Source organism: Silene latifolia, chromosome 1 (genome assembly GCF_048544455.1).
Source record: "Silene latifolia isolate original U9 population chromosome 1, ASM4854445v1, whole genome shotgun sequence".
Lineage (NCBI taxonomy): Eukaryota > Viridiplantae > Streptophyta > Magnoliopsida > Caryophyllales > Caryophyllaceae > Silene > Silene latifolia.
In genome coordinates, this window is record NC_133526.1 from 126,437,559 (window position 1) to 126,581,737 (window position 144,179).

At 39.5% G+C, this 144,179-nt stretch overlaps 3 protein-coding genes across 4 annotated transcripts; 2 read left to right on the forward strand and 1 right to left on the reverse strand.

Annotated features, from left to right (window-relative positions):
• Nucleotides 1-21,079: 21,079 nt before the first annotated feature.
• LOC141608959 (uncharacterized) lies at nt 21,080-24,883 on the forward strand. Of its 2 annotated transcripts, none has more exons than XM_074428257.1 (7): nt 21,080-21,249; nt 21,586-21,806; nt 22,684-22,766; nt 22,903-22,989; nt 23,271-23,434; nt 23,512-23,643; nt 24,533-24,883. In XM_074428257.1, the coding sequence occupies exons 2-7, from the start codon at nt 21,602-21,604 to the stop codon at nt 24,720-24,722; spliced, it is 861 nt and encodes a 286-aa protein (XP_074284358.1). In that variant the 5' UTR covers nt 21,080-21,249; nt 21,586-21,601; the 3' UTR covers nt 24,723-24,883. The 2 variants fall into 2 exon arrangements, with proteins under 2 accessions (XP_074284358.1, XP_074284363.1); XM_074428262.1 differs by having other exon boundaries at nt 23,292-23,434.
• Nucleotides 24,884-26,157: 1,274 nt separating this feature from the next.
• LOC141608978 (uncharacterized) lies at nt 26,158-29,801 on the reverse strand. The gene is made up of 9 exons (XM_074428270.1): nt 29,713-29,801; nt 28,583-28,998; nt 28,303-28,336; nt 27,982-28,206; nt 27,515-27,604; nt 27,360-27,425; nt 27,194-27,285; nt 27,032-27,079; nt 26,158-26,686 (listed from the first exon to the last, which is right to left on the reverse strand). Exons 2-9 carry the CDS (start codon nt 28,975-28,977, stop codon nt 26,569-26,571), a joined length of 1,068 nt encoding a protein of 355 aa, XP_074284371.1. The 5' UTR covers nt 28,978-28,998; nt 29,713-29,801; the 3' UTR covers nt 26,158-26,568.
• A 3,989-nt stretch (nt 29,802-33,790) lies between these two features.
• Nucleotides 33,791-111,359, forward strand: LOC141655359 (uncharacterized). The gene is made up of 5 exons (XM_074462445.1): nt 33,791-34,451; nt 108,603-109,166; nt 109,949-110,286; nt 110,440-110,685; nt 111,303-111,359. Exons 1-5 carry the CDS (start codon nt 33,791-33,793, stop codon nt 111,357-111,359), a joined length of 1,866 nt encoding a protein of 621 aa, XP_074318546.1.
• Nucleotides 111,360-144,179: the final 32,820 nt, after the last annotated feature.

Here is a 144,179-nt window from a genome sequence, read left to right on the forward strand (position 1 = left end):
GTCCTCATCGCGATCGAGCGGGCATGATAGGAAAGCGCATGAACTGGGGGCTCGATCAAGCGGAGCCGTTCCATAAGCCAAACCTACCAAAAAACGGGTATTAGACATAAAAAAAAAAAAAAAAAAAACGGAAAAAAAAACGAAAAAAAAGAAAAAAAGAAGAAGAAAGGTGTCTTTTACCTGCAAAATGACGGGACTTCCCAAGAACGGCGGATCACGGTTGGATTTCCTATTATCCAAACCCAATATAATCTCTCCCAAGCATAAGCAAGCTGGGCTCCTGCGCAGCTCCATCTGCTCAACAAGGCCAAGAAGACGGGGATCACCTCTCAAGTCTTCATCAACGTGCCCTTGGAAGACATACACATACACATGCAACAAGCAAAAGCCGAATGCCCTCCGCCTAGCAACATGAGAAACGGTGGGGTCGGCCCTGTCGATGAATCGATCTATGAAGTCCAACATTCTCACACCCTTTGAGGTAACTAGGCGGTCCACCTCAAGTCTAGTCAATCCAAGCAGGTCTCTAAATTTGCTCTTGTACCCTTGCGAAGTAGAAGGAATGGCGGGCAAGTGTTCAGGGTCCCACCCACCAATAGCAGCAATTTCTTCAGGAAAAGGGCAAATATCACCTCCAGGGAACACAAAGACATGATAGTTCGGGTCCCAATAGTCAAGGCAAGCATCCAAGAACGGTTTAACAACCTTGATGAGTTTCAAACTCAACAACGATCCAAAGTTATAAGAGCCCATATCATGCTCCTCCATATTTGAAAATTCGTTGGTCCATTCCTTCAAGCGGATCTCCAAAGTATTCATGATGAGAAAATTTATTTTGAAGAATTTTGTGTAATTAGACGAAGAAGAGACGGAAGATTTGTGTGAATAAAACCTCCATCGACGCTTCTATTTATACTAATTGCTGTTTCCAAAAATCCGTCAGAACGGACCACCTTGGGAACAGGCACAGCACCTGCTGCGCCTCTTCCTCAGCTTCACTTCTGTGATTTTCCGCGTTGGATCTTTCCTAATTCCTTAACGAATAATTTCCTATTCCTACAGGTTATTATTTTAGTAAATACGGGAAAATTACCATGTTTCAGGTTTCCTAATTTCGCGGGCACGCATTTCGAGGCGACATCGACATTTCTGCCATTATGTCACACTTTTCTTTTCTTTCATTTTTTTAGGAAATGATTTTCATTTTAATTTTCTTTTTTAGGGAAATAATATTTAAGTCATTTATTTTACCAAATCCTAACATGTACATATTCATTTCAATTTCTTAATTTCATTTCTACATTTCTAACTTATAGATTTCTATTTTTTTCTTTTTTTAGGGGGTAACCCTCCCTACCGTCCGTCCGGTCATTTCCGGCAAAATTTTTGCATTTTTCGCGTTCTTTTGAGTCTCTCATTTTGCGCTAATTAAGGCCATATGTATATAAAAATGTATGCTTTGCGTGTTTTCTATGTAAATTTCGGAACATGACGGCGCAAACCGTCATCTACCAAACCTGTTCGAAGCTAACCTGCAGATACAAGCAACGCAACCCAAAGAAAGAAAGGCACTCAGCCGTCATATATATACCAAATGGAGGAAATGTACAAACTGGGGGCTCAAGCCCCAAACAAAGTCCAAACAATGTTCAAAATGATAGTCCAAATGTACAAATGTGCAAAATACGACAAAAGCTACACAAAACTACTGTTGGGCGCCCTCCAACTCTGCAACTCTCGCCACAAGAGCGGCGATCTCGGCATCCCGAACCTCGAGCTCCCTCAACACGCGAGCTGTCTCCTCCCGAGACTGGGTCAACTCTCGCTCCAGCCCGCGGTCACCCTGTAAACAATAAATTGGCTCATGTCAATCAATTCAAGCAAAATTAGAAAATCAAAAATCTAAAAAATGGAAATAGGTGTAAGGTTCATACCTGACGACCTCGACCGCCGACAACTGCCTCGACGGCAGTAGCTCGCATCCGGTTGGCCACCCTCCACAACGCCACAAACCGAGACGGCGCAACCTGCATTTTTTAAAAAGAAATTCTCAACAATTGAACAAACTCAACCAAATGTGTTCTTACACAAAAGATATACAAGTTAGAGGCTCACCCTCCGAATCAGATGCTGCCAATCATCCAGGCCAGCATCCGTCACAGCTACGTCAAAGTCACGCAGCTCGGAGATCGTCGTCCTCCCGGTCATGTCAGTGTACTCGAGGGTCTTGGGGTACTCTGGGGGCTCGATGCCCGCCGCCTCGACCTCCTGCAAAGACAAACAGTTCTCATTAATCGATGATCTTTCATCGTAAATCTTACAATCGAATCAAGAGGAAAAATAAAAGATGCTCACCACTACCGGCCAATACGCCAACCTCCTGTAAAGAAACGCCGAGTAGTCCTCGCCAGGAAGAAGAAGGGCGTCGCCACTGGCACCAGCCAAGTCCGCCTCCCTCTCAGCCTTTGAAGGCTCCCTAAACATCGTCCTGGGAGGATCGACGGGAACCGTTAGCACGCCCCGCGAGCACTGATGAGCCAGGCGCTCGCCCAAGTACCACACAGGACCCATCGACGTCCTCAACAGCAGTCGGCTCGAGCTCCTAGGCCGAAGGACCTCAGCCACGAAAGGAGGCGCTCCGACGTACTCCGCCTAAGGTCTGGGCACCCACTGTGACAAAATAAAGTAAAGATCATTCATATGATCAATTAAAGGCAAATATAAGAAGCAAGTGAATATAAGTGAGATGCTCACGCTGCTCAGCTGAAGAGCGTTCACGTCCCGCCGATAGACGTTGTGAGAAGAACGCTTGCTCTTCGTCCGGCACATCACCCAATCCCTCACCACGGGATAGGCCCTCTCCAGCGGCTCCATCCTCTTCGGCGCGAGGCTCGGAAAGTAGGAGTACACCCACGCCTGCAAAGCAAAATAATCAAATGACGATCTTTCATGATTGGATAAAGAAAAGAATTAACTTTGATCTAAAGAAAGGTTCATACCTCCAAAGCAGAGTCCGGCCCGACAAAGACCAGGAGAAGTCCCCTTCTCCATCGATTCCGACGAACCATGGCCCTCATGAAGCGGATGAGGACCGCAAAACCAAGCAAGTGACCCGGTCCCCGCCCTAGGGAACTCAGTCGAAAGGAAAGGAAGAAGCTTCGTCGACATCCTCTCGCCCTTGTCTCCAAGGTAAATCGAAGACAAAACCACCAGAGCCACGAGACGAGCCCTCTCGCTCAGCTGTACAGGAGGAGGAGCCGTCTCCCTCCCGTCAATCTTCACCAGCGCCGGGGTCTTCCCCGCAAAATAGTCTCGAACGTAAGAACTGGGTATCAAACCCGACACTGTAATAGCCTTCGGCGACAAGTTCCAGCCGATCAATCTCCTCGCCTCGGCCGAGTCCACCCTCATGGCAGTCTCTGGCCACACCACCTCCTCGGTCCCACACGGCAGACCAGAAATCATGCCGTAGTCCTCCAGAGTGACTCCCACCTCACCAAAAGGCATGTGGAACGTGGAAGTCGTATCCCAGAATCGGTCCAAGAAAGCGCGGACCAGGCTAAGGTTAGCCCGCAACTTCCTCTTCGCGATGTCCCTCCAGAACTGAACCAAAGGACCAAACGCCCCACGCTCGATCATGGCCCTCTCCTCCGCCGACAGCCGCTCGTAGTGCTTCATCGCTGTCGTATAACCCGAGAACGACCTGATGTTCCCGGCCTCCTATTGTGATTTGAAACAAGGCTATCTTTAGTTTTGAATGAAATTTGAAAGAAATTTGAACAAAAGAATGAAAAGGGATGAGTAATGAGTAGTGAATTCCTATTTACCAAACTCTTCACCGTCCTATAGGACAGGTGACCCTCTGCAGCCCACACCAGGTGCCTGCTCTCCCAAGTCTCAGCCCACGTAGGAGATCCTCTCAGCTGACGACCTCCTCGTCCGATGTTGGCCCGTCTCGGGGCCTCCTCCTTCTCGACGGCCTCCTCCTCGTGAAACTCGTCCCCAGCAGCCATCACCGCAGCGGTGAAGGCCTGCTCTAAAGCCTCCTCAACGGTAGCAGCATCGATCTCCATGGGAGCTCTCCCAGAAGTAGAAGCCTCATCACCTGCAACATTAAAGCAAATTTAGGCAGCGTCACGTGACGACAAGCCTTGGTTAAAGGATTTTCGAGCCTTCAAAGCCCTAAAACCGATCTTTTCTTGCCACCCTTGGCCATATTCCCACCAACCCGATCACTCACATGGTAATTTGAGTCAAGTCAAGTCTAATTCGAAGCCTAGTTCCGGGTTCGAGTCGAAATTTCGGCAGCATTTCGTTATAACGACGATTATGCCCTAGAAAAGTGTCCTGAAAAAGCCGTCACAAACCAAAATTCCGAGATTGTAGAAAGTTTACCCATCATTCAAGGATCCCAAATATCAAGTTTCATTACAAATGGGCATTCCTAAGGCTATTTTCGAAGCAATTTACTTCAGCTCACCAGAAACCGTCTCAAATTTCACTCAAAGGCTCAAGACTTGATGAAAATTCGAAACAAATACATGGTTATGTTCCTAATATCACCTACTATCCATTTCTAATGTCAATTTGACAAGGCAAATGCGTTTGGGGGAAAAGCCCCAAAATTTCGATCAAAAGGGTCATAAACCCTAATTTTTTCGGCTCAAAATTGGACAAATGTAGAAGATTAATGCAAGATTGAGACACATACCTCGATTAGTCATGTTTAATGCAAGCTTTTGGATCAAACCTTGGCGGAAATGGTGAAGATTTGAGAGAGAAATGAGTGAATTGTGTTTCGAGCAAATGAAACAATCCCTCTGATTCTTCGCGTTTTTACGCAGAAAAGCCAATTTGGGAACGGACGCAAAGGGCGCTGCGCCTCTTCCAAGAGACGCAGCTCTTGCTGCGCCTCTTCCTTTTGTTCCCTCCATACGGATTTTTCAAAAATTCGTTATGAGTTCGTTATTTGTGGGCCCATCTTTGGTGCGCCTCTTCCCCAATGTTATTTTACTCATTTGGTCCGTTTGACGATTTTCTTTCGTTCCGCCCCGCATTTCCAAGCTCGCAACAGATTGTCGCACTATCATTTGTTCCTTCACAAAATTCGACACACCTTCATTATGTCTCCAAGCGAGAGTAAGCGGATATACCTTCCCTCTCATGACAAGAAGAATAATTCCTAATCGTGTCTCCAGCGAGAGTAAGCGGACGTACTGTCCCTCTCAAGACATGAGGATTAACATCTACCCAAGCAGTTTTCCCCTCAGCAGTTCCCGCCTGTGTCCTGCTACTCGCAATTATTTCCCGAAGACTACCCAAGCAGTTTTCTCTCAGCAGCTCCCGCCTGTGTCCTGCTACTCGCAATATTTCTTGTTTCCCCGCGGAGTGCGACAAAGGTGTCGTTCTCCAGAAGTTCCCAAAGCCTTCTTTCTTAGGTTCGTAAACCCGAAATTAGGATTTTTTTAACTATAGGATCCCAATCCCTTTTAGGTTCATAAGCCTTCAAGTTCCCAAACCAATAGAGTTCCTACACCCAAGCTTTAGTTACCCTTAAGTTGAACTTACCTTAGGCCTCCTTCCCGTCAATGCTTTCCTTTAGGGCCCCATACCCTAGCACAATCCTTATATATCCTTTGGGTCTTACCTTTAGCTCCCATGCTTAACCTTAGCTCCTATGCACCTCCGGAAGCATCTCGAGAAAAAAGTCTCAGGTATGGTCTCTTCTTATGGCTGGCGAGCCTCCTTATGTAGTCTAATGGACTTTAAAAGACCCTCCCCGATAGTCGACAGACTCTAAAATGTTCCCGACGACAGGTCCTTGGTTCAGACCCCTTGAACCGCCTCGCGTCGCCATAGTCGTCAGGTTGTAATCTTCGATTGACCTGATGGCTATACTTTGACTTTCGCCTTGTCCAAGCCTCAGTCAAAGTGGGGGCTCTGTAGATACCTCATTTCTGCACCTCTCGCAAACCACCCGGTGATGATTGGGCCGCATGTTTGGTACGCGGAACGATTTGTGACCATTCGTAAGATTATCGTCAAGTGATTGCTCAAATATTAATGTCTACCTCTTAATTGTCATCTACGTGCCGATACGGTCGTTTTGACAGTAATTAGAGTACATTCGGAGTGAGGGCCTAAAACCATCTCCATTTTCTGATAACCGTTAAATCCCGAGTCAGAATGTTCTGGAATGTTCCAGATATTTCTATTCCATATTTCATAATTTTTATCTTTTAGTAAACAATTTCCCGTAATATTCACATAAGATATTAAGGAAAACCGAATTATTTCCATCCTACCATAACTCAAACACGGAAATCTTTCTTCTGCAGGAGGAAACCCCTTGGTAATAGACGCAGCAGGTGCTGCGCCTCTTCCAAGAGACGCAGTGGCTGCTGCGCCTCTTCCCAGGTCCTTTTCTGCATGTTCCTCGTATCTTTTTCATATCTTTCCGAGATTCACTTCCAAAGAGTCTCCGAAACCCTAATTCCTTCACGTGATTAGTATAAATAGGAGCCTTCGCTCCTCATATTTCTCACGCGAGTGTCCGCCCTTCTCTTCTCCCTTTGCATTCTAGACTTTGTTCTTACTTTTTGGCGTCTACGTGCATGAACTTTCGACCACGTAAGCTCGGATCCTTCTGAGTACCAGCCTCCCCGTTTGCATGACCGACCAATTTGACCAACTACACATCAATCAACTTAATTAATTAATCGTTTTCCTCTTACGAGGACACTTTCTTTGCATTCGCGTCGAGCATCACTAATCGATATCTTAGTCCTTCTCGTTTTGTCAACATGTAAGTCTGAGGGTGTAATCTCTCCTTTTATTTATTGTATTTTATTTATTGTATAATCAATTGTAAGATTTACGTCGAAAATACCACTAAAACCGATTTCTAAAATATGCTTTAAAACCTCTTTTTACGGATTTCCAGAGATAACCGTCGAGAAAAGGACGCAAAGAATCGCTGCGCCTCTTGAAGGAGCGCAGCTTCTGCCGCGCCTCTTCGTGAGGCCGCCAGCAGCTCGCTTCCTTTCTTCTTCTTCGTTCGTCCTCTCTCATTATTCGTCCCCAAAATCCTTTTTTGTTTCGTTTGTTTGTTAATTCTTCTTCATGATAGCATATAATTCACATGTATATTATAATCATCATCATTAATATATTTTAATCATCATAAATCCGACTTAAATCCCTAATAATCCAATATTTGCGGGTTTTCGTCATTAAATTCAATTCCGGGTTGTAGAGATTCAATTCGTCCATATTGGGTTTCTGGAATTCGTCTTTGATATAGTTTTCATCTGTTGTCGTCATTAATCCATCATATCTAACCTAATTAATTGAATTAATTTGTTTTACTCATTAATATTTTTCACTTCTGTCATTATTCCATCTTATGTTAATTCGTTTTAATTCCGTCTTATCCATGTTTTTACTGCTTTTATGACCCAATCACATGTAAATTAACATATTAATCACTTTCATCCGAGTAAATATCATTAATCGATCATTAAATTCACCAATTAACATTAACGGCTTAACGGCTTGCATTACGCTTCACAAAAATCGAATCCAAGGAAAGACGCAGCGTCGTGCTCGCTATTCCAAAGGACGCAGTTCTGCTGCGCCTGTTCCTGGCTGAGTTCTGTCCCTGAACTCCATTTCTGCCTTGACCTAGTTTGTTTAGACTACGTATTATTTGACTATTATCCGTAATATCACGCTAATTCCTATTCGTTAGTTTATTTGATTCTTTCTTTGATTCTTTTTCCCAAGCTATCCGTTTTAAAGGTATTTTCGACATAAATCGCCTATCCCAATGTAATTAATGTAACCTTTTTATTATTGTAATTCATAATTATTGTATTTCTTTTGTTGCTTGTATGCTCTCATATGTAATCAACATTAAATCCTACTTCGACCCAATTGTTTGCTAATTAATTGTCAACCGACTTAGTATTAATTCTCACATGCTAGGATTAAGACTTGGATGTTGCATTGCATGCATATAGCCGACGGTATATCAAGTACGAATAACTTCCCTAACATTAGTAGAGGCCGCTATCGAGGCGGGCGGGATTAGGTGTTCGATCAAAAGAGCTTCCTAATACGTACGCTCACCCCTTACTCCAGATATCTGTGAACACCCGTGTTCATTGGCATCCACGAGAGTCATTCTAGACATAGAATGCTAAGGGTAACGATTGCTTAGTGTTCATGTCTCTACTTTGTGTCTTGACATGACACGAGGTATTCGAACGGTTCCAATTTCCCATAAAAATTGGTGGCGACTCCATACAAAAATGCAAACGCTTGTTCACCAAGCGCCCCCGTGGCCCGTTGTCCACACTAATCACACTCTAACTATAGCATTAGTGAAATTCAAACATGTATATGCGGTATTAACATGCCTAACATATTATTTGAATCGTATCAACTTGTTATAGAATACATGTAAGCACACCACATTTCACATGGTCTTCACACATCGACTCATAACAACCGCTTCAAAACATGTTACGCTCATTGGTTAATTCATCCAACTTCTATACATGATCATATTTCATTTGAGTGAGTAAATCATGCAAGATATTAAACAAAATCATAACAAAAGTATAATCATGCAGCATTTCACTTCACGTTTCCCGACTCATAACCACTCATGTAGTGACCAACCGAAACAATAGGATCTAGTTTTGAAATGAGGGATCCTTCTCACCCAAAACTGACCTCCTATTGTACTCATGTCGGGTTCATTTTATTAGACACTCCTAGATTCATTTTGGTTCATTGGTTTAGGTTCCAAAATCGTCGCTCTGATACCACTTTGTAACACCCCCTTCTTACCTGGCCAAGGTAATTAGAATATGTTACCCTCTCGCTTTCCCGAGGTGGTAAATCGTGTTGGAGTTAGTGTCCTCCACAATAGTGCGTTTACATAATAAATCTCACTAAAGGAATATCATCAGATATTTAATTATTTGATTCTCGTCAGTTGATTAACGTAAATCGATAACGGTTGGCTGACTAGAGTTTGACGTTATTGTCGTGAGACGGCGGTGATCAACTGACCCCTTTCGGTCACACCTAAAGGAACGAACCCCAATTGACAACTAATTAATTGTATGAGATACAATTTATTTAGTCCCTTGATTTGTAGACTAAAAGGTTAGTCAATTATTTTTAGATAGATTTCGAGTTGCGAACTCGAGGAGTGGCAGTTATTATTTAATTATGCGATAATTGAATAATAAGTTTGGGAGACGGGTTTTAGTTAATTAACTGTTAATTTACTAAAATTGTACTAATTGATTAATGTGATTAATATTAGTACGTAAATAATATGTTTAGTGGTACACGTATATTTACGGAGTGATTTGGACGAATTAATTATGGAAGTATTTAAACATGAAACGATGTTTAAAATAAAATTACACGTATTTGTGCGACAAATATAAGAACCAACATGGACCCGTAAATGGGCAAGTGGACCGTGTAAAATAGAGTAGTGGATGATTAGGAACATAATCATTTCACCTTACTTTATATACTACCATAAGTTATCTTATAAATGATTTTGCATGTGGTTTAAGATAAAATAATATAAGACAATTGAACACACTTCCTCACCACACTCCACCCGGTTTTTGTCCCCTTAATAGACCAAATTGTTTGTTCATTTTGACACACTACAACATTCACTTGTGCTTTTTGCATGTGATATCATTTGGTCTTCTTCATCTCTCTAAAAATATTACTCATCTTTACTAAGCTTGTTAGTAAAAATATATTATTACTAAAACTAGTTAGTAATATTACTTATAATATCAAGGGTATAATATTAACAAGTTCTAGTAAAATACTTGTTATTATTTTTGGGTAAGTTCTTGAGTGCAACAAGAAGGAGATCTTCTTTTTGAAGATTTGCAAGGAGGATCATCCATTTGGTATAAGCTCAAGAACAAGCTAGTAAGGTGAACTAGTTTGTGCCCTTTTTACCACAAAATCAATGTAAGGAAATTGTTGTTCTTTATACTTTCATTTTTATGCTTTCATATTAGCATGCATGTTACATAGATCACCTAAATGACAAATTATGAGATAATTTAATTTTTATTAGAGAGTCTAATATGGATCTATGATCTTTCAAGTGGTATCTGAGCTTAGGCTTGTAATTTGCATGTTGATTTTAAGCATTTTAATGAATTATGAGATAATTTATAAAAACTCAAAAATTGTGTTAGAAGAGGTTTTAGAACGAAATTTTTGGGACATACATACCTACTGATCTCAAAAGGTTTGTGGTATTTTTTGGTGAATTTTGAAGTTATTTTGCTATTTTTAATGGTTTTTGGTAGAAAACCGAGTCAAAATGCCACATTTTAGTTAAAAATTGACTAAAAATAGTTAAAAGTTGATTCGCTGCATGGATTTTTTATGGTATTTCATGCATGTTTTCTAATGATTGTATGCAAAAATTTGAAGGTTGGTTCGAATTTTTTGATTTTATGAGATAAAAGTCGATAAAAGTGAATTAATTAAACATAATTTCGAAACATTTGATTCTGCCCATGATAAATTTATGTACATTTTAAAATATTATTTAAATATTAAAAGTGGTTTTGCATGTGTGTTTGCACTTTATTTTGATGTTTATTGGTTTTAGTGGTTAAAAACCGATAAATATAGATCTTTTTCTTCATAAAATTTATCCGGATTTTTTGGGCACTTTTTCTGACATTTTGGTGTTTTTGGGAGTGTTCCAGAATATTAAAAATTTTTGTTTCATTTTATTTGGGTAATTTTTCAATTATTTTGGATTTTTACTTAAATATTATGATTTTATCGATTAAATTAGCAAAATATCACCAAATCAAACTAATTATTTATCATAAAATTAGTGAGGACTAATTTTGAGGTTCAAAACAGTTTGGACAATTAGTTTGGACTTAAATGATATTTAAGAGTTGATTATTGATTTTTACATGTTAAAAATCGATTAAATCCACAAAACCCGAGATGGATACCAACGAATGATAGATATGGCAATTTTGGCATCATTTTACAGAATTTTAAGCATATTTATTTAAGTTGAATGAATTATTGTCATTTATTTAAAGTATTTATCTTGTTGTACCTAGTATGGCCTAGTTAATTTTAATCGTTATTACCCGAAATGAATGGGAATATCGATTTGTTTGTAATTTAAATACGATCTCGTATCGTCGGTTTGTAATTAATTAATAGTTTTATTTATTTTATTAATTAATGTATAATAGGAATAGTTATGTAATTCAATTGTAATAGTTATTTTTTACCGGCGTTTCCAAAAGACGGATTACATCAAGACGGAGTCTATTTTTGGAAAGTGTTCCAAATCCCACAAGGAAGAGCCACTTTTGGAATGAAGAGGCAAGGGACCAAGGAGTTGGTTTCCGAAATGTAATAGACTAGTTCTTATTAACTAGGTGGCCATACTAGGATTTATTTATATGCTTACATGTTTGCTTGTTTTATTTTCGCGCATGCCAAAATCGCCACTCACATGCATTTTTATTTTCGCGGTTGTCAATTCACGTCATTTACATTCACCGAATTAATTCACTTATAGGGAATTTATGACTAAATTGACAAGATCTCTCACATAACTAAAATTGAGATTAGCCTTACCAATTAGTAACATCTATGAATCTCTTGTTCATTAGAGCCACGCTCGCCCAAGCGGGGTGTTCTCTTTTTACCTTGAGTAAGTAGGGTGGTAAGCGGTTATCACACGCCAAAATTGGTTGGACTCAACGGGATATAAGACGGTCTTGTGTTCCGGGGCTAGTAGATGGATTTAAGGAAATTCGTCGACCAAGAGTTCTAGAGGTAGAATTAGTCAACGTGACTTACCGAATTTACACAATTATGGGATGTTTCGCCCAAGCGATGCCTATTTTTGTCTAAAGACGGATCTTGGAATCATTTAAATAATTTAGTGAGAGATCATTATATAAATGCTAAAACTTGTTGAACATGTTTTTCACAAGTATTTTTAAAAACATTGAATGTTAATTTTTCCTATTTTTCGTTCTTTTTCATTAATGAATTTACTATGACATCGCGCACTTCATCCTCCTTTCATCCTCTATTTATTATTATACTCGTTTCGTTCTTTCATAAGACGCGGTTTCTTTGAAGGAATTAATGATTAGTAACATGATTTACCAATTCACCTACATAAGCTTACAACGATTTTTGCGATTATTATACAACTTAACGTCCATACATATTAAAAAAGGGTTTTATGTTGCAAACTCATATTACGAGTTTAAAAGGAAGTCACATTTTATCAAGAGAGTCTTGATTTCGGAAGAGACACCTCCATCATGAAGATGACGTATTAGTTTTAATTACTAAAGAGTAATTCAAAAGTTTAAGAAAAGAATTTTCAAAAACACAAAAAAATACTCCAATATGATACCGTCAAATGGCTCACTTCGAGAAAGGCCAAATCGATTGTTTATGCACTAAAGAGTTTAGGCATATGATGACAATTGAACGGTTAGGTCGTCTAATTTCGCAAGAAGTTGAGATTTTGCCACATGTTGCACTCACTTTATAGTAATTCACTCTTACTAAGTGTATAAAATATCACGAATGACGTGAAGAGAGGTCTTCATGAGATTCATTTTTGCTTGATTGAAGCAAAGAGGAATGTGAAAGTGAGTGAGAGTTAAGAAGAATCAGCCCTAGATGTATGCGATAGGACAAAGTTGAAGGAGACATCTACTCAATGGATAGGCTAGTTCCACTATCTTAGTATGAGATAACAAGTACGGGTCATTTCTTTGTAAAGAAGTTTACATGAATTGATAAAACGTAAGATGTCTAGCGTAGGACATTTTTATATCGAAATAGTGCTAGAGTAGCAATGATTTCGATAGGGAAAATGTACCTAAATTTGGTTTTGAAAGAATGTAATCATCTATGTTTATACATAGAAGACATCACTCATGTGATTAAAACAAAAGGTTGTACCTACTCCTATGATAACTTGGTGGTTGGTTTAGACCACTCAAGTTAGAGGAATTTTACATTCTTCACGAAAACTAAATATTATACTATCTTGTAGATTTTAAAGTCTCTACTCCGGTGAACCCAAATTGATCAAACCTCAAGTAAATTCGCTTCACGTATAAACGATTAGCACATCGAACAACCATTTGATTGAGAATCTTATGGTGTGTGTGCATAAATTATGTTTTCTTTTAAAAAAAAAAAGAAACACAATAGTGAGGTGATTGACCATATACATACGGATGTGTAAGGCCGATAGTTGGTAATATACATACTTGGTTACTTTTACCGTATTGTTAAGTAGATATGAAAACCTCGTATCTATTTAATAAGACATAAAAGTGATTTTTGAAACGTGGAATATTTTCAAAATGAAGTAGTAAACCAAAAGCACATTAAGATCAAGATGTTGATCAGAAGTTTCAAAGTAATGACTTTGAAGATCAAATGGGTAATATCAAGTAATGACTTTGATAACCACTAAGAAGATTGTGAACCAGTTCACATAATACCTTCTCCTTGGGACATCATAGAGTATGGGGTAGTCAAGAAGATAAACCGAACTTTATGAGATATAGTTTGAGCTTTTTCGCAATTTTGTAAGCTATTTTTTCACTAAAAGTTTAAAACCCGACTATGATAGCCTTAATGACTCCATATGAGATATGGATAGGGAGAGTCCCTAACTTGTCTTTTTATACATTTGGTATCATAAATGTTTATGTTCAGAACCAATTTGTGTATCTGTGAGGGTTATCCAAAATTAAACCACATGGTTTTTACTCCTCCAAACGAGAACAAGGAATTTGTGGCTCATAATACCGTCTTTCTAGAAAGTTTTTCATTTTCTGGAAGACAGAGTGGGAGAAATTTTGAACTTGCGGAAGTCCAAGACCCACAAACAGAGTACAATGCAAGAAGACGTTATTTATTGAGGCTCAGTGGTGAGTACAATGCAAGAAGACGTTCTTTATTGTGGCTCAGTGGTTATAAGGAGATAAATTTTGCGATAATATTGCGTTACTTTTCAAAAGTGACGAATCTTAAACCCTCATCAAAGGCTTTTCTATAGCATGAACTCTATGTGATGGCGTGTCACCATGCAATCCGAATTGATCTCCTTGCACACGATGCGATAAGGAAGGAAACACGAGATGTTTTCGAGACTTGATTTAAGGTGAATACTTTGGTTGGTTACCTTGATCTTGTCGTAGAGGTTACATAAGATGTTTAAAATTTGGGTTTGTTATAGAGAGTTTTGTGACAACCCAAATGCCTTTATCAATTTGTATGTTCTTAGCAATATAGCTTCTCATGAGGATGAGATTCGGCAAATGAATAATGAAACTTTCTCCTTGGGAGAAGTTTTGTTGATGTTGTCAATGCTAAGAAGCCTAGCATGCTTGATAGATCCCTTTTGTGATCTATATACGTCAAAGAGTTGGAACTTTGAGTTCAATCATGTAGTCTATCAAAATGGTATTATTCGAGTGTTGAGGTACCATTATAATACATGGAGTTTAGTGGGAGCTAAATTAAGTTTCTTAGTCTAAATATGTGCTTGACATATTAGTGACTAGAAATGTAGCTAAGGTGATATTTCTTAGTCTAAATATGTGTTTGACATATTAGTGACTAGAAATATTCTCGGATGAATACTTGAGAGTAGCATGGCGAATATTAATATCTGGATCTAATGAGATAGATCTCTATGGATATTAGCATTATAGTCAAGAGACTAATGTGATAAGATTCTTGACTCGTTCAAGTTGTAGAACAATTAATAAGATCTCTTGTGCTTCCGCTGCAGGATCTATTAAATATGCTAAAAGCTACTCTCGTCGGGACTTATCATGTTGAGAATATGAGAAGTCATTACCAATCATTTTCTAGTGAGTGTCACTAGATGATTATCAAGAGCATCCTTGAGTACTTGAGAATCACTGAGGATTTACTCTTATAGTTTGGAGGAATTTATGAATTTTGTGTAAAAGGATTACACGGAAACATTCTTATGCTTATAAGATGTTATGGGCCTCGTTAAGGAATGGTTAGCATGTAAGAGTATTATGTGCATAAAGAATAATATGTATAAGAAGTTATACATATATGTATAAGAAGTTATACATGTATGAAGAAGATATATATGAGGAGTCATACATAAAAGATGTCATATGAAGAATGTGTATGTATAAGTGTTATACGTACAAATCATGAACGAAAAGCTAAGTACATTACAGCATCCGATGTTGTAAAAGAGATAGTTGATAACCGGAATTTAATGGAACTAAAGTAGTTCCGTTAGCCGAATATCGTCTCCCGAGAGACTGTGAAAACAGTGGGAGTGTTTGACTGGCTTTAGAACCAGAGTCTAAAAACTTGTTTAGACATGTACTTAGAAAGTCTCTATGTGATGAAAAGATTGCATAGAACAAAGGAAAATTGCAGTGGAAATTAGAGTGATGCAACTGTTGCTAATCCTCTAACCAAAGCCGTTGGCATAAGGTAGACATGATGTTTATGTCATCTCAATGTGATTGAGCAGTATACCTTAATTGCTGAAGATCGTTATGTAAATATTGGATAGAGTATTGATATTTACATAAGTGATGATCGCATTCATTGTTAGAGTTTCTTTAACAACTCAATTATTCAGTTTGACTGAAAACATTGAATACCTTGTTTATCTGAATAAGTTGTGGAGACAATGTTGAACAATATTCAAGTGGATAAGATAAACATTGTATTTTGTCCCTAGTCACTTAATGAGGTGACGTCTCGGAGTGACTAGATTGTGAGTCGATTGATGGTTGTTCAACACCATAAGGTCATACGGGATGACTGGTCGATTACATAGGCAGAATGTGTGACACTTTGCCGGACAGTGACCATTAGAGAGTCCCTAAAAGTTCTATTATAGATGTCTGGTCGTGGCGGGGATCTCTAAGATTTTCTAATGAGTCGATTCTTTTGACTGGAGACTATTATCGGAGCAAGTGCAGTTTTCGAGTGACTTTGATTTTTGTCCTAGGTCGTGCCATGAAAGGAGGCCAAAAGGGCATTTACTAGGTCATGGTGAGCTGTATTGTGCAATAGGATAGATAGGGCATACATGAATTGTCCACCCACGTTGGGTAACTATATCTCAAGGCCACTCGAGGAGTTAATGACTACAAATGTGTGGCCACGCTCGGAAGTAATCTGTGAGAGATTTTTCCGGTCAGGTAGTCACACTCCCAATCGAGAAAACCACTCGCGATGTGTTCACGTGTAAGTGCGACCTGAAAGACACCTTGCATTGAGTGGGAGATTAAAACGGACAAGAGAATTGGTAGCGCACACCTTGTGTCGGACAAGTGGGAGATTGTTGGAGTTAGTGTCCTCCACAATAGTGCGTTTACATAATAAATCTCATTAAAGGAATATCATCAGATATTTAATTATTTGATCCTCGTCAGTTGATTAACGTAAATCGATAACGGTTGGCTGACTAGAGTTTGACGTTATTGTCGTGAGACGGCGGTGATCAACTGACCCCTTTCGGTCACACCTAAAGGAACGAACTCCAATTGACAACTAATTAATTGTATGAGATACAATTTATTTAGTCCTTTGATTTGTAGACTAAAAGGTTAGTCAATTATTTTTAGAGAGATTTCGAGTTGCGAACTCGAGGAGTGGCAGTTATTATTTAATTATGCGATAATTGAATAATAAGTTTGGGAGACGGGTTTTAGTTAATTAACTGTTAATTTACTAAAATTGTACTAATTGATTAATGTGATTAATATTAGTACGTAAATAATATGTGTAGTGGTACACGTATATTTACGGAGTGATTTGGACGAATTAATTATGGAAGTATTTAAACATGAAACGATGTTTAAAATAAAATTACACGTATTTGTGCGACAAATATAAGAACCAACATGGACCCGTAAATGGGCAAGTGGACCGTGTAAAATAGAGTAGTGGATGATTAGGAACATATTCATTTCACCTTACTTTATATACTACCATAAGTTATCTTATAAATGATTTTGCATGTGATGTAAGATAAAATAATATAAGACAATTGAACACTCTTCCTCACCACACTCCACCCGGTTTTTGTCCCCTTAATAGACCAAATTGTTTGTTCATTTTGACACACTACAACATTCACTTGTGCTTTTTGTATGTGATATCATTTGGTCTTCTTCATCTCTCAAAAAATATTACTCATCTTTACTAAGCTTGTTAGTAAAAATATATTATTACTAAAACTAGTTAGTAATATTACTTATAATATCAAGGGTATAATATTAACAAGTTCTAGTAAAATACTTGTTATTATTTTTGGGTAAGTTCTTGAGTGCAACAAGAAGGAGATCTTCTTTTTGAAGATTTGCAAGGAGGATCATCCATTTGGTATAAGCTCAAGAAAAAGCTAGTAAGGTGAACTAGTTTGTGCCCTTTTTACCACAAAATCAATGTAAGGAAATTGTTTTTCCTTATACTTTCATTTTTATGCTTTCATATTAGCATGCATGTTACATAGATCACCTAAATGACAAATTATGAGATAATTTAATTTTTTATTAGAGAGTCTAATATGGAGCTATGATCTTTCAAATCGGAGATACAATCAAGAAACTTTTATTATAAATAACAAGTTTAGTGATTACAAACCATGAATGGATAAATAAAAGAATACAACTCGTGACTACTATCTATGTTATCGATCAACTATCCAAGTACTCGTCTCCAACTCCAAAGCGCGGCCTAAATCCCGATCACGTCAAGAAGCAAAACCTGTACTTAACCTGCTCCCCATATGATCAGAAATATCATATGGATCGACACAGGCCACCCCGAAAATAGGTGACAATTACACAGACACAACAAACGTCAGTTTCAATAAATAAAGTGTGACACGACTGGAGTGTGTGAATATGCAACATGACTATGATATGAATGACATGCTATCAAACAACCACCACCCGGTGCCGGGACATGCCCAGACATACCAACAACCATACTGGTACCGGGACACGCCCAGACATACCAACAACAACAAACAGGTACCGGGACACGCCCAGACGTATCGGGTCCGTAAGCCAACCGGATCCCCTGCCAGACGTCGTGTCTCAACCACATGAGTCTTCTGTAACTCAAGCCATTAATGTGCACATCCCTCTTGGAGTGAGAAGCTCCAAGAGGCGACTTAAGTGTAATACGGTCTCCCAACCGTCTTATGTCTCCTCAATAACCAAGATACACCATCAAACAATCACAACCGTCATATTCTGCAATATACATGACAAATACAATAATGCAAGATACCGCACAAAATATGCTAATTACCAACTCATCAAGTCATCTTAACCAATATCATGTTATAATGCAATCCAACCAACATACTTATCTCCTTAGTGATACTATTAACCACTAAACATGTTATAATGCAATTACTCTAATTATGTGACACTAGTTACAATATTAATCACAACATATGCAATGACCACATTATTGAAACCGAGTAGAATTAACTTTTAGCATTCTTTAGAAGAAATCCGAAACCACCAAGCATCCATATCGTAAAATCGTCTCATCCTACATAATTTCATAACAACTATCACAAAGCATCCCACAACAACTAATACTACTAATTAACCCTTCATTATTACCCATTAATTAATCCTAATACTAATTAAAATACTAATTACCCATGAAAATCCCCCAAATTCTAGGGTTTGGATCAACATAAAAGAAAGGGAAAGGATGAGTATCAACTTACTAGTGGAAGGGAAAGAGAAGGAATCAAGCTTGGTGAATAATCCTTCCAAATCTAGGCTTGGTCTTCTAGTTATTGTCATGGTGAATTTCTTGAGAGTTATGTGTGTTTGAGGGAGTTTGAGGATAAGGTAAGAGTGAAAAGTGGGGATAAAATCTGAAAAGAAAAGATTAAAGAGATAAGGCTTACACACGTTTCTAGTGATAGCGACAGAAAACTCGTTCGAGTGCTCGATTCACTCGGTCGAGTGCTCGGTTCACTCGGTCGAGTGTTCGGTTCACTCGGTCGAGTGAGGCTGACCACTTGGTCGAGTGAACCATCCACTCGGTCGAGTGACACACAATCGGCTCTAGATTGCTGTCCAGAGGGCACTCGGTCGAGTGAAGTAGAGAGTCCGCTATGGGGAATCTTGGCCATGATATGGTTTGGTCGGAGGACCTTACAGAGAGGATGAAGAACTGTTACCCTTTTTATCTGGTTGGTAAAGATTGTAGCTGTAGTGCGGTAAGGATTAAGGTGGATGCTTGTTGGTTAGTGAATATGGAGGCCTCTGCTTGGTGGGTCGCCTATGACTATAATGTCGGTATTGTGTTTCAGGGGGGGTTTAAATTCAAAGTGGAGTCGGCACTTTAAGCGGAAGCAAGAGGTATGAGTGAAGCTCTAAAATGGATTGTGTCCCGAGGCCTCTTCCACGTGGACCTATCCTCGGATTGCCTTCTATTGTTGCTTCAAGAGACAGGACTTCCTAAATAGCAACATCTTATAAAAGGAGTCTTAGATGATATTAGTCTTTTGTTCCCGTCGTTTCATTGTCTTTTTTGTAGTTTTATTCCGAGAACTCTTAATACCTATGCTCATAGTCTTGCTAAAAGGGCTATGAGATTGTAATAGGTTGATTTTACTGCTGCAAAAAAAAAAAAAAAAATTAAAATTTGAGATTTCTAGGAAATTTTTATTTTCGCGAAAGTGGCAAATTGCCCCCTTAACTTTATTCAATGGTGAAATCAGAACCCTTAAGTTTCAATTGTAGCAATCAAACCCCTTAACTTTAGTTAAAAATGAAATTAAACTCCATTGTTTGATTTCTCATGAAATTCCACCAAAATTCATTTTATAATCTAATTAATCAATTACAAAATTTTACAATTGTTAGACAATTTATTTTTATAATCTAATTAATCAATTCAAACCCCTTAAATTTAGTTAAAAGTGTTTTTTTTAATAATTTTACAATTGTTAGACAATTTATTATGAATGTAAGGGTAGTTCATAAAATTTTATCATCTTTTTATTTTATTTATTATAGATGAATGTAAAATTATTATTTAGGTGGATGATTAATTTATATAAATTAATAAAGTTAAAATTAGTAATTTTTATGTGATATTAGTTGTATAATATAAATGTAAAATGAATTTTTGTTGAGCTTTAAAGTGAAAATTAAAAAGGGTGATGCTCAATCATGTACATGATTTACTCAATCGTGTACACAATTTACCATTTTAACCCTTACATTTCAACATATTTACAATTTACTCAATTCCTTCAATTTCCTCTCTCCCAACAACCACCACCCACAACCACCGCCCTCCTCCCTCCACTGCTCCACCGACTACTCCTCTGCACACCGCCGACAATACCGGCTGATCAGACCCGCCGAAAATCCGCCACCCATCCAGCCCCACCGAAAACAGACCCTTGTCCCCCGATCCGCCCCACTAAGCTTGCTGCCCCTCCCTTGCCACCCTGCACAGCCGACAACCACCCATCTCCCTCGCCTTCCTGCATGGCCGACCACCACAAGCCTGACCTCCGCCGCCTCCACTACCCTAGTCACCTTTTCTCACAAATCTAATTTGCATATATAATTTTTTATTAACCCTAAATTAATTTCAACTCCTTAATTAGTTACATAATTTATGCAGTAAATAACTAAGCTAGAATCATTACTTAAATTAATTGATTAATATGAGAAATAAGTTTTATAAGTGAGTAATTTGGTTTTAGTTTGATTAATTTGGAGAGAAAGAGAGAGTGAGAAATTTTTCCATTGTTTTTATGAGAAGGGCGTGGTAAGGAAAACTAATGAAAAAAGTACGTGAAAGAAGTAAAACTCGTACTTAAAAGAGCAATTATGATTAAAAATTAGGGTTGAAATTTACTTTTTTTGTTAAAGTTAAGGGATTTGATTGCTACACCTAAAATTTAAAGGGTCTACCATTGAACAAAGTTACAGGACAAATTGCCACTTTAGCGTTTTTATTTTTATTAGTCGAAACGCGTGAATTTACATTTGAATAGGGAGTAGGTATTAGGAGCCAGTTGCAAAGCTCATTAATTTCCAGTATTCTCATCTCCGGCAACCATTTATCTGTTTCCTCCATCTCCGACAAAGTCCTCCGGTAAATACTTATCGTCTCTCTTCTTCTTGTTTTACGTAAATAGTTGCCGGAAAAGGGTTTAGGGTTTCAATTTCGCCGGAATAGGGTTTAGAGTTTCAGTTCTCGGCCATAGTAGGAATTTTAAACCCCGTACTCGAATTTTGTAACTTTTTGGTATTATACATGCAATATCAAAACCCTCGATTTCTCAATTTCGCCGGAATATGGTTTCGAGTATTAGTGCAATTGAACATCCCAATGTCGATCGTGTTGTGAATTGTAATGGTGTTTTTGTTAGGTTTAAGCAAATTTTTGCAATGTTGTTATGCTTGTTGATGTGCTTAAAACATTTGACAGTTGAGTGAGCTTTAGAATGGGTAATGTGGAGCAGTGGAAGGCCGAAATGTTTGAGGGTTTTGAGGTGGCAAAAGTTAAATTGCTGGAGGGGTTTGAGGTGGCGAAGATGAAAGTGCAGGAAGTATCGGTCCAAGCACAGCAGAAAATAAAAGTGACCCCAGATGCTCACTTGTATACTGCAGCTGCGGTTCTCGTTCTAACTATACTAGTTTCATTGATTCGTAAGTTCTCACTTTTATTGTGATTTCCTCATTCTGTAGACATGCATTGTTTATGTATTATGTATATGTTCAATAGTTGTGTTGCAAATGTCTAAAACCTAAGGAAATCAAGGTGAAAATTGAGGGAGGAGAGAAGTAAATATATAGGGGAATTATACATGCAATATCTGTGTAAGCAGCAGTCAGCCATAAAAACAAGCTTGTGTTGTTTGTGGATGACTCATAATTTAAATTGCGGCAATAATTGGAGTGATTGGTTGCTATTTTACAATTTAGTGAGCTATTTTGCTTCATTCCATTTTGTTCAAAATAAGAAAATAGTACGTCTTTGGTTACAATGTAAATGGGAAAGGGGAATAGTGTATAAGCAAAATTGTTAATTTCTATCCACCACCCTTATGATCTCGTGTAATTGTAGATTCATAGAATTGTAGTTCGGCATCATATATTTAGTCATTTTATTTATTTGACTGTGTAAATAAAAAGTATAGGAAGGTTAGTGAACACTTGAGTTGAGTTTTGCACGAGGCTTGAATAGGTTCAAGCTCAAGATTGAGAAGAATAGAGACAACAGGTAAGCAGGAATAGTGGAGGAAAGAAATAAAATCATTGGTCGGTGGGGGAGCAAGGGAGAGAGGTCCGCGAAACTTTCGTATGAAAAAAGAATGGACATCTAACAGAAAACAAACATGGTTAACGTGATGATTGAAAGCATTTATCTGGCCTTTGTTTTGTCTTGTGCATTTTGATACCGGGGAGTACCAATTATCGGAGAAGTAAAGCAATTTATTGTTATGTCTTTTGCATTTTGATGGTGCGGAGTACTTTCAAATAAGAGAAAGTAAATCATCTAATCTATATCTTAAATGTGTGGCAGTTCGTTTATTCAAGCGCAAAAAGTCCAACACATTTGTGCTTGCTGGACTCACTGGAAGCGGGAAAACTGTTCTATTTTATCAGGTGAGGCCATCTTTGTATCGTTGCTGATACTGTAAGACCGTTACTGTTTACCCACTAGAGCATTTCTAGTGTGCCTGGCTGGGTATTGGTAGGGTTTTCTATATGTCTGACAATCTTGTTTGCTCTCGTTTGTCAGCTGCGTGATGGTTCCTCACATCAAGGAACTGTGACATCAATGGATCCAAATGAGGGTACCTTTGTGCTGCATTCTGAGTCTGCCAAGGTACTATAGTAAACTCTTTTCCTGAATTAATGGCACTTGTGCTTTTTTGGGACGATCATTCATTGATAGTTGACACATTCTATTTGAAATTTTGAATTGAGATTTTAATAATCTAAAGGTTGCTTCTATTTCATATCAAACAAACTTAATCCGGTCAATCTTTGTTGCTTTGTACTAGTTTCATTCAATATTTCAGGATAGCTCAACTTTAGTAAACTGTATAATAAACTTTAATTTGGGCTGGATTGAAGGGGAAAAAAAGTTGTGACTTGTGACTGTAGTATGCTTTATCATCCTGGCAGAAGGTTAAACCTGTGCACTTGGTGGATGTTCCTGGTCACGCACGTCTTCGACCGAAACTAGATGAATATTTGACTCAAGCTGCGGGCCTTGTTTTTGTTGTTGATGCATTGGAGTTCTTGCCTAATTGCCGTGCAGCTGCAGAGTAATTGCTAATCTTTCTTTTATTCCTGTTACTGCATCAGTTATATACTACTGACATTATAATTCTGTCATTTGAAGGTACTTGTATGATATTCTAACCAAGGCCAGCATTGTAAAGCGGAAAATTCCTGTACAGATAGTCTGCAACAAAACTGAAAAGGTGACTGCACATTCGTCGGAATTTATCCGTAAGCAACTGGAGAAAGAAATGTGAGTTTCCTGGTCCTGTGTCTTTCTGTTTCTACAAAGTTTTTTACTTAATTTTATTACATGGGCAGGGTAAAGGAAAACATTGATTTTATTTACTTGCCAGTTTACTCATCTTACAAATGAAAAGATCTTTAGAGCTAACCAACATAACTCCAGTCCCCTAAAACCGCTAAAGGCTTTGCCTAGGTGGGGGGGTTGGATGTACGTAAATTTTCCCATCTGCTGAAACTACTGAGAAGATGTTTTCGAGTGATATCTGATGAAAATTGTGTTAGGTGGCTATTGTTTATACTCCACCATATAGAGAACGCGCAAGCAATTTGGTAAATCAATTTGCTTTTTTCCATCACAGTCCCAAGTCGAAAGCCAAAAACATTGCTCAAGTGGAAAAACAAAATCCTTTAGAGCTAATTGCATAAAAACCTTTTTAGGCTATTGAATTTCAACTTGCAAATCGTGTGATGTTTTATGTATGTTCAGGGCTCTTCAATCATTGTTTACCTAACTTATAGTGGTATTTTGCTGGAGGTGGGGTTTTTATTGCTTCCCGATTCTAATTTTTTTTTTTAGCTCTTGTGATTTTATGTATCTTGTAATTTTGCCGCTTCGATCAAGGTTTTAGTATTGTGCACCTACCCCCTGCTGCTTTTTCTAATTAATGAAAATAAAATCGTTGGTTAAAATTTTCAGTTTATTTTTCTCTGTTAAACTATTTCATTAGAAATCTGCCCCCCTAAATTTTTCAACCTATGGTTTAACCCTCAAAGCTCAAACATGAAATCTTGGCTCCGCCACTTTGCTCACCGTTCTCTTTTTGTGAAAATCTCAAATAATTTCCTTGATCGATGTTTATGAATTATAACACGTGACCTACCTTCTGTTAACACAGTGACAAATTGCGAGCATCGAGGACAGGAGTGTCAGATGCTGATATTACAAGTGAATACACACTGGGTGTTCCTAGAAAGGCATTTACATTCGCACAGTGCCACAACAAAGTAACTCTTGCTGAAGCGTCTGCCCTTACGGGTGATGTCTCTCAAGTTGAGGTGTTTATCAGAGAGCAAGTAAAGCCATAATCCTTGTAAACCCTCTTTTTTCTTTACCCTTTTGTTTCCCTTCTTGTCCTTGATCCGAGGAAGAGGGTACATGTGTTATGGTAGATTGTAGTATTGTTGATGAAACCATGACTATTGTGTTATACCGAATTTAGTGATAGGCTCACGTCCTTTTACACTTCTATGATGAGTTTACAGAAGTAGGAGTAGAAATAGACCGCACAAATGGGCCATTTTGGCTGTGGGTTAAGAGTTATCCTGGTGCATATCCAAGTGTCAAGTATTGGACATGGGTACGGCACGGTCATATGGAGTGTCGAATTAACATAGGTTATGCACGTGTTGGTTTAGTATGGAGAAGTCATTTGAGAACAACTCATATAAGTTGGGTCAAAAATCACATTCATCATTTGTGTGTAGAGAGAGCTTAAAAGAGCAATTTGGCCAAGCTAATAAGTTGAGTACGGAGTAGTTAGTTAATTTATTGTGAATTCATAAGAAAGCAGCAGTGAATCGACAATGAGAGCATGATACTGACATGACAGAAACTAGAAAAACAAAATGCTGCTGCATGCTTAAGTTGCTTCTTGTACAGTAACTAACACCTCTCTGAAGCTGAAAATCTTGTGACTTTCTGCAACTTCTGAATGGTCCTTTGTACAATTCTGTATAGCATTAGCTGTCGGTCAGTGCTGCTTTGACACAACAGTAATATCCCACTTCTGCTTTATTTTTTCCCCCTTTATTTCCTGATATTACCCTTTCATCAACTTTGTGCCTCTCTTCTTCCACAGGCCACAGCTAATATGCGCTCTCATTATTCATAGTGGAAATCACTTTAATACCTAAGGTCATACTTAAAATTATGTGGTCTAATTTCCTTTTCTGGTGATTAATTTCGCTTTCCGACAAGGACTAGCACTCGACACCCAACTTACTGCACTGCCAGTATCTTGATCTAGAAATCGATAGTCGGTGTATAATCTGAGACTCCCACCAATTGGGCTAAATGCTCTTATTCACAATGATGATGTGTTTTTGCAAAGATCTAAGATAATTATTGGAAAGCAAATTCAAAGGGTTATTTGTTTATGAGTGGATGAACTCCTGTATTGTTCAACCCTTTGTAACTTTAATCCTGCATGGTTTAACAGTGAGAATCTGATTCTACTTTATTATACTGTCCAACTTTAGCTAAAACTAAAGTACCAATTTCTCTTTTTACTTAATGTATATACACATTTAAATTAGCTATCGACGCGCCAATTAACAGACTAAATGCCCTTATGCTTAAAACTTGGTGCAGTCAGTATATACCTTTATTAAAGTGTTGCCCTTTGTGACAGTATCCCTTCACGTGACCCAAATATACGCGGGGTTTTATACAACATTCGGGCATAACTACTTTCATGATCGTATAAAACATAAATTAGTATATAAAATAGTAAAAGACGAATCATAAATGGAGCATGTACTTGCAAAACCTTTCTTCGTCAATTTTTTTTTTTACAAAATACGTATTCTACACACAATTGCTCCATTTTATAGAATTAGTCGCCTTGACCATCACAAAATTCAATCGTATGATACGGAAACAAAACTCGTTTAACACTATATTGTGACCTTGTATAATGTATATAGTGAAAGTAACAGCTCGAGATACTACTAGAAAGCCGTTGGCTCATTGGTAGACCGCCTGCGCGTCTATCTTTTTCTTTAAGCTGGGCCGCTGCTTGTTCGTTGTAGCGCCTCTACCTTTCTTGTCTTGTATAAACAATAATTAATCGACACTTGCAATACGTATGTTCAAAAACGTGAAATCCTTTGCTTCAGGCCTTGAGTTTATGACAAGATATCTTGTCTCTGATTAGTTGGGGCATTGATAAGAATGAGGAAAGTATGCTGACAAAAGAAAATGCTTGAGTTTGATTATTAGGAAGAAGATGGCATAACATGGAATGTGCATGACCGCGACTGTTGAATACCTGCATTCATCATTTTAGCAAAGAATATAATCAGAATACTATTATATCTATGACCCACACAATACCTTCACCAATATTCCTTTCTTAGTCATGTTTCCCACAAATCAGATCCACAACTACTCATGGTAGGTTCCAAACAGTATTGAGATATACTCGACAATGGGCGGATCTAGGATTTAAGATTCACAACGATAAAATTTGCCAGAATTTAAACTCTATTTCGATTCTTAACTTCAACATGTTTATATAATACTCCGTAATAGAATTTATTTAAAAAAAAAAAAAGATGTTTCATTTTCTTTTAAATTTATCAAAGCGACTAATTAAGTAAATACTAATACATACCACAATGGAGCGTATGAGGAAGACAAGTCCAAGAATGGATAAGGCCACCTGTTTGTATGACATCCAAGTGACACAAATTTAATGAGAGAACAAAATTACAAAATATCCATCATGTAATTTTATGTTATATGGGAGAAATGCAGAATAAGTAAATTGGCTTACCAAATTGATATACAAGCATGAAGAACCCATTGGAAAATGACAAAGATTGATGTCCAGAGTATGAAGTATGCTATCCGAAACCAAGGGAAATGCTGCCATCAAAACATATCCTCGGTCAAATTATAAACCATGTTGCTACCGTCTTAAAGGAGACCAAATGACTTACCAAGCAGTTCAATGCAGTATCACCAAGTAAGAAGACAAGGTTGAGTGTGTGCATGTTTATTATAAACTGTCCAGATAAGCACAACAGGTTTATCAATATTGGTAATGTAAATTCATGTTCATAAATTTTGAGCAAGATATAATTCAGAAGCTCACAAAGTTGAGATTGTAGTTTTTTGTGGTGAGAAATGGTACAATTATGAACCAAAACACCATATCTGTCAGTATCACTGCTCCCGCATTCATCTGTTTTAAGACATCACACCAAGTTAACTTTAGTTACCAAACTAACAACATTACAAACAATAACAAAATGCTAAATCCCGAAATGATTTTGGTTCGACTAACATCAACAGTCATGTCATGATGTCAAACTGTCAGTCGTACACTAAACTTTACTTATAACACCCGAACACTTGGACTAACTGTTGGGGTCGATCTAATTTAATCGGCGGTCTGAAATGTGAATGAATCATATTAAAACTTAACCAGAATATTTCACTAATCTTGTAATCCTATCGAGATAGAATATTGAATAAATTAAATTAAATGAAAAATTAGGTCTCCTGCATTAGGGGCAGAGCAATAAACATTAAACAACAGCAGTATGTATATTTTGTAACCTGAAAAATTATTTGGAGGAGATAGCCCCAGAATCCGGCAGTGGGACGAGCATGTTGGAGGAGTTGTGGAGAGCTCAAAGTATTCTTGGTAGCAATTGGAATTCCAGCATTAACAGAAGTCATGTAATCACCTCTTTCTGAATCAATCCCCTCATTATGGACCCTTTCCCCACGAGCTGAATTGTGATACTCATAGCAGCCGTTCATTGAGATCACTGATCCTAGCTACATCAATCAAATGATTAACCATAATTAAAACATGATATATATTACTGAATTGACTTACATATAATTAATTAATTAGTAATGAGGATGCCTTACTCCAAAATATATGGTTACTAGAGTAAAAGTCCACCTGTCCAAATAACAAACACCACCCAAATAACCCATTAAAATCAGAAACAACAATAACATTACATTACGCAACATTACCCCTGTGTCGATTAAACACATAGAGTCGGTTCAAAATAACCCGTAACAAAAACCGAATCAAAACAAACAACTTGACAATCTACAACCACAAACATTTTACCAAACCATTTCCGCTTGCTTATGCCTCCATAAGACAAATAGTAAGGTGTAAGGCTAATAAGAAACTTACTGAGTGTAGTAGTAGAAAATGGAGGCACCATCAACAATAGCATTGACAATGAGAAGAATCAAGAGCACGACGAAAGCACAAACTCGAAACGCAAGCAACCAAGCAGGATGCATTCCCTTAAGACAAGGCTTCCAAACTTCATCACCATACAAAACTCCACAACATTCCTCCTCCTTTCTATTATTGTTATCTTCTCTTGATCTTGTTTCAGAATTACTAACAACATTATTTCTCCGATTTTTGGGTCCCTCAAATTTCGATATAAGAAATGAAGCAAAACCCATTGAAATTAACACCAAAATTGCACATAACACAAGTCTCCAATTTAGCCAGTAACTTGAAGTTGCTGTGTCACCTGATGTTTTTGGCTGCCATGTTACTCTTCTTGTACTCATTTTTCTGGTGGTTGTATGAATCTATGTAAGAAAAAGTACAATTATACGTAGGTTAGTCCAAAGACTAAGGGGAGGGATATGTTGCAAAAATCTATGAATTTTTTTGACTAAATCAAGACAACATTTGTGTTGTTTTGCTTTGATTTTGGTAAACAAACACTAATGCCTAGAAAGACAAGGAACACAAAAAAAATTGTAATGCCTAAGAAAAGTGTTTAGTCAAAATTAAAATCCAATCTCAGATAAGATTGCAAAAGCAAATTATTATGGGATTTAATATTGTGAGAGCTTCAAATTTCAATGCACTTTTGATTGTAAAAGTGAAGTCATTATATGGGAAATATTTATCATTAGCAAACTAAAAAAACAAAGGATTTAAACCTCTACAAAACCCATAAAATTTGGAACAATTATGAAAGAATTATGAGAAAATGGTTGGAATTTAGAGGGTTATTAGGGAAAAAAAAAAAAAAAACGAGAGAATATAAATAGTGAGAAAGAGTGCAATGATTCGAAACTTTGATCGGGTTTTGTTTTATGTTAGGAATAGAAAGATGATGATGAATGATATACTAGAAAAATAGATGAATTTTAATGGGAATATTGCATCATTTGCATAATTGCATGTAGTAGTATATGGAGTAGTATAATATGAGGAAAACAACAAAATAGAATAGTAAAATTAGCAACCAAAAAGCTCTTAATTGTAAGCAAAGGAAAGTTTTAGATACGTACTTGCAAGATAAAGCAAGCCAAATTAAAGGTGGTGGTGGTGAATGGTGATTACTGTTTGTGTAATGTTTTGCTTCTTTTTCTTTTGATTATATACTTCCTCCATTCAATTCCACTCTACTTATTTTTATTTTTTACCCTATTCACAAATGCACATTCAATCTCGATTTTCTCTCAATATATAAAGTGAAAATATATTCATGTGGGATCTTGTTTAATTCGTCTTTACGAGTACATTAAAAATATCTCACTTTTATAATTTTTGCAAATACGTAGCTTACGATATTTACAGCGTAAAATACGCGTTGACGAACGTGAAAAAGCAAAGTGGTAGAGTGAAGTTGAATGGAAGAAATATATTGTTTATGGAACAAAATTTAAGACAACTCAACATTATATATGTGGGTGGAGAGAGGAAAGGAGCGAGGTTTGTTATTGACACACAAGAATTGTGTTTGTACTTGTGTGTGTTCATAATAGTGTGCTTCTTCGACAAGCTTTCCCATCAAAGTAGGTCTCTAAAGTTAAGACCGTTTTATCTTACACAAAAAAATGTCAATATTTTTAAATAGAAAGTAAATATTTAATGATAAAATGTTAATAACTTATAACTAACTGATAATATCAAATAATGTCGACTCAATTAGGTGTTCTTAGTTAAATAAAATAGCAAAAGTCAGTGGTTTAATAAGGAATGAATTCATCGGTTTTTGGGTTATGAATGGAGCTTGCAATTATAACGAATTTAGTCTTGGTTGTTGCATTTCCTATGTTGCTTGTGGTTAGCCGGTTATAACCAATTTTATGCAAGGGTCGGAGATTAACGCAAAGTCAACTCAAGCGAACCCAAGTCAACTCCGGCCGGACAACATCACCAATGTCGGGTCAAGCCACCTAGGTTCCGACTCAAGCTCAAGGGAATGTGATAGATAGGTCACTTGGAGCCCAAGCCACGAAGTCAAGGTTGAGGGAGAATATGACAAAGACAAGCTTCAAAGGCAAAAGAATCAGGCAAAAACCGCATCATGCGGTGTCTGCCGCATCATGCGGTTTTGTGCAGGTCACAAGAAATTAAGCCCGTCTCGATCTTTTGTGCAACGTAAAGCCCCAAGTTTCGATTTAACCTAGAAAATAGTGCAGTCTTATAAATAGCCAACTTGTTTTAGATCTAAACACCTCATGCTAAATCCTAATCTCTCTGGATACCTTTGGATGGCTGGTCTATCGAGCGAACGTCATGTTCCTCTGGACAGGTCATGTCTCCTTCTCGGTTCTGGGTTGAACTTCCATCTCTCTAGACACCTTTGGATGACTTGTTTTTGGTGGAAGATTGGCTTTTGACGGAGGCCCTGGCACCGAGATCTGCACTGGTCCGCACTCCTGTTGCTGGTGGTGAACTTGATGGCATCCGTGGTGACTGACTTCCCTCAGATCTTGGTGCGATGACTTGCTTGTTTCCCGACATGGTGTACCGTTCGTTGCTTGTGAAACGATAAACGGTGACGACCACTATACCCCATGGTGGGCGCCAAACTATTTTGGTATATTTTATCGAATTCGTTGATGTAGGGTTAAAGTGGTCTAATATGTTAAATCGTACGGTTCGTATGCGTATGGGCGACGTTTGTAATGCATGTAGTAAATAACGTAAATAAAGACTTGACACGGGATATTTGGTGACGCGGAAAACCCAATGTGGGAAACAACGGCGGGAAGGAGACGAAATTCTTCCAAGGTGTTCACTAGCAATAATCTTATTAGGTCACGGGCACAACGTAGGAAAAACGGCTCTTATTGCTAGTATTAGGGCAATTGGCATGTATTGTGAGTCAATCCTCTTTCCTTACCTTCTTCCGCCTTATATAGGATTAAACCCTAACAGGGTTCAGCTTACTTGCTCTCCAAGATAGCCGCTCCTCACCTGATGGGCCTTCTCTTCAGCTCCCTTTGATCTACTACCCGTGACCTGTGGACCACCTCCTTTTCCGCCAAATTAACGAGCTCATTAAACCTTTAGCCCAACTTCTCTTCATTGGCCCAATATGCGAAATAGGACCCAAACAAATATAATCATCTTTAAAAAAATCAATCAGACGATCTTTTACCTAAAAACCAATTGAATTAACGTAGTTAAATAACAGTAACAATGTTTTGTGACAGTAGAAATGTAAATCACTCTAACATGAATGATCCATGTCTTGTCACTTTTAAAAGAGAGACACAGAAAAAGAGGGATTAGGGTGTGACTTGGGGGGACAATATTCTGTTTTTCATTTGGATTTTGTGTTTGAAGATGCTTTCTCATCATTTTAAAATAAATAAATAAATATGAAAGTTATAATATTGTAGAGTGCCCACAAATCAGAATAAAGTGAGCCCTAAGCCTGCGTCCTACGGCATCATAAATTGCTAATCTACTCATTTCTTTGGTCAAATGCTCATCTTATCTAGCCCATGCAACACTTTGCAGCTATACATACTAGTCTATAGCCAGGCAGCCAGCCATAAATGCATGGGCTGGGTAACGCTGTGCATGGTGACTGGTGAGGATGAGAGATGAGTAGTTTGTTTCGAAATTCGATCCCAAATCAAGCTTAAAATCGTTTTAAAAATCGAGTTATAATTCCACTTTAAACTTAGTGTAAAACAAAAAGTGACACGATAATTAAATGCAATTCAAAAATCGACTCATATGGAAAATATTTGATTTAATCTTGAATAACTCAAAATATATTTTATTAAAGGATACACATAAATTCACGGAGTGAATGTATGGAGCCACGGATATTGCAAACGTAATACCCCTATAAGAATTCTTTGTGGGACCCATACATAAAGCTGCAATATATTACAAAGGATGTTTTAGGCATATGACTCATATTTTTCCGTGGATTGGTCCATGCATCCCGCGGAAATATGGATAGCCTTATTAAAAATCAATTTGTTAAAAAGCTATTTCATCGATTAGAAACTTTTAAAATTAATTCAAAATAAAATCATTAAAACTCATTTAAAAATTAAGTGAACTAAAATTCATTTAATTCGCATTACATCATAAAACGAAATCTATTGCTCATCGATTGGTATAAATACAATTATCGACGGACACGGATATGTACAAAAGTTAATGAATAAATTAATGTAAGACCCAACAAATTAAAATCATATCGTCCAAATCAATTAAGAAAATGAACGCACTGTGGAAAACGAAAGGGCTGGGACAATATAGAACATGAATCAACAAATGAAAATTAGCTAATATCCTCCACTTTATATACCCTTAAGTATTGAAACAAAGATAAAGACATAAAAGAGATGGCATGTAACCACGCTAATTACATTACCCTTCTTGGTACAACTATAAGACTTTTTTTCTCTATTACGAACAAATGAGTCATTTCTAATTAATAATGTCATTATTCTAAATTTTATTATTCTATTTTGATATAAAATGTTGAAGAATTTTCATTAATCATAATGGAATGAGAATAATTAACTTAGAAAAAATTAAGAGAAACTTAAAAATCGTAGAAAATAGGCTTTAATAAAAAGAGTAACTTTTACCTTTTTTTTAAAAAAAAATCTCTCATCTCCTTTTCCTCTCTAAAAAACCTAGCTTTCATCAATCAAATCTGGGGCTTTTATCGACCATTAATCAATGGTAAACCCCAAATAACTTTATTTATCTAATGGAAGATGTTGTAATGCACTCGGTATGTTCTCAAGATCAGTGTGTGACAATTATGGGTTCACGGGGGAAGTTTACTTCCAATAGTGTTAATAATTTGTAGCCTGAGATCCTAAATCAGTTTTAAGTATTGGAGTCAGATACTGTAGATCAGCAGGATCAGGTTAATGATGGAGGAGAGGTTTCTGAACAAGGTGGTAACAAGGAAGGCACTCAGGGAGAGCACGTGGATGCTTCAAGGAATGTAGGCTCAGAATGCTTAAGGCTAGGCCAAAGATCCTTAGAACCAGCATCTGCTCCCCTTGGTGATTCTCTTGTATCGTACTCAGTATGTTCAGAGGTGTTGTTAGTGGATAATTTAGGTGTCACTGTCCCTCCTGACAAAGTTTCCCAATGAAGATAGCTTCCTGGAATGTTCGTGGGTTCAATTGCCCAGTAAAGCATAGTGAGATTAAAGATTACTTGTTGACAAATAAAATTTATATTTTAGCAGTTTTGGAAACTAGAGTGAAAAGTTCAACGGCTTCTAAGATTCTTAGGAACACCTTTAAGAACAGGGAAGGGTTTTGTAACTATGAGAAGCATTTCAATGGAAGGATTTGGATTCTTTTTAATCCAAAGACAATAGCAATAATGCATAGAGTAGTTGAAGCTCAATTTTTAACTTGTAAGGCTCATCATCATGAGTCTCAAAAAGATTTTACCTTTAGCTGTGTCTATAGGAGTAATGATGTAGCTCAACGGGAAGAATTATGGTCTGGCCTCAGAGCATCTATCACCTCTGATCCATGGATTGTCCTTGGAGATTTTAATGTGGTTAGGTGCCCTGAGGAAAAACTTAGCTCTACACCTCCAGTTCTGCATGACATGGTTACTTTCAATTCTTGTCTTTCAGATTGCCAACTAGATGATATTAGCAGCACAGGATATGACTTGACTTGGAATAATAAGCAGGAGCCTCAAACTAGGGTCTGGTGTAAACTTGATAGAGCCCTAGTAAACCCTTCATGGCTCTCTACTTATCCTGCTTCTTTTGCCATTTTCCAGGACCCTGGTATTTCAGATCACTTGTAACACCCCCTTCTTACCCGGCCAAAGTAATTGGGAGATGTTACCATCTCGGTTTCCCGAAGCAGTGAAATCGGAATTACAATTAAGAAAATTCATTAAATAAATAACAAGTTTAGTGATTACATAAATGTAAACAAATGAATAAGGTGAACTATACAAATTACAAGTCGACTACCATCTATGTCTGTAGATACCCAGTATCTGCTGAAACTCCAACAAACACTCGATGATTATCGGACTACAACATGTTTTGGAATCACGGCGTTTGATCGACAGTTTGTGTACAACTTTACGTCGGAAAACTTAAAACGATTTCGAAAATAAAACATTTCAAAACATTTCAAAAATACCTGGAGTGTTTAATGCACGACGACGGGGTCGCAATGACACTAACTAGAGTCAAAACCAACACCGGACCAAAAACCGACTCAAAAATTCAAATCCCGACTCCAACAACGAGTCAAACCGAGTCAACCACCAAAAACAAAACATTTCAAACCTTCTACCTTAAGTTTTCCCGGATTCATGTTGGTCAAGTACCAAACATGTGACTATAAAACCTAGGATAGAACAAATCATGATTGCGTTTGTTTTGAAAGTGACAACACAACTCGAAGAACCGCGACGTGGCTCGCGCCTCTTTGAGCAGCCCAAGTGGCCACATCGCTCAAAACTCACACAACCACTCATTTCCCTATAAATACCCCTCAAATACCACCCATTTGAGACTTACACGAGTGTCCGCCCTCTCTTTTCTCCCTTAAAATTCTCGACTCGACTTCTTAAGTCACAACCCGACGCGTATTTACGACCTACCGATCGTAAATACAAGCCTTACACATTGTTTGGTACCGTCATCGTGCATTAAATCACTTGACCGACCACTTCGACCACTACACCATCACTAACATTAAAACACTCTTTTTACTTACCAAAACGGTTTTAAACCGAGTTTTTTCCGATCAAACGAGTTGTTACACTTACGTCGGTCACTCGCCATAACCAAACATGTAAGTATGAGGGTGTAAAAATCCTCTTTTATTATGTTTTCATTTGTTTCATGACTATAACATGCTAAAACGTGCATAACATGAACCAAAACTTGGAATAAATGAGCCAAAACTAATTTTTGGTCTGAGGCAGAAGCCCCTTAGGTCGCCAACTTACCCGCGCCTAAATGGGGTGTTCAGACCAGAGATCAACCATGTTTGTTCTCGACATTTCCCTTTAATTCATTTTCATATTTGTAATCGGTTTTTACCATTCCAAATATTTTCGAACCCTTTTTATTTCATTTCATTTGTTTTAACCATAAAACATTTTTCACCCTTGGTTCCTCATACCATGACGGTTAAATCCGTGTTTCGGTGATAATATTTGGTTAATGACATTTAAAAGGTATTTTAAAACCTTTTATTTCATTTCTTTACATTTTCAAACAAACATATTAGTCACCAACACAAAGTCATCCTTGGTTCTACATACCATGCCGGATTTTAACCCGAGTACGATGATGAGTATCGACTAATCACATTCAAATGGACTTAAAACAATTAGTCCATAATTATTTTCAAAACTATTCATGTCAAGTTTGTCAAGTCGAACCCGACACCGAATATTATCCAAATAATGGTGATCATTCGAGTCTAGTTCTTCAAATCAACAAATGCGGTCTAAACGACCCCTTCAAATCAAACCGGGTTCAAATACCCATTTCCAACACGTTTTATAATGTTTTCTAAAAGGTCAGAACACGGCACATAAACCGTGGGCTAACCCGCACCTAAACAGGCCCTCCATTTCTCATTTTCAAAACCAGAGGGAGGCCCCTTGTATCGCCGGCTGGCTCGCGCCTCATATAGCCGTCTGGTACAAGGTCTGTTCCCTTCCAGCATTAGTCTAGGACGATCCCGACTCCGGTTAGCCCGGATATAGGACGGATCAGATGACTATTTGATTATTCAAAATCATATTTGCAAAATGCCTTACTAAGACAAATGGATCATGTTATGCACCCTAAACCTAATACGGTAAATGGATGTTTAATTTCCGTCTTGCATGCGAATCAATCATTAATCCAACTCGACATCTTATACTTGATACTTGGATTAAATCAACTGACTTAGAAAGCTCTCACATATTAGGTTTAAATTATTGGATGCGCATTCATGCATTTAAACCGTTTTATCAACTTTTACATTCAACCAACCAAGATCGATCAGTAGAGGCCGCTTCCGCGGGCGGGATTGGGTGTCTGATTAAAGGGCTTCCCAATACGTACCTTCACCTCTTACTCAGAAACTTTGGATATTGGACGACCTTATCCAGGGCGTACGAGAGTCATTCTAGAGATAGGATGCTAAAGAGGGAAGATTTCTTATCTTTAGTACCTATGTCAAACGCTGCTTTGTGCTTCGATTTGACCGAGGTATAAAGTGGAATTCGAACGGGTTCCAGGCATCCCACAAATGCTTGGTGGCGACTCCGAACATCTCTAATCGTTTCGAGACCCTTACCGAGACGAAACCGACCGATCTAAAACGATCCGGTCAAAAGCATTTTTACGCCGCCGAGCGTGGCTTTCAAAAGACCGCTGTATGTCCACGGATCGAAGTGGGCTTGTAGGTGAGCCATGTCCACAGATTGGCGACTTTGCTGGGGATAACTAGGACACTTACGTCTTTTGTGATCCCTAGATGGTGAGACTCGAACGAGGTCTTGGTTGGAATGCATTAATTGATATTACGGTCACGGTCGGGTTCCTTGTCTGGGCCCACAACCTAACCCTTTTCAACCAATCGGCTCGTCTCGTCGGCATGAGTTTTCTCATCCCCGCGTTTCGAATCCCGATTGAGTCAAGCATACCATTGACGTTACACATTTCTGTTTCGTCAAAGAGCTTTCATCACTTTCGAGCACGAGGCTAGGGCACCCTCCTTACACATTTTGTTTGGATTGGTATCTCTCTCGCAAATCGGGGTTTGATTGCTTGGTGTGTAACCCATCCTTTTAAGCCAAAACCCGTTTCAGCATAATGCATAATATAATGAACTGCGAGTGCTTATGTGCTACTTGATCATAAGTCCTTCCGTGTCATTTTCAAAATCACCCTTTTCGCGCCGTTATAATGGCCGTTTCAAACCTCGGTCTTTTGCCGACCGTTGCACGCCTTTCTAGGCCGTCGTAATGACGATTTTCAAAACCCGGTTTTTTATAACCATTTCAACACGCCTTTCTAGGCCGTCGTAATGACGATTTTTAAACTCGGTTTTTTATAACCATTTCAACACGCCATTCTAGGCCGTCGTAATGACGATTTTCAAACCCGGTTTTTCATAACCATTTCAACACGCCTTTCTAGGTCGTCGTAATGACGATTTTTAAACCCGATTTTCTACAACCATTTCAAATCACCTTTTTGCGCCGTTATAATCGCCGCGTCTAGACACGGATTTTAACCCGTTTCGCGCCGACAATGGCTCTTTCAAAACCCGAGAAAAGCACACACCCTTTTTCTCGAGACACTTTCGAGATCCCGAGGACCATGCAACATCCCCGAGACCTCTTCAAACATTTCAAACTCGATTTTCACAACATACAATTTTGAATTTCAAAACCGTCTTGGGAAACAATGCACTGTTTTCCGAGCCGACTCAAACTCAAACCGTCTTTTGCAAATAAACTTAAGACAACCCCTTTCAACTGATCAACTTGCGGGGATTTCTATCTTCGGAAGTCGTCCATTAAAGCGACAAATGAATCTTTTTGAAAATTTCTATTTTCGAAAACTTCAGTCCACCATTCCAATTCCGCCTCGTGTCTATCGAGTCAAAGCAAACGTACTTATGGGTCTTTACTTATGAGTCGTCTCACCCCGAGACCCGTCCGATGGCGTCACGCCGTTATGTCGGACTCGTGTCAAAGGTTCGGTCAACACCGTCACGTCATAAATTGAGTCACCACCGAGGGACCACGCACGGTCACCCCGTCTTGTTGAGTCTGATCTTTGTCTCGTCCTTGGTGTTGTCTGTGTTCAGTTTTGGAACCGTGTCGGATTGAGTTGTAATATGAGCCGTTTTTCTGCCTCAGAGCCATGGCCCCGTCTTCAGCTTCGTCCAACAACAACAATGATAACAACAGAGATGTCACAACTGATCAGTTAGCCAGCCTACTTACCGCTCTTAAGGTCACCCTGGATCGTGTTGAGACCCGTATCGACGCCCTGGAGAACAAGGAAACTGGGGAACATAATACCCCACCTCTGACTGAAACTGAGAAGAGGCTAAAGCTTTTGGAGGAACAGCTCCTAGCCCGGGGTAACAATATCCATCTTGAGAACAACCGAAGGTTCGAACCTGTTGGGGATCAATTACCTGACAACTTCACCCTAACTGATGTGCCTAAGTTTAAAGGAGTGGAGGACCCGCTCAATCATATCCGTGCTTTCAAGGACTACATGGCCATTAAAGGGGTCAAACAGGAACTTTTTACCCGGATCTTCCCATCCTCTTTGGAACCGATCCCTCGCCAATGGTACTACTCCCTTGATCCGAAAAACCTTACTACTTGGGATGAGATCGCAGTTGAGTTTGCCAAACAGTATGCCGACAATGTCGAGATCCAGGCCAATACCCGTACTCTCGAAGTGCTAACCCAAAAAGACAAGGAGGGGTTCACTGAGTTCTTAACCCGTTGGAGGAGGGTGAGTACTCAACTGGTCAGTAAGCCGAGTGAGTCGACTTTGATGGAGAAGTTTGTCAACAATCTCCGCCCAGTTTATGCCAACCTACTGAGGTATCAGAATATTAAGACCTTCCAAGATCTGCAGATTCTTGGGACGCGTATTGAGGATGACCTCCGAAAGGGTGTCTTAGCCAAGACCACTGGTAGAGGTTACCAGGGATCCACCTTAACCGGATCTCGCCCTTACGGCCAGACGAAAAAGATTGATGAGGTTAACCTCGTCGAACCATCTGCTAAGAGAACTGAGCGCCCCCAGAGAGTGTTCACCAACATATGGTCGACTTATGCGAGTGCCTTGAAGAGGCTCATGGACCAGGGGAAGTTACGACCGATCGGACCCACCCCGGATCCGACCGATGCCAAGAAGTCCCGGTTCTGGAACCCCAGTGCCTACTGTCAGTACCATCAGGGAAAAGGGCATGATACCGAAACTTGCTTCAAACTCAAGCACCTCATTCAAGACATGATTGAGAAAGGGGATTTGCCTATACCCCCACCAACTAAACCGAACAACAAAACGAATCCCCTGGGAATCCACGCCATCTCTGACGATGAGCCGACTTTAGACTCCTCTCACCTCATCCTGCCAATTGATGACGAGGTGAATGCTTTGGAAAAAGATCCTACAGACGGAGTGTTTGTGTTTAGTGCTGCCACTATGCTCACTATGTTTCAACAAGTTGAGGAGGCCATAGCCAGCCTCTCCGAGAGAATCACCCGACTTGACGACGCCCACCGTCGGCTCATCATCAATCCTCCACCACCGCGCCCGAGGGAGAATCCCCCAAGCATTCAAAACTACCCACACCAAGATGGATTGCTCCCGCGACCATTCTGGCATAGACCTCACGAAAATCACCCTCAAAATAATCACCCTCAAAATAACTACCCCCACAATAACTACCCTCACAATAACTACCCCCATAAAAATCACCCTCACAATAACTACCCCCATAAAAATCACCCTCACAAAAACCACCCTCACAAAAGTATCCCTCACAAGAATTGCCCACCGAGGAATACCCCCCCAAGGTACCCTCGGGACTCTGAAATTAATGGCATCTGGAGAGATGATGTTGAGGATGTCTATATCATCCCAGGGAAGGAGAAACGGCAGAAAGAAATCGGACATCTCACACGGTCCGGACGTCCCTATCAGAACCCGAACAATCCAACGGTCGTTCTAACAACGAATGACCAAGTCGTTCCTGAGGTAGACACTCAACCAAGGGCTCCTGAGAACTCAATCCTGAAACAGCTTCAGAAAGCAAAAGCCGAAATCTCAATTTGGCAACTGATCGCAACGTCTTTTGAGCATCGACAGGCCCTGCTACAGGCTTTGGGGAAGTTAACAGTGCCCTCCACCTCTTCCCCAGAAGAAATAGTGGCACACATGACGAGGGACGCCCCTGATCTGAACAACCCAGTCGTCTTCTCCGACGAGGATATCCCTCTGTTCGGAGCCAATCATAACCTGGCCTTGTATATCACCGTACAATGCCTCCAGAAAAATGTATCCATGGTCCTCGTGGATGACGGATCCGCGGTGAATGTCATTCCTCTCAAGACTGCCCACAGGCCTGTTGGAATATGTGTCCTCCGACAATAATGCGATCACAACTGTTGATCATGATGATCACATGTTTAAATCTCATTTTAAAGAATACAATTGGGAAGTAATATTTTACTGTCAACTGGTCCACACATATCGGTAATGATTGGCTGACTAGAGTTTGACATTACTGTCGTGAGACGGTGGTGACCAGTTGATCCCCTTAGGTCATACCTAAAGGATAACACTCTTAATTGATCATTTAATTGATCGTATGACGATACGGGTCAATTAAATTTCTTAAAAATTGACGGACGATTTTGGAAGTATTATTTACGTGTCTCATTGAAATTTGATTAAATAAGATACGGTCTAAGTAATTGAATTGTTTCATTACTTAGATGAAATTATTGTTTAAGGAAACAATTGCAATTGAATGAATAAATTATTATAAATACAAGTTGTTGTGATTTATAATTGGTAAAATATTTTGGTACAAGTAATTGTGAATTACTAAGTCGATTTTGTATATGACGTATTTTTATTAATACGTTGATTTTTAATATGTTAAAAATACATAACAATCTTATGTGACATGTGACATGTGACAAATTGACAAAAAATAAAATGGAGTCCATTTTATATGTACCGAAATTAAGAGGAGGATTAGGCAAATATTGTGTTGATTATGTTAGTGGTAAACATAATCATTTCATGCTAAACATAGCCATGCAACACTACTTGCTTTTGTGAAGACCTCTTAGTGCATGCATTGGTCCCTTCTCTTCCCCCATACCCGGTTTTTCATGGAGCAAAGCCAAGGGTTTTTGCCTTATAATTTATCATATACACTACATTAAACATTAGTGTATTAGCTCATTATTCATTCATCTAAAATTAGAGTTTTAGAAAGATAAAAACTTCCTTCTCCTCCTTCTCTCTTGACCGAAATAATAGAGAGACCAAATAATATTCTTGGGTCAATTTTTATACAAAATTAGTATGATTCAAGTAATAATAATATTAATTTTATTAAGTTGTTATCTTGGGTATAAAACCTTGGGAGGGATTCTCTACTTGAATCCTAGTTCATCCATTAAAGGAAGCTCAAGAACAAGAGAGTAGGAGAACTCTCTTGTGCCCATATAAATCGAAAACTCAATGTATGATGAAGTTTTCTTCCTTATTTTACTTATTGTTTGCATGCATAAGATCACCTTTTAATTTTATGACTAAATTAAATTTATAACATTATGAATATGTTGAGTATAGAGATATAGATTTCTAACAAGCGGTATCAGAGAGCCTTGGTTGTTTGCATGCAAATCGGTTATAGTTTTTCCGAGTTATACGATTAACATATAAAACTTGTTAAATTTGTGTTATTATGATATACCACGAAAATAATTTTTCATGTTAAAGTTTCTGGTCCTAAAATGTTTTTAAGATATTTTGGTTAATTTATGGATTTTTATTGTTCATCTTGTATAATAATGGCATTAAAAATATGATTTTATGATTAAAATGTCATTTTTCGGACTAAAATTAGCTAAACTTCTAATTTTCCAGTGATTTTTGGATATGTTATCACATATATTATTTTGAGATGACCTGTAAATTTTCAAAATTTTTGGAGTTTTTATGCTCGAAATATGGATTTTTCATGTTTAAAATCGGATTTAGAAGAAAAATAGGTTAATATGAGATAAATTTTGAATCTGGTCATAGAAATTTAGTATGTTGTCACATGCAATTTTACAAGATGTGTGTAAAATAATAGGCTATATTGAAATCTTTATGCATGATTTATGGATTTTTGATGAAAAATAGCATAAATAGTGACTTAATTAGTAAATAATTGCTAAAACATACTTCATGACTAAGGAAAAACGTCACATGTTGCATTTTATTATCTTTTTCAGATCTAAAATTGAAAAGTTGATGAATATATTTTTTCTCATGTTTTTATGTTTTTTATTGATAAATCCGATAAACCGCAACATAGTTTTTCCGATAATTTTACGAAATTTTAACCTAAGTTTTTTGAACATTATGAGTGTCATGGTATTTTTCCAGAATGTTCATAATTTTAAATTTCAAATTTTGAATTTATTTGGAATTTTGTGATTTATTTGAAGTTTATAGCATTTTATTGTATTTTAGGTCCATTAATGAACAATTTTAAGAAATATGAGTTAATTATAGGCAAATAGTTAGTGGAGACTAATTTTGAGTCCTAAGAGGTTAGGGTAATTAACTTGTGCATAAATATGAATTTATGAAATTATCGTGATTATAAAACGTTGAATCACGCAAATCCGTAATAACCGTGTAATATACGATATTGGCTCCTTAAAGGCGATTTAGCATAAAATTGGGCATGTTCATACATATTATAATGCTGCATTTTAATTATGATTGTCATAATTTTATTTTATGTAATTTTTTGAATTATGTAATTTTTACTTAGTATGGCCTTAGTTTTTAATTGGTATTACCCGAAATGTATGGGAATATCGATTCGGTTGTAATTTATTGTGATCTCGTATCACCGTTTTGTAATTTAATAGATTTATTTTTATTTTAATTACAAATGTATAATAGGAAATTATGTAATTTGTTATGTAATTTATTTATTCCGGAGTTCCTTGAAGACAGTGTCATTCAAGAAGGCGATACATAAAGACGGTGTTACCTCGAGATGCGTGCCATAACCGAAGTTCAAGGGACCAATGGAGTTGGTTTCCGAATATGTAATAGTTAATTAGATTTTCTATTTTAGGAAGGCCATACTAGGATTTATTTTATGTTTTGCATTTTATTTATATGTTGCATGCATCGCTAAATCGCCATAACTAAAACATGCATTGTCATTTTAATCGAGTATATCGACCGTGTTAATTAAAATTATCGTAATTCACCGCTTTAGTTCACTTAAAACGTGATAGATAATAAATTGACATGACCTCTCGCTAAAAATAAACAATTGAGACATAGCCTTACCAAAAAGTAGAAACCATGAAAACCTATTTCGTGAGGGAGTGCACTCGGCCATCCCGGGGTACAAACCTTGTTACGTAGGGGAAGTGGGTGATAAATGTCTATCCACCGAATTTATATTAATGAAGGGTATTTCGGCACACCGTGCCCTAAGTTGATAGGAGTTTGGATTATGGACACATTTATTCGAAATTTGGGTTGAACTCAACGAAAGTATTCACGACGATTTCCGGATATGTTTCGGGCTAGAGATAAATATTAATGTAAATTTTATCGACCAAGAGTTCTAAAAGTAGAATCGATTAAAAGGTTAATCCACCGAGTTATATTAATAAAGGATATTTCGGCACACCGTGCCCTAAGTTGATATGAATTTGGGTCTTGGAATCATTTATCTAAGTTGGGTAGAGGTCACTAGATAAATGTCATAAACTTGTTTAAATTAAAATTTTTACGAGTATTATTATTAAAACGACATATGTTTTATTCCTTCCATATTTTGTTTTGTAGACCGATCTTATTTCTCATAACAAATGGCAAATCCAAACACCAACGCCACGCCTCTCACTAATACTTCATGGCTCCGATCCTTCATGGATCGATGTAAACTTGAAAAGAATGGGTCAAATTTCTCCGATTGGGATGCCCAATTCAAATTAGCCGCCCAAGGTGACGACAAGCTTCGTTACCTTACCGAGACCTCTCCACCCGAACCTAATACTAGGTCGACCGCCGCCACTAGGGAAGCATATGAGGCTTACCATAAGGAGTCCGCCGCAATGAAAAACGTGTTGATCTTTGCGATGGAGGCGGATCTCCAAAGGAGAGCCTTTAAGATGGGCACCGCTAATGAGATTTACTCCAAGCTTGTGACAATGTTTTCACAAACTCCGCGGATCGTCCAATATGAGGCGGCCGCGGCATTCTTTGATCTCGACTTCAAAGAGGGCTAAAAGGTTAGCCCTCATGTGCTCAAATTAATGGAGCTAGTCGAGACCTTGAAGATTCAAAAGGTTGAAATCCCCAAAGAACTCATTGTAGATAGGATTCTACACTCCTTATCCAAGGTCAAAGCGTATGTTCAATTCCGGGTGAATTTTAACATGCAAGACAAGGACGTGTCTCTTGAAGAATTGCACAAGCTACTTGTGCAAGCCGAAAGAGACATGGGGTTAAATGTGAACCCACCTAAGGATGTGCTTAACATTAGCACCAAGAGTAAGGGGAAGTTCAAAAAGAATGGGAAGAAGGGTAAGAAGCAAGCTCCCACTTTCACCAAAGCTAAGACTTATGAAGCTAGCACTTCCAAAATCAAGAAGGGTCCTCTTGATAAATGCCATTATTGTAATGGTGTTGGACATTGGAAAAGAAATTGTTCCAAATACCTTGGTGATATTAAGGCTGGAAAGATCACTCCAGTAGGTAAATGACTATCCTTTCTTTTATGTTTCTAATTCAACTATGGTATTGTGATACAAAGTTGTGATAATGTATTCCCTTTTTATTGTAAATAGGGCTTCCACCAAGCAAGGACAAGGGAAAAGAAAAGCAAGCTTGAGAAACCATTGAGAAGCTAGGAATAACTTCCATGAAGCTTCGCTTTTTATTGTCTTATTTTAATTATGTTTTGAATTTTAGAACCTTTTGATTTCCGTGTTCGACATGGAAATGCATTTTGGATATTGGTTGTATTTTGGATAATGGTGGCTTGGTTTGCAACCCAAGTCACCCGTTTTATCATTTTTATCCTTGTTCTAAAATTCATCTTTACATGCTTGCTCATAGAAACATATGATTATTCACTTAAAATGATCTAATAAACAACTATAATGATGGGATTCATTATATGACCACAAGCTAAAGACTTGTGAATGATCATTTACAAAGTGATATTGAGTTAATGAACTCTCTTAAAGGAAAGTTAATCACCAAGTACACTTACGAAATCTAAAACTATAAGTCAAACTATGAGATAGTCCTCCTTATACTTCAAAAATCATTATTTGTGTCTCATATGCTATCTTTGAATCTCTAGTGTATTTATTCTAAAGATAGAGTGGGAGAAAAATGAGGACACAACATCAAAAGAAATTTGTGTACTTGTGTAAATGAGATCTATGCAAGGGAGAATGATTTGAATTAAGGTATATCTATTTATATAGTATGCCCAATAGATGAGATCTATGGTCTCGAATAGATCTACGTGACAAAAGAGACCAAGTGAAGTAATCAAAAGAATATTTTCTCAAGATAACTACACGAGGAGACCAAAAGAAAGTTTTGGAAGAAAAAAGACTAATGTAAAGTCTTAACAAAAGTTTTGACTAGTTTATGATAAATTTTGACCAATAGTTTCAACATTGATATTTACTTAAGAGCCTTAATGAATCAAAGTTACATCCTAGAAAATAAATGAGATTTATGACTAGAAGTTGCAAGGATTGATATACCGATATTCTCAATAGCTAAGTTAAGTATTAACGACGCTAATGTCATTACTTAACCTCATTATGAAAATGAATTGGTTAAACCTCCTTCCGAAAAGGGTATTTTGAAGGACGTGTATTAGATATTATTCATATTTAAATAATGACATTGCTACTCATCATTATGATATGAATGAGTTAGAGATTAAAATCTCTTTCCATAAGGATAAGATGAGACCACTTCAAAATAGGTATTTTGAAAGGATATGATGGGAACATATATGGTTTTATCTCAATAACTTAGCAAAGCAACAAATCTCAATTCTTGAAATATTTCAATTAAGTAGTCAATTACGAAACATCTGGAATTAAGTGGGAGTTTGGAAATTATCATGTCAAGACATGGAACTTAGTGGGAGTCATCATGTTGTAAAAAATTTACAACTCACTACTCATTGAGAATGACGAGCTAATACCTTCTTTTATAAAGGAGTATTTGAGTTTTCAATTCTGGATGAAAATGGACTATGATGAATCCAATCACATCATGAGATGTTGGATAAGTATTGAGACATACACATCGAATCAACTAGAAACGTAGGTTATTCATGTAAATGAAAATGGAATTGCCATTAGCAGTCATGGTCGTTCCTTGAACCTAAGAATAATTGATGACATGATTAAAGGTTACTAATGTTTCCGCCATTAGAATAATCATGCACATGTCCAAAATGAATCATATGCATAAGAGCATGATGGATCATTGGGAAGCCATAGAAGAAACGTCATGAATTCTCGAGGAGAATCCGATGAGCGATTTCTGAGTTTGACAGAAGACTCTATTGTGTGTCAAAAGGTTGCACATATTGCAATTCGAACACATGTAAGGATTTATGAGAATCCTAAGCCTTTCAAGCTAAAAAGAGAAATAGAAGTTTGGAAAGATACTTAATTGAATAAGAAGTTACTCAAAACTAATGTTTTCTAATATGCTAGGACTTGTGAGAAGTGCTAGGCTAATCATCTTGACAATTGTTGCAAGATTCTGCAAAACATATACCTAGTGCATTGTGTGTGGGTGGAGTACTTGATCAGTATAAGTTATATCATTCACCACAAATTCGTTTGTTATGAGATAATCGACAAAGAAGTTCTTTCAAGATAAAGAGCCGAAACCGAGGTTGGGAACCTAGATGTGTACTTGGTAAGGTTCATGCTATGATAGATAACATGAACGTAAAGGAAAAGGCGATTAAAAGAAGTTTGAACACATGGACACAAGATATGTTAAACTTCTATTGCAATCAACAACTGTTTATACACTTACGATATGCATCACAAGGTTTTAATACGGTATTGACTACCCGAGTGTGATGTCGACATTTGTCGTTTGAGTTATTATTAACTCACCTTATACCTTGTTACATCCAACGGGTTGTAGAGACAATTAAACCCCGTTTAAGTGAACACGGATTAGCATTGTATTCGCCCATAGTTACTTACCTGAGGTGACGTCTCGAAGTGACTAGAGTGTGATGCGATTGATGGCAAGTTCAAGTGCCATGGAGTCATATGAGAATGACTAGTCGATCACATAGGCAGACTGTTAGGAACATTTAGTCGGGCCGTATGACCGCTTATAGAGTTCTGCCAAATTTATATAGCCTGGTCGTGGCGAGAGCTACTATAGTATTCTAATGAGTCGATTCTTTTGACTAAAGACTATTCGCCTAAGATGGCACAGTTTCAGATTAATTAGCTTTTATTTGTGTTACTACGACCTTCGTAAATGGGGTCAAATGGGCATATTTTGGGTTATGATGGTTGTGGCTAGTCGAAGGGAATGAGTGTGATAGGAATTGTCCACCCCTAGTCAGGGTTATAACAATATCTCAGGGCCACTCGAGGAGTAATGAACTGGAAATGCGTGGCCACGCTCGGAATGTATCCATGGTGGATAAATCCGGTCAATCGATTATTCTCTCGGATCGAGGAAACCACTCTCGATATGATCACTTGCAAGTACGACCTGAAAGACACCTTGCATTGAGTGGGAGATAGTAATAGGACGAGAGAATTGGTGACGCACACTTGTCGAGGACAAGTGGGAGATTGTTGGAATATGTGTCCTCCGACAATAATGCGATCACAACTGTTGATCATGATGATCACATGTTTAAATCTCATTTTAAAGAATACAATTGGGAAGTAATATTTTACTGTCAACTGGTCCACACATATCGGTAATGATTGGCTGACTAGAGTTTGACATTACTGTCGTGAGACGGTGGTGACCAGTTGATCCCCTTAGGTCATACCTAAAGGATAACACTCTTAATTGATCATTTAATTGATCGTATGATGATACGGGTCAATTAAATTTCTTAAAAATTGACGGACGATTTTGGAAGTATTATTTACGTGTCTCATTGAAATTTAATTAAATAAGGTACGTTCTAAGTAATCGAATTGTTTCATTACTTAGATGAAATTATTGTTTAAGGAAACAATTGCAATTGAATGAATAAATTATTATAAATACAAGTTGTTGTGATTTATAATTGGTAAAATATTTTGGTACAAGTAATTGTGAATTACTAAGTCGATTTTGTATATGACGTATTTTTATTAATACGTTGATTTTTAATATGTTAAAAATACATAACAATCTTATGTGACATGTGACATGTGACAAATTGACAAAAAATAAAATGGAGTCCATTTTATATGTACCGAAATTAAGAGGAGGATTAGGCAAATATTGTGTTGATTATGTTAGTGGTAAACATAATCATTTCCTACTAAACATAGCCATGCAACACTACTTGCTTTTGTGAAGACCTCTTAGTGCATGCATTGGTCCCTTCACTTCCCCCATACCCGGTTTTTCATGGAGCAAAGCCAAGGGTTTTGCCTTATAATTTATCATATACACTACATTAAACATTAGTGTATTAGCTCATTATTCATTCATCTAAAATTAGAGTTTTAGAAAGATAAAAACTTCATTCTCCTCCTTCTCTCTTGACCGAAATAATAGAGAGACCAAATAATATTCTTGGGTCAATTTTTATACAAAATTAGTATTATTCTAGTAATAATAATATTAATTTTATTAAGTTGTTATCTTGGGTATAAAACCTTGGGAGGGATTCTCTACTTGAATCCTAGTTCATCCATTAAAGGAAGCTCAAGAACAAGAGAGTAGGAGAACTCTCTTGTGCCCATATAAACCGAAAACTCAATGTATGATGAAGTTTTCTTCCTTATTTTACTTATTGTTTGCATGCATAAGATCACCTTTTAATTTTATGACTAAATTAAATTTATAACATTATGAATATGTTGAGTATAGAGATATAGATTTCTAACAAGGCCGGGTATCAAGGAAGCTGATTTGGTCCCGACAAACCAAGGAGTACGCGCCTACGACGGCACTCGTCGCAAGGTCGCTGGGCTTATCACCTTGACCATCGCAACCCGACCACTGGAAAGACAAACCAGTTTTCAATTGGTCGACATCGACGCCTCTTTAAATATGCTCCTGGGACGTTTTCAAGTGGTCGATATCGATGCCTCTTTCAATATGCTCCTGGGACGTCCCTGGATTCACGCCGTCAAGGCGGTTACCTCAACTCTCCACCAGAAGATCAGGGGCCCCTTCAACGGGAAAACGATCACAATTCCTGCTTCCTCGATCAAAGCCGTCATGAGAAGGGGAATAGCCTCCCAAGCCATTGAGGAGGATGATAATGAAATGTGGGGTTTCCAAGCCGTGAACGCCTTAACTGAGGTGTCAACACCCTCTGATTGTGACCCGTTTGCCAACCTCACGGTCAACCTGTATCATGATGCGCCAGGGTTATTTCCCGGGTTTGCCGCTCAATCCTCCGAAGGACCCATTGCCTCCCTTGAAACAGGCTAAGGTCCCTAACATCCCCTTTGGACTGGGATATGAACCTACCAATGAGGATATCCAGGAGATGAACCTCCTAATTCGAAAGCGCAAGAAGCACGGAGTTATCCTCCGCCCCTATCATCTGTCTCTCAATGGATACTTTGTCCCCGAGGGAGAATCTGAGCTCTATCATGGCTTTCCGGAGCCGATCTATGACTCTGTGGCCAGCGCTAGGTACCCGGGAGTGGAAGTCTTCCAGGACTGCTACTTTATCACCGACAACGCCGAAACTGCATCAACTGAGTCTAACCCGTCACCATGCCTCGACGGACAAGCTGTCACTCTCCTCTTTGGGGAAGATAACGTCAAGAACCTCGACTATGAGGACATTATCAACATCGCCCTGAAGGACAACCAATTTGATCCCACCGCCTTGATCTCCGACACTGACCCGGAGAAAGCTACCCAAGGCTGGAGGAAGACCGTCAAGTGGACCGATCGCCAAGGCCGCATTCTCAAGATCACAACTGAAGAAGGCCCTATGTTCAAGGAGGGAAGTGAGGAAGAGTCCGAGTCTGAGTCGGAGTCAGAGTCTGCCATAGCTCCTAACACTCCTTATGTCCCAGTCAAGGTCCCCTTCCCACTGTTTTATCACAAAGTCGTGGCTGATTCAGAGGCTGAGTCTACTAGGGTCACCCCCACTCCCATGAAAGGTGACAACCTGGAGCCTGTTCCAGGGGCTACCTCCTCTGTTGTGTCGCCTCTGACTGACCACAAAATGTCTGTCCTCTCCGAGCTTTTCGCTCGTGTCAACTTAATGAACGCTAAGTTTGCTTATGACTCGTCTCATTTTAACTGCAATGCAATTCTGAATGACTATGAGGAATTTGACTTGAGTGACTACCCACCTCACCTAGCCAAAGAACTTGACAAACGGGAAACCAGAACCCCCATCATTGAGGAGACCGAGCCTATTAACGTAGGAACCGACAACACACCTCAAGAACTTAGGATAGGGACAACCTTGGACCCCTCGGAAAGACAACAGTTCATTGACCTCCTCCACGAATACAAGGACGTGTTCGCCTGGTCCTACAGAGATATGCCTGGGATTGACAGAGATATTGCAGAGCACCGGATACCCATTAAACCCGGAGCTAAACCTGTGAAGCAGAAGCTACGCCGGATGCGTCCTGAATGGGCCCTAAAAATCAAGGAAGAAGTGGATAAACAGTTCAAGGCTGGCTTCATCAAAGTGTCTGAATACTCTGATTAGGTGGCCAACATTGTGCCCGTACCAAAGAAAGACGAAAGAATTCGGGTTTGCGTCGACTTCAGGGATCTGAACAAAGCGAGCCCAAAGGACGATTTCCCTTTGTCACATGTTGACATTCTGGTGGACAATATTGCCGAGCATGCTCTCCTATCATTCATGGACGGGTATGCTGGGTACAACCAGATTAAGATGGCTGAGGAAGACATGCACAAAACAGCATTCACTACACAGTGGGGTACATATTGCTACACAGTCATGCCTTTCGGCCTCATCAACGCCGGAGCAACCTATCAAAGAACCGCTACCACTCTCCTACATGATATGATGCACAAGGACGTAGAGGTATATGTCGATGACATGATTGTCAAATCAAAAGAATAGGACGGCCACATCAGTGACCTTCGGTAATTCTTCGCTCGTCTTCGGAAATATAACATGAGACTAAATCCTCAGAAGTGTGCATTCGGGGTCACCTCCGGAAAACTCTTGGGACATGTCATCAGCAAAAGAGGCATTGAGATTGATCCAACCAAAATTAAGGCCCTTCAACAAATGCCACGGCCTAGGAACGAGAAGGAGATTCCGGGATTTCTCGGTCAGGTCCAATACATCAGCCGCTTCATTGCCAAGCTCACCATGATTTGTGAACCAATATTCAAAAAGCTTCGCGCCTCCGATCACACCGATTGGGACGATGACTGTTAGAAGGCTTTTGACAGGATAAAGGAAATCCTATCCAAACCTCCTGTCCTCATGCCACCTCAACCGGGGATTCCTCTATCCCTATACCTAACTGTTACCAACACGGCCATGGGAGCAATGTTAGCACAAACAGTTGGCAACGAAGAACGAGCCATCTACTACATCATCAAAAAGTTCATTGAGTAAGAGACGAGGTATACCCAACTGGAGAAGATATGCCTTTCCTTAGTATGGTCAACAAAGAAGCTGCGGCATTACATGCTCAGCTACACGGTCCACATCTACTCCAAGATGGACCCGGTCAAATATATCTTCGAAAAACCCGTACTAAACGGAAGGCTGTCTAGGTGGACACTCATGCTGTCCGAGTTCGATCTCAAGTTTGTACCCCTCAAGGTTATTAAGGGAAGAGCAGTCGCTGATTTCCTAGCAGAAAATCCCGTCAACGAGGATCCAACGATCGACACATGGTCACTTCCTGACAAAGACATCCTTTGTGCCGACTTCGACGCATGGGACCTATACTTGGATGGTGCATCTAATCTGAGAGGCTTCGGGGTAGGAATCCTTCTAATTTCACCAGAGGGAGAACACGTTCCAATCTCGGTCAAGCTAGACTTTGCTGTCACCAACAATGCCGCTGAATATGAAGCATGCCTCATCGGCCTACAAGCAGCCATCACACATGGCATCAAGAGATTGAGGGTCCACGGCGATTCCTCGATCATCATCAATCAAGTGTCCGAATCATGGAAGATTCGATCTGACAGCTTAGCTCCCTACCGAGCAAAGATCAATCAAGAGGCCGAATTTTTCGACCAAATCGACTATTTCCACTTGCCGCGAGAGGAAAATCAATTTGCTGATGCCTTGGCATAACTTACCGCGCTCGTTAACATACCTGACGACATGACGTCAATGCCCCTATGCGTCGAGAGAAGGAGCGAGCCAGCCCACATTTGTGCCATTATCAACGACGAGGAAAGCCATGATGAACCTTGGTACCAAGCCATCCTCAACTACAAAACCAAAAACGAATTCCCTCCCAACTCTGATCAAAGAGGACAAAGAGCCATCCGTTTACTTGCATCACAATTCGTGATAAACCAAAATCAACTCTACAAAAGAACACCCCAAGGAATTCTCCTCCTTTGCATTGACCATCACAAAGCCAAAAAAGTCATGGGAGAAGTTCACGACGGAGAATGTGGCCCTCACATGAGCGTAATGATGCTTACACGGAAAATCACGCGGCTAGGTTACTACTGGACCACCATGGAAGCTGATTGCCGTAACTACGTCAAACATTGCCACAATTGCCAAATCTTCGCCAACATACAACACATACCACCATCCCTTTTATACACCATGACATCACCCTGGCCTTTCTCAACCTGGGGCATCGACATCATCGGGAAAGTCAACCCGATAGGCACCAAGGGGCATTGCTTCGTCCTCGTCGCCATCGACTACTTCACCAAATGGGTGGAAGCACAGTCATATGCAGTCTTGACCGCCAAACAAGTGGCCAAGTTCATTCAAAACAACATTATCTGCCGGTATGGGGTACCCCATGAAATCATCAGCGATCAAGGCTCTCACTTCCGGGCGGAAACTCAAGCTTTGCTGGACAAATACAAGATCAAGCGACATCGATCATCCCCCTACCGTCCCCAAACCAACGGAGCGGTGGAGGCAGCGAACAAAAATCTTGTCACCATTATCAAGGAAATGCAAGACAACTACCGTGATTGGCCGATCAAACTCCCATTCGCACTCTGGGGATACCGAACCTCCATTCGAACACCGACAGGCGCCACACCCTTCTACCTAGCATATGGTATGGAGGCGGTTCAACCGATAGAGTTAGAGGCCCCTTCTCTACGCATCCTACTGGAGAGTCAAGTCCCTGAGGCGGAATCGACCCGTCGAAGGTACGAACAACTCACTCTTCTAGACGAACGACAACTCAACGCCTTGCACAACGTCCAGCTATACCAACGACGTATACAACGGGCATTCAACAAGAAGGTTAAACCCAGAAACATCCAGGAGGGCGACTTGGTCCTCAAGTCAGTTCGAGCACCATTACCCGTCGATCCGAGGGGGAAATTCAAACCCAACTGGGCCGGGCCATACCTGGTCAAGAAAATACTTTCGGGGGGCGCAGTGAGACTGAGTGACCTAGATGGGGAGGATTTTACAAACCCAACCAACCTAGACCAGCTCAAGAAGTACTACCCTTGAACCATAGCAACTAACGACCTAGCCTAGTTTCACAACTAGCAATGACCTCAACCCTTTTCAAGTCAAGTTCCTCAACGTGTTCTGATTTGAAATTGCATGTTTTATCGAGTCTAAGCTGCGGCACCTTGCACGTTTCGAATGTCCTTTGATCCGTCAAAGGCACCATCCCCATACAAAAAATCCCCACGTACAAAAAATATCCCAAAAAAAAGGGAAAAGGGAAAAACATTCCCTTTTCCACAAAAATAAAAAAATGAGCCTTTCTCCCTTCCCACAAAACTCCACTTTCCCAAGTGCAAATGTTTAGGACGATTCAAATTGAATTGCCTTTGCCAAATGGATGGAAGAAACAAGCGTTCACAATTTTTGACACGAGCAATCCTCTTATTTAATTAATAATGGGAGGGATTACAATTTCAACAACAAATAAAGCTCGACGAGTCTACAACTTGTCAAAGCTAAGGTGTCAACTAAAACACCTCACATAGTAAAACTAGCACAAAACACACAACAACTAGCTAGTACAACATAATAAAAAACTCACAACACTAATACAACATAATAATAAAACGGGTAATGGAGGTCTTCACTCTTCCATTCTATCCTTGCCTTTTCCTTCGGGGTACATCTTCCCCTTGTTCTTCTTGTTGGCCCGCCTAGCATGGACTTCCTCCTCGGAATAGATCCTCAACGGATCTAAGACGGCGACGGCCTCCGGTCTAGCACAAGACCCCATATTCGACCCAAGACGAGCCAATGCACGGCCCACCATATTCTTAGGGCCGAAACTCCTCCTCTTATGCGGTCTCATCACATCGGGGGTAGCTCCATCAACATACTCCTCAAAGAAGGCACGGTTGGCCTTGCCAACCTCTCGATACTTCAAGTCGACAATCTCGTCCTTACGGAATTTGGATCTCTCTTCCAAGGACGGAGCACGTGACCACTTGACATAAGCGGGAGTCACCCATGTCGTGGCAACGGGGTTTGGTACCTCCCAAAGCGGTCGAGTGGCCCACCCCCTTTCGAAGACCTCCACAAGCTCGGAGTTCCGGAAAATATTCTCTTGGACAAGGGTATCTTGAGTAGGCACCCTTTGTTGACGCCCCATTTGCCTCATGAGCCTTTCGGGATAAATGAAGGAAACAACCTTCAAACCCACCACCATCAAAGAACGAGGACTAGCACCCGAAGCGGGCAACCCCGTGAAGGACCTCAAGTGCCACCACGGCACCACCCAACGGATATGAGGACCACCCTCCTCCGCCAATCTGGCGACCCAATAGGCCTCGGTGGAAGCGAAACTATCCGGGTACAACTTCTTCCTCATGGTAAGGTGACGGAAGGAATAAGAAGAAGAATCAACCGGAGGCTCCACATACCTTAGCCTCTCCAATAGCCACACTTGAAGGATCCTTGGGGATCCGAAAGAGGGAGCTTCTCCACAAAAGCCTTCCTTGTCCAAAGCTTGGATAATCTCTTCAAGCACCAACCATGATGGATCTCTACCATGCTCCATTTGCTCAATCACATGAATAAGGGTCATGCTACCATGGCATCTTGGCCCCTCCTTCTTCAAGACATCAACACAGAGGTACACATGGACAAGGCAAAATGCAAGAGCCCTCCTCCTAGCCACCTCCGAGACATTAGCATCTAATCGGTTTGAAAAGATGTTGATAAGAGCCAACATATCCATACCACGTGGAGCAAGAAGAAAGTTGATTTGGCTTGTTGATAAGCCCAATATGGAACGGAATTTCTCCTTGTAGCACAACCGATTCGGAGGAAGCACCGGAACACAACCCGGCCACCCACCAATGGCTCCAACTTCTTCGGCAAGAGGACAAAGCTCACCTTTCGAGAAAACGAAAACATGATGTTTCGAATCCCAAAACCGAGAACATGCTTCAAGAAATGAAGGTTGGACTTTGACTTGACGAAGCACCAACAATTGACAAACTCCCATGCAAGCGAGTTGATACTTTTCGGGAGGCGACAAATCCCGGCACCATTGTCGCAATGCGTTCTCAAAAGCATCCATGAAATATTTTTGTGGAAGAAGAAGAGGTTTTGTAGAGATGTTTTTGTGTTTCAGATGATGAAACAAAGAAGCGCAAACGTCCCTATTTATACAAAATGATCAGCGCATTTTTTCAGAAAAAGGGGAGAGCCGGCTTCCATCGCCAAGCTGCTCACGCCTCTTTGAGGCTTCCCCAGGATTCCCGCTGCTGACTTGTCTCTTTCAACTTGTGTTTTCTCCTGACACCTCAAACCTCCCGCCAGGAAGCTCGCGCCTCTTCGGGATGATTCAAGACATTTTTGTGTTTCCTCACACTCACATTTCCTTGCTTTCGCGTTTTACGAAATCCGACACGGTTTCCATGACGCAGCTTTAAACATACGGATTTTTCTTTCTTTTTTTAAAGGGGGGAAGGGCTAGTCGCCCCGATACGCGATGGATCGTTTCCATGTCAAGTCAAAATTCCGAATTTTTTTCGCTTTTTCGCAATTTTCCATCAAAAATCAAAATCGAGAATTGATAACACGACATCAATTTTCATCAAAAATCAAGCACTCACAAATTCGAGTCTTGACCTCAAAAATCAAAAATCAAATATACTCGCAAAATTCATTTTCTAAAATTCTTTCCTGACGGTTTGAGTTTGAATTTTTCGAGTCAATTTCAATAATTTCGACGCAATTTAATTCACGACACGAGTTAATTGCTCAAATTTTAAAATCAATTCCTTTTGAATTCCGAACGTGACGATTTGTCACGGAATTTTCAAAATTCATTTCAAAATGTCAATTTTAATGCTTCTACGTGTTTGCATTTTTGCATATGTGCTATCTGTTGCCTGTTTTTCTACACTAACGATGCAGGAACTGGTGCGAAGCAAAAAAGGAGAATCAACAGCCGACAACGCTCCTCCGAAACACAACAAAAAGCCAAAAAATCACAAAATAAACCACAATCCAAAAACACATATATACAAACCGCCTCACGCAAAATACATCGACACGCGTTGATACGGGCAATTGACCGTACAAACAGGATCCAGTACGGACGTCTATCATACAGACACTGGCTTAAGACAACCGTCTATCGTACAGACACTGGTCTAAGACAACGAACTGGGGGCTATCTGCCACCTACCGAACTAAGCACTCTCTATCCTCTCAAATAGAAAAGGAAGGGAGCAACAAAGGAGATAGAGGAGCAGCAACGGAAGCAGAGGTGGTTACCATGATGGTAATACCTCGTTCCTGCTCCACGACAAAAAGAAAAATGGTGCCTGGCAGATTTTGGACGACGCGATAATCGAGGCTCGTAGCTCAGCGCGCTACCCCGACGTTGGCCTCCAATCGTCGGAATTCGAGGATGAAAAGGGATCAGGACAACGGATACTACCCCGATGTTGAACCCCACTCAGCTGAATTCAACGGCGACCGAAAGCAACAACACGGAATAACACACTCGTACTGAACCCCACTCATCGGACGTCCGGACCTCCGCAGGCAACGACCAACGATCGGTACCCGATCATTGGCCGGGCAAAGGCCGCCAGGCAGAAACACAACCATGCCTATAACAAAAAACAGTCGTCTCTCCCCCTCCAGGATCGTATTCCTCCTCTAAAACCTCAACAACGGACCCCATAGGTCCCAAAAGATACCCTGTGATCAAAAGAACAAACAAAAAACGTTAGCCGAAATTTCGGCATTACGACGGCATGAAATGGATAAATCCAAAAAAAAACAACCTGCAATACAAAACAAAGGCAATCCCGCCCAAAATCCAACCAAACAAAACATTTCACAAAAAAAACACAAACACAAAAAACGACTCGCCCATCTTTTCAAGCAAAAGATGAGTCAAAACCACAAAAACGACATTTCAAGACCCCTACAGGGTCCGCCAACAAACCAAAATACATTCCCGACACAATGGGGTATTTTTCTACGGCTCAAAAAGGCAATTCATACGCTAATTTGAGCCCAAACCGTTCAAAAATTCAAAAACGACCGCAAAAAGGCAAACGTGATTTTATCACGCCTCAAAGCGACCTAAACTACCAATGAGGTCCATTTTAAGGCCAACTGACTCAATTCAAGCTCAAACAGGCGCTTATTTTGTCAGACATAAGACCTTCACAAAGGCAAAAATCCCAAATTTTGTCCACAATACCCAACGAAGGTCTATAATGGCGAATACGGGTTTTCCCAACTACAATGCAACCTAGTGGGACCCACTATCCAAGCAAATAAACGTGGCATTACGAAATGAGACGGTTTCTCACCTCACTCATGTTTTTCAAGCATAGGGAGCGGGAACGGGGACCAAAATGCAAACTAAAAGCACCCTTATACTTTTAAACAGGTTTCTAACCTAATGCAAGCATCAATCTCACTCAAAATGGGCTCAATCAAAAAACGCCCAATTCGATTTTTTAGGTTAAAATTCCGCCCTAAATTCAATCAAGCTAAAGATCAACAAGTTTAAATGGATTCAAGAGGAAATACATACCTTGAGATGACATTATTGATGATGGCACGAGTTCAAGCGAGCTAGAAGGTCCAACAATGGTGATTTTGGCTCGTTTTGTCGAAATTTTGAGAAGACGAAATGATGAATGAGATGCAGTCCAACCTTGCGTCTTTTTACAGAAAAAAGGGAAGCCCCTTTGGTTCGCCAGGTGGCTCGCGCCTCAATCAGGCGTCCCTTACTCTTTCAGCGAATTTTGGGCTTTGGCCCAATTTCCACATAACAAAATTCGGATTTTCATTGACGATATTAAAGGTCGTCATTTTCTCAAAGACAAAAACAAATAGTGAAATTTTAAATTCGCTATTTTCGAAAATTTCAAGCAAACGGTGATCAAAACCGCCAATTTCAAAAAAATGGTGAAATCGAAATTCACTATTTTCCTTCAAAAAAATTTCAAAATAATAGTGAAAATTCAAAATTCGCTATTTCTTCAAATTTTCAAACAACGGCAATTAAAACCGTCATTTTCAAAATAATAGCTGGAAATTGAATTCCACTATTCTCACCACACATGTCAACGACGGCACATAAACCGTCACTTCAATCAATAGTGAAGATTCGAAATTCACTATTTCCATCAAATGTCAACGACGGCACATAAACCGTCACTTCAATCAATAGTGAAGATTCCAAATTCACTATTTCCATCAAATGTCAACGACGGCACATAAACCGTCACTTCAAACGTAATAGCAGACTTAAAATTTGCTATTTTCCTTCAAAATTTAAACGAACGGCGATCAAAACCGCCACTCCAAATTCGAAGAAGAACGACGAATGGTGAAGATTCCCAATTCACTATTCCTTCAAATACCAGCAGGGGGCTTCCTCGTGGAACCCGCCCATTTCGAAAACAGTGATAGTGAAAATCCAAATTCACTATTTCCCCGGCGGCATCATGAGTTCGCTACTTTCAAAACAAGCCCTTTTGACGCGGCTATTCCCATGGTCCATTAATCGACCGCCTCATGACTGGCGAGCCTTTGTCCGCAACCCATCCAAGGGCAGACCCCGAAGATGCCTCGGGTACATTTCCTTATCACGGCTGGCGAGTCTTTGTCCGCAAACATTCAAGGACACATCCCGAAGATGCCTCGGGTACATTTCCTTACCTTGGCTGGCGAGCCTTTGTCCGCAAACATTCAAGGACACATCCCGAAGATGCCTCGGGTACATTTCCTTACCTTGGCTGGCGAGCCTTTGTCCACAATCATTCAAGGACACATCCCGAAGATGCCTCGGGTACATTTCCTTACCTTGGCTGGCGAGCCTTTGTCCGCAAACATCCAAGGACAGATCCCGAAGATGCCTCGTGTACATTTCCTTACCTTGGCTGGCGAGCCTTTGTCCGCAACCTTTCAAGGATAGATCCCGAAGATGCCTCGGGTACATTTCCTTGTCATGGCTGGCGAGCCTTTGTCCGCAAACATCCAAGGACAGATCCCGAAGATGCCTCTGGTACATTTCCTCGTCATGGTTGGCGAGCCTTTGTCCGCAAACATCTAAGGACAGATCCCGAAGATGCTTCGGGTACATTTCCTTACCACAGCTGGCGATCCTTTATCCGCAAACGTGCAAGGACATATTGAAGATGCCTCAGGTATGACTCCTTCCTATAGCTGGCGAGCCTTTGTACGTAGTCTAATGGACTTTAAACGACCCGCACGGATAGTCGGCAGACTCTAAACTGTTCCCGACGACAGGCCTTGGCTCGTACCCTCGAGTCGCCTTGGCGTCGCCCTTCCCGACGGGAGGTCCTTGGCCAGAATCCTTTCAAGCCGCCTCGACGTCGCTTAGGTCTCCAGGTTGTAATCTTCGATTGACCTGGGGGCTCTACTTTGACTTTCGCCCTGTCCAAGCCTCAGTCAAAGTGGGGGCTCTATAGATACCCAGTATCTGCTGAAACTCCAACAAACACCCGATGATTATCGGACTACAACAAGTTTTGGAATCACGGCGTTTGATCGACAGTTTGTGCACAACTTTACGTCAGAAAACTTAAAACGATTTCGAAAATAAAACATTTCAAAAATACCTGGAGTGTTTAATGCACGACGACGGGGTCGCAACGACACTAACTAGAGTCAAAACCGACACCGGACCAAAAACCGACTCAAAAATTCAAATCCCGACTCCAACAACGAGTCAAACCGAGTCAACCATCAAAAACAAAACATTTCAAACCTTCTACCTTAAGTTTTCCCGGATTCATGTTGGTCAAGTACCAAACATGTGACTACAAAACCTAGGATTGAACAAATCATGATTGCGTTTGTTGTGAAAGTGACAACACAACTCGAAGAACCGCGACGTGGCTCGCGCCTCTTTGAGCAGCCCAAGTGGCCACGTCGCTCAAAACTCACACAACCACTCATTTTCCTATAAATACCCCTCAAATGCCACCCATTTGAGACTTACGCGAGTGTCCGCCCCCTCTTTTCTCCCTTAAAATTCTCGAATCGACTTCTTAAGTCACAACCCGACGCGTATTTACGACCTACCGATCGTAAATACAAGCCTTACACATTGTTTGGTACCGTCATCGTGCATTAAATCACTTGACCGACCACTTCGACCACTACACCATCACTAACATTAAAACACTCTTTTTACTTACCAAAACGGTTTTAAACTGAGTTTTTTCCGATCAAACGAGTTGTTACGCTTACGCCGGTCACTCGCCATAACCAAACATGTAAGTATGAGGGTGTAAAAATCCTCTTTTATTATGTTTTGATTTGTTTCATGACTATAACATGCTAAAACGAGCATAACATGAACCAAAACTTGGAATAAACGAGCCAAAACTGATTTTTGGTCTGAGGCAGAAGCCCCTTAGGTCGCCAGCTTACCCGCGCCTAAATGGGGTGTTCAGACCAGAGATCAACCGTGTTTGTTCTCGTCATTTCCCTTTAATTCATTTTCATATTTGTAATCAGTTTTTACCATTCCAAATATTTTCGAACCCTTTTTATTTCATTTCATTTGTTTTAACCATAAAACATTTTTCACCCTTGGTTCTTCATACCATGACGATTAAATCCGTGTTTCGGTGATAATATTTGGTTAATGACATTTAAAAGGTATTTTAAAACCTTTTATTTCATTTCTTTACATTTTCAAACAAACATATTAGTCACCAACACAAAGTCATCCTTGGTTCTACATACCATGCCGGATTTTAACCCGGGTACGATGATGAGTATCGACTAATAACATTCAAATGGACTTAAAACAATTAGTCCATTATTATTTTCAAGACTATTCATGTCAAGTTTGTCAAGTCGAACCCGACACCGAATATTATCCAAATAATGGTGATCATTCGAGTCTAGTTCTTCAAATCAACAAATGCGGTCTAAACGACCCCTTCAAATCAAACCGGGTTCAAATACCCATTTCCAACACGTTTTATAACGTTTTCTAAAAGGTCAGAACACGGCAAATAAACCGTGGGCTAACCCGCGCCTAAACAGGCCCTCCATTTCTCATTTTCAAAACCAGAGGGAGGCCCCTTGTATCGCCGGCTGGCTCGCGCCTCATATAGCCTTCTGGTACAAGGCCTGTTACCTTCCAACACTAGTCTAGGACGATCCCGACTCCGGTTAGCCCGGATATAGAACGGATCAGATGACTATTTGATTATTCAAAATCATATTTGCAAAATGCCTTACTAAGACAAATGGATCATGTTATGCACCCTAAACCTAATACGGTAAATGGATGTTTAATTTCCGTCTTGCATGCGAATCAATCATTAATCCAACTCGAAATCTTATACTTGATACTTGGATTAAATCAACCGACTTAGAAAGCTCTCACATGTTATGTTTAAATTATTGGATGCGCATTCATGCATTTAAACCGTTTTATCAACTTTTGCATTCAACCAACCAAGATCGATCAAGTAGAGGCGCTACCATGCGGGCGGGATTGGGTGTCTGATTAAAGGGCTTCCCAATACGTACCTTCACCTCTTACTCAGAAACTTTGGATAGTGGACGACCTTATCCAGGGCGTACGAGAGTCATTCTAGAGATAGGATGCTAAAGAGGGACGATTTCCTTATCTTTAGTACCTATGTCAAACGCTGCTTTGTGCTTCGAATTGACCGAGGTATAAAGTGGAATTCGAACGGGTTCCTGGCATCCCACAAATGCTTGGTGGCGACTCCGAACATCTCTAATCGTTTCGAGACCCTTACCGAGACGAAACCGACTGATCTAAAACGATCCGGTCGAAAGCATTTTTACGCCGCCGAGCGTGGCTTTCAAAAGACCGCTGTATGTCCACGGATCGAAGTGGGCTTGCAGGTGGGCCATGTCCACAATGTCATCTATGCTATGCTACTCGACTTCGAGTCCAAGGTGCGACCTAAATCCCAATCACGTCAACAAGCAAAAGTTGTACTCAACTTGCTCCCCATATGAGCGAAAATATCATATGGATCGACACAGGCCACCCCGAAAATAGTTGACAATTACAAAGACACACAAACGTCAGTTTCAATAAATGAATACAGTGTGACTCAACTCAAACTCTGTGAGTATGCAACATGACTAAAACATGAATGAGACGCTATCAAATAACAACCACTTAGGTACCGGGACACGCTCAAACGTACCTACAACCACCACGGTAGCGGGACACGCCCAGACATACCGACAACCACACTGGTACCGGGACACGCCCAGACATACCAACAACCACAAATAGGTACCGGGACACGCCTAGACGTACCGGGTCCGAAAGCTAACCGGATCCTCTGCCAGACGCCGTGTCTCAACCACACGAGTCCCTCCGAAACTCAAGCCATTAACATGCACATCCCTCCGAAACTCAAGCCATTAACATGCACATCCCTCCGAACCTCAAGCTTAAGATGGTCTCCCAACTGTCTTACGTCTCCTCAATAACCAAGTAACACCACCATTGATCTCCAACACAACACAACAATGACCATACATGGAAAATGCAACACTACTCCAATTTTATGACTTATCATGAACTCAATCCCAACATATCATGGATAAAACTTCCTCAAATACCAACATGTTATCCCAATCGACTCATACATAAAAATAATGATGCAAGACACACAAATATGCACACAAAAATATTGTAACTGAGTAGGATAAACCTATCTTTTAGAATTCTTCACAAGCAACTCGAATCGCACATGATTCCGTGTCGCAAGACCGTCTTAATCCTATACAAATCATGTAATACTATCATAAATATATCCTAAGCTAATATAAACTACAAAACCCCTTATTACTACCCACTAATTACCCATATTACATTTATATACTAATTACTATTTAATTACCCAACACAAAACCCCCAAAATTTAGGGTTTAAACTAATTAAATAAGGGTAGATCTTAACTTAAAAATGTTGAGGGAGGAAGGAAAATGATGAACAATCCATGAAAGTAAGCTTGAATCCCATGTAAGAGTGTTTGTGAGGGTTTTAGAGAGAAGGGAGAGCATTTGGAGTGAGAAGGAAGAAGATAGAATGAATGAGGATAAGAGGATAAGATTTCCTTATCTCGTGTTCTAATTCAGCGCCACTCGATCGAGTGGCGAGTCCATTCGGTCGAGTGTCACTCACTCGATCAAGTACCGAGTCCACTCGGTTGAGTGACCTTCAGTCGGTCGAGTACAACGCAGTTCTCAGTCATGACCCGTTTTCGTAAAACAGTTATATCTCACTCGTTTCTTGGTCATTTTGGGCGTGTGACCTACTGTTGGAATAGTAAGAGAACAAGATATAACCTTCAATTAGAATCACATAATTACCATGTATATATCTCAAGTTATGACATTTTTAAGACGATCCTTCTATAGGCGGACATTATAACAACTCCACTAAGTCTAGTATAGGTTATACTCGGTCCACTCTATAGTCATACTTCACTCCCGAGTAGACTCATAAAACCCGAGGGTCTTCTCACGCATCCCAAGATTCATTTGCAAATCCCAAAATATCCAGGTATTACAATCTTCCCTCCTTAAAATAAACTTTGTCCCCAATGTTCGCCTCACTCTCTCTTTTTACAATTATTCCTAAATCTTTGCTCAAGTCTCATTACTGGTTCTCATGTACTCTCTCGCCATTTTAATCTATCATAAAGTCCGTCAAGATTCTTATTGTCAGTATCACTCTTATTAATCACACATGTTTATCATACTTATCCCAAGGTTCTTTGCTCAATTCTCATTACTTCCTCACGTGTCATACTCTTTCTTTCCTTAATTTCCGAATTATTACATTCACTCCCCCTAAAAGAGAACTTCGTCCCGAAGTTCAACGGTCAAACCTCATAAGGTGCTCTCATATGTTTATTACGAAATTCCTCAAATGACTATGTTCCAAGTTCAACACTCTATCTTACTTATTGCAAATCCGTAATCAAATCACACATAGTCATAATTCTATCGATATAATCCCACCTACAAGCCTCCTAAAAGGTCAAGCATAAGGTCAAACTCACGGTTCCAATTTATAATCCCATAAATAACTCACAAGTCATGTTGGTTATATGTATACATATCTATCACACGGTATGTCTCGATTAGTCTTACGTATATATATCTTCAAATTTCATACTCACATGTATGCACATCAAATCTTGAATATGCGAACTCTATGAAACAATCAGAAAATGCCAAAATTTCTCATTATGTTACTTAACCATGTTCAACATTCCTATTTTCGTACATCATGCCACATATATACCGCGTCAAATCCACTACATGATCATATATGTGTTTCTACATCTGTTTTCGTCCATCATCAATACTTCCGTTACTAGCAGCATCATAAGACTCTGATTATGCATTTAGCATTACTATGCGACACACACATCATGACAAAGATTCACATAATATAGACGTTGTTATCATACCAAAATGAATTCATGGCAGTTAACGTGCACCACCCACAATTGTCACATCATTTTTATCATCCAATCACCCATGTCAATTAACAACTTTCATTTTAATTTTACTTTTAAATAGCGAAAGCCACATAATATGGTCAAACGTAAACAATTCACAAGATCTCATCCATATGGGGTCAACATGTTCATACGACCCAAACCAACCATTATAAATTGTGAAATAAGGGTATACACCAAATATTAGGTTGAGTATTGACAAAACAAGGGTCAAATCAGACCACTCGATCGAGTGTAGGAGGCCACTCGGTCGAGTGCATGACACACTCGATCGAGTGTCACCTGGGCAAATGTTTTCGTTCTCAAACTCGTTTTTAAGCTTTCCTATTTCATCACTCAAATGCTAATAAATTCCGATGGTGATTAATACACCATCAAACAACCAAATTTAAAAATACTCTTGGCCTATGACCATCATTACTACACAATTAAAATAAAATGTCTGAAACATACTACCGTCACAAACATACTATTTCATAGTTCTTCTCGCAACCGTTCTACCTCCTCCCCCACAACCGGCGACGGTATCACCATACCATCACCAACAACCGCAATAGTCATATCGTTATCCACCAAACCTACACTGTAATACTACGATTTTATGAGCTCTTGGGTACTCTATCGAGTAAGGCTTACTCTGTCGGGTAAGTTAGTTTTGCGTTCTAGACAGTGTTCTGCCCGATGGGTACTCGATCGAGTAGGGGCTACTCGATCGAGTACCTCAGTTACTCGATCGAGTACGTTGGTTTTTACGTGTTTTTGGCCGGGTTTTGATAGCAACGCGAGAATGATATATAAAGTACTTTCAGCAGTTTCTTTTACCTTTATTTTATTCTAAACATTTTACAAAGAGAAAACAAAAACTACGTTGCATTCCTCTTTCACATTGCTATCAAATCCAAGGGCTTGAGTCGTCGGATTGCAGAGCTCTTTACATCCTTGAGATCGTCGTATTGTGGGTAAGATCCTAGTACAATTTTTATATTTATTCGTTAGTTTTGGTTAAACCCTAATTGGGTAATTTGGGGATTTTTGGGAGTATTGTTGGTTATGAATTGTGATTGTATGATTATATGTTGATAGGAGGTGATTTCGTAGAGAAGCGATTTTGATCTGCTGTTGTGTCGAGTTGTGGTGATTGCATTCCAGGTAGGGTTTCCTACTCAGTTATTGTATACATGACCATAAGATGGTTGATGGTTGTTGGTTGTTGGCATTTGTTTATATCGTAACTGATTTGGTATTGTTAATATTGTAATTGGTTGTTGTTGTTTGTCCGTGGTTCGTGAGGTGCGCCCTCGGCTGAGTGGAGTCACTTGCGGGTGTGGCTTCACGCCCTTGATTTGCCCCTTGTGGAACCCACCACAAGAGGGGATGTGCACATTAAGGAACATTTGTTTTCGCTCGGTAAAGATGAGTGGGTCTTAGGTGGGAAATGCTGGGGTCCCCCACTAGCAGTGTGGATTACTGGTTACGAATGGTAATCTGGCAGGGCTAGACCTTCAGGCTAGTCAGATTATTAGTGATGTGACGGTGTTGGAGAATTGTGTCTATGTATCGTTGTTGTATTATCTTATATTGTGTATGCAGTAACTGACCCCGTTTAATTGTTTTAAAAACTGTGTTGATCCATTCGGGGATGGTGAGCAGTTATTGAGCAGGTATGACTTGGATGCGTGAGGGTTAGCTGGGGATGAGTCACCACGAGTCAGCTAGTAGTCTTCCGCAGTTATGTCGAGACATTTTCATTTATTTAGTTGGTTTTTGGATTGCAATACTTGTATCGTACTCTATCAGTTTGGTTTTGGCATGTAATCACTTTAAACTTATTTATTTAAAGTACGTTCTTTGATGGTCTATTTGATATACATTTTCCCAGGCAACCGAGATGGTAGCACTCATTAGGTTGTCTTGGTACGACACCTTGGTGTATTGGGGTGTTACAAAGTGGTATCAGAGCGACGATTTTGGAACCTGTAACTAATGAATCTAATGAATTTAGGGAGTCAAACTAAAATGAACCCGGGTAGGAGTTGTTAGGAACTAATGCAAAGACTTGGGAGACGTCCTAAAGTTGCGAACTCGCCCTACAACTTTGAACCAGTTACTATGGGGTGTCATGGGGATCGCTGTGTGTTTATTATTGTTCATATACATATGTTGGATGAATATGTTGGATGAATATGTTTGATGAATATGTTGGATGAATACGTTGGATGAATACGTTGGATGAATATGATCGATGAATTGGTTGGAAAAGATGAAGTAAGTAATTGCATGAGAATATGAAATTCATGTGGAGAACATGTTTATGTGATGGAAGTGGATTTTATAATGTTGTTATGTTAGTAACATGTGAATAAGGGATTTGATGTCGTATATTATATTATTGTTTTTACGTAAAGTTATAGAATAAAAGTATGTGGGTAGTACATGATTGATAAGTTGAATATTGTATAAGCATGATGGGTACTATTATTTGGCTTTTGTAGATAGTAACATGTGGTTAGGGATACTGATTTTACAAGCATCGAGTCGCTTTGTTTACTTTGTTGATGTTTAAGTTGTTTGGAAGGAAAAATCAAGTAGTTATGTTGTCCGATTATAGAGAAGTTGTGTTTAAACTATTATAACTTGAGATTAATATATTATATTGATGTGATTCCCTTTGGAGGTGATAGCTTGTTCTCTTACGATTCTGACGATAGGTCACACGCCCAAAATGACCAAGAAACGAGTGAGATATGAGTGTTTTATGAAAATTGGATAGTGCTGAGAACTGCTTAGGGTACTCGATCGAGTACCCCTTACTCGATCGAGTAGACCCCTTGGTACTCAATCGAGTACCCCGTACTCGATCGAGTAGCGCTGGTAATTTATTGTACGTGCTTCTGATCTTCACCTACTCGATCGAGTAGGCCGTACTCGATGTAGTGGCCCATGTATTGGTCTTATGCTTATCTTTTCGACCTCCCGCATGTCATAATTATTTCAAAGATGTTCTTTTGCTTATTTATGCATTGTTTTACATATGTGTTGGTCCTGATGTGTAAGTTACCCAATCTTATGATGTAACGAGCGGCACCTTATGGTGGGTATGAGTTTGGTGGGGAGGACATGAGTTATAAGTGGTTGTGAGGGATAGTGGTAAAGGAAAGGGAAGATTGGTGAGTTTATCGAGGCAAGGAGCATGTTTTGTGAGATGTGGTGAGTGATATAATCGCGAGTTTGAGTAATGTAAAGGTAAGTTAATATGAGCAAGGGGTGATGTAAGCCTAAGGAACATGAGAATGAAAAGATTGAAATGAGGGGCGCGAATGGTGGTAACTTGGGATGTTTAAGGATTTATGGGGAGAGATAGTTATGACTGGGTTGGTTAAGAATATATGTAATGAAAGGTCGTTGTAGAGGGATGGAAAAGAATGGTTTATAGAGAGCTTAGATTGAGTTATACCGCGACGTGGATTTGTAGATAATGACTGAGTTTGGGAATTTGGATTGTTAAGCGGTGAGCCTAGTGTGTAATTCTTTGGGCAATTAACGGTATGAGATGAATTTTTGGTTTCCTAGGGATACTGAAGGAAGATACAACTAATTGAAGAGTAACCGTTGGTTGTGTGGACTTAATGGTGACAAGTGTGAGTGAGTGGTATGATGAGAGAGGATCAGTGATAAGAAAGAATGAGAAGATATTGATATGAATTAATTGAATTTGAGTTGTGGAGCAACGAGAAGGTAACCAGATTACTAAAGAGTTAGGTAGAAGGAGGAAGGACATGAAGTATTATTAATTGGTATTATTGAGTGAAAAGAGGAAATAAGGATGGAAGTAAGCTGAGAGAACTTTGGCCGGAGTTAAGGAGCATGAAAGTAAGGAATCATGGAGATGTACGATAACATCATGAGAGGGTGTGAGTTAATGGTTATATAGGAATTTCAGGACAACATGTTAGCCATGAGTTTCGAGGAATTAAGGAAAGTAAAAAGTTGGTAAAGTATTTGCACGATATAAGATTTTGGTGGTGAGTTGGGTGACGATACAATTAAGGATAGAATTGGAATGAATGTTTAGGTAAATTTTGTTGACGAAATTGTTGTTTGATAATTGGGATGTTAACCGATATAGAAATGAGCTGTATGTTTAGAGGTGAGTGTAAGAGATTTGTTATATGAAAGATGGTGGTGTTGTGATGTTATCACTAGTAGTTAAGGATGACGTTAAATAGAGAAGATAGCCATCCTGGAAGAGGTTGATTTGGTGGAGGCCGGATTGGTATAGATGGTTGCGAGGGAGTATATGATGTGGATATAGGAGGCGTTTGCTAGTAGTTGAGTATTAATGGTATGGTTACATTTATCAGGAGGTGATAGTTATGTGAATGGGAGAACGTGTTATGAAGGGCATACGAGTTAAGCTCGGGCGAGAGATAACCTTTATCAAGTGATAACTTACGTGATTAGGATGGGTTGGTTAGATTTTATTATGGGTCTATGATGTGTGTAAGTGTTTGTGTGAGGATCTGACCTCACGAGTAGTGGTATAATGCGATAGCCATAAAGTTGTTATCTGAGTATTCCGTAATATGTGTTGGGTACGGTAACCTAATAGGATGATATTCAAAAAGTGATAATTGGGTGATCTGGAATGGCTAGTTATACTTGTATGTGTATTTATGATATATGTAAGTGATAGTATGAGGTTCCTACCTCATAAGTAATAGTATGGATAAGATTCATAAGGTTATTATCTGTTTATTCCGTGTAATATGTTGCGTTGTGATCTAGTAAAGCGGTTTTAAGAAAGTTTTCTTGTCAAAGAAGTTATACTGAGTTAGTGTTTATGGGATTGTATAAGTTGCGCTGACTATCAATGTGGTTGTTGTGCCTCGGATGGCGATCCGGGTATGGTACTTTGTGTTGTGATGCGGGTACTTTCGCACTGTTGTGCGGCTGTTGGTGGCGGTGTTGCGATGCCGTCATCGGTTGTGGTGGAGTAGATGGGATACTTATGAGACGATTTTTCGAAAGTGTATACCAGTTATATAGATTGTTGTTTTGTTTACTGCTGTTTCCTGTGAGTTTCGGTTGGGACATATAGACTGTTGTTTGTTTATTGATGTTTCTTACCAGTTTCGGCTTGGGAGTGAGGGTAGAGTATGATATGGAGGAAAGTTGCGCATGTGGTCGTTATTGTCATGGTATAGTGATATCCTGTTAATGGGACACGATTGTGAGAGGTTGTTAGAGTACTTTTGATCTTGTTTTAGGTGAGGCATTGGTTGACATAATTGCGGCAAGAGAATTGTGGAACCTGTGTGTGCTGAGCTGGAAGCGACAAGTAGTTCGTAATATTTATTAGGACAGTGGGTATAGGGTGTTGGGAATTAGTATCATGTTAAGTTATGGACGAGTTTTGCGGCAATAAGATGGAGAACTTGAGGATCTAGTGTGAGTGTGTATAACAATTGTGGATCGTGAGTTATGATTATGGAGATGAGCTCATGTATAGAGGAGTATGTCGCCTTGCGGTACTGTGGAATAGTGAGTATTAGCTACGCTAAGGATTTTGTGGTATAGATTAGGTGGTGTGCCGAATGATTTGAGGTATGAGAACTGTTACAGAAAGAGAGCTGGATATAGGCATGGTTGTAGGTGGTGAGGTTATAAGCGGTTATCGTTGACATGCGGTGGTGATGAGAATAATGAGAAGATATAGATAAGGATCTAGTATTAATGGGTTACAAGGACGTAACATTTATTTAAGAGGAGTAGGATGCGACAAAGAGAGTTTGATGGTCGTACATGTTGTAGTATATTTGGAAGTTTGATATATTTGGAAGTTTGAGTCTTGGTGGAGAATAAAGGATGGATTTGTATTGTGGTTCATATTATTAAAGGTCATGGCAGTGCTTGTAGTAGTATAATGTTCATGGGTGTGAGTAAACTTCGATAGTGTTGATAGTTTGGGTGATGATGTTTATGAGTCTGAGTAAACTTCGAGGACGAAGTTCATTTTAAGGGTGGTAGAATGTAACATCCCATTTTGTGGTTGATATCGCTTGGTGGATTGTCTTGATATTGGATTTGCTAGTAAATAATATGTTAGTGAGACGGAGCCATGTGTGGCATTTGTGGATGGTATTCGGTAGTGTATGGAGTTAGTGTCGAGAGGCTTTAATGTAGTTGATGCGATATCGTGAGCCATGTTGTGGAGGTAGGCATAGTTGGTGGAGTTAGTGTTAGGAGTTCATGTTTTATAGGTTGGGTTTGAACTTCGGGGACAAAGTTCATTTTTAAGGAGGGAAGACTGTAATACTACGGTTTTATGAGCTCTTGGGTACTCTATGGAGTAAGGCTTACTCTGTCGAGTAAGTTAGTTTTGCGTTCTGGACAGTGTTCTGCCTGATGGGTACTCGATCGAGTAGGGGCTACTCGATCGAGTACCTCGGTTACTCGATCGAGTACGTTAGTTCTTACGTGTTTTGGCCGGGTTTTGATAGCAACGCGACAATGATATATAAAGTACTTTCATCAGTTTCTTTTACCTTTATTTTGTTCTAAAAATTTTACAAAGATAAAACAAAAACTACGTTGCATTCCTCTCTCACATTGCTATCAAATCCAAGGGCTTAGGTCGTCGGATTGCAGAGTTCTTTCCATCCTTGAGATCGTCGTATTGTGGGTAAGAATGCTAGTACAATTTTTATATTTATTCGTTAGTTTTGGTTAAACCCTAATTGGGTAATTTAGGGATTTTTGGGAGTATTGTTGGGTATGGATCGTGATTGTATGATTATATGTTGATAGGAGGTGATTTCATAGAGAAGCGCTTTTGATCTGCTGTTGTGTCGAGTTGTGGTGATTGCATTCTAGGTAGTATTTACTACTCAGTTATTGTATACATGACTATAAGATGGTTGATGGTTGTTGGCATTTGATTATATCGTAACTGATTTGGTATTGTTAATATTGTAATTGGTTGTTATTGTTTGTCCATGGTTCGCGTGGTGCGCCCTCGGCTGAGTGGAGTCACTTGCGGGTGTGGCTTCACGCCCTTGATTCGCCCCTTGTGGAACCCGCCACAAGAGGGAATGTGCACATTAAGGAACATTGGTTTTTGCTCGGTAAAGATGAGCGGGTCTTAGGTGGGAAAGGCTGCGGTCCCCCACTGGCAGTGTGGATTACTGGTTACGGCTGGTAATCTGGCAGGGCTAGACCTTCAGGTTAGTCAGATGATTGGTGATGTGACGGTGTTGGAGAATTGTGTCTGTGTATCGTTGTTGTATTATCTTATATTGTGTATGCAGTAACTGACCCCGTTTAATTGTTTTAAAAACTGTGGTGATCCATTCGGGGATGTTGAGCAGTTATTGAGCAGGTATGGCTTGGATGCGCGAGGGTTAGCTGGGGATGAGTCATCACGAGTCAGCTAGTAGTCTTCCGTTGTTATGTCGAGACATTTTTATTTGTTTAGTTGGTTTTTAGATTGTAATACTTGTATCGTACTTTATCAGTTTGGTTTTGGCATGTAATTACTTTAAACTTATTTATTTAAAGTACGTTCTTTGATGGTCTATTTGGTATACATTGCCTCTGACAACTTACACTATATCATGGACACAGCCTAACCACTCATGATTCTTAAGGAATAATTCAACATCATTACTCAATTAAGAACTACAACACGGTCAAGATGTACGCCGTGGGCGTTCCATTTGACGATTGGGAGGCAACTTTACAAACAACATCTATAATACCGTTCATAGGCCGGAACCTCGCCCAACTACTTTCACACTTCATGCATACACACTTAGCTTAAGTGGCCATACTACATAACACAAGTGATTAAATCTCTTAACAACATGATTAAACTCACACGCATTATGTATCACACTCTTACTCTCATAACCGCGAAAACCAAGCTTGGTATTACTAAATTCACCATCATATAGCTCAATTATTAAAACTCAAACCCATCACTGGTATGTTACGGCCGTCAATGCGACCTCCTCACACGGGTTCACTCGAAACCTATAACAAATTCCTTATTGAATGTCGGATTACAAAACTTGCAAAATATCCAACTCATTTCTCGTTCTAGTGTTCTCTCATATTCCGGTTTCATAAACCCTTGGTCACCCTTTATTCGATTCATACCATTCCTCAAGTCTAATCTCACACCCTCAAAAACTTTTTATCAACTCATGTCATCACTCTGTTTTACTCTCGGTGCCTCACTATTCTCTTATCAGTCTATAAATCCCAACTCAAATATATGTTATCCCAAAATACCTAAGTCATACTCAATAAGGGCACTCTAACTTGTCCTTTAAATTTCGTTTGCCAACTATGAGTCCGAACAACCGCTAAATATCCAACCTTGGTCGCACTCCAATCATCATTTATAGGTTGTCTCTCATGATCAACTCACTCAACTCAAAGCTTTGTATAGGCCACATACCTTCCTAGTGTTCCCAATTCCCAAACTTGATGACTATACCTAATTCCACGCATCTTGTTGGAGACATATGCCTAATGGTTAGGGTGAGAAAATCATTCTATTGGGCTCACACACAATCTCTATATCCGGAAATCCCGGAGGTTAAATCCCTGGAGGTACCATCGACTCTTGGTGAGGAACTCTTGCTTGATTGCTCCCCGCGTTCCGTGATAGCCCTGACACGCCATGGAATCCATTTCACATGTCAAATTCCGGATAGGAGTGGTGAGAATTAAGATAATCCAGAATGGATACGGAAGACGTAAGAATCGAGTGACTTGGGACGGATAGAAATTTTTCCATAGTGCTTTAAATCAACGACCAACACTTGAAAATAAACCCTTGACACGAGCTTGTCATTGAGAAGAAGTTTACTTAACCCGAAAATGGAATTAAAGAAATTACGACATGACTTCCTTTGTATTTTAATCAAATCGCAAATTGTCTTAATAGCACACTTGAAATATCATGAACTTTGTAAAACGATGCAACTTCAAAACTCACTCTAGTAACTTTACTAACTTTGTAAAATGCTCTTCCTTATTATGCAATTTTACTCAAACTTGACTCAAATTCGAATTACTATTTTAAAACTTTAACATAAAGGTTATTTGTCTCAAATTTCTTGAAAACTCTAATACGGAATAATCCGTCATAGGATGGTTCATGTCACTATAGGCCAAGTTTAAAGAATTACGAATCGATTAGGATAAAACCTAACTTGGGAAAAGTCAAAATCCGGGTAGGTATACCACCCATTTTCGAAAAATTTAAGGCGGATAAATCTCTTATGTACGACTTCACAAACTATTATAATCAAAGATTAAGATAATAAGGACTAAATGAAGTACATCACGAGCGTAAAATCAAAGCTTATGTGTACTTGTCACAACCTTTTCGGGAAATTTGTCAACCTTTAAGACCGAAAAAAATTTCGACATAAAGCTCCCCCAAGTATCATTATTTGAGATTTAAGGTAACCATGAGTAAGTAAAACATGTACTGAACATAAGATTCAAAATTTTGACATGGTTAGTACCAAATATTTGAGAAATTGGTCATATTTTTAGGATGAAAACTCCTTAGTTTATACCATGGTATAACAACAATCATTAAATTTATAGCCTACCAACATACTTGATCCATATTTAAGACATAATTTATAATTTGTTCATGGTTACTTAGGAAAACCTCGAAAATTTTCTAAATTTTAAGACGAAATTTGTTTCGTTTTAAGAGAATATACCACATTACCAACAAAAATGGCAGTCCTATAAGGCAAATAAACCAAGTTTTACTCAAGAAAAATCAAAATTTGGGCACAACCTCCCTATATTTCGAAAATTGAAGACGAAGTTTTAATACAAAATTTTTCACATACCAAACAAGATCCATCAATCAACAAAGGTTAAGCCTTTGTTGTTCAATTAAACCCAACAACAAGCATCAAAAATCAATTTATTAGCTCAAGAACACCATATTCGTGTTCCACCATTTATGTGGCAAAATTGACAAAAAAATTTGATTTCTAGCAACAACAATGGTGTAGAAAGCTATTTACTACTATGAGTTAAGCAAAAACATGTAAATAATTGACAAATCTTGACAAATTAATGTAGATCTAAACAAATTAATATGGAGAAAACAATGGGAAAGGCGGCCTACTTACATTGCTAATTAAGAAGAGATTTGAGACGGAAAATGGAGTAGAAAGCTTAACCCAAGTAACGGATTACAAAAATAGAGTTTTGTAATTAATTTTGGATAAATTTTGATGTTGAAGTTGTGGGGTGAAAAGAACATAAGAAGAAGATAAGGAATGAGTAAAACGTTAAACCCGTGTAAAAATCTCAGCTACAGCACCCACTCGGTCGAGTGAAATTCCACTCGGTCGAGTGGTCGGGTTCACTCGATCGAGTGCCCCATTTTCCAGAATGTTTTCAGTTTCTGGAAACTGGTCCACTCGGTTGAGTGCACTGTACTCGGCCGAGCGTGGACTCGTACTCGGTAGAGTGGTTACTTATGGTTGAAATTTCGAGTCAAAATAGAACGATGAAATCCCTGCAACAAAAAAAAAAGTTTAGGTGTCCACCGGCTATCGGTGACTCACCCGAGTTAGTCCATACGTCATCCTACTTACCGTCTTTGGTACACTACTGTAGTACTAGTAGTCACTCTACCAACATCCATTACTAATCATACACCATCAATAACACTAATAGGCATTTAATTAACAAGCATTGCAATTTCAAAGGGCGGAATCATTATTCGTATACCAATGCATATTAACCATTTCTAAACATGCTACTCAAATCAATCTAGCATTTAACTTCCTTACACATTCACACATCATGGAAAATAACTATATCATACAAGAAAATGTAAATCACATATTCATGCAACCATACAACTTTCCATATAGTGTTAACCCATACTCTTAACCACCCACGTAGTGACCAACCGAGACAATATGCACTAGTTTTGATATGATGGCGCCTACTCATCCAAAACCAATATCCTATTGTACTCGAGTTCATTTTATTAGACACACCTAGGTTCATTGGTTTAGGTTCCAAAATTTTCACTTTGATACCACTTTATAACACCCCCTTCTTACCCGGCTAAGGTAATTGGGATATGTTACCATCTCGGTTTCCCGAGGCAGTGAAATCGAAATTACAATTAAGAAACTTCATTCAATAAATAACAAGTTTAGTGATGTGGACGCGGGCCCACGGGGGCGCTTGGGAAACAAGCGTTTGCATTTGTGGAGTCGCCACCATTTTATTGTGGAAAATTGGAAACCGTTCGAATACCTCGTGTCATGTCAAGACACAAAGTAGTGACATGAACACTAAGAACTCGTTACCCTTAGCATTCTATATCTATAATGACTCTCGTGGATGCCAATGAACATGGATGTTCACACAGATCTGGAGTAAGGGGTGAGGGTACGTATTAGGAAGCTCTTTTGATCGAACACCTAATCCCGCCCGCCTCGATAGCGGCCTCTACTAATGATTAGGGAAATTGTCTATACTCGATATATTGTCGATTATATGCATGCAATGCATCATCCATTAGATTAATCCTAGCATGTGAGAATTAATACTAAGGCGGTAGACACGTAATTTAGTCATACAATTGGGTCGAATTGGGATTTAGGTTCAATTACATGTGAAGGTATACAAGCAAACGATAGAAGAAATACAATAAATAAAATAAATAAAATTACAATAATTACATCAAATTAAATGATTTATGTCGAAAATACCTTTAAAACGGATAATTAGAGAAAGAACAAACAAATAAATTAACGAACTGAAATTAGGGTGATAATACGAATAATAGTTAATTAATCCGTAACTAATAAACTAGGTCAAGGCAAAACGAGAGTTCAGAGACAGAAATCAACCAGGAACAGGCGCAGCAGAGCTGCGTCCCTTGGAATAGGCGCAGCAGTTACTGCGTCTGTTCCTTGGCTCAATTCTGGCTGTGAAGCCGGAATTGCAAGTCGTTAATATTTGTTGGTGAATTTAGTGCTTGATTATGAATAACTGACTCGGATGAAAGTGATTAATAGGTTATTTACATGCGATTAATGGTCATAAAAACAATAAACATGAATGAAACCGATAAGGATGAATTATATACAAGATTAACGGATTATTAACAAATTAAACAAACTAAATTAATTAATTAGGTTAAACAGATTATTAGTGATGAATTAACAATGGATGTGATGAATAACAGATGCAACTATGTCAAAGATCAAATTCCAGAGACTCAATATTAATGAATCGAATCTCTAAAACCCGGATTGACTTTAATGACGAAAACCCGCAAATATTGGTTATAAGGGACTTAAGTCGAATTGATTAACAATGGATTATGAATAATATATTATATGTTAGAATTATTATTCTATTATGTCAAAGAACCGAAGAACAAACGAATTAAAAGAAACGAATTGACAAAAGACGAAGGAAGAAGAAAGGAAGCAGGAACTGCGGCAACCTCACGAAGAGGCGCAGCAGGTGCTGCGTCCCTTCGAAGAGGCGCAGCAGGTGTTGCCTCCTTTCTCGACGGTCATCTTCTGGTAATTAATAAAAAAAAGGGTTTAAAGCAAGGGTTTACAAATCGATTTTAGAAATACTTTCGACATAAACCTTACATTATGATTACAAAAGTAAAGAACAATAAATAAAATAGGGATTATACACCCTCAGACTTACATGTTTGACGAAATGAGATGAACTAAGTTAACGTTTAGTGATGCTCGACTCGAATGTTGATGAAAGTGCCCTCGTAAGAAGAAGAACGAACAAAGTTGATTAAAGTTGATTATGGTGGAGTTGGTCAAATTGGTCGGTCATGCAAAACGAGGCTGGTACTCAGAAGGATCCTAGCTTACGTGGTCGAAAGTTCAAGCACGTAGACGCCAAAAAGTAAGAACGTGGTCTAGAATGCAAAGGGAGAAGAGAAAGGCGGACACTCGCGTGAGAAATATGTGAGACCGAAGGTCTCTATTTATACTAATCACATGGAGGAAATAAGGGTTTTCGGAGAAACTTTGGAAGTGAATCTCGAAAAGATATGAAAAGATACGAAAAATACGCAGAAAAGGACTTGGAAGAGGCGCAGCAGGTACTGCGTCTCTTGGAAGAGGCACAACACCTGCTGCGTCCTTTCCCAAGTGGTTTCCTCTTGCGCAAGAAAGATTTCCGTGTTTTGGTTATGGAATAACGGATTAATCTTGTTTTCCTTAATATTTTGTGTGAATATTAAGGGAAATTATTTGCCAAAGATTAAAAGATTGTAAAATATGGATTAGAAATATCCGGAACATTACAGAACATTCTGACTCGGTTTTAGAAAATGAAGACGGTTTTTTGTCCCGGACTCCAAATGTACTCTAATTACTGCCAAAACGATCGTATCGACACGTAGATGATAATTAAGATGTAGACATAAGTGTTTGAGCAATCACTTGATGATAAGCTTACGAACTGTCACAAATCGTTCCGCATACCAAACATGCGGCCCAATCATCACCGGGTGGTTTGCGGGTGGTGCAGAAATGAGGTATCTACAGAGCCCCCACTTTGACTGAGGCTTGGACAAGACGAAAGTCAAAGTATAGCCATCAGGTCAATCGAAGATTACAACCTGACGACTATGGCGACGCGAGGCGGCTCAAGGGGTCTGAGCCAAGGACCTGTCGTCGGGAACATTTTAGAGTCTGTCGACTTCCGGGGAGGGTCGTTTAAAGTCTATTAGACTACATAAGGAGGGTCGCCAGCCATAAGAAGAGACCATACCTGAAATTATTGAAACTCCAGGGGAAACAAAACGCGATATTGGGAGAAGACAGTAGGACATAGTCTGGAACTGCTGGGTGAAATTTGCTTGTGGTCGACTTCAAACAAACTTCGGAAGAGCTTGGGGTCGATGTTGATCTCCATGTCTCGAGAGAGAATGACTGTCGGTCGTGAACTCTCGCTGGGGGAATATAATCGGGAACTGATCTCCATGTCTCGAGAGGAAATGTCTATCCGTGTACTCTCGCTGGGGGAACATAATTGGGAACTGATCTCTATGTCTCGAGAGGGAATGTCTATCCATGTACTCTCGCTGGGGGCACACAATAAAGGCGTGTCGAAACACGTCAAACGGATCGAATATGTGATATGGCATCAAGGAAGAGGCGCACCAAAGAGGGGCCCACGAAATAACGAACTCATAATGAATTTTTGAAAATTCTTATGAAGGGAAGCTGAGGAAGAGGCGCAACAAGAGCTGCGTCTCTTGGAAGAGGCGCAGCACCTACTGCGTCTATTCCTGGGCGTGTCTTTCCTGCGTAAAAACCCGATGAAACAGAGGGTTTGTTTCATTTACTCGAAACAAAATTTCTCAATTTCTCTCTCAAATTCCAACCATTTCCGTCAAAATTTGATTCAAAAGCTTGCATTTGCCATGACTAATCGAGGTATGTGTACTAATCTTGCATTTATCTTCCGTATTTGATCGAATGGGATCTACAAAATTAGGGTTTTCAACCCTAATTAGTCGAAAATTTGGGGGTTTTCCCCCAAACGATTTTGCTTTGCAAAATTGGCTTTGTAAATGGCTAATTGGTAGTATAAGGATCATAACCATGTGCTCGTTTCGAATTTTCGTTGAGTTTTGAGCATTTGAGTGAAATTGAGACGGTTTCACAGCTAAACCGTAAATCGCTTCGAAAATAGCCTTAGGATTGCCCATTTGTGACGAAACTTGATATTTGGAATCCTTCTATGATGGGTAAACTTCCTACCATCTTGGAATTTTGATTAGTGACGGCTTTTTCAGGACACTTTCTAGGGCATAATTGCCGTTATAACGAAATGCTGTCGAAATTCCGACTCGAACCCATGACTAGGCTTCAACTTAGGCTTGACTTGACCCAAATCACCACATGAGCGGACGGGTTTGTAAAAAAATTTGCCAAAGATGGCGAGAAAAGAGCGATTTCGAAGCTCCGAAAACTCAAAAATCCCCTAATCAAGGCTTGTCGTCACTTGACGCGGCCTAAATTTACTTTAATTTTGCAGGTGACGAGGCTTCTACATCTAGGAGAGATCCCATGGACGTGGACACTTCTGTTGACCCTTCTCAGGTGCTTGAGGAGGCGTTGGAGAAGGCTTTCACTGCTACGGTGATGGCTGCTGAGGACGAGGTCCTAGAGGAGGAGGCTGTTGAGGAGGAGGAGGCCCCGAGACGGGCCAACGTTGGACGGGGTGGTCGCCAGCTGAGAGGAGCACCTGCGTGGGCGAGACCGGGACGAGGGCACCGCTCGGGGCTCATGGGAGGGTCACCTGTCCTACATGACGGTGAAGAGCTTGGTAAATCGAATTCATTACTCTTAATTCATCTTCTTTCATTTCTATTTGTCATTCCTTTTCTTCTTCATCTGAGCTAAAAATAGCTTTTGTTTGAAATCAATATAGGAGGCCGGGAACATCAGATCATTTTCGGGCTACACGACGACGATGGGGTGCTACGAGAGGGTATCGGCTAAGGAGCGAGACATGATCGAGCGGGGAGCGTTTGGTGCTTTTGTGCAGGCTTGGAGGGACATAGCGAAGAGGAAGCTTCGGGCTAACCTCAGTCTCGTCCGAGCTTTCTTGGACCGATTTTGGGACACGACCTCCACGTTTCACATGCCTTTTGGTGAGGTGGGGGTCACGTTAGAGGACTACGGCATGATTTCTGGTCTACTGTCTGGGACTGAGGTGGTGGAGCGGCCGGAGACTGCCATGAGGGTTGATTCGGCGGAGGCTAGGAGGTTGATTGGCTGAAACTTGGCGCCGAAGGCGGCTGCAGTACCTGGTTTGGTGCCTAGTTCTTACGTTCGAGACTACTTTGCGGGGAAGACCCCGGCGTCGGTGGTGATCGAGGGGAGGGAGACGGCTCCTCCTCCCTGCACCGCAGAGCAGAGGGTCCGTTTGTGGCTCTGGTGGTTTCTGTCTTCGATCTACCTCGGAGATAAGGGAGAGAGGCTTTCGACGAAGCTCCTTCCCTTTCTTTCTGACCTGAGCTCCCTAGGCCGTTGGGACTGGGTCACTGCTGGTTTTGCGGTCCTCATCCGCTTCATGAGGTCCATGGTTCGTCCGGAGTTGATGGAGAAGGGGACTTCTTCTGCTGCTGTCTGCCCTGGACTGCTGTTGGAGGTATGAACCTTCATTTCATTTCATGAAAGATCATTTCCTTCTCTTATCGAATCACGAAGGATCGTTGTTGATTATCTCATTTTACAGGCATGGGTGTACTCCTACTTTTCGGGCCTTGCGCCCAAGAGGACGGAGCCGGTGGAGAAGGCCTATCCCGTTGTGAGGGATTGGGTGATGTGTCGCACGAGGAGTCGGCGTTCTTTCCACGACGTCTGTCAGCGGGAGGTGAACGCTCTTCAGCTGGACGGCGTGAGTATTTCATCTTTCATTTGTTGGTCTTCCTTCTTTACTTTTAGAAGTGATCATAAGAATTACCCTTCGTTTGCTTTTCTTTTGGGTGCCCAGGCCCTGGGAGGAGTACGCTGGCGCTCCTCCTTTCCTGGCTGAGGTCCTTCGACCTAGGAGCTCGAGCCGGTTGCTGTTGAGGACGTCGATGGGTTCTGTGTGGTACTTGGGTGAGCGCTTGGCTCGTCAGTGCTCTCGAGACGTCTTGACGGTTCCCATCGATCTTCCTCGGACGATGTTTAGGGAGCCTTCTGAGGCGGAGAGGGAGGCTGACCTGGCTGGCGTTGGTGGCGACGCCCTCCTTCTTCCTGGTGAGGACTACTCGGCGTTCCTCTATGGGAGGTTGGCATACTGGCCGGTTGTGGTAAGTGCTTTATCCTCTTTCATTTTTGATTATTTGAGAATACGATGAACGATCATCGGTTAATGGAAATCACCTGATCTTGCAGGAGGTCGAGCCGACGGGCATCAAGGCCCCAGAGTACCGCGAGACCCTTGAGTACACTGACACGACGGGGATGACGACGATTTCCGAGCTACATGACTTTGACGTGGCGGTGAGAGATGCTGGCTTAGATGAGTGGCAGCATCTGATTCAGAGGGTAAGTCTTCTAACTTGTATAGTTTTGTGTAAGAACACATTTGCTCGAGTTTGTCCAATCGCTAAGAATTTTCTTTTTGAAATGCAGGTTGCGCCATCTCGGTTCGTGGCTTTATGGAGGGTAGCCAACCGGCTGCGGGCTACTGCCCTCAAGGCACTTGCTGGCGGCCGAGTGTTGGAGCTTGTGTCCTCCACAAATTAGTGTGATAACATTTGTAAATCTCTTACAGGTTCACAAGGGTATACTTCGTATATTTAATCAGTTGATTAACGTTTACCTAATAACGGTTGGCTTGCTAGAAAGTTTGACGTTATTATCATACTATGGCGGTGATCAACCGGTCCCTAAAGGTCACACCTATAGGACGTGTTTGAGAAATGTGGTTATAGAAATATAATCACATTGATGCCCAATATGACTAAAAAGTTAGTCAATGTGTTGATGAGATAATTATTTAATGAAAATTAAATAATATTAGTTGAGACGAATTAACTGTCAATTCGTAAATTAAATATAATAAGTTATATTTAATTAAATGTATATAATGTTGGCTTGGACGAATTAATCTGTTAATTCTTAATTAAATATAATCAGTTATATTTAATATCAACAAGATGAATGTGTCATAGTGGTAATAGTGAGGGTACACATACCAAGAGGTCATGGGTTCGATCCTCACTAGATGACAATTCAACACATATTATATATTTTTGGAAAGACCAAAAATAAGGAGAAGACACTCATGACAATTCAACACATATTATATATTTTTGAAAAGACCAAAAATAAGGAGAAGACACTCCTTATTTCGGTCTGTTTGGCCGAAAATTAGGAAGAATTTTTCTTTCCTAATTGACTCCAAATTTCGGTCTGTACAAAAAGAAAGGTAGAGAATTATTTCTACCCTAATGCTTTTTCTTGACCTTGCCTCCTCTCTCTCATCAGAAAAACACAAAAACAACTAAATTTTACAGAAAATTTTAGATCGATTTCTACCATAATCAAGGGGCATATCTCGTATCGTCTTGGGTGAAACTAATAGGCGAATATCAATTTTGATATTGTTCTTAGGCCAATTTTGCTAGGACCGAAGGTTAATTCTAAATCCTTTATACTTTGTTTATGTATTTTGTTTATGACCATTGATCATCATTGTTAAACTCGTTATAATCCTTCTAGTTTAAGGGAAGTATACAGATAATTTCCCACAAGTGGTATCAGAGCACTAGGCCACGATTTTAATCTTGATGATTTTCATAAATTTATATGTGAACAATGAGAATTTTCGAAAAAAAATTTTAGGGTTTCGAATTTTTGGTTGCAAAAATTTTTTGTGCCGATTTGTTTGTTTTCCTCTGCCGTTTTTTTGTTCTTTTAGTTTGATGATATTTTCCATTTTATTTTTCATATTATAGTTTATAATCAGTTAAAATTATCATATGAAGAATTGGTAGTTTTTGATTTAATGCAGATTAAGTTAAAATTAAATGGGATCGTCATGTTTATGATAAAAAGATTGTTTTTGCTATATAGTTTTTGGCATATAAATTAATCATGTTTATTATTTTATATGCTAATCATGTTCTAATAGCAAATGTAAACAATGTTGTCATCAAATCTTTTTTAGGGCATATTGCCGAAAAAAAAAGGAGGGAGACGTTTTTTTAGGGTTTGCCGTAAAAAAAAAAAAAAAGAAATTTGTTTTGTTTTTTTGGTAAGCCGAGAAAAGAAAAAAAAAAGGAAAGTTTTTTCCTTGTTTTTTGCCTTATTACCGAAAGAAAAAAATATGGAAAGTTTTTTTCCTTTTTGTTTTTCCTAATTGCCGAGTATAAAAAAAAATAAAGGGGAGGGGCTGTTTTTCAGCCGTGTGGAACTGATATTATAAAAAAAAAAAAAATTGTTGATTTTTCAGCCGAGACCAAATTATAATTGGTTTTTATTTTTTTATTTTTATTTTGGCCAATTAGTTATTGTGAATCGGTTCACAATTTAAAGATACCGAGTTATTTTATAGCAGTTTAAAATTTTGACGGATAGAATTCATATTACAAGTTTAATATGGATTAAGAATGAAATTAATGTGAATAATTGCGGAATTGTCACTTAATTTAATTTAAATAGGTGGTTTGGATAAATTAATCAACATAATTAAGGAATTGTGTCATGTATGTTTAATTTATATTTAGTTGATGCTTTTAATTTTATTGAATGAATCGAATGAATGAATTTTATTTACGTATATAATTTTGCAATCGGTTGTAATTTGTAATACTTAGTGTGGCCTTAGTCAAATTATGTTTTCGTAATGAAGGAAACATGATTTTTTATGTAATTATGAGATCTCGAATCTCCTTTATTATAGTTTTGGGTTTTGAAATTAGAATGTAATAAATAGGTCAATTATGTAATTTTATTTATTGTAATTTCAAAGAAGACTAAAGATGAAGATTCAAGCTCACTCCCGCTACATGGATCAAGATGGAACATCAAGACAAGCTTCTCGGGTCCAAGGATGGATTCCAAACTTGTATTTATTATTCATTTTGATAGGATAGGCCACACTAGGACTTTTACTGTTTTTTTTACGTTTTTCATTATTATTGCTTTTCATTCACATGTTAGTAATTGCATCATATTCCGCCTAAAACCAAACCACCTACTACTAAAATGCATGAAAATTGACTCATATAGGTTGTATGTTAGTTTTCATGGACATGCAGATGTCACAGTCTTTAAGCCATCACCTTAGTTTATTCATTCTCGCATGCTAGATTATAGTTCACTTAAAATGAATTAAAAAGTTGATGGGATCTTCCTCTAAAACGGAAATTGAGATTAGTCTTTATAAGGGCAAACATCTATGAATCCCTTCTTCGTCGGTAGGCCTAATATGACCCCTTCTACTTTGGGTAAGTAGTTGTGTTGACTTAGTTTACCTCAACATCATAGTCCGAAGAGTTTCTCGTGATTATGATGGACTAAAGATAGTATTTACAGAAATTTATCGACCAAGAATTCTAACGGTAGAATTAGCTAAAAGGTTAGCTTATCAATTTACAGAGAATTGAGTCTTGGGGTCATTTATATAATTCATGAGGGAGGTCAATTGTATAAATGTTTTTGAGTCTTCGCGTTATGACATTAGCTCATTAGACTTAAAATTAAAACGATGCACATGCTTATTATTTTATTCTTCTTTCGCAGTGTAGAACACGTTTATTATCGATAATACTGTTACAACAAATGGCTGGAAATAACGCAATCCCAATGCCTAGTGCCACACTAGATCGTTCGTCCTGGCTAAAAATGTTCATGGACCAAATGAATCACTCCACTCGACTGAAGAATGATGGGTCCAATTTTGCGGACTGGGAGGCGGCACTACGGAATGCTGCCACTACTGACGGTAAGCTCAGGTATTTAACTGAGACAATACCGGTCAACCCAGGCCCAAATGCAGGAGCCGACGAGTCATTCGCTTAAAGTGACTTCGTTATGGAAGCGGGTGCGATAAAGAACGTACTCATCTTTGCAATGGAAACCAATTTGCAGAGACGCTTCATTGCCCAAGGTGCAAACAAGATTTTCACCACGCTCACTAACGAGTTCTCAAAGGCGCCGAGGATCGTTACATATGAGCATACCTGTCTCTTCTTTGATGCGAAACTCCAGAAGGGCCAACCGGTTAGCCCACACATTCTTCACATGATTGAGAATGTCGAGAAGCTGGAGGCACTGAATTGTAAAATCAGTGAGAGCATTGTCATTGACCGAATTCTTCATTCTCTTCACGAAGGTTTTGCCCTTTTCAGGGCGAACTACTATATGAATGACTTGAAAAAGAGTCGTCATGAGCTACACTCCCTTCTCGTACAGACCGAGAAGGATATGAAATTGAGTGGGAGCGTGAAGCAGGATGTTCTCACGATTTACAACAAAGGTAAAGGTAAGGGCAAGGCTCATGGCGACCTAGCTGTTGGTAAGCCAAAGTTTAAGAAGCCAGGAAACGGTAAGAGTGTGCCTGGTGAGACTAGTGGCTCACATGGCAAGGCAAAGAGCAAGGGCGGAGACATAGAGTGCCACCATTGTCACAAGACTTGACATTGAAGGAGGAACTGTCCCGTCTACCGTGAGGACATCAAGGCAGGACGCGTCGTTCCTGTTGGTATGTCATCTTATATTCATATGATTGAGATTAACCATGCAAGTTTCGGAACTTGGGTACTAGATACTGGTTGTGGTTCTCATCTGTGTAATCATTTGCAGGGCCTAAAGAACATCATACCTCTCGAAAAAGGTGATGTGGACCAGCGAGTCGGGAATGGAGCACGAGTTGCTGCTGCCTCGAAGGGGACATATGTAATCCAACTCCCTAGTGGTTTTGAGTTATCTTTAAATAACTGTTACTATGTACCCAGTTTATCTAAGAACATTATTTTTGTTTCCGTACTTGGAAAAGACGGTTTTACATTTTCAATAAAGGATAATAGTTGTATTTTCTCTTTTAATGAAATGATTTATGGCAAAGCAGTTTCCATGAATGGAATTTATATCTTAGATCAAACCACGGAAGTATTACACATGAATAATAAGAAATTAAAGGTTGATGACAAAGATCAAACCTATCTATGGCATTGTCGAATGAGACACATAAATGAGAAACGCGTGAAGAAACTCGTCGATAATGGGACTATTCCCGCATTCGGATTTTCTACATATGGCACGTGTGAATCATGTCTCATAGGCAAGATGACTCGAATTTCCTTCAAAGGTGTTGGAATGCGCACTAGTGACCTATTAGGACTCATACATACGGACGTATGTGGACCTATGTCAATTACCGCTAGAGATGGCTATAGATATTTTATCACTTTCACGGACGATTTGAGTAGATATGGATATGTCTAATTAATGAAGCATAAAAGTGAGTCCTTTGAGAAATTCAAGGAATACCAGAATAGGGTACAGAACCAACTGGGTAGAAAGATTAAAGCACTCCGTTCAGATCGGGGTGGCGAATATCTTTCAAATGAGTTTGATCAACACCTGAAAGACTGTGGAATCGTTTTGCAGTTAACTCCACCTGGAACACCTCAATTGAATGGTGTGTCCGAACGAAGAAATCGAACCTTACTTGATATGGTTCGATCCATGATGAGTCACACCTTAGTGCCTGATTCATTATGGGGTTATGCTCTTTTGTCAGCTGCTCTTATACTTAACCGAAGTCCGACTAAAGTCACGACAAGACTCCATATGAAATGTGGAAGGGAACGGTCCCTAACTTGTCCTTTATTCGGGTTTGGGGCTGCGAGGCTTATGTCAAGTGGAGACACAAGGATAAGCTCGGCCCGCGATCGGTCAAGACATACTTTATAGGTTATCCAAAAGGAACATTTGGTCATTACTTCTATTCGCCTACCGAACATCGAGTTTTTGTTGCGGCTAGTGCGACAGTCTTAGAGAAAGAATTTCTTGAGAACAAGTCGAGTAATAGAACCTTCGAGCTGTCGGAGATTCAAGAACCAACAACCGAGGAACAGATGGAGGAAGCTGTACCTCCAACTGATGATACGGTTAATATTCCTGAGGAACCTAGGAGGTCGGGTAGAGACTCTCATCCTCCGGACAGATACATTGGTATGGTCGAGGAGAATGACGTTTTACTTCTAGAAAGTGATGAACCCGCAACCTATAAAGGTGCTATGGCCTGTTCCGACTCAAAACTATGGCTTGAAGCCATGCAATCCGAGATGGACTCCATGTATGAGAATAACGTATGGGATCTAGTTGATTTACCTAATAAGGTAAAACCTCTACAGTGCAAATGGCTTTACAAAATAAAGCGTTCTGTAGACGCGCAACCAGATATCTATAAGGCACGACTTGTGGCAAAAGGTTTCACTCAAGTGCAAGGAATGCATTATGATGAGATTTTTGCACCTGTAGTCATGCTACGTTCCATTCGGATAATCTTAGCGATTGCCGCATTTTATGATTATGAAATTTGGCAAATGGATGTGAAAACCGCCTTCTTAAACGGTTATTTGGAGGAAGAGTTGTACATGGTGCAACCCGAAGGTTTCATAGATCCTAAGCATCCTAAGAAAGTATGCAAGCTTAAGCGTTCCATTTATGGACTTAAGCAAGCTTCTCGGAGTTGGAATCATCGTTTCGACCAAGTGATAAAAGAGTATGGTTTCACTCGATCGGTCGAAGAACCATGCTTATATATCAAGTCGAGTGGGAGCAAGATTGTATTCTTAATATTGTATGTCGATGACATACTCTTGATTGGGAATGACATTCCTCTCCTATCTTCGGTTAAAGGATGGTTGAAGAACCATTTCCAGATGAAAGATCTGGGTGAGGCACAACGCATTTTGGGAATCCGTATCTACCGAGATAGATCACGACGGACGTTATCACTAAGTCATGAGTCTTATTTGGATAAGGTTCTTGAGAGGTTCAGCATGACCAACTCCAAGAAGGGGAACCTTCCTATGACGACTGGGATGTAGTTGAGCAAGTCTCAGTCACCCACGACGCCTGAAGGGATAGAGCGCATGAGTCGTGTTTCTTATGCATCTGCAATAGGATCGATCATGTATGCCATGATATGCACACGTCCAGACGTGGCATATGCATTGAGTATGACGAGTCAGTACCAAAAGACTCCAGGTGAAACACACTAGATAGCAGTCAAAAATATCCTCAAGTACCTACGGAGGACTAAGGATTGGGTATTGACTTATGGAGGCGATACTAAGCTATGCGCAACCTATTCTGCGAGATGCTAGCTTCCAAACGGATGGATATGATTCAAAATCTCAGTCCGGGTTCGTCTTCACTCTTAATGGTGTTGCGGTCAGCTGGAAGAGTTCCAAACAGAGTGTTGTAGCAGATTCTACTACTGAATCCGAGTACTATGCCGCTTCGGAGGCAGCTAAGGAAGCGATATGGATGCGTCAATTCTTACAAGGGCTTTCGGTAGTTCCTAGTTCGAATGACCCGATCACCATCTATTGTGACAATAAAGGTGCCATCTTCCAGGCTAAGGAGCCAAAGTCTAGCAACAAATCTAGACATGTACTTCGGAAGGCTCACCTGATCCGTGATTACGTGGAGCAAGAAGAGATAGTGATTGACAAGATTGCGACGGATGATAACATCGCGGATCCTCTCACCAAACCGTTGAATTATGATAAGCATGTAGGGCATGTTAATTCCATGGGAATTAAACATGTTCCTGAGTTGTAGTACTTGATTATGGATTTGATACATTATCTTTTTCATATACTATTTATAACTTCATCGTTTTATATATAATATTTTGTTTTCATGTGGATTGTACTGACAACTTTGAACGCCACAAAGTGAACTGAATTACATTATATTTGTTTTGGTCCGTAATCGCCAATGTGAGCTGATAACTCCGGCTATTATATTGTGCACTCAATTGATGGTGGGTTCAACGAGCCATAAGTCAAACGGTTGACTGATTGATCACAGATGCGAGATTATGACGATACCTCGTAGGACAACTTTTTGTGACAACGTAATGGAGTCCTAAATGTTTAATAACATTCGGTGCCAGGTTGTGGATAGGACATCCATTGTGTTCCTAGAGTCGATTCTTTTGACTATCGGCTGTCTCTTGAGATTAAGGGAGGTTTTGGGTGACTTTGGTTTCTTTGTCACGGTCTGCCGTAACTGGAGGCTAAGTAGATTTTTTCTGGGTCATTTCATACTGCGCTTACATCTGCAGGATTCGAGTTGAGGAAAATATCCAACCCTTATCAGGTATAGTTATTTCTCAGGGCCACTCGAGGAGTTGTAACTGAAATGCATGGCCATGATCGAATGTTGATTCGTTTATCAGTTAAGTTACTCTCTAGTCGGGGAAATCACTCTTGATATTGATCGCTTGTAAAATACGACCTTTGTGAATTCGGATTTGCAAATTGTTTTACATTGAGTGGGAGAAATTTTATAGGATATGAGAATCGGTTATCGCACATACACTTGTGAGGACAAGTGGGAGTTTGTTGGAGCTTGTGTCCTCCACAAATTAGTGTGATAACATTTGTAAATCTCTTACAGGTTCACAAGGGTATACTTCGTATATTGAATCAGTTGATTAACGTTTACCTAATAACGGTTGGCTTGCTAGAAAGTTTGACGTTATTATCATACAGATGGCGGTGATCAACTGGTCCCTAAAGGTCACACCTATAGGATGTGTTTGAGAAATGTGGTTATAGAAATATAATCACATTGATGCCCAATATGACTAAAAAGTTAGTCAATGTGTTGATGAGTTAATTATTTAATGAAAATTAAATAATATTAGTTGAGACGAATTAACTGTCAATTCGTAAATTAAATATAATAAGTTATATTTAATTAAATGTATATAATGTTGGCTTGGACGAATTAATATGTTAATTCGTAATTAAATATAATCAGTTATATTTAATATCAACAAGATAAATGTGTCATAGTGGTAATAGTGAGGGTACACATACCAAGAGGTCATGGGTTCGATCCTCACTAGATGACAATTCAACACATATTATATATTTTTGGAAAGACCAAAAATTAGGAGAAGACACTCCTTATTTCGGTCTGTTTGGCCGAAAATTAGGAAGAATTTTTCTTTCCTAATTGACTCCAAATTTCGGTCTGTATAAAAAGAAAGGTAGAGAATTATTTCTACCCTAATGCTTTTTCTTGACCTTGCCTCCTCTCTCTCATCAGAAAAACACAAAAACAACTAAATTTTACAGAAAATTTTAGATCGATTTCTAGCATAATCAAGGGGCATATCTCGTATCGTCTTGGGTGCAACTAATAGGCGAATATCAATTTTGATATTGTTCTTAGGCCAATTTTGCTAGGACCGAAGGTTAAGTCTAAATCCTTTATACTTTGTTTATGTATTTTGTTTATGACCATTGATCATCATTGTTAAACTCGTTATAATCCTTCTAGTTTAAGGGAAGTATACAGATAATTTCCCACACCGAAGACGTCAGGTATGAACCTTCCATTTACTTCATTTTTGAATTTTCTAATCTTCCTTATGTTAGAAATGATTTGACATGAGCCAGTTCTGAGCTTGCCCAGTCCCGGGAGGAGACGGCTCGCCTGCTGAGGGAGCTTGAGGTCCGCGACGCCGAGGTTGCTGCTCTCGAGGCGAGAGTTGCTGAGCTAGACGGCGCCCAGCAGTAGCTTTTTTTTGTTTCTTGTTTTTTTTGGCTGTATTTTTGTATATTTGTACATTTTAGGACTTACATTTTGGACATTCAGACCTTGTTTTGGGGCTCGAGCCCCCAGTTTGGTGTACATGTACTTTCTTGGTTATATATATGATGGCCTGAGTGCCTTTGCTACTGGGTTGCTTTGTTTCTACCCGCAGGTTAGCTTTGAACGGGTTTGGTAGATGACGGTTTGCGCCGTCATGCTGCCGAAATTTACACAGAAATCGCATAGAACATACATTTGTACACATGGCCTAAATCAGCGCAAACAAAGACTTGAAAATGCAAAAATTTGGCCAGAAATGAAAATGCAAAAATTTGGTCGGAAATGACCGGACGATAGGGAGGGTTACCCCCGAAAACAAGAAAAAATAAAAACATATAAGTTTGAAATGTAACGTGGAAGGTGATGTGACCATAATTAGCGCATATTTAGCCCCCGAATTAGCCTTATTCCCATGCTTTTTAATGCCTATTTGGGTCATTTCTTGTCTTTAGTTCTTTGTTTTGCATATTCTTTGAGATTTTGATCCCTTGGTAGGAAAGGAGTAAGAATCTTGCATTTTCATGGCAAAACGAGGCTAAATTGATTGTATTCAATGACCAAGCATCAAGAAGAGACAAGACTAGAAGGCCTTTGTACATATCATAGTAGAAGAACAATGTTGAGAAAGGATCCTTGCGTCCCCAAGGAGATCCCCAAGGAATTTATGAAGAAAAGGGAAGAAAAGAAGAAGAATTGACGCTGACCAACAATCCGAACGGATTGCAGACAATCCGTCCGTCCAGCCTCAACAATCCGAGCGTCCCTCCTTGGAATCCGCTCGGATTCCCCCTCAACAATCCGAGCGTCCCTCTCCTGAATCCGCTCGGATTGCACCGCCCAAATCCGGCCGTCCCGACTCTAATCCGCCCGGATTCCTGCACAGCACGGATTTCATTCTTCAAGCTACGAAAAGAGAAGCCCTTCTCTCAGAAAATACCGGGTTCTCCTTGCTCAACTTAAAAAGTGTAATTACTAGTTTAGCCCTTAGTTAACCCTAATGCATCCTCCCTAATTTTCACTATAAATACCCCATTAGTCTAATTAGAGGAGCATGTTCTTCTTATCAATAATTAGTGTAGTTAATATCAATCAAATCTCTCTCAAATATTGTAATCAAGTATTAATCAAGTTTTAATCCAAGTTTTAGTTCTTTAATCTCTCTTTTGTTCATCCTTTATTTTGGATAATTGAAGATTATTTGGGTTATTATTGGGAGATTGACAACCTCTCAATCTAGCATTCAAGTACTTCTATTATTATTGCTTTATTATTGGAATCATTAGTAGGTATAATCTCTTAATCCCTCTTTAATTATTGCTAATTACTTTCATTTATTCATCATGTTTCATATTGTTAGTATGATTGACAACCTTGCTAGCATGATCAACATGATAATGAGTGAGTAGTCTCTTAGCTAGGGTTTAATGGGTGATTAGGGGAAACCAACATGGGGAATGATTCATGCTTAAATTAATATGCTTTCATATCTTATTTGCTTGCTTGTTTTGATCTTAATACATGCACATGTTATGTTTGATGAAATGCTAAGCCTATGAATCCTTGCATTTACTATCATCTCCTATCTTTTCAATGAGACTTGTAAGACATAACCCAACTCGAGTCTCATTAGACCATGCATGTTGTTGAGTAGGAAAGATTAAGTCGACTTGTAGGTGTTGTACAATCTAATCGATTCGGCTCCGGGACCCAAACTTTCCTAGGATTGTAAGATATAACCCAACTCAATCCATCACAACAATAATTGCTTGCTTATAATTTGAGAACATGTTTGTATGATCATATCCCATGATTCCCCTATGAACCCATGACACCCTAGTGCCTTTAATCAATTGTTTACATCCCTTACTTTATTCATCTTGCTAGTTTATTTTCATTGTTATTCTAGTTTAGTAACCTTCTACACCAACCCAATTTGTGACACCCCTAGACACTACTAGTTACAATAGAATTCTCATTTAAATACCCGTCCCTTGGGATCCGACCTTTACTTGCCTCTTTACTAATTGTAGAGTTGTTTGTGAAGTATAAATTGTGTTTTGTATCGACCATTGACCAACGACCACATATACTTAATTGTGAACACGAAATGGCCTCGATCAGAAGGAGAGTGAAATGATTCCCCGAAAAAGAAAATTAAAAAGAAATGTATAAGTGTGCTAAAAATGACGAAAATGTCGATATCGTCTAGAAATGCGTGCCCGTGTAATTAGGAAACACGAAATATGGCAACGTGACGTATATACCAAAATAATAACCCGTATGAATAGGAAATTATTCGTTGAGGAATTTAGGGAAGATCCAACGCGGAAAATCACAGAAAGAAGGCTGAGGAAGAGGCGCAGCAAGAGCTGCGTCCTTTCGAAGAGGCGCAGCACCTGCTGCGCCTGTTCCCCTGTGCATCCGTTCTGACAGATTTTAGGAAACAACTTTTAGTATAAATAGAGACGTCGAGGGAGGTTTCATTCACATAATTCTTCCGTCTTTCTTCGTCTTATTACACAAAGTTCCCAAAATAAGGATACATCATGAATACTCTTGAAATTCGTCTAAAAGAATGGACAAATGAATTCTCTAATGTGGAGAAACACGACATGGGTGCTTATAATTTTGGATCGCTTTTGAGCTTGAAGTTGATCAAGGTAGTCAAACCATTCCTAGATGCTTGTCTTGACTATTGGGACCCGAATGATCACGTGTTTGCCTTCCCTGGAGGCGACATTTGCCCATTTCCCGAGGAAATTGCTGCGATTGGTGGTTGGGACCCGGAAAATTTGCCTGCTATTCCCTCCACTTCTCAAGGGTATAAGAACAAGTTTAGAGACTTGCTTGGATTGGCAAGAGTTGATGTTGACCGTCTTGTGACTCCTAAAGGAGTGCGAATGTTGGATTTCATCGATCGATTCATCAATAGGGCTGATCCCACTGTCTCTTATGTTGCGAGGCGAAGGGCATTCTGATTTTGCCTATTACATGTATATGTCCTTCAAGGGCATGTTGATGAGGATATGAGAGGCGACCCTCGTCTCTTGAACTTGATTGAGCAAATGGAGTCGCGAGAGCCCACTTGTCTGTGTTTAGGAGAGATCCTATTGAGCTTGGATAACAGGAAAGCCAATCGCGACCTACCTTATTTGGGGAGTCCCATTATATTGCAGGTAAAAGAACTTTTTCTTTTTTCTTCTTTTTCGTTCTTTTTTTTTTTTCGATTTTTTTTTTGGGTTTTTTTTTGTGTGTGTCTAATACCTGCTTTTGGTAGGTTCGGCTTATGGAGCGTCTTCGATTGATCGAGCCCCCCAGTTAATGTTCCTGCATATTATGCGCGCTCAATTGCAATGAGGACCAGGCTTTATATGGTGGACTTTACTCGAGTTTGCAATTACTGGGAGAACAAATTGAAGAGTGAAGATGGCCCCTTAATTAGATGGATCGTACCATGGTGGCATCTCAAATCTGTCACTGGAGTATCTTCTTTGGATCCTACCCGATCTGTTCGCATTCCCGGCCTGGAGTTTCTGATATGCATCTTCCCGGAGAGGTTGATGAGGCAGGTTGGACTGAAGTAGATGATCCCGAAGCTTGACACTGTCCCACAGACTGCTGTGGCGCTTACTACTGAGAGTCGAAGAGAATGGGCCATCAAATGGGCTCAGAGGAACATTTGGTTTTTGAATTCTTCTGTCAGTGCTCTATGGGTGTCAGACTCCTATCTTCGGTGGAGGAAAGCTTCTACTTCGGAGGAGCGCGAGAGATTAAGGAAGCGCGAACCTGTTGATTACAAGGTTCACGAGGTGGAAAAGGAGAAGGAGAAGCATCTGACTGAGAGAGAGGAAGAAGCCGGGTTTCGAGTTGTTCATCCTTCTAAGAAACCGAAGGCTTCTCCTGCCATCGAGATGGTGGTTGACAAAAATGGCAAAGCAAGACCACGAGAGAGACCCTTGGTTATTAGGTCGGAAGTGGCGCAAGAGCGTCCGGCTCGAGGTCGGGACAAGAAATTTGACAGAAAGGACAAAGGCAAAGGAAAAATGAAAGAGTAGCCTAAGTATTTATTATTATTTATTATTATTATTGTAATAAGAATGTGGGGGTTTTTAGAATCCTAGCCTATTTACTTTTATTATCTAACGTACTATTATTAGAGATGAAATAAAAAGGTTAATTGGTTATGAAACCGTTATGATTTTCTGTTCATTATTCTTGTCGAATTTCAAATGCAATTGCAAATGTCTTTCTATTTACATTTAAGATAATTAAATGGGTTGTATCCCGTGAAGGATTGCCTACGTATTAATTTAGAAAAATGAAATCAAACCCTTGCGCGTAGTTCGAGTAAATGTAAAAGAATAATTGTTCTAAGCAAGAGCTTTGCAATGAACTTAGAAAATAAGCATGAGCTTTGCTTACTCCTAAAATGCAATTTAGTTTATTTGATGATATGAGAATGACAAATTGTCAAAATGCAAGAGCAAGATGACATTAGCTTAATCCAGCTTGGCCAGGGGCCGTTTATTTCGTGCCACAAGAGTGACACGTGAGGTTATGCGAGGCGCTTTTTTTGCTCCTATTCTAGGCATAGTAACGTTTCAGTTGGTCAAGGTTTGTTGGGTTGGAAAATTCGTTCCCATCTAGGTCTGTGATCCTAACCGCGCCCTCTGGAAGTATGGACTTGACTAGGAATGGCCTGGCTCAATTGGGTTTGAATTTTCCTCGTGGATCGACAGGTAAAAGAGCCCTAATTGACTTGAGGACCAAGTCTCCTTCTTTGATGTTTCTTGGCTTAACCCTTTTGTTGAAGGCTCGTTTGATACGTGCCTGATATGTTTGCACATTATGTAATGCACGTAACCTTCGTTCATCCAGGAGGATGAGTTCTTCATATCTATCCTTCTTCCACTCGGCTTCTGGGATTTGACTTTCGAGTAAAATACGCAAGGATGGTATTTCTAGCTCGACTGGTTGTACGTCTTCCATGCCGTAGGTCAAATAGAAAGGAGTATCCCCAGTGGGCGTCCTAACAGACGTACGGTATCCCCATAGAGCAAAGGGTATCTTTCTTGGCCAATCCCTATAGTTGTCAATCATTTTCTTGAGAATCGTGACGACATTTTTGTTTGCTGCCTCTACCGCGCCATTGGTTTGTGGTCTATATGGCGAGGAGTGGTGATGCTTGCTTTTGTACTTGGCTAGCAATTGTTTAGTCTCAGCTTGGAAATGTGATCCATTGTCACTGTTGATCTCATGTGGGCAACCATATCGACAGATAATGTTGGTTTGTATGAACTTTGCCACGTTCTTGGCTGTAAGACTGGTGTAGGAAGCCGCTTCTACCCATTTGGTGAAATAATCTATTGCTACTAGGATAAAACAGTGACCTCCTGTTCCGGCTAGAGTGATCTTGCCGATGATGTCAATTCCCCAAGCAGAAAATGGCCAGGGAGATGTCATGGTGTAAAGCAATGAAGGAGGAACATGTTGCACATTTCCGAAGATTTGGCAATTATGGCAATGTCTTACACACTTAATGCAATCGGATTCCATCATGGTCCAATAATAACCTAAACGTGTGATTTTCTTTGCCATCATGGGTCCACTCATGTGGGGGCCACATTCTCCATCATGGACTTTTTCCATCAGTTTCCGTGCCTGTGAATGATCAAGACAGCGTAGGATTACACCAAGAGGTGTTCTTTTGTATAGCTCTCCTTGCATGAGAACGTATTGGGAAGCTAGCAAGCGGATAGCGCGTTGTCTCCTTTTGTCCATTTCTGGTGGATAGGTGCCGTTGAGCTTGAAGTTTAGGATTGCCTGGAACCAAGGTTCCTCCGCAATTTCCTCTTCATCAGTGATTTGGTGCACATAAGCTGGCTCTGATCATCGTTCGATGCATAAAGGCATTTCTACCATGCTGTCCGGCATATTAATCAAAGATGCAAGTTTTGCAAGAGCATCCGCAAATTGATTTTCTTCTCGAGGCAGATGTAGGTAGGTCACTTGATCGAAGAATTGGGCTACTTGGTCTATTCTGGCTTGATAAGGTGCTAAACTTTCGCTTTAGATTTTCCAAGATCCCGTAATTTGATTGATGATCAAAGATGAATCCCCATGTACTCGAAGATTCTTGATGCCTAAACTTACTGCCGCTTGCAATCCAATGAGACAGGCTTCGTATTCTGCCGCGTTATTTGTCACCTCGAAGTCGAGTTTGACAGAGATTGGTGTATGCTCGCCCTCAGGAGAAATGAGCAACACTCCTATTCCAAATACTCTTAAGTTCGATGCTCCATCGAAATAGAGGTCCCAGGAGTCTACATCCGTTTGGAGTATATCCTCATCCGGAAACGACCAGGTGTCTATCGTTTGTGTGTCATTGATGGGATTTTCTGCGAAGAATTCGGCAACGGCGCGCCCTTTTATAACTTTCAAAGGAACATACTTGAGATCGAACTCTAAGAGCATCAAAGTCCATCTTGCTAAACGTCCATTGAGAACGGGTTTCTCGAAGAGGTATTTGACAGGATCCATTTTGGAGAATATTTTGACAGAGTAGCTAAGCATGTAATGGCGTAGCTTCTTCGTTGCCCACACAAGAGCGAGGCATGTCTTCTCGAGTGGAGTGTATTTGCACTCGTACTCCAAGAACTTCTTACTAAGGTAGTAGATGGCTCTTTCTTCTTTTCATACAGTTTGAGCTAGCATGGCGCCCATGGCCGTTTCAGTTACCGTGAGATATAAACCAAGAGGTTGATCTCGTTGGGGTGGCATGAGCACTGGTGGTTTGGCTAGTATTTCCTTGATTCGATCGAAAGCCCTCTGACAGTCATCATTCCACATGGTGTGATCTGTTTTCTTTAACTTTTTGAAGATGGGTTCGCAGATAATGATGAGTTTCGATATGAATCGACTTATGTATTGCACCTTGCCTAGGAATCCTCTAACTTCTTTTTCTGTTTGAGGTTACGGCATTTCAATTAGAGCTTTGATATTGGAAGGGTCTATTTCTATACCTCGTTGACTAACAACGTATCCCAGGAGTTTGCCAGATGTTACTCCGAATGCGCATTTCTGAGGGTTGAGCCTCATGTTGCACTTCCGTAGCCTTGAGAAGAATTTGCGAAGGTTTGCAATGTGTCCCTCTCTTTCCTTGGACTTGACAATCATGTCATCTACGTATACCTCAACTTCTTTATGCATCATGTCATGTAAGAGCGTAGTTGCGGTGCGTTGGTATGTAGCTCCGGCGTTGATTAACCCAAATAGCATAACCGTGTAGCAATAGGTTCCCCATTGAGTGACAAAGGCGGTCTTATGCATGTCTTCTAAGCCCATCTTGATCTGGTTATATCCTGCGGTATCTATCCATGAAGGATAGCAATGCGTGATCCGCCATATTATCCACTAATATGTCGATATGCGGTAGAGGAAAATCATCCTTAGGACTTGCTTTGTTTAAGTCTCTAAAGTCAACACAAACACGGATTCTCCCATTCTTTTTGGGTACGGGTACTATGTTAGCTACCAGTCTGAGTACTCGGAAACTTTTATGAACCCGGCTTTGAATTGTTTATCGACTTCTTCTTTGATCTTGAGAGCCCATTCTGTCCTCAATCGACGAAGCTTCTATTTCACGGGTTTGAAACCTGGTTTGATTGGGATTCTATGCTCTGCGATGTCCCTGTCGATCCCTGGCATATCTTTGTAGGACCAAGCAAAAACGTCTTTGAACTCGTGTAGGAGGTCTATGAAATCGGCCCTTTTGGTGGGGCTCAAGGTTGTCCCTATCCTAAGTTCTTGGGGTTCTAGTTCAGTTCTTACGTTGATGGGTTCAGTATTTTCTATCACTGGTCCCCCTTCCCCCTCTTGTAATATTTCTTTGGCTATGTAGGGAGGTATCTCGATTGAGTCTAGGTCTAGGTCATCCTCATCATCATCGTAAACAGAATTGCATTCAAGATAACACGAAGAGTAAGCAAAACCTGATTTATTCATATTAAGATTTGAGAAAAGTTGAAACAAAGAAGCCATCTGATCTGTAGTCAGTGGCGGTAAGGGGACAGCGGTTGGGACATTTCCCGAACTACTGTTGCTATTTGACACTAAGCTAGGAGAAACGAGGGGAGTGGGGATGACGACAGAAGGAGATTCTCTAGGAACTTCTCTAGACTCCGACTCTGACTCCGACTCTGACTCTGACTCGAATTCATTGTCTTCTGGTTCTTCTTTGAACATCTCTCCTTCTCTAGTGGTGAGCTTGAAGAGTCTTCCTTGATTGTTTGTCCACTTGATCGATTTTCTCCATCCTTTCTGCTGATTGGTGTTGGTTTATGTGATTAACGCGGTAGGGTTGAAGTGATCGTCTTAAAGTATTATGGTAATGATCTCATCTTACGCGGCTCTAACAAATCGATCTTCCCCAAATAGTAGACTCACAGCTTGTTCGTCTAAGCAAGGTGCTTGACGAGTTTTAACGGTAGGAACCGTTTCTGGAGGAATAAAGTAGCAATCGTGAAAGATCTCAATTCCAGCTAGCTTCTTTTCGAGATAGTGCCAAGGCTCAGGAAATCCTTGGAAGATATCTTGACTTCCTTCCCTAACGAAGTATCCATTTAGGGTAGGGAGGTAGGGTCGCATTTGGATTCCTACGTTCTTACGGTTTTGAACTTGAGCGAGCATCTCGAGAACTTCCTCTTTAGTGGGTTTGTATCCTAGTCCAAGGGGTATTCTTTGTGAGTTTCCCTCTTTGTAGGGTGCAAAGGTGTTTCTTCGGATAGCATTCAAAGGCATTCCCGGGAAGTATCCCTGGGTTTTGAGTATGTGGTTGACCACTAAGTTAGAGTAGGGATTGAAGTATAAGGGTGCCAACTCACTTTCTATGACATTTATGATATGGAAGCCCCCAAGTTCATGTACTGGATCCGTAAGGACTTGATTACTTGACTTTCTTTCGATTACTGCCTTGATGGGTGACGAAGTGATCGTCACCACCTTACCATTTAGTGGGATTTATATTTTCTAGTGGAGCGTAGATGTTACCGCTTTGGAAGCGTGAATCCAGGGTCTTCCCAGAAGTATGTTAAAGGATGCCTCAATATCCACTATTTGAAAGTTGACCTTTCGCTAAATCGGCCCTGTGGCTATGGTTAGGTTAACAAGTCCTACTACCTTTCGTCGTGTACCATCATATGCGCGAACACCTTGATTGGTAGGGGTCCAATCCGACTCTTTCATGCCTAGTTTGTATGCCGTTTTCAAGGGTATGACATTGACTGCGGAGCCATCATCTACCAGAGTCATTGGCACATTCTTCTTCAAGCAAATGACAGTGATATAAAGAGTCAAGTTGTGACTAGCACCAAAGGGTGGCAAGTCTTCATCCGAGAAAGTAATAGGATTACTTAGCTTTGGTGATTCTTGGAAGACCAAGTTGACCACGTCGTCGGGTGTAGAGTTATATGCCACATTTAGTTTGGCCAAGGCTTGCAGTAAAGCTTGGCGATGTGGGAATGAGCTTGACACTAGTTGCCAGACTGAAAGATCAGCCTTTGTCTTCTATAGTTGCTTTAGCAAATGGTCGGTAGAGCCTTCATCATTATCATTTGGTATGACCGCATTGGTTGGATCATTTTCTATGAGACCATTTTGAGAAGTGTTTTGGTATGGGCGCCCCGAGCGAGTAAGGTGGTCCATATCTTGATCTTCACAGTTTTGGATTATCTCCTCACTGACCTTGACTAAGTAGTGTTCAGTGAGATACTCGTCTTCATCATCATCGGCCCATATTCCATTGACAGTAACAAGTTCCCTCATTCTCATGATTTCAGCCTCTAATTGGATAATTTGGTCGACTAGTTCATCGACCATGGCTACTACTTCTTTCATTGTGGTGTTTTGAGAGAAGATTAGTGGTGCACGTTCTTTAGGTGTGGCGTTGGGATCACGTAGGGTTGCCACTGCACTCTCTAGTTCCATAACTTGCCTATTCACACTCTTTGCCCATGTAATGAAATCAGTGATGGTTGGAGAAATGGTGGAGTAGTTCCCTTCATTTTCTATTGCATGAATTTCATTTTCGACTGGAGAAATGAGGTGTGAACAATCTATGGTAGATTTCTCACTTGTAATCACTAGAATTCCAAGAGGATTCCGAGTGTTATTAGGCTTACCTCCAGGTGGTATTGGTAGGCGACCGTATTCAATCATATCTTGAAGTACATTTTTCAGTTTGTAGCATTTTTCTGTGTCATGTCCTTTACCTCTATGGTATTCGCAGTACAAATTCTCATCCCAGAACTTGGATTTCTTTTCTGGTTCGGGTGTAGGGCCTATGGGTTGAAGTTTACCCAGCTTCATCAACCTTTTCAGAGCGTTGGAGTATGTGTCCCCTAGATTTGTGAATTTCCTTGGAGGGGTACTCTTCTTAGATGGTTCGAGAAGGTTAACTTCATCAGTTTTGTTAGTAGAGCTGTAAGAACGACTTGTTGAGCCTTGATATCCACGACCTATCGTTTTGGACAAGAGCCCTTTACGGATGTCATCTTCGATCCTTGTCCCTAGTACGGTTAAATCTTTGAAGGACTTGATGTTTTGATACCTCAAATGATTTGCATAGATGGGCTTTAGGTTGTCTACGAATTTCGCCACGAGGGTAGCTTCATCCGGACGTTCAACAAGTTGAGTACTAGTCTTCCTCCACCGACGTAGGAAGTCGATGAAACCTTCTTTGTCATTTTGGATAAGAACCTATAAAGTGCGCATGTTGACTTGGATTTCAGCATTATCCGCATATTGTTTAGCAAACTCGATTGCGGCATTATCCCAGGTGGCGATTTTCTTGTGCTCTAGTGAATAGAACCATTGCTTTGGGATGGTGTCAAGAGATGAAGGAAAGATCCTTAAGAACATCTCGGGTTTAATGCCTTTGATAGACATGTAATCCTTGAAGGCACGGATATGGTTTAAAGGGTTTTCATGCCCCTTGATCTTAGGGATATCCGTCATGCTGAAGTTGGTTGGCAACTTGGAACTCACAGCTTCATATTTGCGATTGTTCTCCCTATAAATGTCATCCCCTTTGAGATACATCAATTGTTCCTCCAAGTATTGGAGTCGTTTCTCAGCTGCAGTCATACCCATGGGAGGATTTTCGTCCCCGAAGTTGTTCACAAATTCGTCAGACACTTCACTTTCTCGAGGAGGCATCCTTGTTTCCACGGCATATATTCGACCCTCAATGGTGTCAAGGCGATCATACACTTGGTCTTGAGTGACTTGGAGACGAGCTAGCGCGGCTAGGATTTGATCATTACCATTCTGGAGTTGGTTGAAGTTCGCGTCGCTTATTTCAGGCATCTTGGAAACTGGATAAGAGATCGACGATGAATCAAAACACGATCGACCATTCTAGCACACTTACTCGAAAATAAATGTTTTGACTCGTGAAATGGGAGTGTGCCACTTGTGTCAAGTGAGTTTTGAGGAAATGACAAAGTTTGAAAAATGTTGGTCCTAGTCAACTTTAGTGTAGTTGTAGGAGTGGACTCGAAGTGAGGTTTTGAAATGGGTTTTAAGGCCCGGATTTTGACTCGACAATTGGACAGAGTTTCGACTGATTTTGCGCTAATATTAGGCCCAAGTTTCGAAAATTTTACATTTTGAAGAAGGATTTTGATTTTACAAAAAAAAATTGTCATGGTTTGTTTTAGAAATGGTGATCACGTATGGTACAAACAATATACAAGCATTTTAACGAGATGCTGATTGCATTTAAATGGGTTTTGTTTTAAAGGGTGGGTTGCCATACTGAACAATCAAACCCGAAGTCTGTGGAGAGGCTCGTACCAAACAGGAGTAAGGCCGATTCCTAGTCCATTTCCTCAAGTAGTGAAAGTCCTTGATACAAACAAGAGTAAGTACCATGGTATGGATGACGTCAATCGCTATCCATCCTTAGGCCCAAATAAGAATTAGGACCGTTTAGACGGGACGATTGGTCGAATTGGTTGGGTTGGGCCTAAGAAGGCCGAATGAAACGATCTAGGAAGACCGAGTTATGGAAACCGATAATTGTCTTGTACAAACTATTCCCTAACCTTGTTCAAGTTTCACCCTTTTGGCTACACGTAAGTGTATTATTCCCCAGCGGAGTCGCCAAACTGTGGACACGGGCCCACGGGGGCGCTTGGGAAACAAGCGTTTGCATTTGTGGAGTCGCCACCAATTTATTGTGAAAAATTGGAAACCGTTCGAATACCACGTGTCATGTCAAGACACAAAGTAGTGACATGAACACTAAGAACTCGTTACCCTTAGCATTCTATGTCTAGAATAACTCTCGTGGATGCCAATGAACATGGATGTTCACACAGATCTGGAGTAAGGGGTGAGGGTACGTATTAGGAAGCTCTTTTGATCGAACACCTAATCCCGCCCGCCTCGATAGCGGCCTCTACTAATGATTAGGGAAATTGTCTATACTCGATATATTGTCGATTATATGCATGCAATGCAACATCCATTAGATTAATCCTAGCATGTGAGAATTAATACTAAGTCGGTAGACACGTAATTTAGTCATACAATTGGGTCGAATTGGGATTTAGGTTCAATTACATGTGAAGGTATACAAGCAAACGATAGAAGAAATACAATAAATACAATAAAGAAAATTACAATAATTACATCAAATTAAATAATTTATGTCGAAAATACCTTTAAAACGGATAATTAGAGAAAGAACAAACAAATAAATTAACGAACTGAAATTAGGGTGATAATACGAATAATAGTTAATTAATCCGTAACTAATAAACTAGGTCAAGGCAAAACGAGAGTTCAGAGACAGAAATCAACCAGGAACAGGCGCAGCAGAGCTGCGTCCCTTGGAATAGGCGCAACAGTTACTGCGTCTGTTCCTTGGCTCAATTCTGGCTGTGATGCCGGAATTGCAAGTCGTTCATATTCGTTGGTGAATTTAGTGCTTGATTATGAATAACTGACTCGGATGAAAGTGATTAACAGGTTATTTACATGTGATTAATGGTCATAAAAACAATAAACATGAATGAAACCGATTAAGATGAATTATATACAAGATTAACGGATTATTAACAAATTAAACAAACTAAATTAATTAATTAGGTTAAACAGATTATTAGTGATGAATTAACAATGGATATGATGAATAACAGATGCAACTATGTCAAAGATCAAATTCCAGAGACTCAATATTAATGAATCGAATCTCTAAACCCCGGATTGACTTTAATGACGAAAACCCGCAAATATTGGTTATAAGGGACTTAAGTCGAATTGATTAACAATGGATTATGAATAATATATTATATGTTAGAATTATTATGCTATTATGTCAAAGAACCGAAGAACAAACGAATTAAAAGAAACGAATTGACAAAAGACGAAGGAAGAAGAAAGGAAGCAGGAACTGCGGCAGCCTCACGAAGAGGCGCAGCAGGTGCTGCGTCCCTTCGAAGAGGCGCGGCAGGTGCTGCGTCCCTTCGAAGAGGCGCGGCAGGTGCTGCGTCCCTTCGAAGAGGCGCAGCAGGTGCTGCGTCCCTTCGAAGAGGCGCAGCAGTTACTGCGTCCTTTCTCGACGGTCATCTTCTGGTAATTCGTTGAAAAAAGGGTTTAAAGCAAGGGTTTACAAATCGGTTTTAGAAATACTTTCGACATAAACCTTACATTATGATTACAAAAGTAAAGAACAATAAATAAATAGGGATTATACACCCTCAGACGTACATGTTTGACGAAACGAGATGACCTAAGTTAACGTTTAGTGATGCTCGACTCAAATGTAGACGAAAGTGCCCTCGTAAGAGGAAAAACGAACAAAGTTGATTAAAGTTAATTATGGTGGAGTTGGTCAAATTGGTCGGTCATGCAAAACGAGGCTGGTACTCAGAAGGATCCGAGCTTACGTGGTCGAAAGTTCAAGCACGTAGACGTCAAAAAGTAAGAACGTGGTCTAGAATGCAAAGGAGAAGAGAAGGGCTGACACTCGCGTGAGAAATATGTGAGACCGAAGGTCTCTATTTATGCTAATCACGTGGAGGAAATTATGGTTTTCGGAGAAAATTTGGAAGCGAATCTCGAAAATATATGAAAAGATACGAAAAATACGCAGATAAGGACTTGGGAAGAGGCGCAGCAGGCACTGCGTCTCTTGGAAGAGGCGCATCACTTACTGCGTCCTTTCCCAAGTGGTTTCCTCCTGCGGAAGAAAGATTTCCGTGTTTTGGTTATGGAATAACGGATTAATCTTGTTTTCCATAATATTTTGTGTGAATATTACGGTAAATTATTTGCCAAAGATTAAAAGATTGTAAAATATGGAATAGAAATATCCGGAACATTCCAGAACATTCTGACTCGGTTTTAGAAAATGAAGACGGTTTTTTGACCTGGACTCCAAATGTACTCTAATTACTACCAAAACGACCGTATCGGCACGTAGATGACAATTAAGAGGTAGACATAAGTGTTTGAGCGATCACTTGACGATAAAATTACGAACTGTCACAAATCGTTCCGCATACCAAACATGCGGCCCAATCATCACCGGGTGGTTTGCGGGAGGTGTAGAAATGAGGTATCTACAAGTGATTACATAAATATAAACAAATGAATAAGGTGAACTATAAAAATTACAAGTAGACTACCATATATGTCATCTATGTTATGCTACTCGACTCCGAGTCCAAGGAGCGGCCTAAATCCCGATCACGTCAACAAGCAAAACCTGTACTCAACCTGCTCCCCCATATGATCGAAAATATCATATGGATCGACACAGGCCACCCCGGAAATAGGTGACAATTACAAATACACACAAACGTCATTTCAATAAATGAATACAGTGTGACTCAACTCAAAGTCTGTGAGTATGCAACATGACTAAAACATGAATGAGATTATATCAAACAACAACCACTTAGGTACCAGGATACTCTCAAACGTACCCACAACCACCACGGTAGCGGGACATGCCCAGACATACCGACAACCACACTAGTACCGGGACACGCCCAGACATACCAACAACCACAAATAGGTACCGGGACAAGCCCAGACGTACCGGGTCCGGAAGCTAACCGGATCCTCTGCCATACGCCGTGTCTCAACCACACGAGTCACTCCGAAACTCAAGTCATTAACGTGAACATCCCTCTTGGAGTGGGAAGCTCCAAGAGGCGACTCAAGCGTAAGATGGTCTCCCAACTGTCTTACGTCTCCTCAATAACCAATTAACACCACCATTGATCTCCAACTCAACACAACAATGACCATACATAGAAAATGCAACACAACTCCAATTATATGACTCATCACGAACTCAAATCCCAACATATCATAGATAAAACTTCCTCAAATACCAGCATGTTATCCCAATCGACTCATACATAAAAATAATGATGCAAGACACATAAATATGAAGACAAAAATATTGTAACCGAGTAGGATAAATCTACCTTTTAGAATTCTTGAAAAGCAACTCTAATCCCACATGATTCCGTCTCGCAAGACCGTCTTAATCCTATAGAAATCATGTAATACTATCGTAAATACATCCTACACTAATATAAACTACAAACTCCTTATTATTACCCACTAATTACCCATATTACATATACTAATTACTAATTAATTACCCAACACAAAACCCCCAAAAGTTAGGGTTTAAACTAATTAAAGAAGGGTATATCTTAACTTACAAATGTTGAGGGAGGAAGGAAAAGGATGAACAATCTATGAAAGTAAGCTTAAATCCCATGTAAGAGTGTTTGTGAGGATTTTAGAGAGAAGGGAGAACATTTGGAGTGAGAAGGAAGAAGATAATATGAATGAGGATAAGAGGATAAGATTTCCTTATCCCGTGTTCTGATTTAGCACCACATGATCGAGTGGCGAGTCCACTCGGTCGAGTGTCACTCACTCTATCGAGTGCTGAGTCCACTCGGTCGAGTGCAACACAGTTCTCAGCGAAGACCAGTTTTCGTAAAACAGTCATATCTCACTTGTTTCTTGGTCATTTTGGGTGTGTGACCTACCGTTGGAATCGTAAGAGAATAAGAAATCACCTACAATTAGAATCACATAAATACCATCTCTATATCTCAAGTTATGATAGTTTTAAGACGACCCTTCTATAGGCGGATATTATAACAACTCCACTAAGTCTAGTATAGGTTATACTCAGTCTACTCTATAGTCATACTTTACTCCCGAGTAGACTCATCAAACCCGAGTGTCCTCTCACGCATCCTAAGGTTCCTTTGCGGGTCTCAAAATATTCAGGTATTACATCACTCCCCAATTTCGGTACATGTTTCTGAAGATAAGAAAGTTGTCAGGAGATTTAGTTTTCTAAACAGTTGGATAGATCACCCTGATTATATCCAAACAGTTCAGAAAGCCTGGAAGTCGGATAAACCCAGTTACCCAACATTTAGATTTTTTGACAAGCTCAAAAATGTTAAACATGCTTTGACTCTTCTTCATAAGAAACATTTTAGTAATATTTCAATAAGAGCTAAGGAAGCTAAGAAGAAGTTGTTGATTTCCCAGCAAAGACTCAATCTGGATCCTTATTCAGAGGAATGCACTAAAGAAGAAAAATTTTGGATGAAGGAGTACTGCAAGTTTAAAAAAGTAGAACTCAATTTTTTTCAACAAAGAGCTAAGATTAAGCATATTCAGTCTTTTGACAGTAATACTAAATTCTTTTTTGCAAAGATCTCTGAAAGGTACCACCAACAAGTAATATGGGCTATTAAATACAAGGATGGTGTTCGGCATCATGGAATTGATAATTTAGCATTGGCTTTTGAAGATTATTACAAGAATTTATTGGGTCAGGAAGTTGGTGTCTCTGGTTTAGATGAGGCCTTCCCGGCTCATGGTAGTTGTGTTTTCTGAGGAGGATAAAGTTTCTTTGGTCCATGGTATTTCTAAAGAGGAGATTAAGAGGGCAGTAGTCCAGGAACTAATTGTTTTTCAGCTGGTTTTTCTAAATCAACCCGACAATCATTGAAAAAGATTTTTGTAAAGCAGTGCTATGTTTCTTTCAATCAGGCAACATGGCAAAGCAAGCCAATTCTACTCTCTCCTTAATCCCTATGAAACCTATTGCTAGCAATGTAATGGTTTATAAACCAATTTTTAGTTGAACAGTTTTCTATAAAACTGTAAGTAAAATTCTATCCTAGCAAATAGGTTGCAGACTGTCCTTACCTATCTTATAGGGGATGAGCAAGTTGTTTTTTTCAAAGGACGAAGTATATTTGAGAATATTTTCCTTTCTCAGTCACTTTTGAAGGGTTACAATAGGAAGGGTATCTCTCCTAGATGTCTAATAAAGGTGGATATTGAGAAAGCCCTTTGATTCCTTGCAATGGAATTTTGTTGTCAACATGCTTAGAGTTTTTGGTTTTCCCCTTCAGTTTATCAGTTGGGTCAAAGGTTGTATAACTAGTCCCTGATTTTCTTTGAAAATAAATGGGATAGTCTCTGGGTTCTTTCAAGGGAAGAGTGGGATTAGAAAAGAGGATCCCTTGTCTCCCTATCTCTTTGTGCTAATTATGGAGGTCCTTTCAAGATATCTTAGGATTTTGTGTTCCAAAAAGCAAGTATCTTACCATCTTAAGTGCAGCGAAGTTAACCTCACCCACTTGATATTTGCAGATGACTTGATGATATTTACTAGAGGGAATGTTCTTTCCATAAGAGCAGTCAAAGAAACTTTGCTAGAATTTGCAAGAATTTCAGATTTAAGGGCTAATGTTGAGAAGACTAGCATTTACTTTGGAGGTGTTTCTCCTGTAGTAATCAGTGCTATTAAGCAGGAAACTTGGTATTCTGAAGGAAGCTTCCCTTTCAGATATCTAGGCCTCCCTCTTAATACTTCTAGGCTCATAGAAAATATGTTTGATTCTCTTATTACCAAGATTCAGTACTCCATTCAACACTGGACTTCAAGTTTGCTGTCTTATGCTGGTAAAGCTCAATTGATTAATACAGTGGTATTTGGTTTATAAAATTATTGGTGCTCAAGTGTCATCCTGCCACTAGGAGTGGTAAAGTTTATAAATAGGCTTTGTAAAAAAAAATTGGGGGATCACTGCTGGTAGTAGAAAATTGGTGTTCAAAAGTTGGAAAACCATTTATGCCCTTAGGACAAGGGTGGATTTAATATCAAAGAGCTGGTGAGTTGGAATAGATCTCTTCCAATGCAATGGGTTTGGAAATTGTCCAACTCCCAAGATAGTCTTTGGACACAGTGGCATAAAGAATACATTCTAAAGCAAGAGGATATTTGGACAATAATAGTCAAAGACCATTTTTCTGCAAGGCTTAAAGGAATAATTGCAGAAAGGGATGGGTTCATAGCTCAGGTTGGATTCATTCAGTCTGTAGCAAGTGTAATACCCGTCCTTTTAGAGACCCGCTGACCGACGTTGACTGACCTGAGACACCTATCTAAACCTTCGGAAACCTTACGAGTTAAACCTTGTAATGTTGTGAGCCTTTGAGTGCGTGTTACTCGATCTAGCGGACGCTAATCGATCGAGTAGTTTGGGCACTCGATCGAGTAGAGGCCACTCGATCAAGTAAGTGGGTTACTCGATCGACTTACGTGAGTTCAGCGGGGAATTATTAATCGTAAAATCGTGAAACCTAAATCATTTCTCCACCTTTCTTCCTAAACCTAGATGCCGCCATTTCACTTCTCCTTCACCATGGCTCATCTCCTTGGGGCCTTTGAGAGTGGTTACACCATAGGGATGGGATGTTTGAGTCGGGTAGCGGTCTTGACGCCGGATTGCTTTGTATAGGTACGTTGTCATCATCATCATCGTCTCCCTTCGTTTCAGTTATGTTTAAGGTAGTAGTAATATATGTTTATGCTGGTTGTTATAGGTGGTTATGGTGGTTGCTTGTTATCATATGGTCGTGCGCGGAATCGTTGTGGTTCTCTAACGGTAGGTTTTCCTACTCAATACTGTTGGCTGTCTAGTGTGTCGTTTGTATTGTATAGTGGGTTTTAGTATTGGTGATGGTGGTGCTGTGGATTGGTTGTGATTGGACATTGTGATTGTTTTTCTGTGTTTCTCGAGGTGCGTCCTCTGCTGAGTGGAGTCACTTGCGGGAGTGGCTTCACGCCCTTGATTCGCCCTCTGTGGAACCCGCCATAGAAGGGGATGTGCACATTAAGGAACATGGGTTATCACTCGGATAAGATGAGCGGGGCTTAGGTGGGAACGGCTGCGGTCCCCCACTGGCGGGGTGGATTACTGGTTGGGATTAGTAATCTGGCAGGACTGGACCTTCGGGCAGTCAGAGGTGTTTGGGTGATTGGAGTTGGTGGCGTGTGTAAGTTGTTATGTCTTGTTGTGTCTGTACTTGTATGTTCCGTCAGTTAGTGACCTTGTGTGGTGTTGTTGTGTGGTCTTCTTGTGTTGTGTCTGCCGTGATCTACTATGGTGAGCATTCAGTCTTAGCAGGCTGATGTCTGGATCATAGCTGGGTGCTTGGAGGGACGAGTCTACCACGAGTCATGGCAGAGATAGTTTCACATAGTTGATAGTAGTCACGAGTTGTATCTTATTTTTTTATATCACTTGTAATTTACTATAACTGTTCTTTAATCGACATTTGATTATTACTGTCCTCGGGCAACCGAGATGGTAATGCCCTTATCTGCTAAGGAAGGTCTGGTTAAGGCTCCTTGGTAGATGGGGGTGTTACAAAGTGGTATCAGAGCGACGATTTTGGAACCTGTAACTAATGAGCCCAATGAACGTAGTGAGTCTAATAAAATAAACCTAGTGTATGTGTGTTGGGAGCGCCGGTTGATGCTTGATTTTGGGTGAGAAGGCGCCCTCATTTCAAAATCATGGCCCCAATATGCTTAAGCCGGTCACCGAAAATGGGGATAGTGAGTCGGGAATTGTGTGCATAGATGTGAATGATAAATAGGTTAGAAATAGTTGTGATGGAGTTTATGGTAATGTTTAGTGCGTGTGAATAGTGACGATGAATTGTAAAGATTTGTGAATTGTTGGAAGTGTGTGTGGATGTGATAAAGATGGTAAGGGTGCTAATAGTTGCATACTAGTGTTGGATAATGTGATGATGATAATGAGTCGGGAGTCGAGTCTTGGTGTGCGCTCTAATCCGTATAAGTTGGCAAGTAATGTTTGGGAATGCAATGGGTAAATGATGTTGTGTACTCTTGTGACATGGCATAGTTATGTTAGATGTTTGATTGATGAATTGTTGTGACATGTTTGAAATTTTGAGCAAACTTGTGTAGTAAGTGATAATTTTGTTTCTAGGTGGATACTTCAAATAGTGTAAACATAAGTCGGATAATCGAATTTTCATGTGCGTAAGTAGCCGTGGAATAATGTGTTAATTGTATATATGTATGAGCTGATATCATAGCGAATTGTCTTGCAAAAAGTTTGATATAGGATGGAATGATATGTGTAATGTTCGAATGAAATAGTTGTGTGACATTTGAGGTAGTATTAATGTGTCGTGATTGGATGAAATAATTAGTGGCGAGTTCCAAATATACTTTGGAATCGAAACGAGTTGTTGTTTTGCGGGGATCGTTAACCGAATTCGTAACTTTTGACCTTGTTCCTAACCTTACTCGGACGAGTACGAGTGCCTACACGACTGATTAGACCTTACTCGATCTCGTTGAGGAGTTATAAGATCGAAAAAGTTGGAACTGCCAGCGAAAACTCGATCGAGTAGCTCCAACTCGATCGAGTAGAGGCCACTCAATCGAATACCCAGCTTACTCGATCGAGTAAGTGCTACAATACCCGCAATAACACGGGATTCTTATACCTTTCCTATCTCTTTTCTTCTTTTGTTCTTTCATACTCTAAACCCTAATTTTTCTATCATCACCCTTTTCTCTTAAAAACTTGGTGAATTTGTACTTGGGTTCCTTGTTTTCTTCTTGCTAATTCGTTCTATTCATTTCCTAATCATTCAAGGTAAGAATGCTAATCTTTTTCTTTGTTTTTAATCGATTACAATCATACAAAGGTGTTAGATTCTCTAAAAATTCGATTTATTCTCATGTAATTTTTGTTTATAATTGTTGTAATATGGTATAATTGCTCTAGATTGTTGATTATTGATGCTAGAAGAACATATATGGACCAAAATTTCTAGGGTTTGGGATTCAAATTGAATTTTTGTTTGTCTTTTGAGTATGAAAAAGGAAAAATTGAGTAATGTATGTTGTGGGTATCATATTTGGTGTTGATTTTGACTAGTTTTGCCCAAACTTTTGTCTTAAAACTTCGTCTTAAAAGTGCCCCAAACTGAAATCCGCCCCAAACTTTTTATGATGTTTACCTTTTGTGAAACTATTTTGAAGGGATTAATACCCCAATTTGTCAATTGATGTTATAATTTTCATATTTTGAAGTCTATAAAACCGTCTTTTATGAGTTGTGGGAGTAGCATGTTTTGGTGATTGTTGGTTGTTTTGGTGAAAACTAGTTTATATTGTTGTTTCTTCCTTCATGAGCATGTCTTGAAAGGTTGTTTTCTTCAAGTAAGTGTCTGTTTGTGTGCCTAAAGATATGTGTTGAAATAGATGTCGAGACCTGCTGTTGGTACCCATCAGAGTAAGAGGGGGAGGGCTTCTGAACTCGAGGTTGGGGAAGGAAGCCAAGGACCCACAGTACCACCCTTGCCGTGTACCCCACCGTTATCTTTGCTGACTTTAAGCAAAGGGATGCCTTTGTCGAGTTACAAAAACGTCATATGAAACCAACCCGTTGTATCAACACCACTATCTTAGAGGACCTTAAGGTAGAGACGGATGTGAGGCACATATTTAAGACCTTGGGGTTGACCGGTTTATATCGTCTTAGGAAACATTCCTACTATTTCTTGACCTTGGAGTTCATAAGCTCTTTCCTCTATGTTGCGGCAGCTAAGACCATACAATTTCGTCTCGTGAACACTAGTTTCCTCTTGACCATGGACATGTTTGCTACCCATCTTGGCCTTGCCCGACCGGAGAAGGGAGCCATTAGAGATATTCCAACTGAGTGTGGAGCCAGTAGTTACATGTCTTGTTTTACCGGCAAGCAAGCCCCCACCTTGAGTAACATGTTGATAAATGACGTGCAACATATCACTTTGAAGATCTTTCTTCGTGCCTTGACTTGTCTACTCTATGATCGGAAGGATGTAAGTTGAACTCACATGAGGTGATGTTGCTAGTTGCTTATCTTAGCCCCACCCGAGCCCCGAGAGTTTCTTACAGTGCCCCTGCCATAGTCTGTGCTAGCTTAGCTTTGATGGCCACCTCTGGGACCCGATACTTGAGTTGTGGTGCCATTGCCACACGGTTGGCGGAGCGTTTGACCACCTTTGAGGCCTCCTCGGCCCTTACACCCATGGCCCCATCTGTGCCTACCTTGGACGGTGAGTACTTTTTCGACCAGAAATGGTTGAGAACTTTGGAGGGTGGTGGGTTGGCTTGGACGGTATGGGGTATGAGCTCGATGAGGATACCTGAACCCGAGCACCTTCCCATGACTGAGCCCTTGACAGCAACGGTAGTGGCATCGGACTCCGATGATGATGAGGAGGCTCTTGCGCAGCAGTATCACCTCATTGATGATGGTCTTCTGGAGGTGATGCAAGAGCCAACTAAGAAGGAGCAGGCTAGACCCGAGGATAGGCAGCCTCGAGTGAGGAGGGGACCGAGACGGGTGAGGGAGAGAGTTGCTGAGACCCAGCCAGAGCAGCCCGTGCCTCCACAACATCAGTTTTCCAGCTACCCTTCATTCTTCAGTCCTGAGATACGGGTGAGCGAGCTCACGGAGAGGGTATCTACCACTTTAACGCTCCGGAACCTACATAAGATGGCGTATGTGAAGGGCATTGGGACCGTCTCGGCCCAACCGATGTGGTGGAGAGGGGTTGGAGATGACAGCGGGGCTTCCATTCCTTTGGCGTGGGTCCGACAACATGGGGAGAGCCTAGGAGTTACCCCTTCGGCTGTTTGGCACCAAAGCGGATGGGAGCAGACGCGGGCACATGTGTCACCACAGGTGAGGAGATAAGAGGAGCTGGCACATTCGGAGGTGGAGGTGGCGATGAGGAGATGGAGGAGCCTGCCGTGGAGTGAAGTTGTTTCTTTGATTTCATATATACTTGTTTTCATGGATTTATCGTAGTTAGTACTTGGTTTGTTGGTACTTTTGATATACTTGGGTATGTATTTGGCCATAAGGCTGTATTTTGGATGTTTTTAGAACTTGTGATGCAGGTGGTTAGTGTCGGAAATGAAATTCCGACTTATAATTGTTTCCTTGGTTTTGCAACGTGCCCATTAGGGGGATTTTGACCTGTGACTACTCGATTGAGTGCCCCTCACTTGATCGAGTAACTACAGGTGGGATTAAAAGTGCTCTCTGGACTCGACGTACTCGATTGAGTAGTTGATGAACTCGATCGAGTAACGTCAACTCGATCGAGTAACTTCTCAGCTCGATCGAGTGCCCCTGTGTGTTGGTTATTTCGTTCTAAATTTGATTTAGGTCGTCATGCTTGTGTACTTTGTTGGTAATATGTCCCTTTATTGTTTGTTGGTGATCCCGTTGTTGTGTTTCAAGTACGGTTTTACTATATAAACATGGTTTTGTGACTTCACCCTTGTTTAGATCATAAACTAATTTGCCTCGGGTAACATGTTGAACGGTGCTTTTAACTTTGTTGCATGTGTTGTAATGCCGCATAAGCAATTAATCGATATCGTGGATAATAATGGGATGACGGAATGTGTATTTGTCTTGTCAACTTTTCATTTGGTCTTAGCATGTGAAGTCATATCTATGTAATAAGCAAGGAAGTATCATGTTCGTTGTGAGTCTCAAAGTATAATATAATTTCCTCGTAATGTCAATGTAGAATGAAAGTAACGTCTTGTAACACCCCCATACTCCAAGTTCCTTACCAGGACCACTTAAGGCATGGAAGTACTACCATCTCGGTTACCCGAGGCAATGATAATCAAATGACAATAACGAAACATAATTTAAATAACAATATAGCTTTAGGTGATTACATGATCAAAACCAAAACTGTTAAACTGAAATACAAGATTCTCAGACGGTCTATTGCTAAAACTATCAAAGCTATAAAACATTGTCTGACACAGCGGAAGACTTCTAACTGCCACGTGATGACTCATCCCAGCTATCCCATACGCGTCATATCATACCTGCTCAATAACTGCTTACCACCCCCGAATGGATCACCACAGTTTTTAAAACAATAAACGGGGTCAGTACTAATCACAAAATTTACATAACTCAACAAACAACACACAAAGACACAATCAATCGTCACGAGATATACTCCGAACTCCATCACCAACTCCACAATACGACTACACACTAAAGTGTGTAGCCGTGCCAGTGCCCATCGCAACAGTCACTCCACGCCGCCGGTGGGGGACCGCAGCCGTTCCCACCTAATCCTCGCTCATCTCCGTCGAGCGATAAACCCAAATCCATTAATGTGCACATCCCTTATGTGGCGGGTTCCACAGAAGGCGAATAATGGGCGTGAAGCCACTCCCGCAAGTGACTCCAGTCGTCCAGGGACGCGCCCCGAAGAACACAGACAGATACAAACAATCACAACTACTAAGCAGCAATCAAAACCAACAACCGTCACAATACTCGTATGGTAAAAATCAACAATCACAAAGCACCACCAACACATTATGGGACTAATACTGAGTAGGGAAACCCTACCTGGAATGCAATACAATCAGACGGTCTCAACAGCTGTTATCAAAACTCCTCTTCTACGAATCCTCCTCCTAACATGTGATCATACAATTACTAACAATCACAAAAGACAACGAAACCCCCAAACCCCCAAATTAGGGTTTAAACAAACTTAATAAAATACTATAAAATCGGTACGTAGATCTTACCCTCGACGCAAGGATCACAAGAATGTAAAGTTCGCATTATTAACAAAACCCGACAAAACATTACCCGTAAACCGAGCTACTCGATCGATTAACTGACGTACTCGATCGAGTGCCGCCTACTCGAGTGATTACCAAGGCTACTCGATCGAGTACCCTACAGGTCAGAAACTATTTTAAAATGCAAAACACCCTTACTCGACAGAGTAAGGCCCACTCGATAGAGTACCCATAGACATAGAAAACCGTAGTATTACAGTCTTCCCTCCTTAAAAGGAACTTCGTCCCCGAAGTTCAAACTATACTCAAAAACAAACAAACACACTAACTCGATCAAGACACAACAATGCAACTAAGAACTCAAAACAAAACTCCAACCTACCAAACATGAACTCGTAACACCAACTCCACCAACTATTCCTACCTCCACAACATGGCTCACGATATCGTGTCAACTCCATTATATCTCTCTCGACACTAACTCCATACACTACCAACTACCGTCTACAAACGCTGCTAGCTCCGTACTATATCATCCACTAGCAAATTCAATATCAAGACACTCATAGAAATCAAACGGAATGTTACATTCTACCACCCTTAAAAGGAACTTCGTCCTCGAAGTTTACTCACACTCATAACCTCATCCTCCAACTGTCAACACTATAGCACTTATATACATCATCACCCAACTGTCAGCACTATAGAAAATATTCTCACACTCTGACCGTTAACAAAATCAACCACAACACGAATCAATCTTTTATTCGACATCAAGACTCAAACTTCCAAATATATTACCATATGCACACCCATCAAAATCTCTTTTATCGCATCATACTCCTCTTAAGATAAATGTTACGTCCTCGTAACTCACTAATACTAAATCCTAGCTATATCTTCTCATTATCCTCATGACCACCGCATGTCAAAGATAACCACCTAAAATCTACACACTCGCCATGCATATATCTAAGGCTCTCTTACTTAACCAACTCTCATACTTCACTTCACTCGTCACACCACCTAACCTATACCACAAAATCCTTAGCTTAACCCAAACTTCACTTGTTCCCTATTACCGCCAAAACGACATAATCTTCTATACGTGCACCATTTCCATACTCATAATTCACGATCCACAATTATTACATACACTCACACTAGATTCTCAAGTTCTTTTCTTTCATTACCGCAAAACTCATACAAAACTTAACATGACACTAATTCCCAACACCCTACACTCACTGTCCCAACGAAAGATTATGAACCACCTGCAGCTTTCAGATCATTACGACACATGTTCCACTATTCACTTGTCATTACTATGTCTACCAATGCCTCATCTTAAAACAAGATCAAAATTACTGTAACAATCACTCACACTGTGTCCCACCAACAGAATATCGTTATACCATGCTGGCAGCAAAAACATACACAACTCCCTTCTATATCATACTCTACCCTCACACCCAAGCTGAAACTGGTAAGAAACATCAATAAACAAAACAACAGTCTACATGTCCAACCGAAACTTACAAGGAACAACAGCAAACAAAATAACAATCTATGTTTAGCTGGTATGTACTTTTGAAAACTCGTATCATAATCACCCCACCTACTCCACCACAACCGGTGACGGCATCGCAACACCGCCACCAACAGCCGCACCGCAGCGCGAAAACACCCGTATCACAACCCGAAGTACCGTGCCCGGACCACCACCCGAGGCAAAACCACCACATGGATAGACATCACAACCACATATAATCCCATAAACACTGACTCACTATAACATATCAGACAAGAAAAAAAAGAACTTACTCAAGACTGCTTTACTAGATCACAACACCATATATCATACGGAATAACAGACAAGAATCTCATGCATACCATCCATACCTTTTCACGGAATAAAATATATCATGAATGTATACAAGCATAACTAGCCATGCCAAAGCAGTCAAATCATTACCTTTTTAAACATCATTCCATTACGTTATCGTATCCAACATGTATTACAGAACATTCAGATAACAACTTTATAATTATCACACCATACAACTTCTTGTGAGGTCAGAACCTCACACGAACATTTATATATAACATAGACCCATAATCACATCCAACCAGTCAATCCTGATCACGTAAGTTACCACTCAACAAAGGTTACCTGTCGCCCGAGCTTAAGTCATATGCCCCTCATAACATATTTCCCATTCGAATAACCATCACCTCCTGTCAAGAATAACCATTCAACTAGTACTCAACTACTAGCAACCGCCTCCTAAGACCACACCCCATACTTCCTCACAACCGTACTCATCAATCGGGTCTCTATAAAATCAATCCCTTTAGAATGGCCATTTTTTTTCTATTTATCATCACTCTTAAACATTAGTGACAACCCCTCAACCCTACCATCGTTCGGACATCAAGCCTCTTACACTCATCTCTAAACATCACAGTTTCTTTCCTATCTTTGGTTAACATCCCAAATAACGATCATCAAATTCATCAACAAAATTACCTCAACATTCTTCCCAATACTATCTTTAATTGTATCATCATCTAACTCTCCACCAAAATCTCATATCATGCAGATATTCTACCAACTTCTTACTTTCCTTAATTCCTCAAAACTCAAGACTAATCATGTTGTCCCGAAACTCCTATATAACCATCAACTAACATCCTCATGATTGGTATCACACATCTCGGCGACTCCTTACCTCTATATCACATAACTCCGGTCAACATTTTCCTAGTTTTACTCCCCTCATTCTTTTCTTTTTACACTCGACAAAATCAATTAACCATAAAACACCTTAGTACTTCTTCCTAACTCTTTAGTGCTCCGATTATCTTCTCATTGCTCCAAAACTCAAATCCCATTATTTCTTATCGATATTATCTCACTCTTCCTTACCATGGATCTTCTCTTATCATGCTATCACTCTCACTTATCACCAATCAATCTACACGGTCAGTCCACTCCATCTCGTTTTTTTTTTTCAATCCCAAACTCATTTCATACTGTTAACTGCCCAAGAAAATCACATATTAGTTCCACCTCGTGATAAACCAAATTCCCAAACTCACTCGCTATCTGCAAACCCACATCGTTGCATAACTTAATCTAAGCTCTTTATACCCCATTTCTTTCCATTTACCTATAACGACCTTTCCATTACATATATTCTTAACCAACTAAGTGATAACTGTTAGATATCTATATCTCATTATACTCAACATATTCATATATGTGATAATCTATTTAGTCATAAAATAAATTGTGATCTTATGCATGCAAACATAAATAAGTATAGAAAAGAAATTGTCATTCTTACTATGAAAGTTTCGGATTTTGGGCACAAGTAAGATCTCCTTCTTACTTGTTCTTGAGCTTTCCTTTTATGGAAGAACAAAGATTCAAGCTTAGAATCTCTCCCAAAGATGTATACCCAAGATAACATCTTAAAGACTAATATTATTAATACTAGAACAATATTAATCTTAATAAAAATTGACCCAAAATATTGTTTTTGGTCTCTTGTTTTCGGTCAAGAGAAGAGGGAAGAAGGAGTAATATTCTCTCTAAAATTCTATAAGTTTTAGATGTGTAATAGAATGAATGAATACCCCATAAAATTGTAGTGTATATTAGGGAAATTATAGAGAAAAAACCCTTGGCCTTTTGCTCTAGGAAAACCGGGTAGGTGGGTGGAAAAGGGGCTAATGCATGACCAAGATGCTCTTCACAAAAGCAACTAGGTTTGCATGGCTAAGTATTAGGTTAATGATTATGCTTTCCACTTAAAATAATCAACACAATTTTTAGCCTGATACTCCCTTTATTTCGGTCCATATAAGATAAAATGGGTTCCATTTTATCTTTGTCAATTTATCAATTTGTCACATGTCACAAGTTTATAGTCATGTAAAATTGTCATGTATTTTTAACATATTAAATATCAACGTATTAATAAAAATACGTCATGTACAAAATCGACTTAGTAATTCATAATTACTTGTACCAAAACGGTTTACCAATTATAAATCACAACATCTTGTATTTATAATAAATTATTCATTCAGTTTCAATTGTTTCCGTAAACAAAAATTTCATCTAAGTAATAAAACAGTTCCATTACTTAGACCGTATCTTATTTAATCAAATTATAATGAGACACGTAAATATTACCTCCAAAATCGTCCGTCAATTTTTAAGTAATTTAATTAACTCGTATCGTCATACGATCGATTAAATATTCAATTAAGAGTGTTACCCTTTAGGTATGACCTAAGGGGATCAACTGATCACCACCGTCGCACGACAATAATGTCAAACTCTAGTCAGCCAATCATTTCCGATATGTGTGGACCAGTTGACAGTAAAATATTACTTCCCACATGTATTCTTAAAATGAGACTTAAACATGTGATCATCATGATCGACAGTTGTGATCGCATTATTGTCGGAGGACACATATTCCAACAATCTCCCACTTGTCCTCGACAAGTGTGTGTCACCAATTCTCTTGTCCTATTACTATCTCCCACTCAATGCAAGGTGTCTTTCCGGTCGTACTTGCAAGTGATCATATCAAGAGTGGTTTCCTCGATCTGGAGAATAACTGATTGACCGGAATTATATACCATAGATACCTTCCGAGCGTGGCCACGCATTTCCAGTTCATTACTCCTCGAGTGGCCCTGAGATATTGTTATAACCCTGACAAGGGGTGGACAATTCCTATCGCACTTATTCCCTTCGACTAGCCACAGCTATCATAACCCAAAATATGCCCATTTGACCCCATTTACGAAGGTCGTAGTAACATAAATCAAAGTTAATCTGTAACTGTACCACCTTAGGCGAATAGTCTTTAGTCAAAAGAATCGACTCATTAGAATACTATAGTAGCTCTCGCCACGACCAGGCTATATAAATTTGCCAGAACTCTATAAGCGGTCATTAGGCCGGACAAAGTGTTCCTAACAGTCTGCCTATGTGATCGACTAGTCATCACACATGACTCCATGTCACTTGAACTTGCCATCAATCGCATCACACTCTACTCACTTTGAGACGTCACCTTATGTAAGTGACTATGGGTGAATACAATGCTAATCCGTGTTCACTTTAACGGGGTTCAATTGTCTCTATAACCCGTTTGGATGTAACAAAGTATAAGGTGAGTTAATAATAACTCAAAAGACGAATGTCGACATCACATTCGGGTAGTCAATACCATATTACAAACTTGTGATGTATATCATAAGTGTGTAGACACTATTCGATTGCAATAGAAGTTTAACATACCAAGTGTCCATGTGCTCAAACTTCTTGTATTGCAATTTCCTTTATATTCATGTTATCTCTCATAGCATGAACCTTACCAAGTACATATATATATATATATATAGGTTCCCAACCTAGGTTTAGGTTCTTTATCTTGAAAGAACTTTCTTGTTGTTTATCACATAACCAACGAATTTCGGTGGATGAAATAACTTGCACTGGTCAAGTGTTCTACCAACTCGTAACGCACCAGGTATACGTTTTGTAGGGTCTTGCAATAATTATCAAGATGATTAGCCTAGCACTTCTCATAAGTCCTAGCATATTTAGAAAATATTAGTTTTGAGTAACTTCTTACTAAAACAAGTATCTTTTCAAACTTCTTATTTCTCTTTTTAGCTTGAATGGCTTAGGATTTTCATAAATCCTTACGTGTTTCTCGAACTTCAATATGTGCAACTTCTTGTCACATAACAGAGTGTTCTGTTAAACATTAGAATAGCTCATTAGTTCTCCTCGAGAATTCTTGACGATTCTTTTATGGCTTACCAATGACTCATCATGCTCTTAAGCATATGATTCATTATTGGACATGTGCATGATTATTCTAATGGCGGAAACATTAGCAATCTTTAATCATGTGATCAACCATTCTTAGGTTCAATGAATGACCATGACTGCTTATGGTAATTCCATTTTCATTGACATGAATAACCTACGTTTCTCGTTGATTTGATGTGTATATCTCAATACTTATCCAACATCCCATGATGTGATTGGATTCATCATAGTCCATGTTCATCCAGAATTGAAAACTCAAACATATCTTTGTGAAAGATAGTACTAGCTCGTCATTCTCAACGAGTAATGAGTTATAAATTTTACAAGATGATTGCTCCCACTAAATTTCATGGTTTCACATGATAATTTCAAACTCCCACTCAATTCCACATGTTTCGCAATAGACTACTCAATCGAAACATTTCAAGAATTGAAATACATTTTGCTTTGCCAAGTTATTAAGATTAAAACCATATATGTTCCTAGCATATCCTTTCAAAATACCTACTTTGAAAAGGTTTCAGTCTTAAACTTATGGAAAGAGATTTTGATCTCTAACTCATTCATTTTATAATGATGCGTAGCAATGTCATTATTTAAATGTGAATTTCATTTAATACACGTCCTTCTCAAAATACCCTTTTCCGGAAGGAGGTTTAACCATTTTATTTTCATAATGAGGTTAAGTAATGACACTAGCGTGGTTTAACAATTAACTTAGCTCTTTTAGATATCGGCATATCTTTCTTTGCAACTTTTAGTCATAAATCTCATTTATTTTCAAGGATGCAATTTTGTTTCATTTAGGCTCTTAAGTAAATATCAATATTGAAACTCTTGGTCAAATGTTGTTCATAAACTAGCCAAATCTCTTGTTAAGACTTTTTATTAGTCATTATCTTCCAAAACTTTCTTTTGGTCTCCTCGTGTAGTTATCTTGAGAACATATTCTTTTTATTACTTCACTTGGTCTCTTTTGTCATGTAGATCTCATCTATTCTTTGTCATGTAGATCTCATCTATTCGAGACCATAGATCTCATCTATTCGTGTATTCTTTTATTTAGGTACCATAGATCTCATCTATTCGTGTATACTTTTATTTAGGTATTCAAATCATTCTTCCTTTCGTAGATCTCATTTACTCAAGTATACAAATTATCTTTGTATTCTTTGTGTCTTCAATTTTCTCCCACTCTATCTTTAGAATAAATACACTAGATATTCAAAGATAGCTTATGAGACACAAATAATGATTTTTGAAGTACAAGGAGGACTATCTCATGGATTGACTAATAGTTTTAGATTTGATAAGTGTACTTGGTAATTTACATTCCTTTAGGAGAGTTCATCAACTCAACATCACTTTATAATTGATCATACACAAGCCTTAAGCTTGTGGACATATAATGAATCCCATCATTATAGTTGTCTATCAGATCACTTTAAGTAGATGATCATATGTTTCTATGTGAAAGCATATAAAGACGAATTTTTAGAACAAGGAAATACGATAAAAGGGGTGACTTGGGTTGCAAACCAAGCCACCAAAATCCAAAATACAACAATTGTTCAGAAAGGATCAACCATTTCCATGTCGAACACGGAAATCAAAATAGTTCTAAAAATCCGAAACATAACTTAAATAAGACAATAATAAAAAGCCAAGCTTCATTGGAAGCTACTCCTAGCTCCTTGATGATTTCTCAAGCTTGCTTTTCCTTTCCCTTGTCTTTCCATGGAGGAGGCCCTATTTACAATAAAAAGGGGATACATTATCACAACTTTGTATCAAAATACCATAGTTGAATTAGAAACATAAAAGAAAGGATAGTCATTTACCTACTGGAGTGATTTTTCCAGCTTTGATGTCACCAAGATACTTGGAACAATTCCTCTTCCAATGTCCAACACCATTACAATAATGGCATTTGTCAAGAGGACCCTTCTTAGTCTTGGAAGTGCTAGCTTCAAAAGTCTTAGATTTGGTGGACATGGGAGCTTGCCTCTTACCCTTTTTCCCATTCTTCTTGAACTTCCCCTTACTCTTGGTGCTTATGTTAAGCACATCCTTAGCTGGGTTAACATTTATCCCCATGTCTCTTTCGGCTTGCACAAGTAACTTGTGCAACTTTTCAAGAGACACGTCCCTGTCTTGCATGTTAAAATTCACCGGGAATTGAACATATGCCTTGACTTTGGATAAGGAGTGTAGAATCCTATCTACAATGAGTTCTTTGGGGATTTCAACTTTTTTAATCTTCAAAGTCTCGACTAGCTCCAACAATTTGAGCACGTGAGGGCTAAACTTTTGGCCCTCCTTGAAATCGAGATGAAAGAATGCCGAGGCCGCCTCATATTGGACGATCCTCGGAGTTTGTGAAAACATTGTCACAAGCTTGGAATAGATTTCATTAGCGGTGCCCATTTTAAAGGCTCTCCTTTGGAGATCCGCCTCCATCGCACAAATCAACACATTTTTCATTGCGGCGGACTCTTTGTGGTAAGCCTCATATGCTTCCCTAGTGGCGGCACTCGACCTAGCATTAGGTTCGGGTGGAGAGGCCTCGGTGAGGTAACGAAGCTTGTCGTCACCTTGGGCGGCTAATTTGAGTTGGGCATCCCAATCGGAGAAATTTGACCCATTCTTTTCAAGTTTACAACGATCCATGAAGGATCGGAGCCATGAAGCATTAGTGAGAGGTGTGGCGTTGGTGTTTGGTGCGGCCATTGTTATGAGAAATAAAAGTGGTCTACAATACGAAAATAGAAGGAATAAAACATTTGTCGTTTTCAAAAATAATAATAACACTCGTAAAAATTTTAATTTAAACAAGTTTTATTGCATTTATCTAGTGACCTCTACCCAACTTTGATAAATGATTCCAAGACCCAAATTCATATTAACTTACGCATCGACAAAGCTGAAAACAACCCTTATCAATATAACTCGGTGGATTAACTTTTTAATTGATTCTACTTTTAGAACTCTTGGTCGATAAATTTACATTAAAATTTATCTTTAGCCCGAAACACATCCGGCAACCGTCGAGAATACTTTCGTTGGGTTCAACCCAAATTTCGAATAAATGTGTCCATGATCCAAATTTACATCAACTTGGGCATCGGTAAAGCCGAAAACAACCCTCATCTTTATAAATTCGGTGGGTAGACATTTATCACCCACTTCCCCTACGTAACAAGGTTTGTACCCCGGTAAAGCCGAGTGCACTCCCTCACGAAATAGGTTTTCATGGTTTCTACTTTTTGGTAAGGCTAAGTCTCAATTGTTTATTTTAGCGAGAGGTCATGTCAATTTATTATCTATCACGTTTTAAGTGAACTAAAGAGGTGAACTACGATAATTGTAATTGACACGGTCGATAAACTCGATTAAAAGATAATGCATGTTTTAGTTATGGCGATTTAGCGATGCATGCAACATATAAATAAAATGCAAAGCATAAAAAATAAAATCCTAGTATGGCCTTCCTAGAATAGAAAATCTAATACACTATTACAAATTCGGAAACCGACTCCTTTGGTCCCTTGAACTTCGGTCTTGGCACGCATTTCAAGGCAACAAATTTCTTTAATGGATCGCCTTCTCGAGTGGCACCGTCTTCAAGGAACTCCGGAATAAATAAATTACATAACAAATTACATAATTTCCTATTATACATTTGTAATTAAAATAAAATAAATCTATTAAATTACAAAACGGTGATACGAGATCACAATAAATTACAACCGAATCGATATTCCTATACATTTCGGGTAATATCAATTAAAACTAAGGCCATACTAAGTAAAATTACATAATTCAAAATTACATAAAAATAAAATCATGACAATCATAAATAAAATGCTGCATTATAATATGTATGAACATGCCCAATTTTGATGCTAAATCGCCTTTAAGGAGCCAATATCGTATATTAATCGGTTTTTACGGATTTGCGTGATTTAACCTTTTATAATCACAATAATTACATAAATTCAAATTTATGTACACGTTAATTACCCTAACCAACTTAGGACTCAAAATTAGTCTCCACTAACATATTGACAATAATTAACTTATATTTCTTAAAATTTGAAATTTAAACTCATGAACATTCTGGAAAAAATACCATGACACTCATAATGTTCAAAAACATAGGTTAAAAATTTCGAAAATTTATCGAGGAAAAACAATGTTGCGGTTTATCGGATTTATCAATTATAACCATAAAAATATGAGAAAAATTATTTTTATTAAATTTTCACTTTTAGATCTTAAAAATGTGATAAAATGCAACATGTGACATTTTTCTTTAGTCATGAAGTATGTTTTAGCAATTTTTACTAACTAAAGTCACTATTTATGTGATTTTTCATCAAAAATTCATAAATCATGCATAAAAACTTCATTATAGCCAATTATTTTACACACATCTTGTAAAATTGCATGTAACAACATACTAAATTTCTATGACCAGATTCGAAATATAACTCATATCAACCTATTTTTCCATTTAAATGCGATTTTAACTTGAAAAATCCATATTTCGAGCATAACAACTCATATTATTATGAAAATTTACAGGCCATCAGTAGATAATATATGTGAAAACATATCCAAAAACCACTGAAAAAATTGAAGTTTAGCTATTTTTAGTGATCGGTCCGTTTCGTGTTCACAATTAAAGGTGTGGTCGTTTGGTCACGTCCGAATCAAAACACAATTTATAGCTTCACAAACAACTCTACAATTAGTAAAGAGGCAAGTAAAGGTCGGATCCCAAGGGACGGGTATTGAAATGAGATTTCTATTGAAACTGGTGGTGTCTTAGGGGTGTCACAATTTGGGTTGATGTAGAAGGTCACTAACTAAAATAGCAATGAAAATAAACAAGCGAGATGAATTAAAAGAGGTGTAAACAATTGATTAAAAAGCACTAGGGTGTCATGGGATCATAGGGGAATCATGGGAATTGATCATACAAACATGTTCTCAAATTATAAGCAAGCAATTATTGTTGTGATGGATTGAGTTGGGTTATATCTTACAATCCTAGGAAAGTTTGGGTCCCGGAGCCGAATCGATTAGATTATACAACACCTACAAGTCGACTTAATCTTCCCTACTCAACAACATGCATGGTCTAATGAGACTCGAGTTGGGTTATGTCTTACAAGTCTCATTGAAAAGATAGGAGATGGTGGTAAATGCAAGGATTCATAGGCTTAGCATTTCATCAAATATAACATGTGCATGAGTTGAGATCAAAACAAGCAAGCAAATAAAACATGAAAGCATATTAATTTAAGCATGAATCATTCCCCATGTTGGTTTCCCCTAATCACCCATTAACCCTAGCTAAGAGACTACTCACTCATTATCATGTTGATCATGCTAGCAAGGTTGTCAATCATACCAACAAAATGAAACATGATGAATAAATGAAAGTAATTAACAATAATTAAAAGGGATTAAGAGAATTATACCTACTAATGATTCCAATAATAAAGCAAAGATAAAAGAAGTACTTGATGCTTGATTGAGAGGTTGTCAATCTCCCAATAATAACCCAAATAATCTTCAATTAACCAAAATAAAGGATGAACAAAAGAGAGATGAAGGAAATAAAACTTGTATTAGAACTTGATTAAATGTTGATTACAAAACTAAAGAGAGATTTGATTGATATTAACTACTCTAATTATTGATAAGAAGAACATGCTCTTCTAATTAGACTAATGGGGTATTTATAGTGGAAATTTGGGGGATGCATTAGGGTTAACTAAGGGCTAAACTAGTAATTACACTTTTTAGATTGAGCAGGGAGGAGCCGGTATTTTCCGAAGGAAGGGCTTCTTTCTTTGTAGCTTGGAGAAGACGAAAATGCGCTGTAGAGGAATCCGAGCGGATCAGGGTCGGGACGGGCAGATTCTGGCGATGGAACCCGAGCGGATTGGAGAGAATCAGGGCGGATTATGGTGGCCAAACCCGAGCGTCTTGGTGGAAAACCGCACGGATTGTGCAGGTGGAGGACGGCCGGATTGTAGACAATCCGCACGGATTGTGCCTTAGCAAGACTTCTTCTTCTTTTCTTTCCTTTTCTTCATAAATTCCTTGAGGATTCAAGGATCCTTTCTCAACATTGCTCATCTACTATCATATGTACAAAGGCCTTCTAATCTTGTCTCTTCTTGATGCTTGGTCATTGAATTCGATCAATTTAGTCTCGTTTTGCCATGAAAATGCAATATTCTTACTCCTTTCCTACCAAGGGATCAAAATCTCAAAGAATATGCAAAACAAAGAACTAAAGATAATAAATGACCCAAATATGCACTAAAAAGCATGGGAACAAGGCTAATTCGGGGGCTAAATATGCGCTAATTATGGTCACATCAAATATCCCCAAACCGAACCTTTGCTCGTCCCGAGTAAAGAGGTGACAAAGACTAGGACCATTATTTAAACTAACCTAATAACATAGCCGATATGAGACAATTAGCGGGTCTCACTCCGCCTCTTCAACTCACAACAAGACAACCATGAGGTAGGTTGCCTTCTTGCAAGGCAAGGTGGGTCTTGCCAAAATGGCGACACATCCAAACATTAAGCACACAAAATCACATAATGGATGCATCTACAAAAGAATAGCCACTTCCTCATCAAGTGGCGGAGGCACTAAAGAGGAACAAATTTAAGAGCATGTAATCCTTCACAAATACTAGTTCAACAAATTACTAAGGCTAAGAGGATGGCACTAAATCACCTCCAAATGGTGTAAACCTAGATTACTTTCGTCCTCAATTTCCAAATACTTTCGTCAAGAGCGATCGGATGGTGGTGGAATGATGATCCCTATGATGCTAGTAGCATATGACATGACAAGTCTCGAATTCTCTACAAAAGTAAAGGTCATGGATCGTCCCAAGCTCGACAAAGTGGCTTGACAAAAGGCTTTTTGGGAATGAAATGCTCAAATCTTTATACACAACGGGTGGATATGACTAGTATTCAAAATTGACCTCATTTCAACTTTCACATTTCAAAAATTTTAGATGAGGTTTGTCCCTTCCGGGCTAGTGTCCTTTGCTTTCGCCAATCGCTTATTAGGCAACCGGTTAACCTCTAGACAATAGCTTTTCGGGGTGATAGTAACTCTGTCTCTGGGCGGCCGAATTCACAACCGTGTGGGGGCCCAATTCAATGGATCCCGCTCCAAAGCACATCGAAGTGGTACGCCTCCATCAAAACAATTTAAATTTCTCAACATTCAACAATTCATAACATTTGAGGTTTTCTTGGCATTAAATTACTTCCACATGACAAAACTTTCTTGAAATGAGAACTTCAAGCTTATTGATAGAAAATATTTTTGGGTTGCCTTACCACAAGGTCAATCAAGGTCACCTAGACAAGTTAACCAAGTCCACATCGCATCACGGGGTTGGATAGGTGACTCACATGCAAACCCTTGACTAGGCCTTGGGTCATGGGTCAAAAGACACTAGTATGACACTATCTAGGGTGTTTTACAACCATTCTAGTAGGCAAAGTCTTAAGTTGAACAAGTATTTGTAATGGCGTAGTTGCTCTTGTCAAAGTTCCTAATTAGGCATTTTTCAAAACATTTCTAACATGCAACTACATGCCATGATGCAACTAATATAAACATCCTAATGCAAATGATTCTATCAACTAATATGACATATAAACTAAATGCAAGTCCTAAGTTCACATTGTTATACCGCATCAATCAAAATAAAGCCACATAGTCATTAACATAAAGAGGAAAAAGGAGATTGGAAAGATCATACCATGCGGTCTTCATTATCCTCATGTCTCGGATGTGGCATAGTCAATCAATGTGAACAAGGATAGAACAAACACAATATATACAAAGCAATATATACACAAGACTACAAAAGGAAATAAACATGTTTTTGGGTTTTCAAATTTTCAAATTTTTATAATTTTCGAACTTTTTCAATTTTTTTGGATTTTTTTTTTTTTAAATAAGAGTTAAATGTTAGAATTCCCATCCCCACACTAATATGGGCATTGTCCTCAATGGCCAAGATGATGGAAATTATGCAAAGATGATGCATGATTTCTACACTAAATGCAATCTACACTAAGCTACACTACATGACGGAGAGGATAATTTAGATTACCTCCCGTTGTGTATGCATTAACTTCCCCAAACCGAGTGAGACACTATTGCTAATGTCCAAGGATGGGTGTAGTTCATGCACACACTATGCAATGCATGAAACTAATTTGTCATTTTGGATTTTGAAAATGGGAACAATAAAATGAGAACACCTCAATGGTACCGAGGTGTGAGTCCTCTATGGTGCTAGGACTACTCCATCAATGATCAATATTAATGAAAATACAAGGTAACAAGACACAAACTTCTTTTCATGAAACTTTGAAAGATAAAGAGGAGAGATGAGAAAACTTCACTTAAACTTAGGTGGGTGCCTCTCGCCCGCTCCACCTAGTGATGAAGTAGTCTTCTAGACATCGGCATCATCTCCCTTTACATCTCTATCCCAAATCTCCTTTGAAGCATCACTCAAACTTGGGTCCATGAATTCGTCTTCCTCACTCTCAAGCTCCACCGTGTCACCTCCACAAGAATTGCCACTCCCCTCCTCTTGTCTACCGTTCGCCCCTTCATTAGCTCTCTCCGAGTTGGGGAAGAGCAAATCCATTTGAGCCCATGAGGGGAAAGCTCCTTCCTCACTAATCCGTCCTCTTCGAACCATCTCGTGATATTGAGGATAGAGTGCATAGTAAGTGTCCACGGAGGTCTCGTATTGACGGTAGTGTAGATCTTGTAAGATTCCCGTGACAAAGTCGTCACGGGGGAGGATGAAGGGGTTTGGATGGTTATACGGTTGGTAGGGGAAAGGGTAGGGAGGCACTTTTATCTTTTCATTTTGAGTTTGTTGTTCTTGTTGTGGTGGATTTGGAGGTGGTGGTGCTTGCCTTGTTTGACTTGGGACGAGGTAGGATGGCATTGGAGACAAGTTTCCTCTTCTTGGGGAGATACGTGGTAGGTCGGCCATTGGAAGATAAATCGGATCGCTTCCTTTTGTCAACCACTTTATCCGCTTATCAACCCCCTCAAGGGTTATCCAATGGTGATGGACGAGAAGGAGATCTTCATTAATTCTCGTGTTTCCCGTAAGTGGAGTGTACTCATTATTCTCATTGAACCTTGGGTTGAAGTGCTTTGCAAGTCTAGTAATGAGTCCTCCATTCACTATGTGCTTCATTCCATCATCGTCCCCATTTCTAAACTTTGCCCATTTCTCTAGCAAAACTAGAGGTGCATTGAAGTGATACCCATTTCTCCCTTGAATGTTGAGGTAGGATTCCATAAACACAAGGTCTAATTGGTTCACGATGGCCGGATCTCGGCGGGCAAGTAGAGTGCCCGAAAGAAATCGATATGTAAGCCTCAAGATCGGGTTTTGGATATGAAAAGCAAGACATTCCTTGGTATGAATGAAGTCCCGGCCCGTCATGGCCCTCCACAAAGGTTCAACACTATACTTTTTGGGTTTCGATGTTCGGGTAGGCGAAACATCGAGTCCAAACACATTCGCGAATTCTACAAGGGTCATCATCCTAGAAACATTCTCCAACCTAAACTCTATGCATATCACTTTGTTCAAGGTTGTAATCTTCAAAAAGCTCAAAAATACAAGCACAAGAGACCGATAGGTTGGTTCATACATGCGAAAAAGGCTTGAAAGACCGAAAACCTCAAAGAGAGCTTCCACTTGGTGATAAATCCCAAGTTTCCTCAAGGTAGCATGACACAAAAACTTAGTGGGAAGAATATTCTTACTTAGAAGTCGGTGGAAGACTAATCTTTGCACATCATTGAGAAATTCCACATTTGAGAAGTCATCAAGCCTTGTAAGATCTACAATCTCTTCATGTTCCCTTCTTAATGTGTTGAGATGGGAGGTAGAAGAACTTCCCATCATCCTTGGTCTTCTTGCATTCCTAAAAGAGGATCTCCTTGGTGCCATTCTTGATTCTTAAGTTGGATTCTTTTGATTTGTGAAAGGGTAAAGATGTTCCTTGTTGATTGAGTGTTGCCTTTTGGAAACCCTAGAAAATTGGGGCTTTTTGATCTTGTGGGTTAAGAGAATGATTTGGGTATGTTGGGAGTCATAAGGAGGTGGGTTTTATAGTGCAAGTGGAAGGAGTAGTGATGTGTCACTATATGTGTGGTGGGGTGTAATTTAATTAGGGAAAAGTCGGGTCAAAATAGCGTGGGAGGACGAGCGGATTCGAGCTGAAGACGCTCGGATTGGTGCTCCTCGGGACGGGCGGATTCTGGGCAATACGCCCGGATTCTGTCACAGCGAAATTCCAAAATTTTGAGGTCTCAAAGACGGGCGTCCCGAGCTTAAGACGCTCAGATTCTTTTTCACCGAGACGGGCGTCTCCTTTTGAAGACGGACGGATTCCTCTACAGAGATTTTCCTTGAAATGCACAGGTAGAAAGACGGGCGTCTTTCTTCAGATCCGGCCGGATTCTCCAACACGGGCGTTTTTCCTCCTTGGACGCTCGGATTTAACCTCAGTCCAAAAATCGTCAAATTCTCAGCGTAGCTAGAGGGACGGATTCCTCTCAGAACTCCCGGATTCCAGCAAGACGGCCGGATTCCAGGGAATCCGCACGTGTTCCGGCTGTGAATTCTTCCTTTGACTTTCTCTCCTCTCTTAGATGCGTCCCCACACTTGAGAATTCGTTCCTTCCTTTATTCAAAATTCATTAGTAACCCTCCCTCACTTACGCTCATGAAAAGAGTTCATGCTATTTATTAAAACAAATGCAATAAAACAATAAATAAAAGTTAGAGGGTTAGTATATTTACAAGTGGTGGTTTAAGGAGGACTCCACCAAACTCTCCCTTAGACGGTCCTTTCAAGGGTGAGGAGGTCCGAGGTAGGTGACCTCGACCTCTCCAACAAACGCTCCTTCATAGTATGGCTTCAACCTTTGACCATTTACCTTGAACTTGCTTCCATCTTCCGCCTTGAGTTCGAAATCTCCATATTTTCCAACTTCGGTTATCACATAGGGACCCATCCATCTAGAGTTCAATTTTCCCGGAAAAAGTCGGTAGCGGGAATTGAATAGAAGGACTTTGTCTCCTTTGTGCAAGGCCTTTTGTCTAATTCTCTTATCATGAAGCAATTTCGTTTTTTCTTTGTAAATCTTTGCATTCTCATAGGATTGTAGTCGGAACTCCGCCAACTCTTGGATTTGAATCATCCTCCTTTGGCCGCTCAATTTGAGATCAAGATTAAGTGCTCGGATCGCCCAATAAGCTTTGTACTCCAATTCGATTGGCAAATGACATGCTTTTCCATAGACAAGCTTGTAAGGGGAGGCTCCTATGGGAGTCTTATAGGCCGTCCTATAAGCCCAAAGAGCATCATCAAGCTTTGTGCTCCAATATTTCCGAGTATTGTTCACAACTTTTTCAAGGATTTGCTTGATCTCTCTATTCGAAATCTCAACTTGACCGCTTGTTTGAGGATGATATCCCAAGCCGGTTCTATGTTGGACACCATATTTGCTGAAAAAGGATGCAAGCTTCTTCTCATGGAAATGCGTTCCTCCATCACTAATGATCGCTCTAGGAACTCCAAATCTTGGGAAAATTATCTTCTTGAAAAGCTTGGTGACCGTTTTTGCATCATTATTTGGGGTGGTAATTGCCTCCACCCACTTTGAGACATAATCTACGGCCACAAGGATGTACTTATTCCCACTGGATGTCACAAAGGGCCCTTGGTAGTCGATCCCCCAAACATCGAAGATCTCCACCTCTAGAATGCCCCTTTGTGGCATTTCGTTCCTCCATGAGATATTTCCTGTTCTTTGACAAGCGTCGCAATGAATGATGAATTCTCTTGTATCTTGAAACATTGTAGGCCAATAGAAGCCCGATTGGAGAATCTTTGCAACGGTTCTCCTTGCTCCATGGTGCCCACCGTAGGGTGATGAATGACATCCTTCCAAGATTCCTTGGATTTCCCATTGAGGGATGCATCTCCGGTAGAGCCCATCACTACACTCTTTGTAGAGGTTTGGGTCATCCCAAAAGTACCTCTTCACTTCGAATAGGAATCTCTTCCTTTGGTTGTGGTTCAAGTTTGGAGGTAGTACCTTTCCAAAAATATAATTGGCATAATCGGCAAACCATGGGGTGATGTGCCTTTCAAGTTGTGTTTGAATGGCCATCAAAATATCGTCGGGGAAAGATTAATTGATCGGGGTTTCTCCATTTTCATCATGAAACCGGATCCTTGACAAGTGATCCGCCACTACATTCTCGGCTCCTTTCTTGTCTCTTATTTCCAAGTCAAATTCTTGAAGAAGCAAAATCCATCTCAAGAATCTTGGTTTTGCCTCCTTCTTTATCAAGAGATGTCGGAGAGCATGATGATCCGAAAATACAATCACCTTGGATCCAAGCAAGTAGGAACGGAATTTATCCAAAGCATATACAATGGCAAGAAGCTCCTTTTCGGTTGTGTCATAATTCACTTGGGAGGGGTCGAGGGTCTTGCTTATGTAATAGATGGCGTGAAGAGCTCTCCCTACCTGTTGACCAAGAACCGCTCCAACGGCGTAGTTGCTAGCGTCACACATAATCTTGAAAGGTAACTCCCAATTCGGGGGTTGGATGATTGGTGCCGAGATTAGTGCTTCTTTGATTCTATTAAAAGCTTCAACACACTCATCAGTGAATTGGAATTGGGCATCCTTAAGCAAAAGTTGAGTGAGGGGTTTTGCTATTTTTGAAAAATCCTTTATGAAACGACGATAAAAATCCGCGTGACCGAGAAAACTTATCACTCCTCTAACATTCACGGGAGGTGGGAGTTTCTCTATCACCTCAACTTTAGCTTTATCGACCTCGATGCCCTTTTCCGAAATCAAATGACCCAAAACAATTCCTTCATTGACCATGAAGTGACACTTTTCCCAATTTAAAACAAGACTAACATCTTCACACTTTTGCAACACAAGAGAAAGATTATGCAAACATGAGTCAAAGTCCTTTCCATAAACACTAAAATCATCCATAAAAACTTCCATTATGGTCTCTAAGTAATCGGAGAAGACACTCATCATGCATCTTTGGAAAGTGGCGGGGGCATTACATAAACCAAAAGGCATCCTCCTATATGCAAAAGTGCCATAAGGGAATGTGAAGGAGGTCTTATGTTGGTCATCCGGGTGTATAGGGATTTGGAAGAATCCCGAATACCCGTCAAGGTAACAAAAGAATTTGTTGGAGGCTAACCTCTCAAGCATTTGGTCAATGAATGGTAAGGGGAAGTGATCCTTTCTTGTTGCGGAGTTTAATTTTCGATAGTCAATGCACATACGCCAACCGGTGATCATTCTTGTGGGTATTAGTTCATTCTTTTCATTTGTCACTACCGTAGTACCTCCTTTCTTAGGTACCACTTGGACGGGGCTAACCCACAAAGAATCCGATATGGGATATATGATTCCCGCATCAAGTAATTTCATGACTTCTCCTTTGACAACTTCTTGCATGTGGGGGTTCAATCTTCTTTGGGGTTGAATGGTAGGTCTATGGTCTTCCTCTAGATGAATTCTATGCATGCAAAAGTTGGGACTTATCCCCTTAAGGTCATCTAGACTATAACCTATAGCCTTCTCATGTTGTTTCAACACATCAAGCAATTTTCCCAATTGGTCATCATCAAGTCTATCATTAACAATCACGGGTTTGGTCTTTGATTCATCAAGGTAAGCATATTTCAAATTTGGGGGAAGGGGTTTCAAAGTAGGAGTTCGTACCTCACTTTCCTCCTTTGGAGTTTCATTGAGAATTTGCTCCATCTCCATTAGACATTCCATTCTCATAGCATACTCAACTTGTTCTTCATTCTCATCAACCTCATCACATTCGAACTCCATGATGGGTTCCTCTTGCTCTTGAGCTTGTAAAATATCTTCTAGGATGGATTGCTCATCCTCTATGGGTTGACATGCTTCCACTAGAATGTTATGCACTAATTCGGATTGTGCACGAGTAAGTTCCTTGTTAGCTAGAGCGGCCTCAAAAAGATCCACCTCCAATTCCCAATACATGTTTTTAGCCTCACTTGCTTCCAAGGCCTCCAATGCTTGCATGGGATCCTTGAAGAAAGGTATACTCAAGTGGTCCTCTACAAAACAATCTATAAGATCCATCTCGCAAAATATCGAACAACTTGAAAATGATTAGGACAAACCTTGAGGAGTTTTACTTCCCCAAGGCGAAGAAAGACACAACTAATAACAATAAAAGGAAATCTAAATCAAGTAAACACCGTCCTCGGCAACGGCGCCATTTTTGATCGGTCCGTTTTGTGTTCACAATTAAAGGTGTGGTCGTTGGGTCACGTCCGAATCAAAACACAATTTATAGCTTCACAAACAACTCTACACTTAGTACAGAGGCAAGTAAAGGTCGGATCCCAAGGGACGGGTATTGAAATGAGATTTCTATTGAAACTAGTGGTGTCTTAGGGGTGTCACAATTTGGGTTGATGTAGAAGGTCACTAACTAAAATATCAATGAAAATAAACAAGCAAGATGAATTAAAAGAGGTGTAAACAATTGATTAAAAAGCACTAGGGTGTCATGGGATCATAGGGGAATCATGGGAATTGATCATACAAACATGTTCTCAAATTATAAGCAAGCAATTATTGTTGTGATGGATTGAGTTGGGTTATATCTTACAATCCTAGGAAAGTTTGGGTCCCGGAGCCGAATCGATTAGATTGTACAACACCTACAAGTCGACTTAATCTTCCCTATTCAACAACATACATGGTCTAATGAGACTCGAGTTTGGTTATGTCTTACAAGTCTCATTGAAAAGATAGGAGATGGTGGTAAATGCAAGGATTCATAGGCTTAGTATTTCATCAAATATAACATGTGCATGAGTTGAGATCAAAACAAGCAAGCAAATAAAACATGAAAGCATATTAATTTAAGCATGAATCATTCCCCATGTTGGTTTCCCCTAATCACCCATTAACCCTAGCTAAGAGACTACTCACTCATTATCATGTTGATCATGCTAGCAAGGTTGTCAATCATACCAACAAAATGAAACATGATGAATAAATGAAAGTAATTAACAATAATTAAAAAGGATTAAGAGAATTATACCTACTAATGATTCCAATAATAAAGCAAAGATAAAAGAAGTACTTGATGCTTGATTGAGAGGTTGTCAATCTCCCAATAATAACCCAAATAATCTTCAATTTCCCAAAATAAAGGATGAACAAAAGAGAGATTAAGGAAATAAAACTTGTATTAGAACTTGATTAAATGTTGATTACAAAACTAAAGAGAGATTTGATTGATATTAACTACTCTAATTATTGATAAGAAGAACATGCTCTTCTAATTAGACTAATGGGGTATTTATAGTGGAAATTAGGGGGATGCATTAGGGTTAATTAAGGGCTAAACTAGTAATTACACTTTTTAGATTGAGGAGGGAGGAGCCGGTATTTTCCGAAGGAAGGGCTTCTTTCTTTGTAGCTTGGAGAAGACGAAAATGCGCTGTAGAGGAATCCGAGCGGATCAGGGTCGGGATGGGCGGATTCTGGCGATGGAACCCGAGCGGATTGGAGAGAATCCGGGCGGATTGTGGTGGCCAAACCCGAGCGTCTTGGTGGAAAACCGTACGGATTGTGCAGGTGGAGGACGGCCGGATTGTAGACAATCCGCACGGATTGTGCCTCAGCAAGAGTTCTTCTTCTTTTCTTCCCTTTTCTTCATAAATTCCTTGGGGATTTCCTTGGGGATTCAAGGATCCTTTCTCAACATTGCTCATCTACTATCATATGTACAAAGGCCTTCTAATCTTGTCTCTCCTTGATGCTTGGTCATTGAATTCGATCAATTTAGTCTCGTTTTGCCATGAAAATGCAAGATTCTTACTCCTTCACTGCCAAGGGATCAAAATCTCAAAGAATATGCAAAACAAAGAACTAAAGATAATAAATGACCCAAATATGCACTAAAAAGCATGGGAACAAGGCTAATTCGGGGGCTAAATATGCGCTAATTATGGTCACATCATTTAGTCAAAAAATGATATTTTTATCATAAAAATCACATTTTAATGTCATTAGTATATAAAATGAACAATAAAATCCATAAATAAACCCAAAAATCCTAAAAACATTTTAGGATCAGAAACTTTAACATGCATTATTAATTTCGTGATATATCATAATAAACACAAATTTATAAGTTTTGTTTGTTAATCATATAACTCGGAAAAACAATAACCGATTTGCATGCAAACAACCTAAGGCTCTCTGATACCGCTTGTTAGATATCTATATCTCATTATACTCAACATATTCATATATGTGATAATCTATTTAGTCATAAAATAAATTGTGATCTTATGCATGCAAACATAAATAAGTATAGAAAAGAAATTGTCATTCTTACTATGAAAGTTTCGGATTTTGGGCACAAGTAAGATCTCCTTCTTACTTGTTCTTGAGCTTTCCTTTTATGGAAGAACAAAGATTCAAGCTTAGAATCTCTCCCAAAGATGTATACCCAAGATAACCTCTTAAAGACTAATATTATTAATACTAGAACAATATTAATCTTAATAAAAATTGACCCAAAATATTGTTTTTGGTCTCTTGTTTTCGGTCAAGAAAAGAGGGAAGAAGGAGTAATATTCTCTCTAAAATTCTATATGTTTTAGATGTGTAATAGAATGAATGAATACCCCATAAAATTGTAGTGTATATTAGGGAAATTATAGAGAAAAAACCCTTGGCCTTTTGCTCTAGGAAAACCGTGTATAGGGGGGTGGAAAAGGGGCCAATGCATGACCAAGATGCTCTTCACAAAAGCAACTAGGTTTGCATGGCTAAGTATTAGGTTAATGATTATGCTTTTCATTAAAATAATCAACACAATTTTTAGCCTAATACTCCCTTTATTTCGGTCCATATAAGATAAAATGGGTTCCATTTTATCTTTGTCAATTTATCAATTTGTCACATGTCACAAGTTTCTAGTCATGTAAAATTGTCATGTATTTTTAACATATTAAAAATCAACGTATTAATAAAAATACGTCATGTACAAAATCGACTTAGTAATTCATAATTACTTGTACCAAAACGGTTTACCAATTATAAATCACAACATCTTGTATTTATAATAAATTATTCATTCAGTTTCAATTGTTTCCGTAAACAAAAATTTCATCTAAGTAATAAAATAGTTCCATTACTTAGACCGTATCTTATTTAATCAAATTAAAATGAGAAACGTAAATATTACCTCCAAAATCGTCTGTCAATTTTTAAGTAATTTAATTAACTCGTATCGTCATACGATCAATTAAATATTCAATTAAGAGTGTTACCCTTTAGGTATGACCTAAGGGGATCAACTGATCACCACCGTCGCACGACAGTATTGTCAAACTCTAGTCAGCCAATCATTAGCGATATGTGTGGACTAGTTGACAGTAAAATATTACTTCCCACATGTATTCTTAAAATGAGACTTAAACATGTGATCATCACGATCGACAGTTGTGATCGCATTATTGTCGGAGGACACATATTCCAACAATAACTACCTCCCTTCATAATCCTTAAACATCCAAAGTTACCACCATATGCGTCTCTCATTTCAATCTTTCATTCCCACGTTCCATAAACTTACATCACCCTTTGCCCACATTCACTTACTTTTACATTACTCAACGCACAATCATATCACTCATCCCGTCTCACAAAACATGCTCTATGCCTCAATTAAGCCTTGTCAATCTTCCTTTTCTTTTTCCTCTATCTATCACAACCACATATAACTCATGTCCTCCCCACCGAACTCATACTCACCATAGGTGCCACTCACTACACCACAAGATTGGGTAACTTACGCATCAAGATCAACATACATGTAAAACAATGCATAAAGAAGCAAAATAACACCTTTGAATTAAACATAATATGCAACGAAGTCAAAAGATAAGCATATGACCCAAAATAGGGGTCACTAGATCGAATACAGGCCACTCGATCGAGTAAGTGACTTACTCGATCGAGTAGGTGAAAGTCAGAGACACATATATAAAAATTACCAGGGCTACTCGATCGAGTAAGGGGTACTCGATCGAGTACCAAGGTGCACTCGATCGAGTAAAGGATACTCGATCGAGTACCCTATGCATTTCTCAGCACTGTCCAGTTTTCGTAAAACGGTCATAACTCACTCGTTTCTTGGTCGTTTTGGGCGTGTGACCTATCGTTAGAATCGTAAAAGAACAATCTATCACCTCCAATTGTAATCACATTAAAATCATTTATGCATCTCAAGTTATAACAGTTTAAAAATAACTTCTCTATAATCGAAAACACAACTACTTGATTTTACTTCCAAACGACTTAAACAACAACAAGGTAGGCAAAAACAACTCAATACTCATAAACCGGTATTGCTAATCACATGTTACTATCTTCAAAAGTCAAGCAACAACATCCATCATGCACATATATTATTTAACTTATTAATCATGTACTAACCGCATGCTTTAATTTTATAACTTTTCGTAACGCAAAACATACTCATACACTACAAATCCTATTTCCATGTTACTAACGCAACAATATTACAAATTCACTTCGTCATCTAAGCATATTCATATTCACAAAATTCATATTCTCATGCAATTGACACTCCATCTTTTCCAATCAATTCATCCATTTCAACCACATTCTTCATCTAACAAGTGCATATGATATAACAGTAGGCAAGTATATGAAATTAATATATATATAACTTTACGCAAACATACTATGCATAATCTTATCACACCTCCTAATAACATGTTACTAGTATAGACATATTATAAACCATTCATCTTGCGACATCATTACCCATCACATATTATCATATTATCTACTTCCCTTTTTCCACCACATCATTCATTTTCTCATGTACTTTTTCAACAATTCCCAACATCACTGTAAACCAAGTATCATGCAACATTCCTATTCACAACACTTTATGATTTACCACATTCCTCATTCCACCACAATCATACATCCATTGATTCATACCACACATTACTATATAGATACACAATTCACAAGATAAACACATAACGATCCCGACTCATATCCCATGTGACCGGTTCAAAATTGTAGGGCGAGTTCGCGACTTTAGGACGTCTCCCAAGTCTTTGCATTAGCTCCTACAACTTTTACCCCGGGTTCATTTTAATTTGACTCCCTATATTCATTAGGTTCATTGGTTACAGGTTTCAGGATCGTCGCTCTGATACCATTTTGTAACACCCCCATACTCCAAGTGCCTTACCAGGACCACTTAAGGCATGGAAGTACTACCATCTCGGTTACCCGAGGCAATGATAATCAAATGACAATAACGAAACATAATTTAAATAACAATATAGCTTTAGGTGATTACATGATCAAAACGAAAACTGTTAAACTGAAATACAAGATTCTCAGACGGTCTACTGCTAAAACTATCAAAGCTATAAAACATTGTCTGACACAGCGGAAGACTTCTAACTGCCACGTGATGACTCATCCCAGCTATCCCATACGCGTCATATCATACCTGCTCAATAAGTGCTCACTACCCCCGAATGGATCACCACAGTTTTTAAAACAATAAACGGGGTCAGTACTAATCACACAATTTACATAACTCAACAAACAACACACAACACAGCTCAATCGTCACAGATATACTCCAAACTCCATCACCAACTCCACAATACTGACTACACACTAAAGTGTGTAGCCGTGCCAGAGTGCCCATCGCAACAGGTCACTCCACGCCGCCAGTGGGGGACCGCAGCCGTTCCCACCTAATCCTCGCTCATCTCCGTCGAGCGATAAACCCAAATCCATTAATGTGCACATCCCTTCTGTGGCGGGTTCCACAGAAGGCGAATAATGGGCGTGAAGCCACTCCCGCAAGTGACTCCAGTCGTCCAGGGACGCGCCCCGAAGAACACAGACAGATACAAACAATCACAACTACTAAGCAGCAATCAAAACCAACAACCGTCACAATACTCGTATGGTAACAATCAACAATCACAAAGCACCACCAACACATTATGGGACTAATATTGAGTAGGGAAACCCTACCTGGAATGCAATACAATCAGACGGTCTCAACAGCTGTTATCAAAACTCCTCTTCTACGAATCCTCCTCCTAACATGTGATCATACAATTACTAACAATCACAAAAGACAACGAAACCCCCAAATTAGGGTTTAAACAAACTTAATAAAAACTATAAAATCGGTACGTAGATCTTACCCTCGATGCAAGGATCACAAGAATGTAAAGGATGATGAATTCTGACCTCTCAAGCTTCGGGATTTGTCAATAATGCGAAAGATGCGAAGTACGTAGGTTGAAATCTCTTTTGAAGTAATTAGGTTTGATAAAAGTGTTTAGTGTTGATGACGGAAAGCTTTATATACCTATTCGCATTATTAACAAAACCCGACAAAACATTACCCGTAAACCGAGCTACTCGATCGAGTAACTGACGTACTCGATCGAGTGCCACCTACTCGATCGAGTACCAAGACTACTCGATCGAGTACCCTACAAGTCAGAAACTATTTTAAAATGCAAAACACCCTTACTCGACAGAGTAAGGCCCACTCGATAGAGTACCCATAGACATAGAAAACCGTAGTATTACACGTCTCGTGTAACAGTATAGTTGTCTTGAAGGTGAACTTCGGGGACAAAGTTCCTTTTAAGAGGGAAAGAGTAATGTCGCATGGGAAAATGACAAAATTATGACAATCTCATAGTATTTTGAGTAGTTGTTTAAGTAATTATGTATAATTGTTGGCAATTGTTGGCAATTGTTGATTAAATTTATCATGTTGTTGTATTTCGTCTCCAAGTAATTGTTCATAAAG

Excerpts from the sequence above, each read along its gene's own strand:
- LOC141655359 (XM_074462445.1), top strand. The coding sequence starts at position 33,791 with ATGAAGATAGCTTCCTGGAATGTTCGTGGGTTCAATTGCCCAGTAAAG. Across the intron at positions 34,452-108,602 it reads TGCCATTTTCCAGGACCCTG|ATAAGAAAGTTGTCAGGAGA; the intron begins GTATTTCAGATC and ends ATGTTTCTGAAG. Across the intron at positions 110,287-110,439 it reads CTCAATTGATTAATACAGTG|GACAAGGGTGGATTTAATAT; the intron begins GTATTTGGTTTA and ends TTATGCCCTTAG.
- LOC141608959 (XM_074428257.1), top strand. The coding sequence starts at position 21,602 with ATGGGTAATGTGGAGCAGTGGAAGGCCGAAATGTTTGAGGGTTTTGAG. Across the intron at positions 21,807-22,683 it reads TATACTAGTTTCATTGATTC|TTCGTTTATTCAAGCGCAAA; the intron begins GTAAGTTCTCAC and ends AATGTGTGGCAG. Across the intron at positions 23,435-23,511 it reads AATTGCCGTGCAGCTGCAGA|GTACTTGTATGATATTCTAA; the intron begins GTAATTGCTAAT and ends TGTCATTTGAAG.
- LOC141608978 (XM_074428270.1), bottom strand. The coding sequence starts at position 28,977 with ATGAGTACAAGAAGAGTAACATGGCAGCCAAAAACATCAGGTGACACA. Across the intron at positions 27,605-27,981 it reads TCCTCCAAATAATTTTTCAG|ATGAATGCGGGAGCAGTGAT; the intron begins GTTACAAAATAT and ends GTCTTAAAACAG. Across the intron at positions 27,080-27,193 it reads CATGCTTGTATATCAATTTG|GTGGCCTTATCCATTCTTGG; the intron begins GTAAGCCAATTT and ends TCATACAAACAG.